The 107,488-nt window shown below is 42.4% G+C and overlaps 3 protein-coding genes and 2 pseudogenes across 3 annotated transcripts in view; 1 reads left to right on the top strand and 4 right to left on the bottom strand.

Annotated features, from left to right (window-relative positions):
* Positions 1–6,814: 6,814 nt before the first annotated feature.
* Positions 6,815–45,981, bottom strand: LOC139553043 (apolipoprotein B-100-like; annotated as a pseudogene).
* Positions 45,982–48,098: 2,117 nt separating this feature from the next.
* LOC139553078 (b(0,+)-type amino acid transporter 1-like) lies at positions 48,099–51,635 on the bottom strand. Its single transcript, XM_071365045.1, has 6 exons — positions 50,937–51,635; positions 49,324–49,457; positions 49,106–49,235; positions 48,876–49,000; positions 48,698–48,785; positions 48,099–48,547 (listed from the first exon to the last, which is right to left on the bottom strand). The coding sequence occupies exons 1-6, from the start codon at positions 51,633–51,635 to the stop codon at positions 48,317–48,319; spliced, it is 1,407 nt and encodes a 468-aa protein (XP_071221146.1). The 3' UTR covers positions 48,099–48,316.
* Positions 51,636–60,639: 9,004 nt separating this feature from the next.
* On the top strand, positions 60,640–66,140 carry LOC139553042 (protein yippee-like 5; annotated as a pseudogene).
* A 4,624-nt stretch (positions 66,141–70,764) lies between these two features.
* Positions 70,765–91,735, bottom strand: lclat1 (lysocardiolipin acyltransferase 1). The gene is made up of 6 exons (XM_071365719.1): positions 91,386–91,735; positions 75,561–75,730; positions 75,094–75,292; positions 74,821–74,967; positions 74,390–74,506; positions 70,765–73,635 (listed from the first exon to the last, which is right to left on the bottom strand). Exons 2-6 carry the CDS (start codon positions 75,726–75,728, stop codon positions 73,115–73,117), a joined length of 1,152 nt encoding a protein of 383 aa, XP_071221820.1. The 5' UTR covers positions 75,729–75,730; positions 91,386–91,735; the 3' UTR covers positions 70,765–73,114.
* An 8,515-nt stretch (positions 91,736–100,250) lies between these two features.
* Positions 100,251–107,488, bottom strand: part of LOC139553418 (protein LBH-like) — a 9,887-nt gene continuing 2,649 nt past the window's right edge. Inside the window, exons 2-3 of the mRNA XM_071365718.1 lie at positions 104,805–104,907; positions 100,251–102,327 (exon numbers count right to left, since the gene is read on the bottom strand). Coding sequence (XP_071221819.1) covers positions 102,124–102,327; positions 104,805–104,907 — 307 coding nt within the window. The 3' untranslated portion in view covers positions 100,251–102,123. The remainder of the gene's footprint in view (positions 102,328–104,804; positions 104,908–107,488) is intronic.

Raw genomic sequence — 107,488 nt, 5'->3', positions numbered from 1 at the left:
GTGTGTGTGTGTGTGTGTGTGTGTGTGTGTGTGTGTGTGTGTGTGTGTGTGTGTGTGTGTGTGTGTGTGTGTGTGTGTGTGCTTTGATTTCAGGAAACACGTTAACATGCAGGACTGAGAGCCTCCCTCGGGAGAGGAGATAAAACTCTCCTCAACTCATTGGATCTGGACTAAACCTAAATCACTTAGCCACATTTCTGAGCTTTCACTATGTAGGGGCTGATATATGCCTGACCAGGTCCATAAAACAGCAGCTGGGCAATGATTGAGAAACATGTAAGAACCATAGCACACTTACAACCACTGAACATCACATCCATTGTCCAGCAAAATTCATGATCACAGTACTTACTGTTACACCTGCACCTTGTCAGATGGGACAGTACATTCAAAAGATGTTCTGTTTGGCTGTTGCATTTACATAACAACTTTCCGCCTCCCACCCCATCAATTGCTCTCTCTCTCTCTCTCTCTCTCTCTCTCTCTCTCTCTCTCTCTCTCTCTCTCTCTCTCTCTCTCTCTCTCTCTCTCTCTCTCTCTCTCTCTCTCTCTCTCTCTCTCCCCCCCCCTCTCTCTCTCTCTCTCTCTCTCTCTCTCTCTCTCTCTCTCTCTCTCTTGACATTTTCCATATTCACGCTGGCGGGCTGCTGTCAGACATTTCCTGCTGAGTGTTACGCTGCACCAGCTGTGATCCCCAATGTGGCAAAGGTGATGCCCCCGTTGGCCATGAGTGGGGAGCCAGGGATGTGCAGCCTACAGAGACACCTGCAAGTCATTTGGGTCCAGCTGTGAAGAGTTCACTCAAAGAGGAGCTAGGCTTGGCACTGTGCATCACAAAATTGGATGTGCTCCCAAACCTGCAGGGAGGGAGAGCGGAGGCTCTCATGCAGCCTGTGGGAGGCAACAGTGGTGGTGAAGTTGCTGCTGTTTCCAATGGAATGTGGTGTGATGTGGTGTGGTGTGATGGGGTGGCTGAAAAGTTCCCAGACCTGAACTCCTTATTATTTAGAAGCCACAAGCTGGGAGCCGTTAATGTTTGAGGGCTGACGGAGAAGACAATATCAGCACATTGTGTGTAGCAATGAAATCACTCCTCCTCCTAGGTGGTGGGATGTCCCTCTCCTGCTGTCAAAGGTGCCTCTCTTCCATTTGCAGATTTGTTCTTTAGTTGTTTTTGGGGGGCATCCTTTTTAGTAAGGGAGGCGGAACGTTACTTTACAGTAATGATACAAACAATAATGTAATTTGAAAAGCTTGCACAAAATTATCAGGAGTATCATGCCATAATATTTCAGTGGCAGAAGATAGTGTTTATTTGCCTTTATATCAAGTTGGTGTTAAGTCAGCTCAGATTGACTTAAGGAAAACCTTTTCATTTCAAGAGCGATGGGTGTCAGCAGGTGCGAGAAGAGAGCCACTGGCTGGCTTTGGTGTCGTTCTTAAGTACCAGTGTGTCTTCCCTAAAGGAATGGAAACTGACCTTATGACTAATATGATCCTGGTGCAAGGTGCTGATGACACCCAAATGCCAAGGTCTCTCAGGAGCACGGCTGCATCTGATCTTAAAGGTCAAATTAGGACTGAGACGAAACATTACAAGAATTTACAGTCATTTATATGATTTTTATCAAATCAAATCAATTAAAAACAAATGTTATTTGTCACATGCGCCGAATACAACAGGTGTTGTACTGTGACATGCTTACTTACAAGCCCTTAACCAACAATGCAGTTCCAGAAATAGAGTTAAGAAAATATTTTGTAAATAAACTAAAGTAAAAAAATCGAATCAAATCAAAAAGTAACACAAGAAAAGAACGTAACAATAACGAGGTTATATACAATGGGTACCGGTATCGAGTCAATGTGCGGGTTAGTTGAGGTAATTTGTAAAGTGACTATGCATATATAATAAACAGTGAGTAGCAGCAGTGTAAAAACAGAGGGTGGGGGGTCAATGTAAATAGTCCGGGTGGACATTTGATTAAATTGTTCAGCAGACTTATGGCTTGTAGCATCAGCGTAAAAGAGGGGTCTGGGTAGCACTTTGATTAGCTGTTCAGGAGTCTTATGGCTTGGGGGTTGAAGCTGTTAAGAAGACTTCTGGATCTAGACTTGGCGCTCCGGTACCGCTTGCCGTGCGATAGCAAAGAGAATAGTCTATGACTTGGGTGACTGGAGTCTTTTGACAATTTTTGGGGCCTTCCTCTGACACTGCCTAGTATATAGGTCCTGGACGTCAGGACGCTTGGCTGTATGCACTACCCTGTGTAGTGCCCTATGGTCAGATGCCGAGCAGTTGCCACACCAGGTGGTGATGCAACCGGTCAGGATGCTCTCGATGGTGCAGCTGTAGAACTTTTTGAGGATCTGGCGACCCATACCAAATCATTTCAGTCTCCTGAGGGGGAATAGGTGTTGTCGTGCCCTCTTCACAACTGTGTTGGTGTGTTTGGACCATGATAGTTCGTTGGTGATGTGGACACCAAGGAACTTGAAACTCTTGACCCGCTCCACTTCAGCCCTGTTGATATTAATGGGGGCCTGTTCAGCCCTCCTTTTCCTATAGTCCACAATCAGCTCCTTTATCTTGCTCACATTGAGGGAGAGGTTGTTATCCTGGCACCACACTGTCAGATCTCTGACCTCCTCCCTATAGGATGTCTCATCATTGTCGGTGATCAGGCCTACCACTGTTGTGTCATCAGCAAACTTAATGATGGTGCTGGAGTCGTGCTTGGCCACACAGTTGTGGGTGGACAGGGAGTACAGGAGGGTACTAAGCACACACCCCTGAGGGGCCCCAGTATTGAGGATCAGTGTGGCAGATGTGTTGTTGCCTACCCTTACCACCCGGGGGAGGCCCGTCAGGAATTCCAGGATCCAGTTGCAGAGGGAGGTGTTTAGTCCCAGGGTCCTTAGCTTTGTGATGAACTTTGTAGGCACTATGGTGTTGACCGCTGAGCTGTAGTCAATGAACAGCATTCTCACATAGGTGTTCCTTTTGTCCAGGTGGGAAAGGGCAGTGTGGAGTTTGATTAAGATTGCGTCATCTGTGGATCTGTTGGGGTGGTATGCAAATTGGAGTGGGTCTAGGGTTTCCTGCATGATGGTGTTGATGTGAGCCATGACCAGCCTTTCAAAGCACTTCATGGCTACCGACGTGAGTGCTACGTGGCGGTAATTATTTTGGCAGGTTACCCTCGCATTCTTGGGCACAGGGACTATGGTGGTCTGTTTGAAAGATGTTGGTATTACAGACTCGGTCAGGGAGAGGTTGAAAATATCAGCGAAGACACTTGCCAGTTGGTTTGCGCATGCTTTGAGTACACATCTGGTAATCCGTCTTGCCCCGCGGCTTTGTGAATGTTGACCTGATTAAAGGTCTTGCTCACATTGGCTACGGAAAGCATGACCACACAGTTGTCTGGGAACAGCTGGTGCTCTCATTCATGCTTCAGTGTTGCTTTCCTCGAAGCCAGAATAAAATGCATTTAGCTCGTCTGTAAGACTTGCGTCACTGGGCAGCTCGCGGCTTGGTTTCCCTTTGTAGCCCGTAATACTTTTCAAGCCCTGCCTCATCCGATGAGCGTCAGAGCCGGTGTAGTAGGATTCAATCTTAGTCCTGTATTGACGCTTTGCCTGTCTGATGGTTCGTCTGAGGACATAGCGTGATTTCTTATAAGCATCCAGATTAGAGTCCCACTCCTTAAAAGCGGCACCTCTAGCCTTTAGCTCGGTGCGGATGTTGCCTGTATTTCATGGCTTTTGGTTGGGAAATGTATGTATGGTCACTGTGGGTACGACGTCGTCAATGCACTTATTGATGAAGCCGGTGACTGAGGTGGAATACTCCACAATGCCATTGGATAAATCCCGGAACATATTCCAGTCTGTGCTAGCAAAACAGTCCTGTAGTGTAGCATCCACGTCATCTAACCACTTCCGTATTGAGTGAGTCACTGGTACTTCCTGCTTTAGTTTTTGCTTGTAAGCAGGAATCAGGAGGATAGAATTATGGTCAGATTTGCGAAATGGAGGGTAAGGGAGAGCTTTGTATGTGTCTCTGTGTGTGCAGTAAAGATGGTCTTGAGTTTTTTCCCCTCTGGTTGTACTTGTGACATGCTGGTAGAAATGAGGTAAAACAGATTTGCCTGCATTAAAGTCCCAGGCCACTAGGAGTGACACTTCTGTTTGAGCATTTTCTTGTTTGCTAATGGCCTTATACAGCTCATTGAGTGTGGTCTTAGTGCCAGCATCGGTTTGTGGTGTTAAATAGACGACTATGAATGATATATATGACAACTGTCTTGGTAGATAGTGTGGTCTACAGCTTATCATGAGGTATTCTACCTCAGGCGAGCAAAATATCTTGAGACTTCTTTAATATTAGTCATCACGCACCAGTAGTTACCCACACCCCCGCCCCTCGTCTTACCAGACGTAGCTGCTCTGTCCTGCCGATGCACAGAGAAGCCAGCCAGCTCTATATTGTCCGTGTCGTCGTTCAGCCACGCCTCGGTGAAATATAAGCTATTACAGTTTTTAATGTCCCATTGGTAGGATAGTTTTAATCGTAGATCATCCCGTTTGTTTTCCGATGATTGCACGTTGGCCAATAATACGGAGGGTAGTGGTGGTTTACCTACTTGTCTGGGGGAGGAGGGGGAGGAGGCACCCCGCCCTCCTCCCCCTTTTCCTCAGTCTTTTCTTCACGCTGATGACAGGGATTTGGGCCTTGTCTTGACAAAGCAGTATATCCTTTGCGTCGTACTCATTAAAGACACACAGCTGACAATGTGCATGAGGAATATTATGGGAATGGGGTGGGGGTGTCACAGCGGATGTTTCATTGCCTTTTACGCACCCCGTAAATCACAGACATTTTGTTTTCTTTTGCAGCCTTGTTACTCCTTCACAGAAATTAGATTACTCAAAGCTGGCAGTAATCCAATTCAGGGATATTTAACAATAGGACATCTTATTAATGACCTCTGAAGTCACTTTAACATCTGGGCAATAGCTTGTGTTATAGTAACATCGTCAGTTAAGTCTGGCCACTTGTAGCATATTGTGGCACCCTCTGGGCAAGCCAGTAGGTGCACAGGTCACCTGCAGACATACAGTATGTATGATGCAATTCCACCTATGTCTGCTCGAGAAATAAGCCTATATGTGATCATGTTGGTATGACGATGTAATACGAAATGGGGTATTGGAAAGGGATGGGGTGTTCTATTTTTGCCTTTCATTTTGGGGTCAGGTGGGGAGAGCAGGGAGTGGGATTGAATAGCAGAAGAAAGTATGTGTTTACAACTGTATAACTCTACATACGTCATATGTCTTACTAGATAAAGATGAAAACAAATGTTTTGCTAGTGTCCAACACCAAAACACACCGTCATTTGTTGACCTCTATGAATATTTAAAATATGATGTCTGTTTGTTCCTGAAAATAAAGCCACACTGAACTTTTCATTTTTGACATTTTCTGAAATTAACATGAAACTCATACAGATACTTGCCCAAGCTGGACATGTGACTTAGTCACTTGAATCTGAAGGAGATTGCTCATAATGAAGTAATACATAGAGCCAAAGTCCTTTCTGGTTCACCTTTCCAGCAATGATCTTGAACCTTTTTTAGTCTAATGTGAGCTATTAATAAAATAGAATGCATTTACATATTTTGAAATTGTTGATGTCCATACAGTTTGATGTTTGAGCAAAACTCAAACATAAAACTTTTTGATAGACTACTGTGGGAAAAGCAGCACGCTCTGGCGACCAACACAGCCCTGAATTCCAAACAGGTGACAGCCACCATGCTTAGCAACATTTGTTATGGGCCCCTCTTCGGGAGAGTATATGAAATAGCTGTGGGGGGCATTAAGTGTCCAACCAGGTAACCAGGGGAAATAAGCAGGGGGAATGTGGCACACAGTATGAAAGAGGGCAAGAGGCTGTATGAGATATTTGGAGTGAGAAAGAAGGGAGGGCAAGAGGGAGAGAAGAGGCAGGGTGAAGGGTGAATAACTGGACCCACCAAACAAAGGTTTTTAGCTTCCTATGCTGTAGACAGCTGAACTTCTAAAACTAGAAATATTCCAATGAGTTGGACTACCCTGCCATCTAAGGGCCATACTATTCCAACCTTGAGCTCCAACAAAAGAAGAATCTTGGAGTCTGTACTTTATGTGTGAACCATCTTCCATTGTTGGGATGTAAGAATCCCACTTGAATGCATTGTTGACCATATCGTGGAATTGAACAATGTACAGTACTACACTTGTGCTGTAAAAATTCCCTTTTTGTCTCAATTAACATGGTCATCAAAAAGAAACAACATGCTACATGAATTGTTAATTGTTCAGGAATTTAAAAATAAAACTGTCTTTAAAATTTAACACAGAGATACATATATAATAACAGCTCAAACATGATGTAAATGTGTTAGTGTAATATTTTTTGGTTTTCCATAGCAAAGTCACAGCTCAAGCATAAAGTATATGTTAGTATAGTGTTTTTTTCCCATATAGCACAGTCAATGCAGTTAGCTGTTCTCATTCAAGTGGTGATAAGCATTGCTCACTCACTGCCTGATCTGCGTTGGCCACTCACTGAAAGGCTTCCAGAAGAAGGGAAGGGGAAAATCAACGTCCATCTTTTTCAAGCTTACTCTAATGTATGGAGCCATGCTTTACGATACCTGCTCAATTAGGTTGATAAATTCTTTGAGTCCCCCATAAAAGTGAGACTGTAAAATAGCGACAAGCTCCTTGAGGTCACTGTTCACACGCTCCATGGTCACTTCATTATAGGTTTCCTGGATCTTCATTTTGGCAGTATTTGTACTCGCCAGCTTCAGATCTTGCCACAACCAAGATTTCGCGGGCCATTTCCTCGATTTCCTCCAATTTGAGGAACTCTCCTGCCATCTGCAGTTCATTCACTTCCTGGATCAGCTCTCCTGCCATCTGGAAACATAGTTGCAGGAGTTCATTCACTTCCTGGATCAGCTCCTCCAGACTCACATCCTCCATGTCGCTCTCTTCGTCGGTTATATAATACTTGGTGGCTTTAATGGCAGACCTCAGATTGGCAACAATATCCTTTCCGTTGAAGACTACATTGCTACCAGAGAGGGGGAACTCAAAACATTTTATGAAACGTTCAATCTCAGTTATGGCCTCCATGAGATTTAAGAACCTTTGGGCAACCCGGTCAATGGTTGCAGACACAGAGCGACTGGCCCTCTCATAGAGCTCCTGTCCAGAAAGTCTCTCCTCTAGTCCGGGTGTATCTGCAGTGTATCGAGACACATTGGGACATCATGATAGGCTCTCTCAATGACGTTGGAGACAGTTCTTCAGCTTCATGGAGGCACGGTTTACATCGAAGCCGAAGTGAGCTGTGTGATACTTGTTTATGAACTTGAGCAGCACATCTGTGATGGCAGGCATCCGCTCTTTGAGCCCTTCAATGGTGGAATGCATGGTATCCATGTTCCAGGCAACCTGGAAACTCAACTTCTCAGAGTTCTTCAGAGTGGCTTTGACACACACTATGTCTGTATCCTTGTCGGGGTTAGACTGGATAGATAAGGAACAAGAGGGGATCAGCATTTGTCTCATACCTTCAGGGTAAACACTAATTACGGCAAAAATAATGCAATGTATTGTGTCCATAAAATATAACATCTAGAAAACTCTAAGCTTTCATTATGACAATTTATAGTAAAGAGGTTTGTAGTATGTGTAGTAAATAAAAGTGCCAGTAATTCAGGTGTTTCTTACCAGTTAGCGGCTGAACGCTTTTCCGTACACCTGTGAAGGTGACCTCCCTGTAAGAAGGAATATGAGGAAACCAACCAAAGCCATGAAAGTGGTGAAGCCATCCTTGCGGGAAGCATCGCAGAAGCTCACACCAACATAGGTTTGGCTGATGATATCCACATTCAAATTATGACAATATACCCTGAAAGATAATGGAACATTTAGTAAAATTTTTATGCAATTTGCATAGGTCAGGTCTGGGAGGTCGGATAGGTAAAGTGCTATAGAGTCTTAAAAGATGGCCTCGGGTAGATGCATTGGAACCTCATATTCTTAGACCTGGTCGAGGAATGCAATGCTCTTTTCTTTGATTTCCTCAAAATCTATGGTAATGGCTGGTAAAGTGTAAGAACTCCGAATGGTGAACTCAGGGACTGAGTTTTGGGCCGGAATGCTTATGTCCTGCAGCCTGTTCAGTTCAGGTTGATTTGGATGGTGGGAATGACGAGGTCAGTGAGAGAGACACCCTCTGCTGTCTTTAGTCCATTCTGAATGCCATCCACAGCCTGACTGATCTTGTTTAATATGTCTTGGTCCTTGGCCACCTTGCAGATTTTCTCAATTAGTTTGTTCTGCTGAACAGAAATGTAGCCGACCTTGTTGGTTTAGGAGTCACTTGCCTTTTGCAGATAGATGAGTATCTCCTCTTTAATGTTCATGCCGTTAACTCTATCTCTCATATCTTGAAGGGCTTTCTGTTTAATCGTCTTTATATCATCGAAGGCTGTAGTATCAATCACATCCGTTATCATCTCTACGACAACTTTTGGCTCTTTGAGTTGTTCCTATTATTTGAAGATTCTCCGGAAAAGTGATTCCATATGCTTCAATTTGATTATTAACATAACTTGTTAGTTCACTGATCTTCTGGTTAGCATTGTCAATAAACATATTTTAGTCAAACTCCTTTATGGTTTTGATGACTCCAGAAATGTATTAATTTATGCTTTGCTTGAAGTCAATTGATTTTAACGTACTTACAGCCCCATCCAGTAGTTGCATAACTTTGTCATACATGACTTCAGTGTATAGATCTCAAGGCATCAACCTGCGATTGCACAGTTTCTTGAACTTTGAATTCCTTAATGAGTACTACAGTCTGATCCATGAACACTTTAATTATCTTGTCAAAATCATACCTGAGAAGCAGATTTCTGATGTGAGAATACACAGCATTGATTTTGTCTACAATTTCATATTCTTCAACCAGTTGACAATTACATCCATTATAGATTCAAGGACCCTGGTCATCTCCTCAGAGGGAATCTGAGCAGTTAGCTGCTCCACATATATAGCAAAGTTGATCGGAAGGATGTAATCCCTGAGATCCTGGAAAAACATTGTGACATCAAAGGTCTCAATAACCTGTTTCAATTCATTCATTTTATCTTGAAGTTTTTCTTTGATTCTAAATCTACCATCAATGTCCCCCAACCAGGCAACACTGCTGTCGCTTAGCTTCTGTAGATCAATCTGTCTGATGACATCAATTGCATCAATAGCTCGGACAATTGTCTCTCTGATATTAAAATGGTAATCAAAGTCCTTCAGTTGATTTCCAGTTTGTGAGAGGAATGGCATTTGAAAGTCTCCACTCTCAATGCTGCCCCTGACTGTAGCCATCAGGTCTCTGATTTTGGTTGCAATATCAATCAGGGATTTCATTCTCCACAGAGGCCTCCAAGTCTTCCAGTGTCACAACATACTCTTGTGTCAAAAGAATCAGTTTCTCTTTCACCTCATTCACTTTATACTCCAAATCAATCTCTGTCATTGACTTGTCACTGACTTGCTGCGGCAGATTGTTCAAATGAACTCTTAGCCCACCAATTAGCTGGTTAATGTCTAAGCTGATGATATATTGTTGCATGGCCTCCAGAGCATTGACAACAGCAGTTTTGAGAAGCTCAAAGCAGCTGGAAGTATTTTAATGAAGGGAGGCTTGACGATATGTGAGTCACTGTTCTTGTCAAACTTCAAGAAACTGGAGACATTGAATTCTTGATTTTCCTTCTCTGAGCTTCTCAGCATTGTTATAAGTCTTGATTATAAGTGTGGTTGTCAAACTTGGATTTAGTCTTCTAGGTCAATGACTGTTCACTGGGTGTTAGAAGACCGTCAAATTTGTTATCCAGGTGAGCAGCAGATTCTCCACTCTCCAGCAGATGTGGTTGAGACCAGGCAGTCATGTGAATAAGCAAGTGCAAGAGGCTCTGCTTTCACAAGCAACTTGCTGTAGAGCTGCCCAGTGTGCTTCCCAAACAGGTCCACCAGACCATCGCTGTTGATTATGGCATTGGCATTGACACTGGAGGTCAGTCCTGCAATTTTAATTTCACAGTTGTGTCTCATCTGTGCATCCATTATCTTCCCAGTTGTGCTACACTTCAGTGGGCCAGCTACTGTAGGTCAGCATAGTTCATTTCATAAGTGTGCCTGAGCTCATGTTCTTCTCCGTAGGCTCCTCTTACAATTCCAGTCAGCTTTAGCTTGGTAGGCTCCATCTTCACGTGGCCTTCATTGTTCATACGGAGGTCAAAGAACTTGAGATAATTTGGAGGTAAAACAATGGAGGTAAAACAAGGCTTCATGCCAACCTTTATATCATGTTTGTATCATCCTCACAGATGAAGTAGTCTGTCTAAGACCAGAAAACAAGGGTCCATAATGTGAGACTCAGACTATGGGTGTTTTCTGTCTTCATGTCCTGCAGAGATCCCTTCATGTTGTTGGAGAAGGTCCCCCTCCTGTTCAATGCCAGTTTAATTGTGCTTCTTGCGTTTGAGTCATAGGCGTTGCCTCTGAAGGTACTGCCTACCTAGTGAAGCCTCAGTACTTGATATTCTGCCCTCCAAACTTAGCTTGACGCTGATTTATTCAGCCATTCCTTTGGTCGTGTAGGTCAGGGTGGTGCCACTACTATCTATGTCACCATTGTAGATGTTTTCAAATGTCAAGGGACTGCACTGTAGGCTGTTGGTGCCACTGGTAACCAGTCCATTTCTGTTCACTGTCACAGTGGCATCCTTGTAGTTGAGCTCTGCCATATGCTTGAGAGCATCGTCCTGCACATTGGATTTGGACACAATGGACAACTTGTCATTGGCATACACTCCCTTGATCATGTTGTGAGCCTGTATAAGTGTCGAGTTCACCCGCAGGTTGGACTCTCTTCTTCTCATCTATTGAGGGGGTGAATGGCATAGTTATGGCTGTAGGAAGAGTCAGCTTTCAATGAGCCCACTCTGATGGTTCCATCCAAGTTATCATCCCCTGTGACCTCTTCAGAAGTGCTCTGACTTTGCAGAGTAGTACAGAAAGGTCTGCATGCCCAGAGGACTTGAAGCTTCAATCTTGTCGTTGGCCCTGGCATTCAGTTTGTCTGTCACACTCAAGGTTTCAAAGACAATGAAGCTGGCATCAATGGAGCTGTGGCTCTGTGACCCTTGATGAGGTAGTTCAGATTATCTTCCACAGTTCCTGAAATGATTGGATGAAACCATTGTCATTGTCATTGTGATATGGTGACTTTATAGAAAATTATCTAAATATCGTTATATTCTATATTCTTAAATATATGAGGACCATGTGTGGTAAATATAAATTTAAATAAATGTGGAAAGATAAGCAAAGTTTACCTTCAAGTCTGTAGGAGAGTGGGCTAACAGGGGACTCAGCCATGACGTTATATTTAAGCAATAAGGCCAATATACCTGTCACGTCTACTCCCACTCCACCGCTCCGGCACTCGAGGTCGGCGGTTTACTAACCACCGGTCCTGGCAACCCATCATTACGCACACCTGGCAACCCTCATTACACAAACCTTCCCTGCCTGTCTCACCAGCCCAGGCAGGGAAGTTATAAACTATAAATCTCCACTATAAAAAGCATCTAGACATTATCATACATTTCTTTTAGACTAAAATAAAATTTTCAACCGTGGAGATTTGTATAAACCTTACTGTCTGTCTCTCTGACATTTCAACATGGTTTCAATATTCAAATTCGATCACCAACTGTCTCATAGTAATGAATGTGAAGGGCCGGGAGTCGGGACGAGAGAGAGAGGCAGGCAGTGTTTCTCAGCCAGTCGAAATCATGAAACAGCTGGCATAATTTTTATGAATATATACAAAGAAAAGTCAATTGAAAAAAGGTGCAACGAAACAAAGTGCAGCTAGTTTGCAGTCTTTGCAGCTTCAGTTTGAAGTTATTGTGAAGCTATGTTGTTGAGTAGCTCCTCCGAACAACAGTGTCCTAACGATAGAGTACATTTTCTATGCCAGGAGAAATCGTGCCTCATTAGCTCATTGTTATGGATGTATCCAAATAAATGTCACTAGAAAACAGCTTAAACAAATGCAGCTACTGATTTTATTCTTTCTGCACTGTTTGACGTGACTAAGTTAGCCGTAGTTGGCTAGCTAGCAAGCTTAGGATAAGAATGTTTCCAGCCAGTATGGCAATGGAATATTTAGAACGTGTCATGCCTGCTCCCGCTCTTCCCCCCTGGCGCTCGAGGGCGCCAGGCTGCCCTGCGTTACGCACTCCTGCCACCATCATTACGCACACCTGCCTTACCTCATCACCCGCATCAGCGATACTGGACTCACCTGGACTCAATCACCTGTTTATTACCTCCCATATATTTGTCAGTTCCCCAACTCTGTTTCCCGCTGCTGTATTGATTGTCATCTGTCTTTGTGTTTCCCAGTTCTGACGCTGTTCCTGTTGCATGTCTGTTCCAATTAAATGTTAACTCCCTGTACCTGCTTCTCTTCTGCAGCGTCGTTCCTTACAGAACGAACGACTCGGTCACGTCCATAGATACAGAACAAAAAGACTGAACGACTGGGTCACGTCTCTGACATCCGAACCAATAGAACGAACGACCAGCCGGCTTGGGTAGCAACCCTAGATTTGTTCCTAGACTATATCTTGTGGAAGGATGAAATAGTATCAATAAATTCATCAAAATAACGTTTTTAATGAAAATATGTCAATCATTATTTGAATATGTTGGTAACCCGTTGTATAAAAGTAATAATAAATATCACAAACCCCCGAGGTGCCTTATTGCTATTATAAACTGGTTACCAATGTAATTAGAGCAGTAAAAATAAAAGGTTTGTCATACCCGTGGTATATTATCTGATATATCGGCTGTCAGCCAATCAGCATTCAGGGCTCGAACCACCCAGTTTATAAACAGTGTTGTTTCCCCCAGAGATGGATCCCTCCCATTTGTTGAAGTTGCTGATCACTTTGGAGTTCACCTCAGCAAAGCTAAGCAAGGGCAGCATGAAGTCAAAAGAGCGAGGTATGGTCAAAGTTAGGATTTGGGTCTCATTTGCAGGAGTCATCCAACCTATTTCAGTAACATCGATCGAAGGAATGTACAGGGTAGTGGGAAAGTTTAGCTTTTCAGAAGATTTTCCTCCTAAAGGCAAGGGAGACGGCCATTTTGTTCTGGTTGAACTGGTATCTCCCTTACGAAAAAAGGTTGCAGTCAGAGTTCAGTATAATTGCAGTACACTGTAGTATAACTGTAGTTAGAATGCAGTATAACTGCAGTATGCTGCAAATACTGCGTCCAAAATAACACAAGTTTGTTACTGCAGTAAGTTTGCAGTGGAACTGCAATTACAGTGCAGTATAACTGCAGTTCAACTGCAGCACACTGCAGTTTTTCTGCAGTTTTAAAACTGCAATCTTTTTTTGTAAGGGCTATCACTGTTGTAAAAACAAATCAACAGAAAAACAAGAAAGTGACAAATTAATTTATTGTCATTGGTGATGAATTTATTCTGTTTGCCCTGACACTTTGCCAATATTAAATTGAGATTTAATTTTATCTCCTGAATTGAATAGATTGAAATGGAAATAACCCCAAACCATTTAATATGTGAATTGTCAAATACTTACGGTTGAAGAAACAGATTCTCAGGCCCGGTGGGCAGAGTGAGTTCAGCGAGGCTCCTCTTGTTTCTTCCAGCAACCTTGTCTAGCAACCTTGTCTAAATGTTACTTGCCTAAAAATAGATACTTTTGAGATTGATAATTATTGTAGAGAAATGTTATCAATGGAAACAAATCTGCCGCAATTGGGAGTAGACAATTGGAAAAATTACTGCCGATGGCATTCACCAAAAAATATTTCAAACACAGCGGCAACATCCCTCACCTCAATGGCTTTGGTCACAATGTGCTGCACTTTCATTTCAGTTTTAGCCACTTTATGTTCTAGTATGTCATCAATGAGATTTTGTAGCTGCCTCTGGTAATCTTCTGTGTTTGGGATGAGTTTTGAATCTCAGAGTTCAGGTCGGACATCATCTCCACCTCAAACTTGTTGTCATCTGTATGGGAAAACCAGATGTAAGACATTAATCATTACTGTTTGCAGTTACATTTTGTTATTGACATTGTCAGGTCACACATCACAGAGAAAAAGCTGTCTGACACTTAGCATATCTCACAATTACTTTTTGCACAGAGGAAGACTGGAAAGAATTACAACACTGTGATTTATTTTACCTGGAACAGCCAACTAGAAACAACTATGAAATATTGTGCCACGCATCTTCTTCCCCTTGACGTTTCTCTCTGTGACTGCCAGCTTTATCCCTGCCTCAATGTCGTAATCAGGGATCTGGACGTCAGTGGTTAGAGTGTCCTTGTAGTACTTCAGTGTTACGGTCGCCTCTGTGGGCTCAGCACCTAATATGGAGAGGACAGATACAGTGCATTCGGAAACTATTCAGACCCCTTGACTTTTTCCACATTTTGTGACGTTACAGCCTTATTTTAAAATTGATTCAATCGTTTCTTCTCCTGATCAATCTACACACAATACCCCATAATGACAAAGCAAAAACAGGTTTTTAGAGATGTTTGCAAATGTATAAAATAAAATAAAAACTGAAAACTCACATTTACATAACTATTCAGACCCTTTACTCAGTACTTTGCTGAGGCACCGTTGGCAGCGATTACAGCCTCGAGTCTCTTGGGTTTGACGCTACAAACACCTGTATTTGTGGAGTTTCTCCCATTTTTCTCTGCAGATCCTCTCAAGCTCTGTCCAGTTGAATGGGGAGCATCGCTGCACAGCTATTTTTAGGTCTCTCCAGAGATGTTAGATCGGTTTCAAGTCCGGGCTCTAGCTTGGCCCCTCAAGGACATACAGAGGCTTGTACCAAAGTGTCACGTCTGCTCCTGCGTCGCCAGAGTACTACCCAGCGGTCCTGGGATTCATCATTACGCACATTTATCAATGTTGCGTAGAAAAGCTTAGAAATTAACTCGTACAAAGAAAATGTTGAATATTCGCAAGAAACAAAAAAGTTGATATTTATCAATTGCTTGTACGCTTGATTTACACACACCTGTAAGTATTTTGCCTTGATAAATCAGGCACATTCTAAAACACTGTGCTAGTGCACGTGAAGTCTCATTTATAGAAAGAACCGCCCTAAATGACCATTTATAGTCACAAACCTTCCCTTTGAAGCTGCAAGAAATGTCACTAATTTCTGTCCGCCAACATGGAGGAATCAATGAAAAAAAACTTTTCGGACACAGAAATATAACTTTTGATCACCGAAGTGGAAGCAAAACAAGCCATACTTTTTGGAGACCTCAGCAATGGCTTGACAAATAAGATACAAAATATTACTTGGGAGCAGGTTAGAGCTGGGGTAAATTCTGCCTCATCTGAGTGCAGAACAGTTCATGAAATGAAAAATAAATGAAAATAAAAATCTTGACAGATGTGGGTGATTTGCCTGACCCCTCATCCCCAGGCCTACAAGAAGGGTGTCCTCTGACCCCTCATCCCCAGGCCTACAAGAAGGGTGTCCTCTGACCCCTCATCCCCAGGCCTACAAGAAGGGTGTCCTCTGACCCCTCATCCCCAGGCCTACAAGAAGGGTGTCCTCTTTGGCGAGCGCTTCAGCTGCACAGCATGTTTTGACTGACGCAGTCCTGAAACAACAAGAAGAGATCAACACATCAGTTATTGGACTCAAACAGCAGCTGGAGGATGTATGCAACAGCCTGAGAGAGATAAATCAATCATTGAAAGAACTTGTTGACTGTGTCAAACATGTGAGACAAATTTTGGTGCAATGCAAATGTGTTTTCCTCATTGATTTGATTACAATATTTGGAAGAACAGATACCTAAAACCGTTGTATGATGTTGACTCTTGTTCTCAGTGCCAGAGCTATGGGTGGTGGGAAACACTACCTGTCAGGCACGGGCTCATTGGGTCTGGGTGGATCATTCAGGGGAATGCCATTTTTGATTGCAATGTTGCACACTGCAAGCCTTGACAATGTAGTAAACCTAAAAAGGAATTTGCACATTGTATTACATTCACGTAATGGCATTTGAAGGAATGTCATTGCAGAGGCAAGCCTTGCTAGGCTGGTATTGCAGCCAGGTAATGCCCTTTCAGCAGGCCTATGGTGTGCTCCACTGTTGCTCTTGTGCGTGCTTGGGCTTGGTTGTACCTTGCCTCTTGTTGGTTTGAGGGGTTTGTGAGGGGAGTCATCAGCCATGTTTTTAATGGGTAGCCCCGGTCTCCTGCAGTTATGAACACAACATTCAGATATTGTTTCCCAATAGAGGTCTAACATGGCAAATAAAACCTTGCAAATAAAACATAAGTCACTTACTAATAAGCCATCCGTCCTCAACAGCTCCTTCCTGGAGGTTAGGGCCTACTGAACTGTTCTGCACAATGAATGAATCGTGTGTCCCACTTGGCCACTACATTCAACAAAGCCAAATGTGAATCACAGAGGACCTGCACATTGACAGAATGGAAACCTTTTCGGTTGAATAAGTTGAATTTGTTCAATGATGGTGCTTTTATTGTGATATGGGTGCAGTCAATTGCTCCAATGACATTGGGAAATCCAGCTACGGTATGGAAATCCCTTTTCACTCTGGCCTGTTGCACAGTAGTGTACGGAAACTGTATGTATTGTGGGGTCAATGAAATAATGCCATGAAGGACTGCAGGCAATATTCGGCTCCTGGTTGGTTGTGAAATGCCAGACCGATCCTCAATCTCCCGTTGGAATGTTCCTGTGGCCAAAAATCCCAGGGTGGAGAGGACTTGGGTATGCACTGGGATGGCATTGTTGCGTTTCGTCTCCCTTTCTAATACTGGAGTGAGTTGGTTGCAGAGATACAATAAACTATGCCTTGGAAAATGAAATCTACTAATAAGCCAAGTGTCGCTCTCAGCAAAAACATCTGCACGCTCATTGAAAATACGCTCCCTGTGTAATGCAGCTTGTGCCAGATCCTCCAGCAATGCAAGATTTGCCATGTTGGACAAGTCACAATGCCTCAGTGTTGCCTTATATTATTTAACAGGTTTAACTAAATTGCCTCCATCCTTACATTCCACTCCCTTTCTAATTTACTTTATTATTTAATTAGGCTTAAATGGTTTCATATTTATGAATTTGATAGCACCCTGAGAAAACTATTAGTAGCTTAAGTGTCTATGAACGAAATACATGAATAAACCATTAATGTATTCTCTTTTTTCTTCATAGTTTATTATTTGATACAGTATGTCAATACTTTCTCCATTTGGTGGATGGTATTTCATTAGCAGTTTCACTTTTCTACCACAAAGTGCTGTGTGTACGCATGGTCAGAGGTGTGCTTAAATTTACGCACATTCTCAAGTATAAGTACAAATTAATAAATCCCACACTTTGCTTAGAAATGATCGCACACATGGTTTACGAACATTTCTGTTTGTAGGCAACATTGATAAATGAGGTCCCTGGCACTCATCATTACACGCACCTGTTAATCATTATGATTCACACCTGAACTCCATTACCTTCATAATTTCCTCCCCTTTATATGTCACTCTCCCATGGTCACTCACCAGTTGGTATTGTTCTTGTGTATCGGCATTCTGCCTTATGTGTCACGCTCTGATCTGTTTCACCTGTTCCTGTGATTGTCTCCACCCCCTCCAGGTGTCGCTTATTTCCCTGGTGTATTTATCCCTGTGTTTCCTGTCTCTGTGCCAGTTCGTCTTGTATGTTAGTCAAGTCAACCAGCGTGTTTTTCCCCATTCTCCTTTTTGCTTTTTGATAGTCTTCCCGGTTTTGACCCCTGCCTGACTCTGGACTACTTTCCCGCCTGCCTGATCATCCTGCCTGCCCTGACCTTGATTCTGCCTGCCCTTCGGTACCTTTTGGACCTTCTGAACTGGTTTTGACCCTTTTGCCTGTCCATGACCATTCTCTTGCCTTACCATATTGGATTAATACATGTTGTAAGATTCCAACCATCTGTCTCCTGTGTCTGCATCTGGATCTCGCCTTGTGTCATGATATTATGTTAGTGTCGTGTTCTTGGTTTTGTTGTTTTAGTAAAATTTTGCACCTGCTTTCGACTCACCGCACCATCATTACAGAATACCAACTCAAAATATGGAAGCAGCAGGACAACCGGACATCTCCCAGGTGATTGATGAACAAGGTTACCTTCTTCGTCAACACAATGATCAGCTGGCTCAACTGGAGATGGCCATGGAAGATGTTCTCGGCAGTCTACAATGTCTCAACAGTGGAGGATATTCTAGAGCCAGTCTACCCAACGAGTTAGCACACAAGCCCATCCAGCAAACTGCTCAGGTCAGCGATACCCTTCTATCCCTCCCGGAGAAATATGATGGGACACCATCCAAATACGGTGGCTTCCTCCTTCAGTGCTCCCTCTATTTCGCACATCAGATGGGAGCCCCCACCACCGAGAAGTCTAAGGTTGCCACGGTTATTTTTCTGCTGACTGGGCGGGCATTGGAATGGGCTACGGCCGTCTGGAAGAGAGGAGAGGAACTTGAGTTTTATGAGGGGTTCATGTATTTTCGATCATCCCGCGGAGGGCAGAGAGGGAGGTGAGCATCTGCTTCAGCTCCAGCAGGGGAATCAGACAGCTGCTGAGTATGCGCTTACCTTCCGGAGAGTAGCAGCTTCCAGTGGATGAAATGAGCCGGCGCTCAGCACGTTATTTAGAAGAGGTCTGCGCGGGGAGATCCAGACGGAACTGGCTTGCCGAGATGACAACCTCACCCTGGACGCACTCATTGATATGGCCATCCGTCTGGATAACCTCCTCCGGGAGCGCGGGCATCTTCGTCGCTTCTCTCCCTCCTTCGGCGAGTGTTCGGGATCAGAGCCTGAACCCATGGAGGTAGGGGTCACACGCCTTCCCGTGGCGGAATGACGCAGACGGATACAGCTGGGGCTCTGTCTGTACTGTGGCCAGAGAGGGCACAAGCGCCAGCTGTGTCCGTTTCTTCAGAATCCAGGATCCACTAGAGCAGAGGGAGGGTCATGTGATGTTACATCCCCTGGACCAGGAGTGAGTATTCCATCTACTGCTCTTCCTGTTAGATTCTTTGTAGTACCATCACTCTGGCTGCCTGTCCCTCATGCCCTGTGTCTACAGCTTTAGTGGATTCTGGCGCCTCGGGGGACTCAGACCCTTGCCTCCTCTCTCAATATTACTACCTACCCGCTCTCCTCTCCTTTTCCGGTTCAAAGTCTCTACCTTCGATCTCTAGGATCCGGAACCATCACACACATCACCCAACCACTCACCCTCACCATAGAGCCCAATCACCAGGAAAACATCCCCTTCATCACCTGTGCACCAGTTCACAAGATCATCCTCGGCCTACCTTGGCTTCAGCGCCATAACCCTACCATCTCATGGTCGAGGATGAGAATCAGCAACTGGTCACCTGAATGCCGGAAGACCTGCTTTCCTGTCCCCTGTTTACACGTCGGTTGCGCTTCAGCCCAACATCCCGGAGGAATATCAGGATCTAAGGGAGGTATTCTCCAAGACAATCCAAGCGGACTGTCATGTGCCTTTTACTGATGAGTGGCTTCCATCTGGCCTCTACCACAAAGGCCTGATTGATGGAGTGCTGCGAAGATGGTTGTCCTTTTGGAAGGTTCTCCCATCTCCACAGAGGAACTCTGGAGTTCTGTCAGAGGGACCATCAGGTTCTTGGTCACCTCCCTGACCGATTGCTCAGTTTGGCCGGGCAGATAGCTCTAGGAAGAGTCTTGGTGGTTCCAAACATTTCTCATTTAAGAATGGAGGCCACTGTGTTCTTGGGGACCTTCAATGCTGCAGACATTATTTGGTACCCTTCCCCAGATCTATGCCTCGACACAAAACACAGGACAGGCGTGTGCCTTTCCAAATAATATCCAATCAATTGGATTTACCACAGGTGGATGCCGATCAAGTTGTAGAAACATCTCAAGGATGATCAATGGAAACATGATGCACCTGAGCTCAATTTCGAGTATCATAGCAAAGAGTCTGAATACTTAAGTAAATAAGGTATTTCTGTTTAAATTTTTAATGAATTTGCTAAAATTCCTAAAAAACCTGTTATCGCTTTGTCGTTATGGAGTATTGTTTGTAGATTGAGGAATTTTTTTTATTTAATCAATTTTAGAATAAGGCTGTAAAGTAACAAAATATGGAAAAGTCAAGTGGTCTGAATACTTCCAGAACGCTCTGCAGACCCCAATAAATTTTATGTGGATATCTATGGCATTTGTCTGTCTTAATTAGATTTTTTTTCTCTCCATTGGACACACATACCATCCACCCTCGGGGTTAGCTTCAGAGAGTCCATTTTCTTGCGTCCCTCCTTGCACCCTCTGAGAGTTTCAGAAGTAATGGCAGCAGTGTATTCTGTGACCTCCCCTGTTGGTTGGAGCTCCACATCAAGCCTAATGGATTGACAGACATGTGTCTCTTAAATATTATCCTTTTAATAAATAGAATGATACAGTTGAAATCAATCATGTTTGGAAATCCAAGCAATGGACGCAGCCTTCACCTGCTCTCCCCTGTAAGGGGGTAGTATGGAGCATCGTCTGAGTTTGCGTTGGCGTAACACAGTGTGGTGCAGATATTCATACCAGTAAACAGGAGCTGGCACTCAGGAGTCTGTCATGCGCTTTCCTATTGAGGGCACCATCTTAGTCTGGGGGGCGGACACTTACATCATCTTCTTTCTGGATTTTGAAGAGTTGTAGGAATTTAATTTAAGAATATTTAATATAACTTTTTACATCATATAGTAATGCTTAATATAACTGATGCAAGTTGAGGCTGGTTTAAGTCAAGTTGGTCTACATTTAAAGATGATGGCATTTAATACAAACTGGACTCTTAATATGTATGTGAGCTAACCATAATGTGCCACTTACTGTATATTTCAAATTAAATTATTAGAATTAAAATAATTTAAGTTGAAGTTAGAGTAATTCCCACCTGACGCTGAATAGCAGCTGAGTGGTTCCCTTGGGTGCAAATATGGAGAGCTTGTGTCACGGCCGTTGAATGAAGAGGACCAAGGTGCAGCGTGGTCAGCGTACATTTTACTTTATTTATATGACGCCAACAAAAACAATAAACAATCTAAAGGCTAGCTTTAGCTGAAGGCTATAGTGCCAACAAACAAAGACAATTTAGGACTACCTAAGTATGGTTCTCAATCAGAGACAATGATAGACAGCTGTCCCTGATTGAGAACCCTACCCTGCCAAAACATAGAAATACAAATAATAGAACGAAAGAACATAGAATACCCACCCCAAATCACACCCTGACCAAACCAAATAGAGACATAAAAAAGATCTCTAAGGTCAGGGCGTGACAGTTTGATAACATTCCTGCTAATGGTGACTTTGGCATTCAGGGAACTCTCATGGTATATGCTGGTGTGCATCTCGATGCCAGCCACCACAAACTCAGGAATGTTGAGGTCCATTTGTGTAATATACTCCACATCAATAGATTGCATGAAAGACAGCTGCTGCTACAGGTAAGAAAGGCATAATTTACATGTAAAAATCACCTAGGATCCTAAATAAATGAAAGAATTTGTTCAAATATAGTCAAAATCCATAAAACATGTTCCATAAGGCCTATACATTTAATTGAATGGAAACAAAAGAGCAGGCAGTTTACCATGCCAGTGGAAAAGTTCAGACCTCCCTTAGCTCCAGGGGCAAAGACACCAGACAAGGAGAATTTCAGGGGTAAGCCAGACACAGAGGGAAGGGAAAAACTCTAATCCAGGAAGATATAGTGGGCCTGAAGCTCATTGTCAGTGCTGGACATCAGAGACTGCATGGCCTGTACAAAAATAAAGAAAAGGCTAATTGAAACAAAGAGACTTTGGGTGTGGGTCAGTTATACTCTAAATGTATAGAAATAAATGTTTAGCTTCATTTGTAATTTACTGTTTTGTTTAGTTTTCTAGTTTTCACATACTGTATATTATTATATGCTTTCCCCCTCAGAATGACCTATTCAGTCAACAATGATTTACCTTCAGAGGCATTATCTTGAAGAACACGTCAGTACATAGCTAGGGTCGGGGCCATGTGCTCCATCTCACTGAACTTGATGTATCCAACTTCATCTCCAAGAATCCTTAGGTAGGCCATGGCCTCAGCGGAGTCTTGAGAGTGCAGTTCCCTGACAAGCTTTTGGAAGTTCTGTCCAATGTCTCTTACGAGGTCCTGCGGGGCCTGTAAGATATGGATGATTAAAAATGTCTTTAAATACTTCAGCTCACACTGAAAAGCCAAACGAAAAGACTATTCCTTGAGCAGCAATATATCAAATTATACAGTTTTCCAGCACCTGTTGGACTGAGTCTGGCATCTTGAGACCAGCCCAGTACAGGCCTTGGAGACAGGGGTGAAACCTTGCTCTCCAAAAAGGGCCTCAAGGCTCAGTTCATATCCATTTCCTTCAATACAGACCTCGAAAATGGAAGTGGAAAAAAAGGGGGAGACAAGATATCAATGTAATCACACCAATATTGATGCAATATTCTTTTAAATAATAAACATTTTAATTAAATGTTTAATTTATTATATAAATATATATTTTAAAGTTTCTATAGTTTTTTAAAACCTCTAACATATTACCGTTATACCCAAAGGCTTTGAAGGTGGTCTCCAGCAGGACTTCCTTTGGCAGGGATGCAGTGGAATCAAAGATCATGTTGCTCTTTATGGAGCCCATGGTGGTGTCCATTTTGCAGTTGCGGGACGTTGTGGCGAAGTGGTTATTAACAGAGTGCTGATGGTCTTGCAATGCCTCCTCGATATACTTACTATCTTATTCTTGAGGAAGATAGAAAGAGAGCACTTTTCAGAACCCACAACTTGCTTGAGTTGCACAAGTGATTATGGGGACTAGGACAATAAAGGGTATTTTTATTTTTTATTTTTTTTATTTCACCTTTATTTAACCAGGTATTATTTTGCAGTGGTGGAAAAAGTACCCAATTGTCATACTTGAGAAAAGTACACATACCTTAATAGAAAGTTACTCAAGTAAAAGTGAAAGTCACCCAGTGAAAAACTACTTGAGCAAAAGTCTAAAAGTATTAGGTTCTAAATATACTTAAGAATCAAAAGTAAATGGAATTGATCAAATATACTTATGTAGTAAAAGTAAAAGTATAAATAATTTCAAATTCCTTATATTAAGCAAAGCAGAAGACACACTTTTCTTGCTTTTAAAATGTGCAGAGGTACACTCCAACACTCAGACATAATTTACAAACAATGCATTTGTGTTTAGTGAGTCTGCCAGATCAGAGGCAGTAGGCATGACCATGTGTTCTCTTGATAAGTGCGTGAATTTGACCAGTTTCCTGTCCTGCTAACATGTAACGAGTACTTTTGGGTGTCAGGGAAAATGTATGGAGTAAAAAGTAAATTATTTGCTTTAGGAATGTAGTGAAGTAAAAGTAAAAGTTGTCAAAAATATACATAGTAAAGTACAAATACCCCAAAAAACTACTTAAGTAGTACTTTAAAGTATTTTTTACTTAAGTACTTTACGCCACTGTGAAAAATAGAAACTCAATAAAGATGATTTCCTTAGCCAGGTGTCAAATACAGTAGGAGATACAGAAAACATCAACACCTTCCACCACTGTGATCACACACATTCAATTCATCATGTAAATGAAGAGGGAGTGACTGAACATCAATCAATTTCAATCAATCAATTTTATTTTATATAGCCCTTCGTACATCAGCTAATATCTCGAAGTGCTGTACAGAAACCCAGCCTAAAACCCCAAACAGCTAGTAATGCAGGTGTAGAAGCACGATGGCTAGGAAAAACTCCCTAGAAAGGCCAAAACCTAGGAAGAAACCTAGAGAGGAACCAGGCTATGAGGGGTGGCCAGTCCTCTTCTGGCTGTGCCGGGTGGAGATTATAACAGAACTATGCCAAGATGTTCAAAAATGTTCATAAGTGACAAGCATGGTCAAATAATAATCATGAATAATTTTCAGTTGGCTTTTCATAGCCGATCATCAAGAGTTGAAAAACAACAGGTCTGGGACAGGTGGCGGTTCCATAACCGCAGGCAGAACAGCTGAAACTGGAATAGCAGCAAGGCCAGGCGGACTGGGGACAGCAAGGAGTCACCACGGGCGGCAGTCCCGACGCATGGTCCTAGGGCCCAGGTCCTCCGAGAGAAAGAAAGAGAGAAGGAGAAAATTAGAGAGAGCCAAGATTTTCAAAATGTTCATAAATGACAAGCATGGTCAAATAATAATGAGGAATAAATCTCAGTTGGCTTTTCATAGCCGATCATTAAGAGTTGAAAACAGCAGGTCTGGGACAGGTAGGGGTTCCATAACCGCAGGCAGAACAGTTGAAACTGGAATAGCAGCAAGGCCAGGCGGACTGGGGACAGCAAGGAGTCACCACGGCCGGTAGTCCCGACGTATGGTCCTAGGGCTCAGGTCCTCCGAGAGAAAGAAAGAGAGAAGGAGAAAATTAGAGAGAGCCAAGATTTTCAAAATGTTCATAAATGACAAGCATGGTCAAATAATAATCAGGAATAAATCTCAGTTGGCTTTTCATAGCCGATCATTAAGAGTTGAAAACAGCAGGTCTGGGACAGGTAGGGGTTCCGTAACCGCAGGCAGAACAGTTGAAACTGGAATAGCAGCAAGGCCAGGCGGACTGGGGACAGCAAGGTGTCATCATGCCCGGTAGTCCTGACGTATGGTCCTAGGGCTCAGGTTCTCAGAGAGAAAGAGAGAACGAGAGAATTAGAGAGAGCATACTTAAATTCACACAGGACACTGGATAAGACAGGAGAAGTACTCCAGGTAACCAACTGACCCTAGCCCCCCGACACATAAACTACTGCAGCATAAATACTGGAGGCTGAGACAGGAGCGGTCAGGAGACACTGTGGCCCCATCCGAAGAAACCCCCGGACAGGGCCAAACAGGAAGGATATAACCCCACCCACTTTGCCAAAGCACAGCCCCCGCACCACTAGAGGGATATCCTCAACCACCAACTTACAATCCTGAGACAAGGCCGAGTATAGCCCACAAAGGTCTCCACCACAGCACAAACCAAGGGGGGGCGCCAACCCAGACAGGAAGATCACGTCAGTAACTCAACCCACTCAAGTGACGCACCCCTCCTAGGGACGGCATGAAAGAGCACCAGCAAGCCAGTGACTCAGCCCGTGTAACAGGGTTAGAGGCAGAGAATCCCAGTGGAGAGAGGGGAACCGGCCTGGCAGAGACAGCAAGGGCGGTTCGTTGCTCCAGAGCCTTTCCGTTCACCTTCACACTCCTGGGCCAGACTACACTCAATCATATGACCTACTGAAGAGATAAGTCTTCAGTAAAGACTTAAAGGTTGAGACCGAGTCTGCGTCTCTCACATGGGTAGGCAGACTGTTCCATAAAAATGGAGATCTATAGGGTTTACAATTGGCTCATTCATCCCCCTCCTCTCCCCTGTAACTATTCCCCAGGTCGTTGCTGCAAATGAGAACGTGTTCTCAGTCAACTTACCTGGTAAAATAATGGTAAAATAAAAAAATAAAAATAAATAAATAAATATAGGAGAAAGCCGCTGTTTGCTTAGAAATTCTAGGGACAATTAGGAGGCCTGCGTCTTGTGACCGTAGCGTACGTATTGGTATGTACGGCAGGACCAACTCGGAAAGATAGGTAGGAGCAAGCCCATGTAACGCTTTATAGGTTAACAGTAAAACCTTGAAATCAGCCCTTGCCTTAACAGGAAGCCAGTGTAGGGAAGCTAGCACTGGAGTAATATGATCAAATTTCTTGGTTCTAGTCAGGATTCTAGCAGCCGTATTTAGCACTAACTGAAGTTTATTTAGTGCTTTATCCGGGTAGCCGGAAAGTAGAGCATTGCAGTAGTCTAACCTAGAAGTAACAAATGCATGGATTCATTTTTCTGCATCATTTTTGGACAGAACATTTCTGATTTTTGCAATGTTACGTAGATGGAAAAAAGCTGTCCTTGAAACAGTCTTGATATGTTCGTCAAAAGAGAGATCAGGGTCAAGAGTAACGCCGAGGTCCTTCACAGTTTTATTTGAGACGACTTTACAACCATCAAGATGAATTGTCAGATTTAACAGAAGATCTCTTTGTTTCTTGGGACCTAGAACAAGCATCTCTGTTTTGTCCGAGTTTAAAAGTAGAACGTTTTCAGCCATCCACTTCCTTATGTCTGAAACACAGGCTTCTAGCGAGGGCAATTTTGGGGCTTCACCATGTTTCATTGAAATGTACAGCTGTGTGTCATCCGCATAGCAGTGAAAGTTAACATTATGTTTTCGAATAACATCCCCAAGAGGTAAAATATATAGTGAAAACAATAGTGGTCCTAAAACGGAACCTTGAGGAACACCGAAATGTACAGTTGATTTGTCAGAGGACAGACCATTCACAGAGACAAACTGATATCTTTCCGACAGGTAAGATCTAAACCAGGCCAGAACTTGTCCGTGTAGACCAATTTGGGTTTCCAGTCTCTCCAAAAGAATGTGGTGATCGATGGTGTCAAAGGCAGCACTAAGGTCTAGTAGCACGAGGACAGATGCAGAGCCTCGGTCTGACGCCATTAAAAGGTCATTTACCACCTTCACAAGTGCAGTCTCAGTGCTATGATGGGGTCTAAAACCAGACTGAAGCATTTCGTATACATTGTTTGTCTTCAGAAAGGTAGTGAGTTGCTATATCGAATGGAAGATTCGATATAGGCCGATAGTTTTTTATATTTTCCGGGTCAAGGTTTGGCTTTTTCAAGAGAGGCTTTATCACTGCCACTTTTAGTGAGTTTGGTACACATCCGGTGGATAGAGAGCTGTTTATTATGTTCAACATAGGAGGGCCAAGCACAGGAAGCAGCTCCTTCAGCAGTTTAGTAGGAATAGGATCCAGTATGCAGCTTGAAGGTTTAGAGGCCATGATTATTTTCATCATTGTGTCAAGAGATGTGGTCCCGTGTGGCTCAGTTGGTAGAGCATGGCGCTTGCAACGCCAGGGTTGTGGGTTCATTCCCCACGGGGGGACCAGGATGAATATGTATGAACTTTCCAATTTGTAAGTCGCTCTGGATAAGAGCGTCTGCTAAATGACTTAAATGTAAGAGATATAGTACTAAAACACTTAAGTGTCTCTCCCGATCCCAGGCCCTCGCAGATCCAGGACAGCTAAGCCCTGGAGGAATACGCAGATTCAAAGAGGAGTCCGTAATTTGCTTTCTAATGGTCATGATCTTTTCCTCAAAGAAGTTCATGAATTTATTACTGCTGAAGTGAAAGCCATCCTCTCTTGGGGAATGCTGCTTTTTAGTTAGTTTCGCAACAGTATCAAAAAGAAATTTTGGATTGTTCTTATTTTCCTCGATTAAGTTGGAAAAGTAGGATGATCGAGCAGCAGTGAGGGCTCTTCGGTACTGCACGGTACTGTCTTTCCAAGCTAGTCGGAAGACTTCCAGTTTGGTGTGGCGCCATTTCCGTTCCAATTTCCTGGAAGCTTGCTTCAACATATCATGTTCAGTCACTTACTGTTGCATTTTGGGATCAACAGAGTGGCAGATGTTGTCAAGGTGGCAGGCCACAAAGCTCCTGACCTGTGGGTCCTGCTCATCCTTCAGCATGGTGATCATCTTGCTAAGCAGCGCATTGTCAGGACTCTTCATAAGCATCAGATAAGCTGCCACACGTTTCTGGATGGGGCTCTCAGCATCTTGGTACCCCTCCAAGAGAGTTTTTCTGACCTGTCATTCACAGCAGACATATTTCTAGCTGTATCTGTATGTTAGGTGTAAAACAACACAATACTTAAAACATGACTTGTAATATTGCTTATAAGCGGTTGTATACCCTTAGTATCAGGAAAGTCATGTCCTCATCCCTTGAGCAGTCTCCCAACATGGTATCCATGAACTCTTTCACCTATTTGACCTCAGGGGTGGGATGTCCTGGGTGAAACCTGCAGATGAGTTTTGGGAATATGTTACCCAGTAGTTCTGAATTTTATTGTGATGTATTGCCCTCTGGTGGTTAACTTTAAAAAAAAATTGAATAAAAAATCTAAACGGTTAAAAAGCTGTTATGGTCAAATTAACATCAACCATGTTCCCAGATAAAAAATAAATTAAAAAAAGGCAATTGATGAGATATCTATGATTACAGTTATTTTGGGATGAAAGACTAATTTCACTTACTTCCTGACAGTGTTTTCCAGAGCGTACATAATGTCTTTGCTCTGTTTGTATTGTGCCAAAATGAGCATATCTCTGACCCAGTGGAAGTCAGGACTGGACTGTACACAAAGATGTCCCCATACACAGCTGTGCTGTTCATCCTCCTGATGACTTGGAGGATGGAGAACCGTTTTACAAGAGGGACTAGTAGCACATTCTTTGTACAAATTATCAATACATGTTTTATCTTTATGGTAAATGTTTGCACTGACTTCTCCATTGCAGCCTGGAAGGCCTCAGCTCCTGCAGCCTGTCTATACACAGCCTCTCCCTGGGGGTTGATGACCAACATCTCACTGAAGGCACAATCCGCCGTGTGAAGAACGAAGCTGCATTCTTGTGGGACTTCGAGTTCCACCTGAATGAGGAGGATGATAACAAGAGAGGAAGGGCCAGGCAAACAGAGTGAGGAAGGGTCAGTAAGATAACAGTTCCCCCAGTTACCAGCAGGTATAAGTCAAGCCACAAAAACAAACGAAGGCCTACCTGCCATTCCTGAGGTTGGATGTCCCAGTCACGTCATTTTCTCTCTCTGTCATGTATTGGTATAATTACAGTATTTCATAAAGGTCTTTAACCTTGCTGACACTGGAGATCACACATAATGGGCAAATCAATTTGAATAATTTTACTGTATGAACAAGTATTATACCACCTCTATCAATATTTCTCATATACTACCTAATAGCCCCTGGCTAAGTTTTAGATGTTTTCTCCAAATTGAGTCAATATTTGTTTAGACAACATCCTGAGTTTCTAGTCAAAGTCCCACAACACCACTTGAACTCCAGACTCAATTACGTACTAAATGGCAATTCTCTTAATGAATAACATCAATTCTACTGAAGCATAAACATTATGGTGCAATGTTCAGATCTAGCCAGGTTATCTCCAGTTCCACTAAAACAGAAAATCCTAAAGCTGAGGTTATTAATTAAGGTCAGTGTACAAGAAACATGCTTGTACCTTGTTTCCTAAGGCCGCTGCCTACATGCTAGGGATTCACTCAGGGCCAAATCATCACTTAAAACAATCAACATAACTTTTCAACAACCAACATAACTTTTCACTGAAATAATTTATTAACTGAATGTAAGATTAACAGGTGAAGTAAACCCTTAGAGACTTCTGTTCATCAGCATTCTCACTGCTTTCTCACAAATTAAAAAGTCCTCATGTTAGTAAACATCTTTACATTGGTGTTGCATTTATTTATTATTTAGTTACATTAAATCTGTGTAAATGTCAGAGACATGAGGATACATTTTTAGACATCTTTTGGTCTTTTAGTAAGTAAAAAATTGTATTGAGACCTAAATTAGGTTGGATATTTACTCAAGGTTAAAGTGGGTCAGCAGTATAGGACACCAACTCAGAAACCTGCTTTACACTAATGAGAGCTTGAGAGAACACCAACTTCTGAAGAAGTTCGGAAAGGGACCTGGTCTATCTAAAATCATGTTTAATGTAATTAATTAAAGTATAGTGTAGTATAGAATATATATATATTTTTTTTTACATATTACAAAAATATTTATTATCCTATATTGACAAAATACAATGCAAATGAAGAATGGTCTTCACCATCAAAATGAGATATTGGTGCTCAGAAGCAAATCCTGGGGTCCCCCATGATGGGAAGCTCTGTCTCTTACGTTTAGTTGAGTTCTCTCTAGAATAAGTGTTTTGCAGATTTGTCAGTATTGATTCTTCCATTTGGCAATTGTTTTGCGTCAAAATATAATTGTCTAATGTTTTGTTTCTCAGGGATCTTGTCTACTGTCCTGTAGCAACTTACAACAACTATCTGTTGCACATTATGTAGGTCAATATACTGTATGAGGAATTATAGCTATTCTTTGCTATAATGTTCCATACAGTTTTTGGAAAAGTTGTACAAAAGTATATTATAGTAATGCACGCTGAATAAGAGTAGGATTTGGTATTCTTTTTAAAAAGATTTTGGAACTTGCAGAGATCTGATACAGGTACTGATAAACTTTCAATTGAACCCTTCCCTTATATTCGAAAAAGCTATACACGGATGACATTCTGGGTCAATTTGACCCAGTACAGTAAGTACTTTAATACATGTGCCAAAGTCCTAGTCAATCTAATCATTACATTTAATGACATTTAGGACATTTTTGCCAAACTTCAGATCACTGTCGTGACACAGGGAAACATACTTATATCCTTATGACAGTCATGGTTAGACCTTTACTGCACATGAGGCCATTTGTCTCTAGCACAAAGGTCAAATGTCAAATTGCAGGTAAAATTGCAGGACAAGTGGATGTCAAATACAGGTCAAGTACAAAGTAGTGTTTTTTGTTGTTGTTGTTGTTTTTATTTACTTCATTCCCCCTACCTAGAGGACTAGATGAAGGGTCATCATGATAAAAAAAAGAAAGAATGTATTTCAGGTCACTTCCATGTAAAAGGTCCCATGAACCCCAACATGTGAAGTTCATAGGAGCATATCAAATTGGGTGTTAAATGAAAGCTAAGAGTCTGCAAATCAAATCAAATCAAATCAACGTTTATTTGTCACACGGAGCTGAATACAACAAGTGTAGACCTTAAAGTGAAATGCTTACTTACAGGCTTTAACCAATAGTGCAAACAAGGTGTTAGGTGAACAATAGGTAAGTAAAGAAATAAAACAACAGTAAAAATGCAGATAGCCCGGTTAGCCAACGTGCGGGAGCACTGGTTGGTCGGCCCAATTGAGCTAGTATGTACACGAATGTATAGTTAAAGTGACTATGCATATATGATGAACAGAGAGTAGCAGCTGCGTAAAAAGAGGGGTTGGGGTGGGGTACAAAATGCAAATAGTCCGGGTAGCCATTTGATTACCTGTTCAGGAGTCTTATGGCTTGGGGGTAAAAACTGTTGAGAAGCCTTTTTGTCCTAGACTTGGCACTCCGGTACCGCTTGCCATGCGGTAGTAGAGAGAACAGTCTATGACTGGGGTGGCTGGGGTCTTTGACAATTTTTAGGGCCTTCCTCTGACACCGCCTGGTGTAGAGGTCCTGGATGGCAGGCAGCTTAGCCCCAGTGATGTACTGGGCCGTACGCACTACCCTCTGTAGTGCCTTGCGGTCAGAGGCAGAGCAATTGTCATACCAGGCAGTGATGCAACCAGTCAGGATGCTCTCGATGTTGCAGCTGTAGAACCTTTTGAGGATCTCAGGACCCATGCCAAATCTTTTTAGTTTCCTGAGGGGGAACGGGTTTGTTGTTCCCTCTTCACGACTGTCTTGGTGTGCTTGGACCATGTTAGTTTGTTTGGTGATGTGGACACCAAGCAACTTGAAGCTCTCAACCTGCTCCACTACAGCCCCGTCAATGAGAATGGGGGCGTGCTCGTTCCTCCTTTTCCTGTAGTCCACAATTATCTCCTTAGTCTTGGTTACTTTGAGGGATAGCTTGTTATTCTGGCACCACCCGGCCAGGTCTCTGACCTCCTCCCTATAGACTGTCTCGTCGTTGTTGGTGATCAGGCCTACCACTGTTGTGTCATCTGCAAACTTACTGCAATTGAATTGGCTATGGGAAATCATAGTATTCACAAACCACAGTTGGGTCACCTGCTACTGTCCTCCCTTCCACTGGCATACTGTTATGTTCAGCTCATACCTGTTTCTCTTTCTGTCGTCTGGTGGTCAAAGTGAGAGTGTGAAAACAGTCTGGACAACCCCTCCCTTATTCTATCTTCTCTCTCTCTCCAGTTAATGTTACCTCTCCCAGGTCTTCCTGACTTCTACTCATGAGCCCCCTCTCTTTCCATTTACTGTAACCAGCATCCATTGAAAGGTAGTTGAAATTTGGTCAGTCCGCTCTGGCCATGATTTCAACGTTCACAGACAATGTTTTATGGGCCAGTCTGGACCGGCCTTGATTTCAACGTCCACAGTAGTTGTATCTTTGGCCTTAATTTGGCCCAAACATAGATGTCCATGACTGGAGACTGGACCAAATCTGAACCAATCACAGAAGTCCATGTTTCACAAGTTTGGACAGCACAGCACATCACAGTAAAGTAAAGGACAGTAGAGTATAGTTCAGTACAGTACAATTTGTAAAATTTGGTTTTGTTTGGGGGTGGAGCTCATTAGAATAATAGGCAGTGTGTATATAGCGGACATGAGTCAGTCATGGTCACGTGATGAGGTAACCATTCCTGCGAACTTCAAAATGAGTGTCTGCCTTCATTCCCATAAATGTCCTTTTGGTCTACATGCTGACCAGACCGGACACATCGCGTGCGCGAGCGTCGCAAAATAAATGTAGAAATCTATGTTATTCAATTATTGCACCCACACTGCTCGCACGCGTCTGTGATGCCAAGGGCTAAAATAGAACTCCTTTCTATTTCTGACGCAGATCGTGCTGAAAGTCCTGCCTCTCCCATCTCCTCATTGGTTTATAGAAGCAGGTACCCACGTGCCATCTCCTCATTGGTTATACCCACGTGGGTGATTGAAAGACGAACTGTTTTGCCGGTCGTCGTGGTAATACTATGAAAGTTTAGATGCCGATCACCATATAAGTTCAAAGATGAAAAAGCCTGGAAGGAGGAGAGATGACTAGAAATGATTCGGTTGGCCGTTTTATGTGTGGATTAATTGTCGGAGTAGAGGACCTTGTGCATTTCAGGTAAAATAACAACTCAATGTTTATATCCCAGGACAAATTAGCTAGCAACAGCAAGCTAGCTAAATAGGACAAATTAGCTAGCAAGTGCAAGCTAACTAGCTAAATTGCCATACATGTTTAATGCTTTTCGACCTGTCCCCAAATTAATGTCATTGGTTCAGAGTTTGTTTTGATATTTTAACCTGCGTGTCGTGATCGCGTTTGGTGTGGGGGGACAAAATAAATTGATGTACGATAGCGCACGATGGCGCACTCGCGTAGCCGGTTTGGATTACGTGTAATGGTCTAAGACGTTGGTTGCTCCCAAGGGAGACCCAGGTTCGTATTCCATGTGTAACAATGGCGCCCAACGTGGGGCGGTCTCTCATGGGGGAGGAGGTTAAAGGGGGGTGAATGTAGCAGACATGACTCGGTCATGGCCACCTCTTGGTCTGATGGTCTAAGATGTTGGTTGCTCCCGGGGGAGACCCGGATTCACATCCCGTGTGCTGCATGTAGAATAATACCCATATATGCAAAGGATTATATTGCATATTTCTACCTTTGTGTACCTATTCAGTATACATCACCATGAAGAGAATGACATTCCCATTCATAATTATGTATTCCTGTGTAGTACAGATCAGGGACCCATGATGTAATTCCGTTACTATAATTATAATTCAATAAACAAAATAGATGTTTTCAAACTCAAGGTGTCATGTCATGGCTGACACCCCATTCTTTCTGCAGACCTATTGCTATCTTTATACGGAGCAGAAATTTTGTTTTTGGAAAATGTGGCCGCATAAAAAACTGAGGGAGATTTTACCGTAATTCTGTTACCAAACTTTGCATCTGCACAGTTCTTCCAGTAAATGTGTTTTAGTGACATTTTCTGTGTAAATTGTTCAAAGCATTCCTAGTGCATAAAGCTGTATGGTTTGCTAAACTTTGAAATAAATTGTTTTTTGTTGGCATACATTTTAAAATGAGAAATCTGAGTCTCAGCGTAATCCTGATACCGTGAAATTGCCCTTCAGTGTTGTTAAACTCACTACTGGGTCAAATTGACCCGCAACATAAGGGAAGGGTTAATATCCGTTTAACATTCCAGAAACCCAATCAGTATGACTTAACGATCTGAACCTGTGCACCCGTACTGCAAGGCGTTACAAAAGGTGTTGCGGACAGCCCAGTACATCACTGGGGCTGAGCTCTCTTCCATCCAGGACCTCTATACCAGGTGGTGTCAGAGGAAGGCCCGGAGCCACCCAAGCCAGAGACTCTTCATTCTGCTACCGCACAGAAAGCGGTACCAGAGCGCCAAGTCTGGGACCAAAAGGTTCCTGAACAGCTTTTGTGAGTGGACGAATGTGTGTGGGAAGTCTACTGAAGAGCCTTTGTTAAGTGATTGTTAGACAATCAGATGAAAACATCATGACAGGTTGTGTTTATGCCACATTAAAATCATAGGTGGCGTGTCCATAAGGCTAGGGGAAGCTAAGCTTTCCCTAAAGTAAATTGAATTAAATTGCCAAAATTATAAATCCTAAATTGCTTAATCCTGTCTATACAGAAATAAATAAAATCATTCAAAATAGGCTTCTACAGCAGAAAGCATGATTGCATAGTCTACAGTTGGAAGGCCTGGAGGGCCCTCAATTTGGGCAGCGCATGCTGCAAATACCAATAATATATATTATACTGAACAAAAATATAAACGCAACATGTAAAGTGTTGGTCCCATGTTTCACGATCTGAAATAAAAGATCCCAGAATTTTTATATATGCACAAATTTGTTTACATCCCTGTTAGTGAACATTTCTCCTTTGCCAAGATAATCCATCAACCTGACAAGTATGGCATATCAAGAAGCTGATTAAACAGCATGATCATTACACAGGTGCACCTTGTGCTGGGGACAATAAAAGGCCACTCTAAAATGTGCAGTTTTGTCACACAACACAATGCCACAGTTGTCTCAAGTTTTGAGGGAGTGTGCAATTGGCATTGCTAGACTGCAGTAATGTCCACCAGAGCTGTTACCAGATAATTTAATGTTGATTTCTCTACCATGAGCCGCCTCCAACGTCATTTTAGAGAATTTGGCAGTACGTCCAACCGGCCCCGCAGACCATGCGTAACCACGCCAGCCCAGGACCTCCACATCCGGCTTCTTCACCTGCGGGATCGTCTGAGACCAGCCACCCAGACAGCTGATGAAACGGAGGAGTATTTCTGTCTGTAATAAAGACCTTTTGTGGGAAAAAACTAATTCTGATTGGCTGGGCCTGGCTCCCCAGTGGGTGTGCATGGCTCCCAAGTGGGTGGGCCTATGCTCTCCCAGGCCCACCCATGGCTGCACCCATGCCCAGTCATGTGAAATCCATAGATTATGGCATTATTTATTTATGTAATTTGACTGATTTCCTTATATGAACTGTAACTCAGTAAAATCATTTAAATTGTTGCATGTTGCGTTTATATTTTTGTTCACTATAGATGATTGTTGAGTTGCAACTGTCAGTGAAAAGCAGAGAGACCAGCCAGGCATATTGCAATATTTAAAAATACAATCGCGAAAAGACTGTTTGCAAAGCAAATGGCTATTTCTGCAAAGAAATTACAATGAAAAGACTCCAATCTGTCTTTTAGTTATCAAAATTCTTCTTATTGGTTACCAATAATCATCTTATTGGTTACCAGCTGACAACATCAGCCATATCCCCGGTGAGTGTGCCTATTCACTGTCTTTATCATTGGGTCAGTACCACGTTAGATGTTAGATGAATGTCATATTGTATTTGTGTCTCCCCTTTTTCATAGTCCAATTTTATGGATCAGACAACATAATTTTATTGATCTGTCTGTCAGTGTCATCAGAGTAGGCTACCCTGTAATTTTTGTAGTATATAAAAAAAATGTGTTCACGCACTTGGGTGTCCCGTACCGGTAAGAAATTAAATCTACTTTCACTCCTGCCTACATGTACATATTACCTCAACTAACTCGTACCCCTGCACATTGACTCCGTACCGGTACTAATTCAGGAGGCCATAATTATATCAGGATTGGCTAAACGGTAGGCTCTATGCTCTATGCTGTCTAAACAAGCTAGTCTTTCCTTGATTTTGGTTTGTTCTGCTCCTAACATCTGCCTCTCAGTTTACAAAAAAATTGTGGATTTGCCTCCTTCCCAGTCAGTAAGAGATGCCCTTACAATTTTTTTTTGCAGTTTTGAAACTGCAGTAAAAGTGCAGTAACTGCAGTCGACTTTGGTATTTTGGAAGCAGTAATTGCAGAATAACTGCAATGTCCTGCAGTTATACTGCACTGTAAATTAAGTTACTGTCACATTCTGACCTTAGTTCTTTTGTTATGTCTTTGTTTTAGTATGGTCAGGGCGTGAGTTGGGTGGGTAGTCTATGTTCTTTTTTCTAGGTTGTGGTTTTGTGTTTGGCCTGGTGTGATTCTCAATCAGAGGCAGGTGTCGTTCGTTGTCTCTGATTGAGAATCATACTTAGGTAGCCTTTTCCCACCTGTGTGGTGTGGGTGATTATTTTCTGTTCTGTGTTTTGCTTCACCGTACAGGACTGTTCATTTGTCGGTTTATTGTTTTTGTTCAGTGTTCAGTATTATTATTAAAACAATATGGACACTTATCACGCTGCGCATTGGTTCTCCTCTTCTTTCACCCACGACGAGCGTGACAGTTACACTGCAAAATAACTGCAGTTAAAAAAACAGTGTTATTGTGGACTCAGTGTTTGCAACATACAGTACTGTAGTTATACTGCACTCTGACTGCAATCTATTTTTGTTAGGGCGACACGCAAGTATTCTTCTCAACTCAACGCCCAGCAGCAGCAGCAGGACGAATACAGCTGCATGCTGAGGCAGTGAAGAAAGTACAGGAAGATGGGTCAAGGGGGAGGGATCCTGAGAGGAGTGGTGTGAGTAGTATATCTGTACCAGTACAGAGGGATAGACCAAAAAGTGATATAGCGTACCAGTCAAACGTTTGGACACACCTACTCATTCAAGGGTTTTTCTTTATTTTTACTATTTTCTACATTGTAGAATAATATTGAAGACATCATAACTATGAAAAAACACATTCCTAAAATCTTTATAATAGCTACATAAGGCATAATAAGATTACGATTATGAACAACATGATATGATACAATTCTAACAGTTGGATTTTAAACCCAAAATATTGCTATAAAGGCTACAGGCGTACCTAGATGTTACATGTCTGACATGTGTTTTGCAGGTTTCAAAGAAATACAGGGAAATTGAAGAGTTTTACTACAGACTCATTGGTCAGTATCGGAAGATTACCTTACCGGATATGCCTTGCAAGGCTCTGTTTGTAGGCGAGGCAGACATCCAGGAGCGTAGAGTGGCCTTTGACAAACTAGTCAAGTGCTACTTGCCCAGAGGTGTTGGAATTCTTAGGTAAGGTACCACAAACACTTCAAGTCTTTTTCATGCAGTTTTGAGAAATGTTGTGTAATTACTTGTTCCTTCCCTCTCTTTCCAAATAAATATGGCACCGTGCACTGTTGGCCGGCAAATAACTAGTTTGATTTGCTTGTATCTGACCGAAACTTGCACTTGTTAAGTCGGAAGTTTACATACACCTTAGCCAAATACATTTAAACTCAGTTTTTTCACAATTCCTGACATTTAATCCTAGTAAAAATTCCCTGTCATAGCTAAATTAGGATCACCACTTTATTTTAAGAATGTGAAATGTCAGAATAATAATAGAGAGAATGATTTATTTCAGCTTTTATTTATTTCATCACATTCCCAGTGGGTCAGAAGTTTACATACACTCAATTAGTATTTGGTAGCATTACCTTTAAATTGTTTAACTTGGGTCAAACGTTTCGGGTAGCCTTCCACTAGCTTCCCACAATAAGTTGGGTGAATTTTGGCCCATTCCTCCTAACAAAGCTGGTGTAACTGAGTCAGGTTTGTAGGCCTCCTTGCTCGCACATGCTTTTTCAGTTCCGCCCACAAATTTTCTATAGGATTGAGGTCAGGGCTTTGTGATGGCCACTCCAATACCTTGACTTTGTTGTCCTTAAGCCACATTGCCACAACTTTGAAAGTATGCTTGGGGTCATTGTCCATTTGGAAGACCCATTTGTGACCAAGCTTTAACTTCCTGACTGATGTCTTGAGATGTTTCTTCAATAGATCCACATAATTTTCCATCCTCATGAAGCCATCTATTTTGTGAAGTGCACCAGTCCCTCCTCCAGCAAAGCACCCTCACAACATGATTCTGCCACCCCCGTGCTTCACGGTTGGAATGGTGTTCTTCGGCTTGCAAGCATCCCTCTTTTTCCTCTTAACATAACGATGGTCATTATGGCCAAAAAGTTTTATTTTTGTTTTATCAGACCAGATGACATTTCTCCAGAAAGTACGATCTTTGTCCCCATGTGCAGTTTCAAACCGTAGTCTGGTATTTTTATGGCGGTTTTGGAGCAGTGGTTTCTTCCTTGCTGAGCGGCCTTTCGGGTTATGTCGATAAAGGACTCGTTTTACTGTGGTTATAGATACTTTTGTACCTGTTTCCTCCAGCATCTCCTTTGCTGTTCTGGGATTGATTTGCACTTTTTGCACCAATGTATGTTCATCTCTAAGAGAGACAGAATGTCTCCTTCCTGAGCGGTATGACGGCTGCGTGGTCCCATGGTGTTTATACTTGCGTACTATTATTTGTACAGATGAACGTGGTACCTTCAGGTGTTTGGAAATTGCTTCCTAGGATGAACCAGACTTGTGGAGGTCTACAATTTTTTTTCTGAAGTCTGCCCTGATTTCTTTTGATTTTCCCATGATGTCAAGCAAAGAGGGCACTGAGTTTAAAGGTAGGCCTTGAAATACATCCACAGGTACACCTCCAAATGACTCAAATTATGTCAAATAGCCTATCAGAAGCTTCTAAAGCCATGACATCATTTTCTTGAATTTTCCAAGCTGTTTAAAGGCACAGTCAACTTAGTGTATGTAAACTTCTGACCCACTGGAATTGTGATACAGTGAAATAATCTGTCTGTAAACAATTGTTGGAAAAATTACTTGTGTCATGCACAAGGTAGACGTCCTAAACGACTTGCCAAAACTATAGTTTGTTAACAAGAAATTTGTGGAGTGGTTGAAAAACTAGTTTTAATGACTCCACCCCAAGTGTATGTAAACTTCCGACTTCAACTGTATGTTAATGCCACCCCTGCCATCTCAATGCAAACTGGTTGAAATAGGTCAGAACATTTTCAACTTTGGGGATTACTACTATTACTACTGCTCTGTACCAAACTACCAAAACACTTGCATTTGACATTACCATGGCTTTGCACCCAGTTGACAAATGTGTCCTGTGAAATGATAATTTGAACAATGAGGTTACTATATACCAAGGTGCTCAGGGGTTCAAATTCAAGATGTATGTCAGTGCATCTGCCTTGCTAGTTATTATTGAAAGGTATGAATTATGAACCAAAATAAAACATGTACAGTATCTCCCTGTAATGTAGAAGTTGCTTTATTTAATCAAGAAATATATAATATCATAAAGAATGTTTGGATCACAGTTAATATTTTTACAGGAGGAAAGTCCACAGTAGCAGATTCGAAAACCAGGAAAGTTGCAGATTGGAAGGATCAGGATAAAGAAGAAGGCTTTAATTTCTTTGAAAGGGATGAGACCCCTGCTGCTGATTCCAGAGTAATGAAACAAATTCCACCAGTGAAGTCTAGTGAAGAAGAGGAAGAAGGTGATGATGATGAGTACCTTGGACCTCTAGGCAATGTAAAGTAAGAGCTTTTTTGAGGTTTTGTTTGTCGTGACTTAACTTTAACATTAATCTGAAGACTGTTATTTATCTAATTATTAACTAACTATGTTTAATTGTTACCCGGTTAATTTAAATCATGTAACAATTAACTCATTAGGATCTCGGGGCACCACGAGAGTGGTTCTTTAAAGAGTTACCATCTCCCGAATTAAACTCTAAAAGGTCTTTACCTATCACATCTATAAATAGTCAACTTATTAATCATAACCTCGTATCATATCACCATTTTGAATAGTCGTAACCTCCTTGCATTGGCAAAAAACCTGAGCCTTACTTATAACTCAGTACTACACAAATTGGTTTAGTTATTTATTTAATAGCTAATTAAATGGGAACACAGGATAAACACACACACACTCTGCACCGGTTATTGACTGGAGACGTAATACGCTGAAAACAGGTCCCTAGTGGAATGACAACAACATGGATGCTTGTTAAAGAAGAGATGGAGAGAGAGGGACAAAGACACTTAACATTGCCACATTCAGAAACTACTCTCACCTACAATAACCATATACCTTGCACACAAACCGCTGCCCGCTTTGAGAAAGAAATCATGCCGGGGATCTCTCAGTGAACGGGGCAGCCTTGGAAAGGTGGTTGGCTTTTTTGCGGCACACTTGTAAGGCTCTGATTGTCCAAAATGGTTCCAACAACTTTTCTACTGTTGCCCTTCTTCATCACCTGGGCGGTGTGTCACAGCATCATCGGACTGAGCTTGTTGTCATTGTAGGCAATCTCAGAGCTGTATGTTACAGGGAAGACATCCTCCTCCCTCATGTGGTACCCTTCCTGCAGGCTCATCCTGACATAACCAGCATGACAATGCCACCAGCCATACTGCTTGTTCTGTGTGTGATTTCCTGCAAGACAGGAATGTCAGTGTTCTGCCATGGCCAGCGAAGAGCCCGGATCTCAGTCCCATTGAACACGTCTGTGACCTGTTGGATCGGAGGGTGAGGGCTAGAGCCATTCCCCCCAGAAATGTCCGGGAACTTGCAGGTGCCTTGGTGGAAGAGTGGGGTAACATCTCACAGCAAGAACTGGCAAATCTGGTACAGTCCAAATCTGGTACAGTTGCCCTTCTTCAGCCACCGTGCTTCTACACCTGCATTGCTTGCTGTTTGGGGTTTTAGGCTGGGTTTCTGTACAGCACTTTGAGATATCAGCTGATGTAAGAAGGGCTATATAAATACATTTGATTTGATTCATATCTGGTGAATTGTCATGTAGTCCTGAACAGAACTACAAAGTTGATTTTCCTTCCATTCGCTCTTGAAGATGCTTCCCATAGCAGCACCCACCTGTAGCACGCGCTCCAGCAGGTATATCTCTCTGGTCACCCCCAAAACCAATTCTTCCTTTGGCCACCTCTCCTTCCAGTTCTCTGCTGCCAATGACTGGAACGAACTACAAAAATCTCTGAAACTGGAAACACTTATCTCCCTCACTAGCTTTAAGCACCAGCTGTCAGAGCAGCTCACAGATTACTGCACCTGTACATAGCCCATCTATAATTTAGCCCAAACAACTACCTCTTTCCCTACTGTATTTATTTATTTATTTTGCTCCTTTGCACCCCATTATTTCTATCTCTAATTTGCACATTCTTCCACTGCAAATCTACCATTCCAGTGTTTTACTTGCTATATTGTATTTACTTAGCCACCATGGCCTTTTTTTTTTTTGCCTTCACCTCCCTTATCTCACCTCACTTGCTCACATTGTATATAGACTTGTTTTTCTACTGTATTATTGACTGTATGTTTGTTTTACTCCATGTGTAACTCTGTGTTGTTGTATGTGTCGAACTGCTTTGCTTTATCTTGGCCAGGTCGCAATTGTAAATGAGAACTTGTTCTCAACTTTCCTACCTGGTTAAATAAAGGTGAAAAAAAATAAAAAATTCTTATGGCTTGGGGGCAGTTTTGACGTCTGGATGAGAAGCGTGCCCAATGTAAACTGCCTGTTACTCAAGCCCAGAAGCTAGGATATACATATAATTGGTAGATTTGGATAGAAAACACTCTAAAGTTTCCAGAACTGTTAAAATAATGTCTGTGAGTATAACAGAACTGACATGGCAAGCGAAAACCTGAGGGAATTTTTTTTTATGTGGGTATTTTCAATTGAATGCCTATAGAGTTTCTAATGGGTTAGGACACAGATTGCAGTTCCTATGGCTTCCACTAGATGTCAACAGTCTTTAGACATTGTTTCAGGCTTGTTTTCTGAAAAAAATGAAGAAGAATGAGACCTTTTTGTCCGTGGACTGAGGAAGAATGCAGAGCTGGTTTGCGCGTGTGACCGATTGTGCGCCCTTTGTTGTTTTTCCTTTCTATTGAATACGCTATTGTCCGGTTGAAATATTATCGATTATTTAGACAATTGACAACCTGAGGATTAATTATGAACATCGTTTGACATGTTTCGACGAACTTTATCAGTACTATTAGAATGTATTTGTCTGCATGTTTTGACAGCCTTTGAGCCAGTGGATTACTGAACAAAACGCGCCAACAAAATTGAGTTTTTGGGATATAAAGAAGGACTTTATCGAACAAAACTAAATTTTATTGTGTAGCTGGGGCTCTTGTGACTGCAACCATATGAAGATCATCAAAGGTAAGTGATTAATTTTATCGCTATTTCTGACTTTTGTAATTCCTTTACTTGGTTGTAAAATAAGTTTGTATGCTTTTGTAAGCGGGGCGCTGTCCTCAGATAATCGCATGGTATGCTTTCGCCGTAAAGCCTTTTTGAAATCTGACAAAGCGGCTGGATTAACAAGAAGTTCATCTTTAAGCCGATGTATAACACTTGTATTTTTAATGAATGTTTATTATGACTATTTCTGCATTTTGAATTTGGCGCTCTGCAATTTCACCGGATGTTGTCGAGGTGGGTCGCTAGTGGAACGCATGCACCAGAAAGGTTAAAGATAGGCTAGCCAGCCGTATTGATGGTTCCCCAATGGAGTGATGAGAGTAGCGTAATATGATGGTTTGAGCAGAGTAACAGGATGGTCCTACTTAAATTCCCTTTCAAAGACATTTTACTTAAGACAGCTAATTAGTCATACAAGTGATTGTCCGGGAGGTGAGTTTATCGTCTCCACCTCGTGTTGAGATTCAAAGTTCAAACCATTTTTAACATGTAGCTGCCACTTCACACTTTTTCTGGTTTAATGTGTTAATTTCTTAACCCATCATTTATGCCTTTTGCTCGAAAGGGGCAGTTCAGGCAAGCTGGCACGCTCCGTGACCTCACTCCGGGGCGGTGATTACTCACTGTGCAAAGTTATGGAAAACAATTATCTCTTATAACTTCTCAAATCACATCTCTCTCTTAACAAAAACACATTCATTATTTTCCATATTACATGCACAACTCATAGTATGAAAACTTCATCTATGTAGTGGATATATTTTCCAAGTTACAGTATTTCCTTTATAATATTTTTAATGACACCACAAAATAACAAACAAAAGGACATTAGTGTTATACAGATCGCCTCTGACCATTCTATGTTAGAAATATTGTTCCAGTATTCGCTTTTGAATGTGTTAGAGTTTCAACGGGAAAAGGGTCTGTTGAGACAAAGCACATTCCTTTGGTGAATTTGGAGAGCACAGGCCTGGATCTTCTCCCTTGATTTACAACAGGACGTGAGTTGTTCTTTCCATCCCCCTCTATGGGTCTGATTGACCTATTTGGATTTTTGTGGACAGTCATGACATGTTCATCTTATATATATTTTTTCAATGGGTTTAGCGTCTCAAATATCTTTATTCTGGATCAAATGTATGAAGAGAAAATATCATTCCAGGCTGTAAGGCAACAAAATTAGAAAATTGGGATACTTTCTACCGGCACTGTATGATATTTAACGCTATCTGTCACCCTTTCCCCCAGATGCATGAGGCAGAAGAAAAAAAACGCCTCTACAGGCTAAAGTTGCTACCCATCCAAGGTTTTCTCTGTTTGATGAGGATATAGACAACGACTTGTTTCAACCTGCAACCAAAGACAGTGAGTATAAATATTTAAATACTATCACGTTTCAGGAGAAGACCTAGATGCAGACAGTGTCAAAGTAACAAAAGTTTACTAGAACAGGAGGCAGGCAAAACGACAGGTCAAGGGGAGGGAGAGGTCAGTAATCCAGATCAGAGTTCATAAGGTACAGAACGGAAGGCAGTCTCTGGGTCAGGGCAGGCAGAGGTCAATAATCCAGGGTGGTGTGACAAGGTACAGAACGGCAGGCAGGCTCAGGGTCAGGGCAGGCAGAACGGTCAAAACTAGAAAACAGGAACTAGAAAAAGACAGGAGCAAGGGGAAACAGGAGACAAAGGGCTGTGAGACATGGGTTTGATCCTAGACACATGAAAATTGGGATGTACACGGAGGGTACGGTGCAACAGAAGATGAACAGCAGAGGGGCTAATGATCTTGGAGATGGGGAAAGGGCCGATAAACCAGGGGACTCCACCTCGGAGGGACAGATCTCGGGTGGACAGCCATACACTCTGCCCGAGACGAATACCGGGGAGCCAGGGTCCAGTGGCGGTCCGCTTGTCGTTGACACCTAGAGGTGGTCTTGAGAAGAGCTCTCTTCCAGGTACTACGACAGCGGCGGGCAAACATCTGAGCCGAGGGTATGCCGACATCTTCCTCTTGCCCCTCTGTTCCCTGGGGGCTGATAACCCAGGGAACAGAGCGGGGGCTGATAACCCAGGGAAAACTCAAAGGAAGGGTGTTGCGGGCATATTCGGCCCACACTAGTTTCTGGCTCCAGGTGGTGGATTTGGCGGAGACCAGGCAGCGAAGAGTCATCTCCAGAACCGGTACAAGAACTGAGGACCCCGGGAACCGGAAGACGTGCTGCACCATGAGCTGGGCTATCTCTTTGGCAGAGGGTTGCTTGGGGAGAGGAATGAAGTGGGCGGCTTTGGAAAACCGGTCCACTACTGTCAGGATGGCGAGGTTGCCATCAGACAGTGGGAGACCTGTGATAAAGTCCAGGGATATGTGAGATCAGGGACGGTGAGGAACAGGCAAAGGTTGAAGGAGACCAGCCGGAGCTTGCCGGGAAGTCTTGTTCTGCGCACAGATCGTGCATGCGGCGATGAACGCAGAGACGTCAGGAACCATGGTAGGCAACCAAAAGTGTTGTGCACAAAGGCCAGGGTCCGACGGGAGCCCGGGTGGCAGGCAAGCTTGGAGGAGTGGGACCACTCCAGGACCAAGGAGCGGACAGTGTCAGGAAGAAACATCCGGTTATCTGGGCCCCCCAAAGTTCGGCTGGGAACGCTAGTCTCGGGTTCCGAGGGTGTAGCCGTGGGGCTATAGCGGCGTGACAGAGCATCCGGCTTGACATTCTTGAATCCCGGTCGGTATGAGAGGGAGAAGTCGAACCGGGTGAAAAGCAGGGCCCACTTAGCTTGTCGGTGTGGAGATATTCCAGTTTCTTGTGGTCTGTCTACACAATGAATGGATGTTCCGCCCCCTCCAGCCAGTTTCTCCACTCCTCCAATGCCATCTTCACAGCGAGAAGCTCACGATTCCCCACATCATAGTTCCTCTCTGTGGTGTTGAGGCGATGGGAGAAGAAGTTGCAGGGATGTAACTTGAGGACCAGGGCACAACGCTGGGATGCTCCAACATCCGAAGCATCGGCCTCCACCACGAACTGGCGGGACGGGTCAGGATGAACCAAGATGGGAGCTGTGGTGAAACTGTGTTTGAGATCCCGGGACCGCCCGGTCAGCAGCTGGGGACCACGTGAACGGAACCTTGGGAGGGGGTGTGTGCAGACAAGGGGGAAGCCAGGGTGCTGTAACCCTGGATAAAGCAGCAATAAAAGTTGACTAATCCCAGGAAACGTTGCAGTTGCACTCTGGATGTAGGCTGGGGCTAATCCACCACCGCTCTCACCTTCCCGGGAACCATCGGTACACCTCCTGAAGCGATGATGTAATGGCGGAGAGGTCGAGGGCAAGTAAGACCTCCCGGGGCAGGCTGCGCTGACTTCAGGCAAATGAGCATGGCAGAACTGGCTCCAGCCCATGATGGCACCAGCAGACCAGTCAAGGGGATTGTGTTGCTGGAGCCAAGAGAATCCCAATTCCACAGGAACCGAAGGAGACTTAACTTCTTTGGGGTAGGGGGCAGTAGTTTCACGTCCGGATGAAAAGCGTGCCCAGAGTAATCTGCCTGCTACTCAGGCTCAGCTCATAGGATATGCATATTATTAGTAGATTTGGATAGAAAACACTCTGAGGTTTCTAAAACTGTTTGAATGATGTCTGTGAGTATAACAAAACTCATATGGCAGGCAAAAACCTGAGAAAAAATCCAACCAGGAAGTGGGAAATCTGAGGTTTGTAGGTTTTCAACTCTTTGCTTATCCAAGATACAGTGGAAATGGGGTCATGTTGCACTTCCTAAGGCTTCCACTAGATGTCAACAGTCTATAGAACCTTGTTTGATGCTTCTACTGTGAAGTGTAAGCATCAAATGAGAGGGGAATGAGTCAGAGGTCTGGCAGAATGCTTTGAGCTCGTGACGCTTGTTCACGTGAGAGCGAGCTCTGTTCCATTTGCTTTTCTGAAGACAAAGGAATTCTCCGGTTGGAACATTATTGAAGATTTATGTTAAAAACATCCTAAAGATTGATTCTATACATCGTTTGACATGTTTCTACGGACTGTAACGGAACTTTTGGGACTCCCGAGTGGCGCAGCAGCCTAAGGCACTGCACCTCAGTGCTTGAGGCATCACTACAGACACTCTGGTTAGAATCCAGGTTGTATCACAACTGGCCGTGATTGGGAGTCCCATAGGGTGGCGCACAATTGGCCCAGCATCGTCTGGGTTTGGCCGGTGTGGGCCGTCATTGTAAATAAGAATTTGTTCTTAACTGACTTTCCTAGTTAAAATAAAAAATAAGCTTGGAAAAGAGACCCTTAAACCCAGACTTGGGACCACACAGACACTCCACTGAATGACAGGCTAGTGATTGCTTTGCAATGCTTGCATTTAGCCAATAATTCCTTCCAAACCACTCATTGTTGATTTTGCGATTTCCAACTTGTGTAAGGTTTATGGCCGATGACCACCGATACGTTTATAGATTGTCAACTTGATTCATGATGATGTCTCCTTGCTTGTTAGCTAAGATTTTGAAAGTCTGATGTTGAGTCCAATCAAAGCTACTGTAGATATAACATGATTTTACATACTTTTATATGTGGCCAATGACCTTGAGCCATCTTGGATTGGCACTTCTAATGTAACTCTATGGCAGCACCCAATGGGGCTTGAATTTCGAGCTCTACCCTTAGATTTGGAGGTGACGTAGTGTCCCCATGAGTGACAGAACACTGAGCCAATCACGGCACAACTAGAGAACATTACCCAATCACGGCGCAGCTATAGAACATTACCAACGCCTACGCTCCGTATTTTCCGCTGGCTGCCCGACCACCACAGAAAGCACTGAGCTAGGCTGAAACACCTGCATTTTGGAGCTGCCTTACTCAAGAACGCAAAAAAGAAACCATGTTCGTATGCGGCCTTATTAACTCAATGTTTTACATTGTTTGCAAACTGATATGTGACGCGTATTCATGCGTGTCACACCTGCCCTGAATGATAGGTCGCCACTGACAATAACCTAATACACAAGGTCAAATATACAGTGGAGTTGCTTACTAAGACAACATTGAATATTCCTGAGTGGCCAATTTACAGTTGACTTAAATCGGCTTTAAAATCTATGGCAAGACTTGAAAATGGCTGTCTAGCAATGATCAACAACCATCTTGACAAAGCTTGAAGAATTTAAAAAATAATAATGTGCAAATATTGTACAATCCAGGTGTGCAAAGCTCTTAGAGACTTACCCAGTAAGACTCACAGCTGTAGTTGTTGCCAAAAGTGATTCTAACTCAGGGGTGTGAACACTTATGTAAATTAGATATTTCTGTATTCCATTTTCAATACATTTGCAAACATTTCTAAAAACATGTTTTCACTTCGTCAATTGGGTATTGTGTGTAGATGGGTGAGAAAAATAATATTTTATCCATTTTGAATTCAGGCTGTAACACAACAAAATGTGGAATAAGTCAAGGGGTATGAATACTTTCTGAAGGCACTGTACATACTATTGAAAAGCCATTCACAATTTGGTTATGGTGGTGCCAATCTGAGACAAACTTATTTTTGTCAATATTTACTCAGCAGACCATATTATCCTCAGACATATATTCTGTAAAATAAATCATAGATTTTTGTCTGCTGGGGCCACCTCTAGGAAGAGCTGCAGGAACACAGTGACTTTCTCCAACAGTCCAGGGCACAGTTTGAAGTGGATGAAGGGCACATAAAACAAAACACCACTAAAGATAAACAAGGTGACATAGAGGTACTCTATCGCGGGGTTGTCAATTATAGGTGCCAGCACAAGGAAAATTGCTGCGATGATGACCAAGATGGGGATTACAATGGGAACCTGGTTGAACAAACAAAAACAATGGTACAAGAGGTGTGGGCAGCAGATGGGACCATTTGGGTAATTAAATTGTTAAAAACCAATGTCTTGTTCAAATAGACTCAGACCTTTATAAATAAAAGTAGAAATTAGATATCCTACGAGACTCACCCTATATGGCCTGGGAAGTTCAGGTTTCTTGATCTTGAGGTAGAGGAGCCCAGACAGAGTGATTGCATAGAAGAACCAGGCAGTGAAACTGGCAATATCAATGGAGAGGGATGTAAGATAAATAAAGCAATAACAAAAAGTTTATGTATTGAGCAATTTTAAAGTCAGCATAAACTACCTGAAGAAGTTGACAATGCTCTGAAAGTCACCAGGGATGAGAACCAAGAGTGAGATAGCCGTGGTGAAGATCAGGGCTGGAGAGGGGGTCAGTCGATTCACATGGGCCATGGACAGAATATCAGGCTGGGGTAGGAAAAAAACACAAATGTTGACATAAAAAAACTACCACTTACATCAGAAAAAAAAAGGTTTTGTTAAAATTGTCTGTCTCTTGAATGTGTTTCTCACCATGTGTCCCTCTCTTGCAGCCACAAAGCACACCCGGCCGCCACTAAAGAATGTTCCATTCAGGGAGCCGAAAGCAGACAAAGCGGCTGCGATAGACATCACCCATCCCCAGCTCCCAAGCACCTTATTCCTGTTGATGACAACAAGGTAATTTGTCAGCTCACCACAAATGTAAAGAAATGAGAGAGAGGTATGTGGATGGAGTCAAGCTCTCTCACCCCCAGGTGACAGCCACTGCATTCGACGACATCAGTTCTCTTGGCGTCATGGCAGCCAGGTAGCTCACATTGACTAGTAGATACAGTATGGTTACCATGGGGATGGCAATTATAACTGCCCTGGGCAGATTTACCTGAGAGGGTGCAAGGTGGAGAAAGATAGTTTAAGTCCTTAGGATCATGTAAGGAAATACATTACTTATTACAGTGCATTCTTACCTCAGGTCTTTTCAACTCTTCTGTCACATAGTTCAAGTTGTACCAGCCAGCGAAGGACCAGAGGCCTTGGTAAAAAGCCATTCCTATGGAGCTCAAACCCAAGTTTGTACCATCAAAACCATTTTGTTGTACAGCAACATTGCCCTGTGCAATTATCACTATCCCTCCAATTACTATAACCATCAATGCAAATAGCTTAGCCACCAAGAAGACCACCTGAATTCTCATGGCTAAACGTACATTCAAGATGTTTGCCATGGCTACAACCATGATGGCTGCAACAGCAGCATTAGCCAGGTCTTTGTCCAGGGGCAAGCCTGATAATTTGGGCATTGTCTGGCCTTGTAGTCATGCTGGGGGCACTCTCATATGCTGAGCTAGGAACCATTATTAAAGAATCAGGAGGGGACTTTATCTACATTCTTCGAATCTATGGACAGTTTCCTGCCTTCTTTGTGGCCTTCACCTTCCTACTAGTGGTGAAACCAGCGAGCATTGCAGCAATATCCCTCAGTTTTGCAGAATATGCTGTGGCACCTTTCTACCAAGACTGTTCTCCTCCTCAGCTAATAGTGAAGTGTGCTGCTGTTGCAGCCATCATGGTTGTAGCCATGGCAAACATCTTGAATGTACGTTTAGCCATGAGAATTCAGGTGGTCTTCTTGGTGAAAGACCTGGCTAATCTTTGATGCTGGGTGTAAAGTCCTTAGTTAATATTAACTTCTCAGGTTGAATAAAGTATGTTGTTGTGTCATCTTTGTTTATAGCTCCAAAATGGTTCCCATAAAGATTACACCCCCCCCCCCCCCCCCCCATAGGAGAGTGAGAAAAGGGGATGCTATGTCATCATACAGTTAGATTATACCTTTAAATGTTTATGGATGGCGTAGAAATTCCTACTCTTTCCTTGACGGTTGGAAAAATCAAGGCCAAGGTTGACCTCTCTCACCATTGTTATATGTGTTGGTGCTAAAGCCACCTGAAATTGCTATCAGAAGCCATGTGAATATAGAAATTACAGCTGAGTGTAGACTTGCCCCCTAGCTGATGATGTTGGTCTGCAGACATACTATATGTTACACTGTCTTTCCATCTGGATCTGTCTATCAAATGCAATCTAGATAAGGGCACACAGTATCGCTGTCTGTGGGATTGTTCAAATATCAAAGCATTTTGTCAGGATGCGATAAAGTATACTTTTTGTCAGGTATTGGTGCAGTTGATTTTCCTGCATATTCTATACTCAGTATTTTTGGTTTGTTTCATGTGGCCTGTAACCTCAGTAGTACAACAAATGAAATGGTCTATTTTTCCTACTCCAGGTAAAACATACAATTGTAGCACTCTAGAAAAATCCAGACAAAACAATATCAAAATGTTTAATTGTTCCTTACCTCAGGCCGTTTTAGTTCTTCTGTGACATAATTCAAAGTGTTCCAGCCATCATAGGACCACAGGCCCTGATAAAGAGAAATCCCAATGGAACTGATTTCCACATTGGTCCCTTTAAAGGAATCCTCAAAGTTTTCAGTGTTCCCCTTGAAAAGCAGCACCACACCTCCAATAATTATCACTCCCAAGGCCACCAGCTTGATCACCATGGAAAATACCTGGATGAACATAGCCAGACGTACATTCATACTGTTCACAATTGCTAACACCAAAATCCCTGCTGCAGCCACACACTTGACCACCAGCTCTGGAGGGGTACAGTCATGGTAGAAAGGAGCCACTGCATATTCAGCAAAGCTCAGTGCTATCCCTGTTGCACTGGCAGGTCTCATCACAATGACGAAGCTAAAGACAAACATGAAGGCAACTACTTGGCCAAATATCCGCAGAATATATATGTACTCTGCCCCAGACTCAGAAATGACAGTGCCCAGTTCAGCATAGCAGAGGGAACCCAACGTGGCCAGCAGACCACAGGCTGCCCAGATCACCAGGCTGGCTCCTGGGCTTCCTATGTTGACCAGCACAGACTGAGGGGACATAAAAATTCCAGATCCCATCATGGTCCCGGCAATGAATGAGATAGCACCAATAAGCCCCACTTCACGCTTCAAGCTGAGTTTCTGTGTTTTAGCTGCCATCCTGAGACTTGGTAGTAGATCTATTCTCAACAGATATGTTTTACCAACAACAAGGTCCAAACTGGGGAGAGGCATAAATGTTTTGTCCGTATCGGACAAGGCACACCTACTATTACATCGGTTAACTATTACTAGACTGGCGCTGAGTTAAATCAGGGCTGTCGGCTTTAATCTACTAGGAAACTTTAATCTACTAAAGAAGAAAGAAACATACCGGGAATATATATACCCATATACTATAATTTCAAACATTCTGGAACAGTAGTAATACCTCAAATAGCTCAGAGGAAGGGTGGTTCACTAAAATGTATGATGTTTCACTTTGTCATCAATCGAGTTGGTCCTAAATCGTCAATAGGAATATCGCTTTTTATGTGTCAGGGACACAGTTAAAGTAGGGCATGTTATGCTTCCCTGTGCCTTGGAGTAAAGCATGCTGCATTATTGAAAATATAGTAGATACCAAAAAGATGCAGGCACAGCATACCTAAACCACTTGTAGTGTTCCTTTGAAATCACCCTGAAATGAAATTACAGTATGTACTTTAAATCAGTACTAACATAACTTAAATGTGCAGTTTCTGTAGGCTAATGTAAGTGTGACAGCTCTATAATGCGCGACAGTTCTGTTATTTTTATTTTACCTCAGAATGTTTCAGCTCTTCTGTCACAATTTAAGTTGTTCCATCCATTGTAGGACCACAGCCCCTTATAGAAAACAATACCTATTGGATTGATGCCTGGTCCCTTTAAAATAATCCTCAAAGCTTTTGATGAGCAATACCACTCCTCCAATAATTGATTACTGACAGTGCCAGCACAGTGCCAACATGAAGAACACTTGCATTCCTAGGTTCCTGCCTTTCTAGGGAATGTTGCCTAGTCACCGTGCTTCTACATCTGCATTGCTTGCCTTTTGGGGTTTTAGGCTGGGTTTCATTATAAGCACTTTGTGACATCTGCTGTATAATGGGCTTTATAAATACAGTTGATTTTATTTGATATTCAACAAAACTCAGTGAGATCCCTGCCCCACTGGCAAGCCTCACAAATATGATTGAGCTGAAAATTAACATGAAGAAAATGTGCCCTTACCAGTCATTTTTTACCATAGACCAACAAGATATCTGTAGAGAAAAGCTTTAACTTCTGTGTCCAAGTATTTTATAACCACATTTCAGTGTCAATGGATTGTTACAGATTAGATAGGGACTGTTTTTTCTTTTTTTCTTTTGCACCAATGTCTGCACCAATGACTACTTTGTGTGTGTGTGTGTGTGTGTGTGTGTGTGTGTGTGTGTGTGTGTGTGTGTGTGTGGGTGGGTGGGTGGGTGGGTGGGTGGGTGGGTGGGTGGGTGGGTGGGTGGGTGGGTGGGTGTGTGGGTGTGTGTGGGTGTGTGTGTGTGTGTGTGTGATTGACCACCTGATTATCTGGTACACCCATTGCACATGATTAACCGTTTTTACAAATTGTTTCAATATTATATACTGTACTACTCAAATGAGTTATGTCACCCAAGATCATCAACTAGATTCAGCCATGGGCCCAAACAGATATATTAAAATAAAAAAAATCAAACCATGCTTACATTGGTAAAAAACGACTTCTCTCTGTTTTGTGTGGGAATACTTTGGAACAGATTTCCAAAATAAAATAACTTGGAGCTGATTTTCTGGTGTTTTTAGTTTTTATGTCCAAATCCGGCTTGTGGGCTGCAAGTTGGGGAACCCTGCCCTAGATGTAATGAAGGGAATATCATTATACTGTGTTCAGGACTGGAAAGCTGTTAGACAGGAGAGGCTATATGGACATGCCTGGTGCCCAAATTGATGATGCTTGTTGCGCAGCAAGAGTCGAGTGGAGACAAATGGATTCGGTTCGGTTCAGTTCAGTTCAGTCAGTCGCCCTGACGAGCCCTTCCCAGATATCTAGTTTGCCTTAGTTTTTTTACGCTGCTCTCAGATGCTCTCAGATGCAGAGTATCCCACGTTTTGTGAGCATGGAGAGGCCAGAGACAATCAGACTAGTAAATTGGGCTAAGGAACAGAAGTTGGGTATTGGAGAAAAGACATCGGTGCATGTTCTGCAAACAATATTGTGCGGATGTCTCCCCTTTTTAAAAAGTTTAGCACTCGTCAACCTCGGATGTGTATTAAGTATGCATGTAAAGTGGACTGAGTGCTGAAAACCTAAACGTATAAAACTGAATTTGACCAGGAGAGATAGCCGTCAAACATAATTGAATGGCAAGAATCATTATTGCTGAATATGTAATATAGTGAAACAACATGTTTTATATATGCTTCAAATTACAGATTTAAGGGCATTGAAGTAGTAAACAATGGCATAAAAAGGCAAAAAGCAATAAAGAGAAAATACATTTACAATGGTTATCTCTATATTAGTATTACCTACATCAGCCCATTAAAACACCTAGGTAGAGCAGAGAGGACTTAGAGCATGTGGCTTTGCAATACACAGGAGTTTCATCTCAACACTGGGATGATTTTAACAATTAGACCCAAACATACCTCATGCCGCTAGGTAGGGGGTTACCAGAAATAAATGGAATAAAAACTCAAAAATAATGAAAGAGCAGGGCCACAGCACTTCAGGAGCACACGGACAACAACAATATCCCTGGAATCAATATTTTCAACTTGCTCGGCTTGCTATTACAGCACCACCAATTTCTATTTATTGGGGCGGATAAAATTCCTATTGAGAAAGGTGGCTGGAAACTGCAGATGAATCGACCAAAGTCTGCCAAAAGCTCCAGCACTGTGTTTGTTACAGTGAAAATCGGGAGATACCCCATTTGTTTGAGCTCCTCCGCAAAAACCTGTTACACAGTCTAGCCTTGCATAGTGTGCCACTGTCGTTGACTCCCTTGTGAAGAAGAAGAATATGAGCACCATGACAATGGGGAAGTAGAGGATGGTGGTGGCTGATGATCTGCCGCTTGGAGAAGAAGTAGTGCATGTCGTAGACCAACAGGTAGACTGTCACGAAGAGACTGGTCAGGAAGGAGTGCCACCACCAGTGAGTCCTATACAAAACATCACACTCTTTGGGTTCAACTCAATACAATGTTTTGACACTGTAGTGAGGTCTAAGTGCTTGGATCGATGAGCAGAGATAAAATTAGTGCTGTTTTATTTTATTTAACCAGGCTAGTCGGTTAAGAACAAATTGTTATTTACAATGATGGCCTACCAAATGGCAAAAGGCCTCCTGCGGGGACGGGGGCTGGGATTTAAAAATATATATATATAGGACAAAACACACATCAGGACAAGAGAGACAGCACAACACTACATAAAGAGAGACCTAAGACAACAACATAGCATGGCAGCAACACAACAAGGCAACAAGGTTGCAACACAACATGGCAGCAGCACAATATTGTAGCAGTAGAAAACATGGTACAAACATTATTGGGCACAGACAACAGCACAAAGGGCAAGAAGGTAGAGACAACAATACATCAGTGAAGCAGCCACAACTGTCAGTAAGAGTGTCCATGATTGAGTCTTTGAATGAAGAGATGGACATAAAACTGTCCAGTTTTAGTGTTTTTTGTAGCTCGTTCCAGTCGCTATGAGAAATGAGACAGAAACATTTGCATAATTTAGAATGTTTACATAAAACTAAAATAGATTTACTGTTGACACGAAGATTTCTCACTTGGTAGCTAAACATAACGACATTGATAATCTGGCAAACTGGAAATGTTGGAAATCCGTTTTACTAATATTACACAATGCATTTACAGTACATGCAGAGAGTGAGAGCATAGTATTGAGAGAACCCCATCCATGTACAGTGCCTTTGGTAAGTATTAAGACCCCTTGACTTTTTCCACATTTTGTTAGGTTATAGCCTTATTCTAAAATTGATTAAACATTTTTTCCCCTTATCAATCGACATACAATACCCCATAATGACAAAGCAAAAGAGGTTTTTAGACATTTTGGCTAATTGATAAAAAATATAAAACAGAATATTACATTTACATAAGTATTCAGACCCTTTACTCAGTACTTTGTTGAAGCACCTTTGGCAGCAATTACAGCCTCAAGTCTTCTTGGGTATGACACTACAAGCTTGGCACACCTGTATTTGTGGAGTTTCTCCCATTCTTCTCTGCAGATCCTCTCAAGCTCTGTCAAGTTGGATGGGGAGCGTTGCTGCAAGGCTATTTTCAGGTCTCTCCAGAGATGCTCGATCGGGTTCAAGTCCATGCTCTGGCTGGGCCACTCAAGGACATTCAGAGACTTGTCTGAAAGCCACTCCTGTGTTGTCTTGGCTGTGTGCTTAGGGTCGTTTTCCTGTTGGAAGGTGAACCTTCGCCCCACTCTAGAGCAGTTTTCATCAAGGATCTCTCTGTACTTTGCTCTGATCATCTTTGCCTCGATCAAGACTAGTCTCCCAGTCCCTTAAAAACACCCCCACAGCATGATTTTGCCACCACCATGCTTCACCGTAGAGAGGTGCCAGGTTTTCTCCAGACGTGATGGTTGGCATTCAGGCCAAAGAGTTGAATCTTGTTTCTCATGATCTGAGAGTCTTTAGGTTCCTTTTGGCAAACTCCAAGCGGGCTGTCATGTGCTTTTTACTGAGGAGTGGCTTCCGTCTGGCCACTCTACCATAAATGCTTGATTGGTGGAGTGCTGCAGAGATGATTGTCCTTCTGGAAGGTTCTTCTATCTCCACAGAGGAACTCCGGAGATAGGAGAAATCTGATGTTAATCTGATATTATACGTTAGCTAGCTAGTTGATGTTGTTCTAGCTAGCTCACCCAAAGCAGGCTTTTCTCCTCCTCGCTGGTCTGCAGACTACATGATCATGATGTTGTGGCTGTACTGTAACATTTAACGGACACTACAACAACAACTAGCTAGCCATATGAGACAGACATTTTCAGGAAAAGCAGCTCTATAGCAAGCCAATAAAATGAATATCATTGCATTGGTTCGACATTGGCATTTAGCTAGCTCATCTCGCCTGGGTACTAATCTTCCCCTTCCCTTCGTCTTGATTCTGCATGGAGCCAGTGGCGATTTTAGCATGTACATCTTGGTGGGGAAAAATCCCCACCAAAATGTTGATGCATGCCAGCAAAGCCACTACGCAAAACAAAGCAACACTAATCAATACATGAATTGCACTATAACAGTGACAAACAGTGCCCACAAACTGTTAGGGCCTACATAAAGCTGTCCCAACAGCAGAGCTTTCTTTTCAGCACCATGGAGTGAATCCTTACCACCACTACACCTGGCTATCAGCGGAGCCTTGTCTGGCAGTGAAACAGTTTATTCAGCCTCATTTACTGCCTTTTAAAAAAACATAGCTGATATGGCTGACTTGCTTAAACAAATGTGGTTTCTATTGACAATTGAGATGTACAAAATATGGCATAAGTGGGCGATGAGCGGATAAGAGGCAATCCGTAATTTAGATAAAGACATTAATGATCTACCTAGGACGGATGTAGTCAATATAACTATTTGTTCAGCACTTTTGAAATGTACAGTGACAGAATTCAGAACATGGGCCGTACTTACAGTATTCTCCCAGTACACCAAGCCAGAACCGTAGTATAAATAAATGGGGCATATAAGCAGACAATGAAAGCTCTTACAATATTCAATGATTACATTTCTCTAAAACAGGCTATCGGCTACATGTGCACCACCAAGTCAGAACAGTAGGCTAAGTTATGAAGGGGAAAGGGACCAAATTATTAGGGTGAGGCACATGGGCTACTAACAGCTTACTACACAACATACACTTAGTATTACTTTCTTATATACAGTATACATATCTCCTTGGCATATTACATCATTTATGCAGCAGCATACAAGATATTTTGGACTCACCTTGTTGTGCTGTGCTCACTTGAACACAAAGTCTGGCATTCTCTGAATTTATGGTGCTTTCAAGACAGCTGGGAACTCTGAAAAAGGTTGAATCATGACATCAGTGATCTTCAGGTCGTAGGTGTAGAAAGAGGTGCGGGTTCCTGACTTGGAATGCAGAGCTGGAAGACCGTTAAAAAAGTATTTTCCCAGTCAGTTAGCCACTGATTCCTTCCAAACCACTCATTGTTGAATTTGCGATTTCCAACTTGTTGTGTAATGTTTATGTCCAATGGCCGATGAGCACTGATATGTTTTATGTATAATTTATCATCATATGACAAGGAATGAAAAGGATTTGAAGTAGATTGTCGACGTGATTCATGATGATGACTACTTGTCTAGCTTGTTTGCTAAGATTTTGGAAAGTATGATGTTGATATCAGTCCAATCAAAGCTACTGTAGATATAATGTGATTTGACATAATTTTATCTGTGGCCAATGAATTTCAAAACAACCACTCCTTTCGAAACCCCCAATTTTCCTGAGAGATGCACTGCACTGAGAGATGACATATCAGTAGGTGACAAAATAGACCCTGAGTGATGACTGGTCTGAGATATGATGTCGCAGCTGGACCCCTCTCGAGTTCTAGACAGTTACAATTAATATTGCAACAATATGACATGTTGTCAGACTAACCACAAGAAAATAGATGATGGCTCTGTTACAACTACCATTCAGCTTGTGTCTACAAGAAAATCTTGCCGAAAACCGGAAGATTTGGTTACAATTTTAATTGTGGCGTTGCTGAAAAGGAGGAAAAGGTGCAATATGCTACGTTCTTACATGTTGCGGGAGAGGAAGCAATCAAGGTATGCAACACGTTTGAATTTGCTAAAGGCGTGAAAGACAAGATTGCCTAGGTGAAACAGAAATTCAAAAGACTATTGTGAACCCAGGAGGAACCATTCTTACATTTGACACATGTTTTTCATGAGGGCTCAGGGGGCCATCAGAAAGTATTGATGCTTACGTTACTGACTTGAGGAACAAAGCAAAAGACTTGTGTGTTCGGTCAACTGCATGAGTAAGACAGAGAATCGTTTGTGGCATAAAAGATGACCAAGTAAGAAGCAGGCTGTTGAGAGAAGCCTATCTCACATTGGCTTAAGCTATTGATGTGTGTAGTGCCAGTGAAATCACGTCCAGTCAGGTAAAAATGTACACAAGATAAAAAAAAGTTAAACCTGCAAAGAGGTTCAACAAGAACAGAGCAAAGGCAGCTCAAGATTAACAAAAGAAGAGTCACTTTGCCAAAATCTGCAAGTCACAGAGCCAACCAAGGAAAATGCAGGCAGTTGAGCAATTAGGACAGTGACAGTATGTTCCTAGGCACAGTTGAAGTTGAGATGACTGGAAAAATTAAATAAATTGAAGCTGTCACTGCAGATATGGACAATGTCAAAGAGAAATGGACTGAGAAACTGAGAATAAACAACAAAGATGTGCTATTCAAGCTTACACTGGTGCTCAGTGCAACGTAATATCTTCAAAGATCTTCAATTCACTTGGACTGAGAAAGAAATTGAAGAAGTCTACCTGCAAACTCCTTACCTATTCTGCCGACCAGATGTCACCATTGGGTCATAAATCATTAACCTGTGTGTAGAAAGGACAGAGACACATGGTTGAGTTCCAGATTATTGAAAGAGATGCTCCAGCAATTCTCGGGCGAGTTACATGTCAAAAACTAGGCATTGTGAAGAGAATACATGATATCATAGTCAAAGACAATGACATACTGAAAGACTTTGAGGATCTGGTGGCCATCTTGGCTAGATTCATGGGAATGCTACAGTATCTTGCCAAATTCATTCCCAACCTGTCTGAGGTTAGTGCACCACTCAGAAAGCTACCTGAGAGTGAAACTGAATGGCATTGGGAACAAAAACAGAAGAACAGTTTTGATAAACTCAAAAGACCGGCAATAAACGTGCCAACACTGAAGTTCTTTGACATTAGTAAACCCCTACTACTGTGAGTAGATGCCAGTTCATGAAGTACTGTATAGGAGCAGTCACACTCCAAGATGGTAGACCTGTTGCATGTGGTTCTTGGTCACTCACAGACTGTCAAAGTAGATATGCTCAGATTGAGAAGGAACTACTTTCCATAGTCTACGGATGTGAGAAGTTCCATCAGTATGTTTATGGCAGAGAGGTACAAGTTGAGAGTGATCACAAGTCCCTCGAGAGCATTCAAGAAGCTGCTGCATCAAGCTCCTTCAAGGCTGCAGAGGATGTTGCTTCAAGCCAGGCAAAGAAATGCACATAGCAGACGCGTTGAGTAGAGCCTACCTCAACATACAGAATGAAGATCTGCTGGGAGAGGAGTTGGAGGTAAACTGCATAATACCTCAGCTGCCAATCTCAGAGGATAGGCTACAAGTGTTCAGGAAAGCAACAGCAGAAGATCCCGAAATGCAACTGCTGAGAGAAACAACTACAGTATGAGCGGATAGACCAATGAAAAGAGTCCGGTTCCCAAATAAATTCATCCATAATGGACGTTCAAGGAGGAAATCAGCTCCACATCAGGACTGATGTTCAAAGCCGCAAAGCTCATTGTACCAAATCAACTGAGACAAGAAATGCTGAAGAGTTCACAAATCATATCTGGGAACAGTCAAGTACAAAGAAAAAGCAAGAGACATTATATGTTGGCCAGGTATGTCAACACAGATTGAGGACATTGTGTCTCAGTGCACTGTCTGTAACGCCAACAAGAACAGCAACCTGAGAGAGCTATTGATTCCACACACTCCACCAGAAAGACCATGAGCAAAGATCGGCACTGATCTGTTTCACTACCTCGGCTCAGATTATCTCTGTGTCGACCATTACTCCAAATATCCACTGATCACCAAACTGAGGGAAACTACGAGCAGAGGTGTCATCACAGCCATGAAGTCTACATTCACCAGGCAGGGCATAGCATATGTTGTTGTTTCCGAAAATGGTCCACAGTATGAAAGCACCGAGTTCAGATGCTTTGCTGAAAGCTTGGAGTTCGAGCACATAAATTCCAATCCAGGACACGCTCAGTCAAATGGACAATCGGAGAGGACTGTGCAAATGGTCAAGAACCTACTCAAGAAGGTGCAAAGTAGCAACTGTGACACCTACATAGCTCTGCTGGAGTACCACAACACACTACTAGAGGGCATAGGGTTATCACCAGCACAACTACTAATGGGACAACGGCTGAAGTCCAAGTTGCCAACCTCTACCACCCTACTGACTCCTGAAGGTAATGTTCAAATCCAAGACAAGCTGAAGAACAGACAGCTTAAACAGAAAAGCTACTACGATAGACAAACGAGACAACTACCAGACATACACGCAGGAGAAAACGTCAGGATCTAGAGAGGAGATGTGTGGCAACCAGCTGCCGTGCTGAACAGACAAGAGCAGCCAATGTAATTTGTTGTTTGTACGCCGGATGGACAAATATACAGGAGAAACAGAAAGCATCGGCTGAAAACAGGCGAACAAGCGTTTTTACAAACGGAGTCAGAGAGAGACATTAGTGCTGACTCTGGGATCACAAACACTCACGTGGATGATGATGATCAGTCAGCATCTAACAAGATCATAAACCAGCCTGACACACCTCAGAGAGCCACAATCGTGTCAGACAACTAGGTAGAGAGATCAAAGTTCCACTAAAAGACACACAGCACAGACTTACACGTATACAGTTTATGTTCATGTATTGTGTATGCTTAAATATTCCTCATTCCTGATTCCTCATTGCTAGCTGGGGAGCCAGGCCCAGCCAATCAAAATTAGTTTTTCCCCACAAAAGAGCTTTATTACAGACAGAAATACTCCTCAGTTTTATCAGCTGTCCAGGTGACTGGTCTCAGACGATCCCACAGGTGAAGAAGCCGGATGTGGAGGTCTTGGGTTGGCAGTTTACACGTGGTCTGCGGTTGTGTGGCCGATTGAAACTACTGCCAAATTCTCTAAAATCACTTTGGTAGAGAAATTAACATTAAATTCTCTAAGAACAATTCTGGGGAACATTCATGCAGTCAGCATGCCAATTGCATTCTTCCTCAAAACTTGAGACATTGGTGTCATTGTGTTGTGTGACAAAACTGCACAATTTAGACTGGCCTTTTATTGTCCCCAGCACAAGGTGCACCTGTGTAATGATCATGCTGTTTAATCAGCTTCTTGATATGCCACACTCGTCAGGTGGATGGATTATCTTGGCAAAGGTGAAATACTCACTAACAGGGATGCAAACAAATTTGTGCACAAAATGTGAGAAAAATAAGCATTTTGTGCATGTGGAACATTTCTGGGATCTTTTATTTCAGCTCATGAAACATGGGACCAAAACTTTACATGTTGCGTTTATATTTTTGTTCAGTACAGTTGCAATCTTGAAAATAAAAATTCACATATCAACTTACCTGTTTGCAAGTGTTGTTGTATTTATTCACACCACATTATGCAATTGCATTGATTCTCAAATATTTTTTTGCAACTACAGTGCCTTGCAAAATTATTCATCCCCCTCACCGTTTTTCCTATTTTGTTGCATTACAACCTGTCATTTAAATAGATTTTTATTCGCATTTCATGTAATATGTAAATAGTAAATAGTCCAAATTGGTGAATTGAAATGAAAAAAATAAAAATGTAAAAGTGGTGCTTTAATATGTATTCACTCCCTTTGCTATGAAGCCCCTAAATAAGATCTGGTGCAACCAATTACCTTCAGAAATCACATAATTAGTTAAATAAAGCCCACCTGTGTGCAATCTAAGTGGCACATGATCTGTCACATGATCTCAGTATATATACACCTGTTCTGAAAAGTCTCAGAGTCGGCAACACCATTAAGCAAGGAGCACCACCAAGCAAGCGACACCATGAAGACCAAGGAGCTCTCCAAACAGGTCAGGGACAAAGTTGTGGAGAAGTACAGATTAGGGTTGGGTTATAAAAAAATATCAGAAACTTTGAACATAGCACCATTAAATCCATTAATAAAAAATGGAAAGAATATGGCACCACAACAAAGCTGCAAAGAGAGGGCCACCTACCAAAATTCACAGACCAGTCAAGGAAGGCATTAATCAGAGAGGCAACAAAGAGACCAAAGATAACCCTGAAGGAGCTGCAAAGCTCCACAGCGGAGATTGGATTATCTGTCCATCCACTTTAAGCCATACACTCCAAATAGCTGAGCTTCATGGGAAGAGTGGCCAGAAAAAAAAGCCATTGCTTAAAGAAAAAAACAAGCAAACACGATTGGTGTTTGCCAAAAGGCATGTGGGAGACTACCCAAACATATAGAATAAGGTACTTTGGTCAGATGAGACTAAAATTTAGCATTTTGGCAATGAAGGAAAACGCTATGTCTGGTGCAAACCCAACACCTCTCATCACCCCGAGAACCCATCCCCACAGTGAAGCATGGTGGTGGCAGCATCATGCTGTGGGGATGTTTTTCCTCAGCAGGGACTGGGAAACTGGTCAGAATTGAAGGAATGATGGATGGCGCTAAATACAGGGAAATTCTCGAGGGAAACCTGTTTCAGTCTTCCAGAGATTTGACACTGGGACCGAGGTTCACCTTCCAGCAGGACAATGACTCTAAGCATACTGCTAAAGCAACACTCGAGTGGTTTAAGGGGAAACATTTAAATGCTTTGGAATAGCCTAGTCAAAGCCCAGACTTAAATCCAATTGAGAATCTGTGGTATGACTTAAAGATTGCTGTACACCAGTGGAACCCATCCAACTTGAAGGAGCTGGAGCAGTTTTGCCTTTAATGGGCAAAAATCCCAGTGGCTAGATGTGCCAAGCTTATAGAGATGTACCCCAAGAGACTTGCCGCTGTAATTGCTGCAAAAGGTGTCTCTACAAAGTATTGATATTGACTTTGGGGGGGGGGGGGGGGTGAATAGTTATGCACGCTCAAGTTCTGTTTCTTTGTCTTATTTCTTGTTTGTTTCTCAAATAAAAAATATTTTGTATCTTCAAAGTGGCAGGCATGTTGTGTAAATCAAATGATACATCCCCCCCAAAAAATCTATTTGAATTCCAGGTTATAAGGCAACAAAATAGGAAAAATGCCAAGGGGGGTGAATACTTTCGCAAGCCACTGGACAAAACTCAGAATTTTGTATTTTATTAGGATCCCCATTAGCTGTTGCAAAAGCAGCAGCTACTCCTCGTGGGGTCCACACAAAACATGAAACATGACATAATACAGAACATCAATAGACAAGAACAGCTCAAGGACATAACTACAGTACATACATTTAAGTATTCAACTTGTTTTTTACATGTGCAAATCATACTTTACTTGCTTGTATAATTAATTAATTATTCTACCTCCATACATTTGTAACAACCTACCTAACCATTCTGAAACTTCTACTCGATCAAACAAGCCCCACTTAGTATATATATATACTATGACATTTTCTGGCACAGTCAACTTATTGTATGTAAACTTCTGACCCACTGGAATTGTGATACAGTGAATTATTGTCACGCCCTGACCATAGTTTGCTGTGTATGTTTCTATGTTTTGTTTGGTCAGGGTGTGATCTGAGTGGGCATTCTATGTTGTTTGTCTAGTTTGTCTATTTCTATGTGTTTGGCCTGATATGGTTCTCAATCAGAGGCAGGTGTTTGTCGTTGTCTCTGATTGGGAGTCATATTTAGGTAGCCTGTTTTGTATTGTGGGTTGTGGGTGATTGTTCCTGTTACTGTGTTCATGTTGTCACTTTACGGGACTGTTTTGTCTTCGTTCGTTTATTCGTTATTTTGTTTGTTTCAAGTATTTCAATTAAAATGGATACTCACCACGCTGCATCTTGGTCCGACATTTCTTACTCCTCGTCAGAGGAGGACGAAGAATTCCGTTACAATTATAAGTGAAACAATCTGTCTGTAAACAATTGTTGGAAAATTTACTTGTCATGCACAAAGTAGATGTCCTAACCGACTTGCCAAAACTATAGTTTGTTAACAAGAAATGTGTGGAGTTGAAAAACGAGTTTTAATGACTCCAACCTAAGTGTATGTAAACTTCCGACTTTAACTGTATATAATAATATATAATAAAATTTGTGGGCAGAACTGAAAAAGCCTGTGCGAGCAAGGAGGCCTACAAACCTGACTCTGTTACACCAGCTCTGTCAGGAGGAATGGGCCAGAAATCACCCAAATTATTGTGGGAAGCTTGTGGAAAGCTACCCGAAACGTTTGAACCAAGTTAAACAATTTTTACCAAATACTAATACTAAGTATTTACCAAATACTGAGTGTATGTAAACTTCTGACCCACTGGGAATGTGATGAAAGAAATAAAAGCTGAAATAAATAATTATTTCTGCTATTATTCTGACATTTCAAATTCTTAAAATAAAGTGGTGATCTTAACTGACCTAAGACAGGGAATTTTTACTAGGATTAAATGTCAGGAATTGTGAAAAACTGAGTTTAAATGTATTTGGCTAACCCTCTTGCTTCGCTTTTTCCTCTCTGCGTTAATGTACCGGATGTTTATACAGAATCGACAGAAACAGCTGAGAGAACAACAACAAAGCGATAATGAACAAAAACAGACTTGAGGGAATAAAATAATTAACATGGAAAAGGACATATTAGCTACAACTAGCTAAAGCCCAAATAATCGAAAAGACTTTGAGCATTAAGACTGGGTTGTGTTTACGGTACAACGTCATGGTTTTCAACTTTCTCAAACGTTAGATGCCATCGACGTCATTTGCTAGATATGGCATTACTGAGTTTGACAAGAAGGCCATGAAAGAGTGTGTGAGTGTGTGTGGTTAGGGCCTGTATGGCAGTTGTCATTGATCTGAGTGTAACGTTAGAGGTGTAATTTAAATTCTCCATCTTATCTTTCAGAGATCAGCAGTAACCCACTCCTTCCCTCTGGTCCTGCAGGTGAGTGTGGGGGCACACGACTCCTTGCCTGCGCCAAATGTGACACCATCCTGACCAACAGCTCGGAACTCACCTCCACCCGCTTCACCAGAGCCACTGGCTGAGTCTTCCTCTTTAACAAGGCACGCCGCCATGACACCAGCCTGCTACTACTGCCAGAGACATGTTTTCATGTTGGTATTTCCACCCCTGGAGTGAAATAGTGCAATGAAAACACCTTTTATGCTCAACACTCAAACTAATAACTTTTATGCCAGGCTCACTATGTTTAGCAAGTGCACTCACATAATTTACACAGAAAGTTACACTACACGTGACCCCTAGAAAACACACTTCTGCAATAGGCAGAAGTAACACACCTAGCAAACACATGTTTATTACCATGTTATGACTGTGTAATAACCTAGCATTATTATTCATTATCTGTTAGATGGTGAACTTGCAGTACAGCCAGGTACAGGATCGCGTGATGCTGACGGGCAGACACATGGTGCGAGACATCAGCTGTAAGAACTGCAACAGCAAGCTGGGCTGGATCTATGAGTTTGCCTCAGAGGACAGCCAGCGCTACAAGGAGGGCACTGGTTAGGGAGAGTGAGGGCTTTGAAGAGCATGTCCCCTCTGACAACTCCTGAGCTGATGCTCGAAATACTCGCTCACGCTCACGCCCTTGCCCTAACCCTGTTCCCCCACACTCCACAGCCTCAAACTCAGCATCCCAGGCCATATCGTCTTGGCTCCACCCTCACCTTTGACCTACAGGTAGCTATGACTTTTTGACCTCTCCTGATTGGTTGGATCTCTTGATGCTGTGTTGGCATCTTCTAAACCCCTCCTCCAAAGACCACCACCTGTCACCTAGAGACATTGATGGGGGCCCGCTTTCACATAGCTATGGACTCCATGCACACTCACAGACAGGATTTTGAACACAACTACAAACACTGCAAGACACACACACTCATATTTACATACGAGACGCTCACATTCATGATTAATAGGGCCGGGACGATACAAGTATCACACGAAAATATGTGCTTTAGCTTGGGAAATAAATCAATGTGACTCTGGATGACAACATAATGTTTGTTTCCACAATTAAGGCTGTTTTCCTAAAGAAGTGAAATTTGCTTCGTGTTTTTTCCCCTTGCCACCATCCTAACGAGTATCGCGATACTGGTATCGTACCGGTCCTAATGATAAGTAGTAGATATGTTCACTCACTCTGGATATGTTGTCAACTTTATAGCTAGAGTCTCTATAACTTCCTCCCAGTGCTGTGTGTACTGTGTTTATCCTCGATCTCTACCATTCTGGATGCTTGTCACCATGCACATCCCCACAAGTCCCTCTGTGTGAGTGAGGAATGCAAGCAGCCTGTTGCCTCTTTGTACATGTGGAGCTGAGCAGGGCAGTAACATGCCCAAAGACTGTTGGCCTGTTGGGCTGGCCTTTACATGAACTGTTGCTCTTCCTCCCAAACTCTGATGATTCCAGCCAATTGGAATGAAGGGAGCGGTGTTTTCAGTCACACTGTATGCTCTGTTTCCAACCCCTGCCCAGGACAATATGCAATAGATTGATTTGACACAATATCAAATCATTATTTCATGTTATAATTTTACTAATGGTTATCATTGTATTTTTATTCTTAGTAATTATTATTCAGATGTTTTTCTTGATATGAGGTTAAAAAAGAAAGAGCAAGATCATCTCTTTTTCCCATTAGTCTGCTTTGGCAATTTTTCCTCTCTAGTGTTGATTTCTGAATAAAGTGTGTATTCTTGCTGAAAGTAAGATTCCAATTGTTGTTTGGTGCAATTTGAGCTTTAGATCACTAGATGGCAACCGAATACAAATTACATACTGTGTGCTGCGATGGTAATCCTATGGACAGTCGGCACGTTCAACAATGGCCAAATTTAAAGGCGAGTTGAGACTGACTGATCTACAAATCCCCAAGCATCATAAATAACTACTCCATTTTATTTGTAGGTAAGTCACAATTTACCCATGATACATCACGTTTTTGATGCTCTCGAACACGGCCAATATCTTTTCAATAGTTTTGTGTAGACTAAAAATAACAGCAACAGCGGAGGGTTAATCACACTGTGTTGGTGCATAGCCTACACAGGAGACACACACTTTGCCACTTTCACCTGTTTTGTCTAAAGAATGTATTTAACTTTTTTTTTTACTCATGTTCAGCACACTTTAAAATACAGGGAATATGCTCTCCATTAGGGGACAGTGGGAATTAACAACAAAAAATGAATAGAAAACAATACCAACTCTCACAACAAACTGATAGTGGATAACTTCAAAGTGGATACAGAGAGGAGTGGAAAGTGTGAGAGAATGGGGACCCCCAGTCAACCCAGATAAGGAGACAAACAGGCATAGCTGTGTGACCAGACAACACAACCACAAGCACTTTTGTGACTCAACACAGGCCACAAAATATCCCCACTAAAGGGGTTTGGTGGTGTGTAAAATTGGCTTATTAAAAAAAGGCAGTGACAAAGCATTCCTAATCCACCCATAAATATTAGAGCTAAGCATGGGGGTTATTTTTAGAGTTGATCCTGTTGGAAGCCATCTTTGTCTGTGGGTGTCATGGATGGTAGAATCAGCAGGGGTCTGGAAACACTCAAGGAAGGAACAGAGTGCTAACCAACACTTACTAGGCAGGCTCTCACACATCTTGATTAACTACAAAGGTTTGGCAGGATAGAATAGGTGGTCCATTTTGTTAGAACTAGGTGGGGTAGTGTACTTGTAAGGTGCTGCATCTCAGCTGATTGAACTAAAGAGGATACGGGTCAGGAGGTTAAAAGAGGGTGGATTAAAAGATCAACATGATTAGGTCTGGTACTCAACAACTCCACCAATAGTCAAGGTAGAAAAAAACAGAAAGATCAACAAACAAGTTTCTGGTCCCCAATATGCATTGTATTGGGGATTCTTTTCCCTAGCTGTGTTGTCCCCCCATGCAGTCACACCCACCCTAAGCCATACTTAGATCTCTTTCAGTAGACTTGGCCATCGAAGTCATCTTAGGTTAATTACACTTCCTATTACTCTGCACGCAATATAATATAAGTTAATACACTGGGAACTGTATATGTTGGGAAGCACCGTTCATGTATACAGTGGCAAGAAAAAGTATGTGAAACCTTTGGAAATACCTGGACTTCTGTATAAATTGGTCATAAAGTTTGATCTGATCTTCATCTAGGTCACAACAGTAGACACAGTCTGCTTAAACTAACAACACACAATTATACGTTTTCATGTCTTCATTGAACACATTATGTAAACATTCACAGTGCAGGGTGGGAAAAGTATGTGAACCCTTGGATTTAATAACTGGTTGACCCTCCTTTGGCAGCAATAATCTCAACCAAACGATTTCTGTAGTTGCGGATCAGACCTGCACAACGGCCAGGAGGAATTTTGGACAATTCCTCTTTACAAAACGGTTTCAGTTCAGCAATATTCTTGGGATGTCTGGTGTGAACTGCTCTCGAGGTCATGCCACAGCATCTCAATCGGGTTGAGGTCAGGACTCTGACTGGGCCACTCCAGAAAATGTATTTTCTTCTGTTGAAGCCTTTCTGTTGTTGATTTACTTTTGTGTTTGGGTCATTGTCCTGTTGCATGACCCAACTTCTGTTGAGCTTCAATTGGCAGACAGATAGCCTAACATTCTCCTGCAAAATGTCTTGATAAACTTGAGAATTCCTTTTTCCGTCAATGAGAGTAAGCTGTCTTGGCCATGAGGCAGCAAAGCAGCCCCAAACCATGATGCTCCCTTCCACCATACATTACAGTTGGGATGAGGTTTTGATGTTGGTGTGCTGTGACTTTTTTTCTCCAGTGTTGTGTTCCTTTCAAAAAACTGTCCACAGAATATTTTGCCAGCAGCGCTGTGGAACATCCGGGTGCACTTTTGCAAACTTCAGACATGCAGCAATGTTTTTTTTGGACAGCAGTGGCTTCTTCCGTGGTGTCCTCCCATGAACACCATTCTTGTTTAGTGTTTTATGTATCGTAGACTCGTCAAACGAGAGGTTAGCATGTTCCAAAGATTTCTGTAAGTCTAGCTGACACTCTAGGATTATTCTTAACCTCATTGAGCATTCTGCGCTGTGCTCTTGCAGTCATCTTTGCAGGACGGCCACTCCTAGGGAAAAGCAACAGTGCTGAACTTTCTCCATTTATAAACCATTTGTCTTACTGTGGACTGATGAACATCAAGGCTTTTAGAGATACTTTTGTAACCCTTTCCAGCTTTATGCAAGTCAAGAATTCTTAATCTTAGGTCTTCTGAGATCTCTTTTGTTTGATGCATGGTTCACATCAGGCAATGCTTCTTGTGAATAGCAAACTCACATTTTGTGAGTGTTTTTTATAGGGCAAGGCAGCTCTAACCAACATCCCCAAACTCATCTCATTGATTTGATTGGACTCCAGGTTAACTGACTCCAATTAGCTTTTGGAGAAGTCATTAGCCTAGGTGTTCACATACTTTCCCCAACCTACACTGTGATTGTTTAAATGATGTATTCAATATAGGACAAACTGACAGAATAATTCAACCCATATCCATAATTGCCCTGTGATTAATAGTCCCTGGGGTGACTATTTTAAAAAGTCCTGTGTAAACCTGGTGTCTATACCTGCATTTTCCCAAAGATGTCAGCATCACTCCCTCTCAACCACCAGTATTAATGAGCTGGGATTTAAAATCAGAGCAGACTCATGCTTGGAGACAAAGCTCATAGACCCAACCGACGTGCACATGCACACACACACACAAACTGGCATCATTCCGTTAGCAGTAGAGAAAATAATAGCGTACTTTCCATTGACATCATTCTGCATCACGTTGCTAGGGAATGGTGGAGTCAACATTAGTTGCCACAGCAACACCGCTTCACCTTCAAATCTCTTGCCCTCTGTCTGTCGGCACTGCAGCAAACTGCGGTGGTGTGTGTATTTATATATACGGTCTTGTGTAACATGAGCGTGTAGGGTCTTGTTGATTCATTCACTGCAATGTTTAGTAAGAACGCTCCAGGAGTCCACAACTATGAGATTCTAAAGGTTGTGCAGGTTGGCAAAATTAGAACAATTTTGTATGCACATTTTAAAAGTTAGGTTGAATATCTGGACCACTCACAGTGGTGAGCTGACAATGTTGGGTCAGCATCCAGGCAGCAAACCAGTGAAGAAATAATTTGACATTACACATTTCTTAGAGTCACGCAGAGCAGGGCATCTGCATGGGTTGAAATTATATTTTTATTGAACAGCGTGATAACTGATAACAGTGGCCAGTAAAGATTTACCTGAGGACAGTGATTGTAAAGGAGTCCAGCATCAGCAGTTGAGCCTTATGGACAAGAACAAAAACAGAAAACACAACAGAGAATTTTGAGCAACCAAGAAAGCTAGAAATAGGGAAACAAAGACAACAGATGAGAAAGATGGGAGAATTGTGGAAATTCTAGCTGGTTCAAAGATTCTAGTAATAGAGATGATTAGTAATTTGGTAAACCATTGACATGCTGATGAGAATTGTTAACACAGCCTAATCACAGTAACCAGCCCCTACATTTGAACAGGGCCTCGTATTTCAAGAAACAAAAACAGACAACCATCTATGACTTGGTACGTAGGACACTTCTCTTACAAAAATGATCATTTGACCTGCAGCATTGAGGTGGTCGGTAGATCAAACAGTGCACAGTGTCATTGATAAAAACGGTTCTGGATTGTGCGAGAAACCGTTCAACTCTATATATGGCAAGGTTAGAAGTGGCATTGAGAGCAGTGGCTAGGTACTAGTGGACAGAGCACTGCCCAATCTGATGCTCTCATTTAAATATGTTTTTTCCCCCTGGCACAACCAGTAGAGCTTTCTCAGTTGTCATTCGCTAAATTGAGTTTAGCAGACCGAGAACATTGATGCCAGTTCCCCAGGGAGAGAGAGGTGGGCATGAGGCTTTTTTGGATTAGGGTGACTTCAAGACCAGTTTTCCACTCCAAGTCTGGTCCTCTGTGGATGCTGTGGTGTGGTGTTGCCCAATGACATTCTTCGACCCTCTTTCGGTTGGTTCCGAAAAAGAGCAGAAAACTAAGCTGATTTTGTATGTGCTCAGTCACAGATCTCAAATCCTAAATCGTCACCCATTCCATCCAGAGTGCACGATAGTCTTGCTGCAGTCCGCAGCACCTTTGTCAGCAACGCGTGGTGAAAATGCCCTGCCCAGTTTTGGCAGATTACTACATTCTGTTTGGTTCCTTCTTATATCACATGGCCAATTCTTGCCTTTGGATTTCCTCCTGCAAAAGCAATTTTTTCCAGCATGCATACAAAAATCATCAGGTTTATCAAGAGTTAAACAATGAAAACAGCTTAACTTATAAAGGCTTAAAGCTGCAATATGTAACTTTTTGGGCAACCTGACCAAATTCACATAGAAATGTGAGTTATAGATCTGTCTTTATCATTGAAAGCAAGTCTAAGAAGCAGTAGATCTGTTCTATATGCACTATTTCTATGCTTCCCATTAAGTTTTGTTTTTGCATCTTTTACTTTCGGTTTTGTACACCAGCTTCAAAACAGCTGAAAATACAATATTTTTGGTTATTGAAAATATATTTCACTGCAGTTCAGATGGTACAATGATATGCTACACTATACATTGCTTTGTCACAAACTGAAATTTGGCAAACTATTAGAATTTTAGCAACCAGGGAATGGCAAAGCAATTTCTGCATATTGCACCTTTAATGTAAATGGCATGACAGTGACCTTAATGTCTTAAGAGTGTTCAGATTCAACGCCAGTAAACAATTCTACACTAAGTGTATAACTGACTCATCGCTTGGACAGATAACATTCATTTCTACCGGTAATCATTTTTTGTTGGCTAATGATTGCTTGCGGAAAACAGTGATTCATTTGGCTAGACTAACGGATAACCTACATTGGCTAAACACAGAACAATAACGGTTAAAATATGGACTAAAATAATCACAGCATACACACATCTAATGTATGAGTGCTATGTATATGGCTCTGTTCCATCACTTAAAATAAATAAATACATAACCAAGGAAACACGCAAAACAATAATAAAATCAATTTAAAACACATGGCTAAGACATTATATTCTGTATATGAAACCCATACACATGTATGGACACTGGTTCTAGCACGATACGAAATATAAACATAAGAACAAAAAGGATGACCAATGATAGTCCTCTTAATTGTAGACAGCAAAGGTGCTAGACAGTCAGACACATGAAGGTTTTACAGCATAATGGCTGTGATGAGCTACTATGACTCCAGCAAGCCAGCAAGAAGAACAACATTCATTCTTTCCTGTGTTTTTTTTCTGCATCCTCAGCCCTGAGGTTAGCTCACCCTAGAAGCCATGCACATTGCCTGCCGGTTCACCCTTTACTCCCTGTGAAGCGAGGGAGATTGCCCATGACCCTCCAGCATATGCACCAAGCCCAACTGTGGACTCAGGCCTAGCATCCCCACTGAACACTGCAGAAACGTTAGCCTCCTGCCATCCCTTCCTCATCACTCCTTCTTCCCGTCCACCATCTTTTCCTTCTCGTCCCCAGTCACAGACTTCCAGTAGCGATGACAGGCCAGCTCCAGTAGTTCTAGCCCTCCTATCAGCTTCTGCTGGCCGAAGTAGACGCCCATCATCACTAAGAAGTACAGACGGAGCGGGGCCCAGAGCCAGAGGCCTGCGAAGGACAAGGCTATGAAAGAGCTCCAGTAGAACAGAGATGCTGCCTTGATCAGAGCCACGCGGAGCTCCGTCTTACAAGGGGGCACGCGGCACATGCCCTCCCTGTCGAATCCCCGGGGCTCAGCGGCGTAGAAGTCCCTCAGGCGTACCTCCTTCTCTGCCCAGCGCTCCTGAGTCCAGGCCTGCAGGGCGGAAGGGGATGTGGGCAGGGCCGAGGCCTCGTAGCGGCGCACATGGAAGTGGATCTCCCGGGGGAACTGCCCCAGGATCAGGTGGCGCTCCGTCTGAGGGATGTTCTTGGGGTAGGCCACTGTGATGTCATGGACGGCATCCAGGTTGTCTCCTGTAAAGGAGGGGAGGTATGCATGACCGACGTGCATCTTTATTTTAACCGTGGGGTTTGTGTAGATGCTGATGCAGAAGATCCATATCCTTGAGTCAAATGTAACTAACTAAGTATATTGCGGACATGCTTGCCTCCCACACTAAATAAGCCTGCAGCCCCACTCCCATACCACACAATGAGCCGGGACCTGAGTGAAATATCAGCCTGGGAGGATGACACGACACCTGCCAGCCCTGAGCTCCCACCGACTCCCTACTGTACTGTATGAGAGTCAGTGGATATAAATAGGCCAGGGGCACAGCGCACTCAGACAAAGACCACCTAGATAACATGTCAATCACCAGAGGTGAGGGAACAGGGCTAAGTCCGATGACATCACTGTGGTTCAGAACACCTGCTTGGTGAGTTAGTGCCCAGCTAAGCGCCGCAGGCGGCGGTATTTAAGACTGATGGAAGGCTGCCAGGATTAGCTCACAGGGCAATATGAGATGCCTTGGGGTGCTGTAATGTGTCACAGTGTTGATGAAGTACTAGTCTGAGATTCCTAAAGAAAAACAGGTAACACTGATGTAGCTTGTTATAATTCCTTCACGCTTGAGTCATTTGACATAGGCTAACTGTTGTCATAACAAGTGATGACAGATGATTACAATACAAACAGCCAGTAAAACACCCTTGGTTTCACTTTACTATATGTTACAGCAACATGGGTAAAAAATGACAGTAAATATAGAAAAAGTTAACCCCTGACCTTTGCGGAGAGTGTCCACGATGAAGGTGAATCCAGTGGTGCGGGGGTGCAGCACATACTCAAACTTAGGCAGGCCGTTCTTTTCCGCAAAGTCATCACTTCTTGCTCTAGTGTAGTCTGCAGGAGAGCGAGAAAAACAGAAAATGAGAAGTAGGCTCAATAATATTGTTAGCATCTAGGATAATTGACTGTCATAAATTACATTTCTTGGATAGGGTTTAGCACACTACTGTAAAAGTGAGAGAACATTGGTCATATACCAAACATCACCAATTATGTAGTGTTGTCGCTTGTCATGATGTGTGTTTTGTCCTATATTTATATTTTTAATCCCAGCCCCCTTCCCCGAAGGAGGCCTTTTGCCAGGCCGTTATTGTAAATAAGAATTTGCCCTGGTTGGCTAAGTGACTGTTGTCACTGAAAGCTGTTACCGGTGAGGTCAGTGCCCTCAGGGAAGAGGAGGAGCTGCAGGGGCTCTCTGATGTCACAGAAGTACTCTAGCATGTTCTCCATGTGGCTGCGGTCCTCCTCCCACCGACGCTTGATGAAGATGAAGCAGGCCACCTGCATGGCCCAGCCTGACGCAAATTAACCAGATTAATGCCATTTAGCACTCTTTTATCCAAAGCAACTTACAGTCGTGTGTATACATTTTTTTCACTGTGTAACCCATGCTGAGTTGTATATGTGTTGCCTACACCCACCGAAGCCTGGCACAACTTTGAGGGCGGCCTTGAGGCAGATTTTCTCCAGTCGCAGGTAGCTGTACCTCAGCAGGCAACACCACAGGAACATCCAGTCGAGACGCGTCCGGTGGTTCATGATGATCACACTGCGCTCCCCTGGGATGAAGCCATCACCCGTGATCACCACCTTCACCCCAAACACCAGCTCCAGCAGGGCCTGCACAGGGGTAGGGAGGGGGCGGGAGGTACGGAGGAACAGGAAGACTCATTTAATTTGGTTCCAAAACACAGACACCAAGAATAGTACAAAACAAAGTCAGTGAGAGATCAAAGAACAAACATCAAGACAAGAGATCAAAGAATGTTAGGTCAAAACCAAAAAGGTGAAACAGTTAACCACAGTTGTCAAACAAAGGTGATAAGAGACACAAGTGGATGCAGACATAAGGAACACAGAGAGACAGATAAGGGGTAAGATGACTCACCACGGGCAGGGTGAGCCAGGTGGCCACAATACGGTCTGTGATCCAGCGGTACCAGGAGGGTGACACCAGCATTAGAGGTAGCACAGGGCCCAGCATGAAGATGCTGCCAAAGAAACTGCCCAGAAACAGGGTCACCACAAAGTACAGCCCACGCACAGACACCGCCATACCTGGGAAGGAGAGAGATGACTTCATATTTATATTTGGACTCTCCTTATGCATCAGTGAAGACAACTTGTTAGTTCACTACAGTATTAAACTGATCATGAAGGAGATACGTAGGATAAACACTTCCAGAGTAGGCTAATCAATTCTGCCAAAATCCTATGTTGATGTGGAACTACAAGTTTGGGCGTACTGAGGAAGGATTGGATTAATCATGAACCAGTCTAACGTAAGACAAAATGGAGTTATGTCCTCATCAATAGCAAACCCTCATGTTCTGTGGATCTTCCTACATTTCCACACAAACAGTGGAAAAACCAAGGAAGACATTCCTATTGTGGAATGTAAATAGGGGTCGGAGCCAGGGGTTTCTTACTGCTAAAATGCTGTGATCAGGGAACTGGATTTTATGCAGCTCGCCGACAACCTCATCTTAGACCTGAATATTTCACATTTTCACTGAATAGCCTAAATATATTTGCATATAAACCAGCCTACTAGAGTTGTGTCTTTTGTTGGATCATGCTTGTGAGAATGATGTTATCTGGAGCCCACTCAATACTGGCATCATATTCCACTTTCTTTTAAAAGCTACTGCTGTTTTACAGTCGGTGGTCTTTATTATAAAATCAGTATAACATAACAGACATACTGTAACATAAACATGCAGAAATTCAAAACCCAGTAATGAGACTGACGGAAAATCTCCAGATGATATCTAGTCTTGCCCCTTTACTTACTTACTTACTTACTTTATTGTCCCCATGGGGAAATTTTGTTGCAGTGTCATGTACACATTTAAAGTGGCGTTAAATACAAAACAAGATTGACAATACAACTTTCAATAACAGTCACGCACCAATAAATAAAATAAAATTTTAAATTTAAAAAAGAAGAAAAGACTAGCCTGCTGGCCTTACGGGGTCAATGGGAACATTTGCCCGAGCTATTTAAGAGGGATATCACACCTGGCACAAATGATTGTCTCGTTCTATTTTTCCTGCTGAGGGGTGCCCTATACCTGCGCCCAGAGGGGAGTAATTCAAAGTCCAGGTACTTTGTCTACTAGTGTTGATAGAAATCAGTTGCTGAGTGGAGTGTATCAGATTTAGGTTTATGGGGCATCTACTTTGTGCATGACAAGTAATTTTTCCAACAATTGTTTACAGATTATTTCACTGTATCACAATTCCAGTGGGTCAGAAATGTACATACACTAAGTTGACTGTGCCTTTAAACAGCTTGGAAAATTCCAGAAAATGATGTCATGGCTTTAGAAGCTTCTGATAGGCTAATTGACATCATTTGAGTCAATTGGAGGTGTACCTGTGGATGTATTTCAAGGCCTACCTTCAAACTCAGTGCCTCTGCTTGACATCAAGGGAAAATCAAAAGAAATCAGCCAAGACCTCAGAAAAAAGATTGTAGACCTCCACAAGTCTGGTTCTTCCTTGGGAGCAATTTCCAAAACGCCTGAAGGTACTACGTTCATCTGTACAAACAATAGTACGCAAGTATAAACACCATGGGACCACGCAGCCGTCATACCGCTCAGGAAGGAGATGCGTTCTGTCTCCTAGAGATGAACGTACTTTGGTGCGAAAAGTGCAAATCAATCTCAGAACAACAGCAAAGAACTTTGTGAAGATGCTGGAGAAAACACGCAGAAATGTATCTATATCCACAGTAAAAGGAGTCCTATAGCGACATAACCTGAAAGGCCGCTCAGCAAGGAAGAAGCCACTGCTCCAAAACCACCATAAAAAAAGCCCACTACACTGCTGCTACTCACTGTTTATTATCTATTCATAGTCACGTTACCCCTAGTTACATGTAAAAATGACCTCAACTAACCTGTACCCCCACACATTGACTCTGTACCAGTACCCGCTGTATATAGCCTCATGATTGTTATTTTATTGTCTAACTTCATTTATTTATTTAGTAAATATTTTATTAACTCTATTTTCTCAAAACTGCATTGTTGGTTAAGGGCTTATAAGTAAGCATTTTACAGTAAGGTGTTGTACACCTGTTGTATTCAGCACGTGACAAATAATTTTATTTGAAACCCAACAGGTGGGACAAACTTTCCCAGAACTACTGTTAGTGTCAGCTACTGGCCTAAAAATTGGGATGCTACGCATGTGCTTTGGATAAAAGTATAAGCCTCTGCTCGACCAAGCAGGTGTTTCACCTCTGGTTCACGCTCCTCCACCTCAATTACCGCTGTTATTGCACAAGTCTCCCAGTCCCAACCCCCCTCTTGTCATTACCACCATGCATAGCAACAGCATGACACAGCAGCTCTCACAGCAGCAGCATGCAAAGTGGATGATAGACTGGTGCACTAACAACTCAGGTGTGTGTCATACAAAGCCAGGATTGGGGTTTAAAAGTTGTTTTTTAACATGAAGCGTGGCAGAGGTGAGGAACACCCTGGCTCAGCACAATTACACCTCCCCTGTTACTGCTCTCTCCCACAACTTACTCCCAACACACACGCTTAAGAGCACACACAGGAAGTGGGGAGGACACACCTTTAGGGTCCTCTGAGGATGAGAGGTGAAAAGTGGAGTATTTCTGTCTGCGCCACTTGGGTCTAAGGCACTGCATCTCAAATGGTAGAGGAGTCACTAGACACACCCTGGTTCGAATCAAGGCTGTAACACAACCAGCCGTGATTGGGAGTCCCATAGGGCGGCGCACAATTGGCCCAGCGTCGTCCGGGTTTGGTCAGTGTACGCCGTCATTGTAAATAAGAATTTGTTTTTAACTGACTTGCCTAGTTAAATAAAGGTTCAATTTAAAGGCACTTTTGTGGTGGGGGGGGGAAACTGATTGGCTGCGTCCCTGCCCAATCATGTGAAATCCATAGATTAGGGCCTAATTACATTTATTTCAATCGACTGATTTGCTTATTCAGCAACAACAAAAAATTACATATCCAGTAGCTCTCCTGGAGATATTATGCTGTAACAGACTAACCAAAAAGTCTTATAAAATAATTCCCTCATTCAGTGATTCAGGTATCAAATGTCTATACTTCGAAGCAAGGTAGCTAAGCGGGAGGGCTTGAGACTGACTTTTTCCAGTGCCAAGTAACACATGAAAGAAGTCAGCTATTTCATTTAGCATGTTCAGGGAATGCACAATGGACATTTATGTCAAAATAGGATCCTGATACCTTGAGAGATTAATTTGCCTGCATGTTTTTTCTACATATTGGCCTAGGCTATTTTACACATAATTTACCACCAGAGGAAGTGGGAACTCAAAACACATTAGCTAGATTGCAAACTCTGAATATGATATTGTTGCTATTTAGCCATGGAATTGATCTAACAGTAAACTGTAATGTCCTGCAAAAGCATCCCTTTTGTAGGCCAATATAGGCTATTTGTGGTATTCACCGCAAATGCCCTCTGCTCTCCTTTGGCGCTTCATCTCAATTACATTCTCTGTTTGTGGTGCTATTTCCTCTATATTGACAGTTAAGAAATAATTGTTATACTCACATAAAGCAGAGACTCAACTCCAACAGTTTTAAAAACTTTCGCTCACTGTCAGTATGCTTGCTTTACTCAGTGTGCAAAAGGGGGGAGCAGGAGTGAAGCGAAAAAGGGACAAGGCATACACTTTCATTGCAGGAAATGATTTGCCTAGTTAAATAAAAGGTTAAATAAACTATTTAAAAAATACAAATTCTGCACATTACTGTTGGCCAAAATGTTTTTTAAACCCCAAAATCAGCAGGAACATTGTGTCACCTAATCACCGATGTCAGCAAAATTGCATTGGTAAGAGGAAGGCAACGTCAGAAATTTTTGGTTTATTGTCCCAGCTCTAGTTCAGTGTTTTTCCTAGACTTTTTTCAGCAGCTGTGGCAAACTTAGCGTGGGGCACGGCTTTAGAGGACGCAGAGAGAAAATGTTGCCGTTTTGAATTGACATTTTCTGCAATTCTACATGTTTTGACATGGGTGAAAATAAAATTTCACAGTTACGCTTCCCAATCCACATTAACGGGGCCGCAGTGGAGAAGGTGAAAAGCTCATCAGTGTGCACGTCACTGACAATCTGAAATGGTCCACCCACACAGACAGTGTGTGTGGTGTAGGTGAAACAGCGCCTCTTCAACCTCAGGAGGATGAAGAAATTTGTTTGGGCCCATAAGACCCTCAAACTTTCACAGATGCACCATTGAGAGCATCTGGTCCTGCTGTATCACCGCCTGGTACATCAACTGCACCGCCTACAACCGTAGGGCTCTCCAGAGGGTGGTACGGTCTGTCCAACACGTCACCGGGGGCTCACTGCCTGCATCTACAGCACCCGGTGTCACAGGAAGGCCAAGAAGGTCATCAAGGACCTCAGCCATGGCCTGTTCAACCTGCTACCATCAAGAAGGCGAGGTAAGTACAGGTGCATCAAAGCTGGTCCCGAGAGACTGTAAAACAGCTTATATGTCAAGGCCATCAGTCTGTTAAAGAGACACCACTAGCCAGCCCCTGCCCAGTACAATGCCATGAACTTTAGGTCACTGTCACTAGACGGCTACCACCCGGTTACTCTTCCATGTACCTTAGAGGCTGCTGCCCTATGTACGTAGTCATGGAACACTGGTCACTTAAAATAAATGTTTACATACTGTTTTACCCACTTGATGGACCCGACAGAGGGCTGCCTCGCTTCTAGTCCTTACAAGCATTTCGCTACACTCGCAAATAACATCTGCTAACCATGTGTATGTGACCAATAAAATTAGATTTGACTTCATATGTACAGTGCATTTGGAAAGTATTCAGACCAATTGACATCATGCTGTGGGTTTGTTTTTCAGCAGCAGGGACTGGGAGACTAGTCAGGATCGAGGGAACGATGAACGGAGCAAAATACAGAAAGTTCCTTGAGAAAAACCTGCTCAGGACCTCAGACTGGGGTGACGGTTCACCTTCCAACAGGACAACAACCCTAAGCACACGGCCAAGACAACACAGGAGTGGCTTTGGGACAAGGCTCTGAAAGTGGCCTAGCCAGAGCCCGGACTTGAACCCGATCGAACATCTCTGGAGAAACCTGAAAATAGCTGTGCATCCAACCTGACAGAGCTTGAAGGGATCTGCAGAGAAGAATCGCTGCCAAAAGGAGCTTTAACAAAGTACTGAGTAAAGGGCTTGAATACTTATGTGAATTTCATATCAGTTACGTTTTTAATAAATGTGCAAACATTTTTCTTTTGCTTTGTCATTATGGGGTATTGTGTTGAGGGGGGGAAATTATCATTTTTAGAAAAGGCTAAAGTAACAAAATGTGGAAAAGTGAAGGAGTCTGATTGCTTTCCAAATGCACTGTATATTTATACTCCGGACTCTAACATTGCTCAACCTAATATTTATTAATTCCATTCTTTTGTTTTTAACATGTGTCTATTGTAGCACTGTTGGAGCTAGAACACACAAGCATTTCGCTACACCCTCAATAACATCTAAATGTGTGTATGCAACCAATAAAATGTGAGTTAAATCAAATTTCCTACAATACTACACATTTTGCCATGGGTGGAGAAAACATTTTACAGTTTTAAAAAGAGAGTGCCTTTAAAAAGCAATGAATCCCTTTGAAAACGGCCTATTGAAAACAGTTATTCTAGTGTCGACATTGACTACAAAGTGTAAATAGGTTCATTTTGTCTGAAATGGAGTTTGGCACATCCGTGCGTCACAACAGGTAAAGGAAGGTTGGGTTTTGATTTGACGATGTCCATTTGCCCACTAACATTGGGTGAACAGCTGCAGTGATTGCACTCTATCCAATAGCATAGACAATGAGACAGACCTGCCCAGCAGCTCAGACTTTGTTTACATAAGACAACACTTTTTTTTTTTTTTTTTACTTGAGAAATACAGCACCAAACACCTTAGTTAGATGTAAAATTGCACAACTAAAACATCCTCAGCAAAAATAAACATTTATTAGATGTCTTGAGTCATCTTGGTTTCATTCTGGGGATTTTGAGGAAGTGAAATAGGCTTCAGTGTCTCATGGGGGACAAATATAATTAATATAATAAACCAAAAGCAGAATCGGTCAGGAAACACACCAAGACTGAAATATGGTTTTTCTAATGAGCAACAAAATAACATAGTGTTCAGCTCTTTAATGCTAGTTTCCTGTAATTCTACACATTGTCATCAGAGTGACTCAAACGTTTTCACAAAAATTAAAAATGGGGACCCCATGCCATGACATTTTTGGAATATTAGATTCTACTTGACTGTCTAGTTTTTATTTTTGTGATTGTTAGTTCAAAGACTATGTTATTAAAAAATATATTGCTCCATAAAATGTTATACATACTTTATCTGATTTTAGTCATTAAAAAAAATACATAGGGGAAACACTAGTTAGACAATACTATCAAATTGTATAGGCTACCTACCCTGGTTTTAAGGCCTTTTAAAATCTGATAAAAAGGTCAGTCTTAAAATAAAGGACCTGAAGACAACCTGTAATAAAATCATAAGATGAGGTTTGATGAAATGTTTATTCAAATCACCATAGCAATGTCCACAGAGCATTGCCTAAAATATGATCTTGCCTAACTGCAATGCAGAATATTTGCTGTTAGTCTGACCCTGCATACTCTGGCAATGGTATTGCATTCCAGTCTGAGTCTAGACCAGATATCACCATAGAGCAAATGGAAATGAGAGCTCAACCATGTCTTGCCCATTCTTGGTTCTCTGCTCTCTAAACCATAGCCTAAGTAATTACATTTAATTTCTTCCATTTTAGTAATTTGGCATACTTCTATTCAGAGCGACTTATAGTAGTGAGTGCATACATTTTTCGTACTGGTCCCGTGGGAATCGAACTGTGGCATTGCAAGTGCCATGCTCTACCAACTGAGCCACAGGGGCCCCTAACTGAACTAGTGAGTTAGTCTAGCTGAACAGTTGCAGTGGAAAAACAGAGGACTTCTACCCCTGGGTTCCATCACCACTATGCTCACAGCTAATTGCTGCAGTCTGATGAGCTGTGCAGTTTGCAGGGAGTGAAGGGTTAGTCAGTGGGGGGAGAAAAAAAAACCACTTTAATGACTTGTTTCCATTGGATCTCCGATAAAGGTCAGGGAGAGTGAAAGGCTTAGTTGTGCTAATGATCAATACACAGCAGGAATCAACATACAGGGCTGCCCGCTGGCCCGGGGAGGTTTTGGAAACCCTCCAGGGCCTGGTTTCCCGATAGCAATGGAATTTAGGCTTACGAGTGTTTTAAAGATGCATCTTTCCTACAACCGTCAAAGATGTAACATGAATCCCAGAACACCACCTAAAGAGAACGTTCTCTCATTGCGTCGTTGAGGCATGTGTCGATACTGATTGAATCAAAAAGGCAGGACTGCCCTTGGGTCAGCTTTCTCCATTCAAAAATCTTACATTAACAGAATTATTCCACAATACTGACAACGAATTAGCTCCTAGAGATATATGATCAAATATGGTTACAAATACCGAGGTGGCTTATTCTAATGCTTACTAGGGTTGCAAAGGGTCAATTTTTTGGGGGAATTTTGCTAAATTCATTAAAAAAAATTGCTTATAACAGTGAACCTTTTTTTGTGGTATAAGAATAATGCAATTCTAGGTCTTGTGGCATATTTTGGTTAAACTGTCCCCAAGTCAATGGAATTGCAACCCTCTGCATGCACAGTGCATTCTTCCATCACATGTACAGCTGATTCTCAAGATCTCGCACACTAATGAGATGCTATTGAGCCCACACTACTACACTGTCTGAGCCAAGGACTTCATTCTTTCTGTAAGTTTTGATTACAATACTGGGTGGGGTGAATATATTTTATATGACATACATGATTTTTTGTTAACTAGTAAATAGTAGCCTACTGCAAAGTGTGTTAAATCATTTCCAACTTGTTAACAATTTCTGCTAGTTAGTTTTTGCTACCATGTGGGTTTTAGCTTGCTTGAGCCTGCTAACTGAGGAGTGTTAATTCACCTGTTTCCATACACGTTTCATTTTAAAACATCTAACTACCTAACTGTTTACCTTTACATGGAATTGTATTAGGTTTTTCCCCCTACATTTCCCCCCAATCTTTACAGGAAAATGCCACGGGTAATATCTGATGTGTGGAGAGATTTCATTGCAGCTAATGTAGAACGAAAAGCGGTGTACATTTGCAAATACTGTGCCAAATCATATGTGAAGAATGCAACAAAGATGCAGAATCTGGCCAAGTGCATAAAGTTCCCTCAGCGCTCACAACCTGTGACAAAAGTCCCTCTTCTTCTATTCGAGGTGAAAATTATGAATCAGACACCTTATCGATAGCAACAGTTCATGGTCCTCCTGGAATTAGACGTTTTTTTGACTCAATGGAGGAACGTAGTCAGAGAAATGCTGATTAATGTCTTGCTTGAGCTGTGTACGCAAATGGTTCACCTCTGATGCTCACAGGCAATGTTTATTGGAAGAGATTTCTGAATGTTCTTTGCCCTGCATACATCCCTCCAACCAGACATGCTTTATCTACTAATTTGCTGGATGCAGAGTTCAACAGAATTCAAGTGAAGGTCAAGCAAATCATAGAGAAAGCAGACTGTATTGCAGTCATCTCTGATGGGTGGTCGAATGTTTGTGGGCAAGGAATAATTAACTACATCATCTCCACCCTCAACCACTATTCTACAAGAGCACAGACAAGGGACAACAGACACACCGGTCTGTACATTGCAGATGAGCTGAAGGCAGCCATCAATGACCTTGGGCCACAGAAGGTATTTGCACTGTTGACAGACAATGCTGTGAACATGCAGGCTGCTTGGTCTAAAGTGGAGGAGTCCTACCCTCACATCACACCCATTGGCTGTGCTGCTCATGCATTGAATCTGCTCCTCAACGACATCATGGCACTGAAAACAATGGATACACTACAAGAGCCAATGAAATGGTTAGGTATGTGAAGGGTCCTCAAGTTATTGCAGCAATCTACCTCACCAAGCAAAGTGAGCAGAATAAGATCACCACATTGAAGCTGCCCAGCAACACCCGATGAGGTGGTGTTGTCATCATGTTTGACATTCTCCTGGAGGGGAAGGAGTCTCTCCAAGAAATGGCCATATCACAGTCGGTCGATATGGACAGCCCCATCAAGAGGATCCTCCTGGATGATCTATTTTGGGAGAGAGTGGTAAGCAGCCTGAAACCTATAGCAGTAGCCATTGCACGGATTGAGGGAGACAATGCCATCCTGTCTGACCCAAGAAATCCATACTGCCCTGCCCACTTCACTGTTGCTCCAAGCAGAGGAAACTGCAGTTCTGAAATACATCAAAAAGCATGAAGACTTCTGCCTGAAGCGTACATGTCTGACCCCAAGTATCCTGGCAAGAGCATATGTCTGGTGCAGAGCTCAACAAGGCCTATGGTGTCATCACTACCATGTCTCGCCACCTTGGCCTGGATGAGGGCAAGGTTCTTGGCATTCTAGCGAAGTACACTTCCAAGCAAGGGCTTTGGGATGGAGATGAGATATGTTAACATGACTGCCATATTGCATCAGCCACCTGTTGGAAGGGACTTTGTGGATCTGAGGCTCTTTCCCCGGTTGCCTCCATCATCCTCCAAATCCCACCAGCATCAGCCACCTCAGAGCACAACTGGCCCGTGTTTGGGAACACACACACACACCAGGCTGACCAATACAAGGGTTGAAAAATTGGTGGCCATCCGGGCAAATGTGTGGCTTTTTGAGCATGACAACGAGCCATCCTCAACAAGGTTGGAAAGTGACAGTGAAGATGAGGCCTCAGACTGATGTTCAAGAGGTGGACATTGAGGTCCAGGGAGAAGACATGGAAGCCTGAGAGGAAGACAACCAAAGCTTTTGTTTCTAGACTATCATTTTACAGACATATGTTGAAAACGTTTTTTGGAGATGCGATGGCTCATTGGGGATCATTCAATATTCCCTTTCTTTTATTCAGTGAAATCATCACGTGAAGAGTCAACTCATTTAATTAATGTTCAATTCATAACTAAATCGTTTTTTAAAATTTCTATTGGAAGGATTTAATTATGTCTACTTATGATAAGGTAAAAGGTTTATGTTTGTCGCCATATGATATGGTAAATATATCCAATGCAAAAAACATCTATATTTAAATGGTATTAATATTAATTCCCATATATTCCCGTTAATTCCCACAGAAAGTTTCCACCTCTGAATATTTCCCAAATTGTGCAACCCTAATGCTTATCCTATAAAAATGCACTAAAGATTTGGTGCATCACTACGCACATGATAGTTCATAACGCTCATGATAGTTCAAAAATTAGACGGTAGCTAAACAAAAAACTCAATTGAATGAACATGAGCAAATTTGAGAACAAGGCTACTTAAATTCTATCACCATATTGATTGCAGCACTTGTACGAGCAATACACTGGATCACTGCTACTCTAACTTCCGCGATGCAAACACGGCCCTCCCCCGGCCTCCCTTCGTCAAATGCTCCTACCGTCCTATAGGCAGAAACTCAAACAGGATGTACCCGTGACTAGAACTATTCAACATTGTTCCTGTACCCAAGAGGGCAAAAAGAACTGAACTAAATGACTATCGCCCCTGTAGCACTCACTTCTGTCATCATGAAGTGCTTTGAGAGAATAGTCAAGGATCATATCACCTCCACCTAGTCCCACTCCAATTTGCATACCGCCCCAACAGGTCCACAGACGATGCAATCGCCATCACACTGCCCTATCCCATCTGGAAAAAAGTAATAACTATGTAAGAATGCTGTTCATTGACTACAGCTCAGCATTCAACACCATAGTTCCCTCAAAGCTCATCATTAAGCTTGAGGCCCTGGGTCTGAACTCTGCCCCTGTGCAATTGGGTCCTGGACTTTGACAGGCCATCCCCAGGTGGTGAAGGTAGGAAACAACATCACCACGTCTCTGATCCTCAACACAGGGGCCCCACCAGGGTGCGTGCTCAGCCACCCCCTCCTGTACTCCCTGTTCACCCATGACTGCGTGGCCATGCACGCCTCCAATTCAATCAAGTTTGAAGACGACACAACAGTAGTGGGCTTGATTACCAACAACGGCGAGACAGTCTAGAGGGAGGTGGTGAGGGCACTCGGAGTGTGGTGTCAGGAAAACAACCTCTCGCTCAACGTCAACAAAACAAAGGAGATGATTGTGGACTTCAGGAAACAGCAGCGGGAGCACCCACCTATCCACATCGACGGGACAGCAGAGACACAGTTTGATGAAGGCGCAACAGCGCCTCTTCAACCTCAGGAGGCTGAGGAAATTTGTCGTCACCTAAAACCCTCAAACTTTTACAGATGCACAATTGAGAGCATTCTGTAGGGCTGTATCACCGCCTGGTACGGCAACTGCACCGCCCACAACTGCAAGGCTCTCCAGAGGGTGGTGCGGTCGGCACATTGCATCACCGGGGGCAAACTACCTGCCCTCCAGGACACCCACATCACCTGATGTCACAGGAAGGCCAAAAAGATCAACGACAACCACCCAAGCCACTGCCTGTTCAACCCTAACATTCAGAAGGTGAGGTCAGTACAGGTGCATCAAAGCTGGAACCGAGACTGAAAAACAGCTTCTATCTCAAGGCCATCAGAATGTTAAACAGCCATCACTAACACAGAGAAGCTGCTGCCTACATACAGACTCTAAATCATTGGCCACTTCAATAAATGGATCTCTAGTCACTTTACTAACGTTTTACGTATCTTGCATTACTCATCTCATATGTATATATTGTTTTATATACCATCTTGCCTATGCTGCTCTGTCATTGATCATCCATATATTTATATGTACATATTCTTATTCCATCCCTTACGTAGATGTGTGTATTAGGTAGTTGTGGAATTGTTAGATATTACTGCACTGTCGGAACTAGAAGCACAAGCATTTCTCTACAGTCGCATTAACATCTGCTAACCATATATACACACACACTAACCATATATACGACCAATAAAATGATAATTTCTATATCATTGAAATACAGTGCATTCGTTAACTATTCAGACCCTTGGACTTCTCACGTTGTTACATTACAGCCTTATTCTAAAATTGATTAAATTGCACCCCCCCCCAATCAATCTACACAGAAAACCCCATGACAAAGCAAAATAATTTACAACCAAGAAAAACAAAATAAGAATTCAGACCCTTTCCTCATTACTCTGTTGAAGCACCTTTGGCAGTGATTACAGCCTCGAGTCTTCTTTGGTATGACGCTACAAGCTTGACACACCTGTATTTGGGGAGTTTCTCCCATTCTTCTCTGCAGATCCTCTCAAGCTCTGTCAGGTTGGATGGGGAGCGTTGCTGTACAGCTATTTTCAGGTCTCTCCAGAGGATATTTGATCGGGTTCAAGTCCGGGCTCTGGCTGGGCCACTCAAGGACAATCAGAGACTTGTCCCGAAGCCACTCCTGCGTTGTCTTGGCTGTGTGCTTAGGGTCGCTGTCCTGTTGGAAGATGAACCGTTGCCCCAGTCTGAGGTCCTGAGCAGGTTATCGTCAAGGATCTTTCTGTACTTTGCTCCGTTCATCTTTCCCTCGATCCTGACTAGTCTCCCCGTTCCTGCTGGTGAAATACATCCCCACAGCATGCCACCATCCCCACTGCTGCCACAACCATGCTTCACCGTAGGGATGGTGGCAGGTTTCCTCCAGACGTGACGCTTGGCATTCAGGCTAGAGGTTGACCGATTATGATTTTTCAATGCCGATACCGATTATTGGAGGACCAAAAAAAATAAAATGATACCGATTAAATCAGCCGATTTTTATACATATTTGTAATAATGACAATTACAACAATACTGAATGAACACATTTTAACTTAATATAATACATAAATGAAATAAATTTAGTCTCAAATAAATAATGAAACATGTACAATTGTTTAAATAACGCAAAAACAGTGTTGAAGAAAGTAAAAGTGCAATACGTGCCATGTAAAAAAGCTAACGTTTAAGTTCCTTGCTCAGAACATATGAAAGCTGGTGGTTCCTTTTAATATGAGTCTTCAATATTCCCAGTTAAGTTCTCTAGGGTAGGGGGCAGCATTCGGAATTTTGGATGAAATGCATGCCCAAATTAAACTGCCTGCATCTCGGGCCCAGAATATATGATATGCATACAACTGGTAGATTTGGATAGAAACCACTCTAAAGTTTCCAAAACTGTTAAAATAGTGTCTGTGAGTATAACAGAACTGATTTGGCAGGCGAAAACCTGAGGAAATCCAACCCAGAAGTGACTCTTATTTTGAAAAATCACTGTTCCATTGCCTGCCTTTCGTCCATTTAAAGGGATATCAACCAGATTCCTTTTCATGTGGCTTCCTCAGGGTGTGAACAGTCTTTAGACATAGTCTCAAGCTTTTATTCTGAAAAAATGAGCGAGATTTATCAAATCGCGTCAGTGGATGGCCGATGTCCTTCCATTAGTTCATGCGCGCAACACTGGTAGCTAGACATTTTCTTTCTCTCCAGTATTGAATAGTTTAGTCTAGTTGAAATATTATCGATTGTTTATGTTAAAAACAACCTGAGGATTGATTATTAAAAACATTTGACATGTTTCCACGAACTTTACGGATACTATTTGGAATTTTCGTCAAGCCTTGATGACCTGCCCAAGGCTGTGGAATACTGAACATAACGCACCAAACAAATTGAGTTTTTTTATATAAAAATAATCTTTATCAAACAAAAGGAACATTTATTGTGTAACTGCGAGTCTCGTGAGTGCAAACATCTGAAGATCATCAAAGGTAAGCGATTAATTTGATTGCTTTTCTGACCAAACTACATTGCTGCTAGGTGATCTTATGTTTTTTCCAGTGATCGATAAACTCACACAAACGCTTGGATTGCTTTCGCTGTAAAGCATATTTTCAAAATCTGACACGACAGGTGGATTAACAACAAGCTAAGCTGTGTTTTGCTATATTGCACTTGTGATTTCTTGAATATACATTTTTTTAGCATTTATTTATTTGGCGTTCTGCAATTCAGCAGTTGATGATGAAAATGATCCTGCTAAAGGGATCCGTGCGTCAAGAAGTTTAATGACTAAAATGAACACCCTTTTTTAGATTGCACAGGTTTTATTTATTTTCCCCCTCCAAACAATCAACATAAATATGACACATTGTAATTAAATTATTATCCGCTTTGTGAGATCTTGGCAAAGGCCAGTATTATATATATATATTTATTTATTTATTTTATTCCAGGCAGTAGCTTTCAGTTGGCACTGGCCCGTTTTGCCACTGAGAAATGTACCTGAATTTCAAGCCCTGCACTGCCTGTAGATCTAGTCAGTGTTCATACAGTAGACTAAGGTCAGCCTACTTTCAAAATGAACTGAGAAGATCTCAACAACATTAACTAGGCCTAACTGTGGCCCAATTATTAACCAGTAGTTACAAGTGTGGCATTATCCATGTATCACAGTACAATGTCCATTGCACTTGAATTGCATCACATGGGCTATTCCACCTCAGTAGGGCATCGAAGTCAGGGCAATAGACAGGACACACTGATTGGACTTGAATAGCACAATGGTGCCAGAGTAGTGATGATTTTATATCTGGGAGGTAAACCATTCAGCTAGGGCTCTTATCAGGGTCAGGGAAGTTGGCCAGGATACCGTGCCCACAGAGGCCCACATAAAACACTGCCTTCCCTCCTCCTGAAAGAAACACCTTGTGAAGAACGTGTGTGTGTACTTTGAATGTGCATGGATAACAACCTGAAAGTTCTTCAAAAATACCATTAAGAGTGAATAGGCCTAGAAATGCTTGATAATGGACATCACCACTGAGGATTTGCATTGGTGACAGAGGGCATGTGAGTTTATTCATGGGGTCTGCTTAATCACTGTGAAAAAATCATACTGACAGAGAGAAAGCAGTTTAATTCGGTTGATGATTTAGTCTAAACAAAAAAACGAAACAAAAAAAGGATAGCTAGTAGACTTAATTTGATCATCATGAGCCAAGTCATTTTCGCAATCTAACAGCACACCTTTATTTAAACTCAAAGACAGGGATTATTGGATACAATACTGGATAAATCCTTTCTAGCTACTGGTTGCAATGAAGCCTATTTCTCCACCTTCACATGGAATACTTAGTTCTACACCCCTGCACAAATTACAATGTGTGTTCCTGTGAAAGTGTCAGCTGTAAACATAGCTAATTGTTAGGTAACGTTAGTTCTGCATCCCTGCATAAATTACAATGTGTCCTGTGAGATAGTATCAGATGTAAACATAGCCAATTGTTAGCTAGTTTGTTTGTCCAAAAAACAAAACAATACTTTACCTGAAATGTAATCTAAGTAAAGTATACGCGTCTGCTTTTCTTTTAGCTGCTTAGCTAACACGCTAAATTAGTTAGCTAGCTCAGCCAGTCCATTACAGCTAGCCTGTTAGCTAGCTAGCCTAACTAACTAATGTTGGCAAGAGTTGGCTTGACAACACTGATTTGCAAACTGTTTCGTACAACAAAGTTTCACTCAATATCAGAGTATTGTGAGAAATGTAACCATAAAACACAAAAAAATTGCCACCCACCTGAATGTTCTTCACACCAAATTCGCTACAATGAGCACCAGTCGGGTGCGGCCAGAAGAAATGTCAACAACTTGGTTGCGACATACTAGCCAGCTAGATAGCTAGCGTTAGCAAGCATAAAACCAGTTGCTGAAGCGAAAACTATTTTTCTGACGCCTGGTTGTAGTAAACACATGCTAAGTAGAAGCAAAACTATTATTATTGGTTATAAAACTTGCATTTATGAAAGTTAACAGCGCGAGATGGATGCAAGCTTTGCAGCTATCGCAGCACCAGCTAGCTACCTTTTTACCTCATACTACGACCTCTCAACTTCCAACTCTCACCCGTCACTGCACGCACGCGCCAACAGGGGACGCTGTTTATGTGGGTTGGGTGAGGAAAAGTGGACTGCATGTCTGTGTCGAAGGGGACTCGAACAGCTTTCTTAAACTTCCTCTCCTAATCAAACACCAAGCCTTTTAGAGCATTGCAAATGTTCAAGCAAGCATGTGTCATGAGTAGCACTTAGTCAAACTCAAGACTTTCCATGACCTGCTCCCTGTGGCATGCACTTTATCTGAGTGTCTGAGTAGACTGTAGGGGTTGACCAGTAAACTTCTCAAGGGTCAGCGCATTACTTCAGAGGGAGCATGAAATATGTGCTGTGAAACAACCTCACTGCATTCTGTTTCAATGCCAGCTCTACGGGACTCCCAATCAAGGCCGGTTGTGATACAGCCTGGAATCGAACCAGGGTCTGTTGTAACACCTTTAGGACTGAGATGAAATGCCTTAGACTGCTGCACCACTCAGGAGCCCCTAATGGTGCCTGCAAGCTCAAGCTGAAGAAGAAAACCCGTGATCACCTGATCCATCATTAGTGCCACATAAGTATTTAAGCTAATGCACCATTTTAAGAGGTGACACAATAAGTCCCTCCTGAAATAGCCTACGTGGCTTTTAATTAAACATGTCAATGTGACACTCAGCGGTAGGCTACCCTTCCATGTCTCAGAAGAAATAGATTCTTAATGCAAAACCTGGATGTTAAATAGGGTGAAAATATCTGTAATAACATTCAATATAATCATAACAGAACATAATCATTTCACTTTGTCTGTGATGTACCCCAGCTGTGAGAGAAACAGATCATGTATTTTTTCAGGCATTGGACAGTGTTTTGGGTTTCATTTCAAATGAGTCTAGCTATAGATAGCGCTCTAGCGATGATTTATTGGAGAGGAAAAAAATATCTTATGTTTAAAAAAAAAAAGTACATTCTTGTCCCTTCTGACCCCTTGTGCTTTTTGGGATAAGAGAGAGGAGAGGAGAAAGGGGAGCATGGGGTTCAGAAAAGGAACAGGGATGATTTAACTCAAGTCTTATTCTCTTTCACCCTACACTGTATATACTGTATTCTATACTATTCTATGGTATCTTAGTCACATAATGTTTACATATCTTGCATTACTCATCTCATATTTATATCCTGTTTTCTATACTATTCTACAGTATCTCATCCACTTAATAATGTTTACATATCTTGCATTACTCATCTCATATGTATATACTGTATTCTATATTATTCTACTGTATCTTAGTCCGTTCCGCTCTGACATCGCTCGTGCATACGTATATAGTCTTAATTCAATCCTACTTAGATTTGTGTGTATTGGGTATATGTTGTGTAATTTGTTAGATATTGCTTGTTAGATATTACTGCACTGTCGGAGCTAGAAGCACAAGCATTTCGCTACACCCGCAATAACATCTACTAATCACGTGTATGTGACCAATACAATTTGATTTGATTTGACACTTCCTCTGTACCATCATCCTTTCTTCTCTCTTACTGGGTCTTGCATAATTGCCTCATTTCAATTTCCCCTGTCTTTCTGTTGTTACTCTCTACATGTCACTCGTTCTCATTATTCAGAACTATTGCCTTCTTTCTATCCAGATACATCTGCGTAAAAACACTGATGATAACATTGATTTGACACCTCTAAATGTCCATAGTGAAATCAGTCACCATTGTTCTGTTCTGAACTGATACCTCACCTGTCTCTATCTCTTGCTCTACCTCTTCTCCCTCTCTCTTTTTTAGAATGGTGATTTGAGCCAGTTTTTTCCACTCTGGTCTTCAGGCATTACAGATCAGGGGGGGCATAAGCTGTCTATTTATATCAATGACAGGTTATGGAAGAGCATAACCTGTCATTGATATGAATAGACAGATTAGCTGCAGATTAGCACATTACCACACAAAAGTACATCCGTAATTGATCAAAGCTCATAAAGCTCTGGGACAAGATGGCAGTGTACCCTAACATCACCATATTAAATAGCAGATGAATCCCTCTGATATGGAATGCTTTGAATCATCTGTCCTATTATGCATGCAGTATTGCACATTTGTGTTGGCTATACAGGCTATGTATTACTGTCTGTTGGGACTGCTTCAGTTGATGGTACCTTTTCCAAGTATTGATTGTGTTTGACTTTGATTAATTTACAAATCATTGAGGCTTTGTTTTGAACACCAGTCTATGAGTCAGTCTCTTTGCCACACTGGGTGCATTGATAATGAATTTGGTACTTTCACTTGTGTGGGGTAAAGACACATGCCCACACAACCCAAGAACCTCCCTGACCTCAAAGATACATACCCTTTACTGCCTGACTATACATCATATCTCTGGAATGGTTTCCAGAAAAAAATCATACCATCATGTGTAACAATGTGCAAGCATAGACTGATTAAATTGACATAATACGATCAGAGACAAAGCTCCTTTGTTGTGCCCTTAACTAATTTCTGCCTTCAAATCTTCACTTTCCCTATCTTCATCTTACCTTTGTTGGCCTACTTTTTAAGTTACAAAATAATTCATGTGATTGTTGATGAACCCAATGTACTTCCTAGCTATGCTCAATCCCTTGGCCCAATGTACCTCTTGCTATGCTCTCTCTTGGCCCAGCCTTGCTCTGATCTCCCCCACCCCTCCTTTATGTCTACCCATTTGTCCCTTCATCTCTTCTGTCTCTTCTCTCGTTATGCCCCTATGTGCGTATCTCTCCCCTGGTTGGTTGTGCCAGCTATGTGTACTCTTGGTGTCCAGTCTCCAGACAGGGTATAAATAACTAGCAGATTTTTTGCTTCATGCCCTGAGAGCTCTACTTGCTTCTCACACTTGAGGAACCATGGGAAAATAATCTTTCCCTTACGCACATGGCACACACACAAAAGCAGTCTTAAACGCACAAACTCTCACACAAACATACTTGCAAATTTGCGCACACACAACACGCACGCACGCACGCACGCACGCACGCACGCACGCACGCACGCACGCACGCACGCACGCACACACACACACACACACACACACACACACACACACACACACACACACACACACACACACACACACACACACACACACACACACACACACACAGCACACTCAGCAAGCATACCATGGTTGGGCACAAAACAGATAACAAGGTTATAAGAATTGGTGTAATGTCATGTAACATTACATAACATGTAACGTGAGGCAGTGAATGTAACTGCAGTCAATTATGGGAAACTTACTAGAACAACAGAGCAGTATGGTGAAGGGGGTTAAAGATGTCAGAAAGAGAAAGGACAAGAGAGAAAGAGAGAGAGAGCCAGCATGAGCTCATAATGTCGCATAAGTCACTGTGTCAACCAAGATACAGTACCATGCTTGAGCGAGATAGAGAGGGTGTGTGAGTGGTCGGGTCCGGATGTGAGTGTGTGAATGTGGGGAATAGTGCTGGGAGTAGAAGGGAGAGCGAGAGAATGAGACAGCGAAGCGAGAGAGTGTGTGTGTGTTGATGAGGTTGACTTCAAGAGTCATTGAGAAGTTAGGGGGTGGAGGGATAGACTGTGCTGACACACTGGAATCAGTGGCGGATTGTTTCCATAGGAAAGAATTCCAAGAATGGGCTAGAAGAGCTATCAGTGACTGTGCTTCAAGCCTTCTGACCAAAGTTTAATACACAGCCAAGCTCCCACTCACACACTCACTAATACACATTCTCACACACCCAGTGCTACAAGCCAACAACAGTATAGGATATGCAATCTGTCCCCAGTGTCAATTTGGTGCTCTGATGTTATCGCTGGACAAATGAAGGCTGTTGCCCTATCAACCCCCATGCACTTACATGGTTGTTCACACAACGAAATTGGGAAAGCAATGACATTTATAGACCAGCAGGAGGGAAAGAAAAACAAATTGATTAAAATCAGATGTCAATTCACTAAGGGGTTGAGTTATGTAACTACTTTAGATTTACTCCAACTTGATTGAGAGATGGAGTGTTGGAACTTGAGCTGAGTGGATTGAATGTTACTGTTACGATACTGATGCAAGATAACTGATCAAAAACCTCACTAACCCAGTTACAGTTAAAGTCGGAAGTTTACATACACTTAAGTTGGAATCATTAAAACTCGTTTTTCAACCATTCCACAAATTTCTTGTTAACAAACCATAGTTTTGGCAAGTCAGTTAGGACATCTACTTTGTGCATGACACAAGTAATTTTTCCAACAATTGTTTACAGACAGATTATTTCACTTATAATTCACTGTATCACAATTCCAGTTGGTCAGAAGTTTACACACACTAAGTTAACTGTGCCTTTAAACAGCTTGGACAATTCCAGAAAATGATGTCATGGCTTTAGAAGCTTCTGATAGGCTAATTGACATCATTTGAGTCAATTGGAGGTGTACCTGTGCGTTCATCTCCTAGAGATGAATGTACTTTGGTGCGAGAAGTGCAAATCAATCCCAGAACAACAGCAAAGGACCGTGTGAAGATGCTGGAGAAAACACGTACAAATGTATCTATATCCACAGTAAAACGAGTCCTATATCGACATAGCCTGAAAGGCCGCTCAGCAAGGAAGAAGCCACTGCTCCAAAACTGCCATAAAAAACGGTTTGCAACTGCACATGGGGACAAGATCGTACTTTTTAAAGAAATGTCCTCTGGTCTGATGAAACAAAAATAGAACTGTTTGGCCATAATTACCATTGTTATGTTGGAGGAAAAAGGGGGAGGCTTGCAACCCGAAGAACACAATCCCAACCGTGAAGCATGGGGGTGGCAGCATCATGTTGTGGGGTTGTTTGCTGCAGGAGGCACTGGTGCATTTCACAAAATAGATGGCATCATGAGGATGACATCAGTCAGGAAGTTAAAGCTTGGTCGCAAATGGGTCTTCCAAATGGACAATGACTCCAAGCATACTTTCAAAGTTGTGGCAAAATGGCTAAAGCACAACAAAGTCAAGGTATTGGAGTGGCCATCACAAAGAACTTACCTCAACCCCATAGAAAGTATGTAGGCAGAACTGAAAAAGCGTGTGCGAGCAGAGAGGCCTACAAACCTGACTCAGTTACACCAGCTCTGTCAGGAGGAATGGGCCAAAATTCACCCAACTTATTGTGGGAAGCTTGTGGAAGGCTACCTGAAACGTTTGACCCAAGTTAAACAATTTAAAGGTAATGCTACCAAATACTAATTGAGTATATGTAAACTTCTGACCCACTGGGAATGTGATGAAATAAATAAAAGCTGAAAAAATCATTCTCTCTACTATTATTCTGACATTTCACATTCTTAGAGTAAAGTGGTGATCCTAACTGGCCTAAGACAGGGCATTTTTTACTAGGATTAAATGTCAGGAATTGTGAAAAACTGAGTTTAAATGTATTTGGCTAAGTTGTATGTAAACTTCCAACTTCAACTGTATAAACAGTCAAATCCTGCTACACTCTTTTGTATGTGTAGTGTACAGTATCCTATATATTTTGAGCATTCTTATCAACAAAGTGGTCCTGACAATGGGCCAGTTCGTATTGCATGGCCCGGTGCCCCAGGTGGGTGGAGAGTTCACCAATGGAATGATCTAAAATGTGCAAACCCCGCCTTCCCCCGGCGCACTGTGCCATATACAAAACAAATTCCCCCAATATAGCAGTGGTGGCGGGACAAAGCAAGTCATAATTACTGATTGGCTGGGCCCGACCTTCTCCCTGTGGTCCCACGTCCCTTGCTGTTATGAGCTGACCATGTATTAATAACTTTTTAAGCACCACTTTTTCCAGGAAGAAGGAAGCAAGGGAGAATGTCAGCCATAGAGATACATAGAGGACTCATCTTTGTATTTGTGCCATTATAGCGCCTGCGACAGCATGGGCAGCACCATTGAGGCAATCTCCAATTTGAAGTAATACATTTTCATATTCACAATTGGCTAATCCCTCCTGATGACCTGGTTGGACATGACTCCAACAGGGTCACCAGCCAATGAAGTTCGAAGTCCCACCCAGTTGACTACATTAAAATGGTGGAAGCCCTCAATGGCGCTGCCCGTGCTAATACAGCCTTGGCCACTAGTGGCCACTATCCTTCTCTATGTCAGCTCATTGTTCACTTTCCAGAAAGTTTGTATGAGGACATTGAGAGTGCCCCCTGGCCAATCTAAGAGGCCCTTGTCCCCCTCAGGTCATGCCCTCTTCACCTTTGATGAACTTTTCCAGGTACAAGTCAAACAAACTTGACCAGACCATGTTTATCAGTACAAAGCAGTGAGTCATCTGTAAAGTGTGTTTTCACAGACTTGACTTGTTCCTGTAAAACCCTCAAACTCAACTCTGGACCTCAAAGCCAATTTCACTGCACCTTTTTCATTATTCCCCTCTACTCAGGGACTGATTTAGGCCCGTCTGTGACACCAGGTGTGAGCAATTAATTGCCAGGTAGAACAGAAAACCAGCAGGCTTCGGACCTCGTAGGGTAAGAGTTGAGTACCCCTGCTGTAAAGTATCGGCATGTGTGTTTTCCCTCATTGTACTATAATGTCACTGTTCATAGCACTCTTCACAAATCTTCACTTCTGAATCAGCAATGCGTTTCAGTAGGTTGCAAAAATAATTTCAGTGTCTGAGAAGAGGGGAGGTTAGAAAACAGGAAGTGTGGTCTATGCTGTTATATATATATATACACAGTTGAAGTCGGAAGTTTACATACACTTAGGTTGGAGTCATTAAAACAAATTTTTCAACCACACCACAAAGTTCTTGTTAACAAACCATAGTTTTGGCAAGTCGGTTAGGACATCTACTTTGTGCATGACACAAGTAATTTTTCCAACAATTGTTTACAGACAGATTATTTCGCTTATAATTCACTGTATCACAATTCCAGTGGATCAGAAGTTTACATACACTAAGTTGACTGTGCCTTTAAACAGCTTGGACAATTCCAGAAAATGATATCATGGCTTTAGAAGCTTCTGATAGGCTAATTTACATAATTTGAGTCAATTGGAGGTGTATCTGTGGATGTATTTCAAGGCCTACCTTCAAACTCAGTGTCTCTTTGCTTGACATCATGGGAAAATCAAAAGAAATCAGCCAAGACCTCAAAAAAAAATTGTAGACCTACACTAGTCTGGTTCATCCTTGGGAGCAATTTCCAAATGCCTGAAGGTACCACGTGCATCTGTACAAAGAATAGTACACAAGTATAAACACCATGGAACCACGCAGCCGTCATACCACTCAGGAAGGAGACACGTTCTGTCTCTTAGAGGTGAACGTACTTTAGAACAGAACAACAGCAAAGGACCGTGTGAAGATGCTGGAGGAAACAGGTTTTAAAGTATCTATATCCACAGTAAAACGAGTCCTATATCGACATAACCTGAAAGGTCGCTCAGCAAGGAAGAAGCCACTGCTCCAAAACCGCCATAAAAAAGCCAGACTACGGTTTGCAACTGCACATGGGGACAAAGATCGTACTTTTGGAGAAATGTCCTTTGATCTGAAAAATAGAACTGTTTGTCCATAATGACCATCGTTATGTTTGGAGGAAAAAGGGGGAGGTTTGCAAGCCAAAGAACACCATCCCAACCGTGAAGCACGGGGGTGGCATCATCATGTTGTGGGGGCTTTGCTGCAGGAGGGACTGGTGCACTTCACAATATAGATGGCATCATGAGGATGGAAAGTTATGTGGATATATTGAAGCAACATCTCAAGACATCAGTCAGGAAGTTAAAGCTTGGTCGCAAATGGGTCTTCCAAATGGACAATGACCCCAAGCATACTTCTGAAGTTGATGCAAAATGGCTAAAGCACAACAAAGTCAAGGTATTGGAGTGGCCATCACAAAGCCCTGACTTCATCCCATAGAAAATCTGTGGGCAGAACTGAAAAAGCGTGTGCGAGCAAGGAGGCCTACAAACCTGACTCAGTTACACCAGCTCTGTCAGGAGAAATGGGCCAAAATTCACCCAACTTATTGTGGGAAGCTTGTGGAAGGCTACCCTAAACATTTGACCCAAGTTAAACAATTTGAAGGCAATGCTACCAAATACTAATTGAGTGTATGTAAACTTCTGACCCACTGGGAATGTGATGAAAGAAATCACTATTTTTCTGACATTCACATTCTTAAAATAAAGTGGTGATCCTGACCTAAGACAGGGAATTTTCACTAGGATTAAATGTCAGGAATTGTGAAAAACTGACTTTAAATGTATTTGGCTAAGGTGTATGTAAACGTCTGACTTCAACTGTATATATATATTCATTCGTCAAGAAGCTAGAGACGCAATGATGTACAGGAAGTAAAACAAAAGGCACCAGATTCTGTAAACAATGCAGGTGAGGGGAATAAATAAAAGAAAAATTTAACAAAAAAAAAAAAAGTGCATTTGTTGAAAACAATGATGAACTACAGGGTTTCCCCAGAAAGTGTATTTTGCTCAATAGCACTGGATCTGCTTCTGCAACCTCTGACATAGCACAAGGAATCAGTCAGACAGTTGGAAGCAAATTCAAATGTTTATTTACAACCTCTGTTCGTCAGAGTAAAGTGATCTAAATACAACAACAAAAATTAGCAAGATGGCAGCTATCCTCCCTGAGCTTTACAAAAACAAAGCACAGTACTTGTGGGTGACAGCAGAGAGAAAAGGAGATGTTCTGTACAGAGCCCTAATGCCATTTACAGAGGGAGAGACATACACAAAGCTTCATATACAGGTGAAGAACAATACATAAAGGTATCTTATTTTTTTCAGCAAACATCATGCCTTTAACATCTTTCCAAGAATGCTGAACAGCTGGTGATGTAGAATAGAGAAATAGATGGCAAAACATCATTAGTTTAACAAATTGCATACAAACCAGGTGGCAATTTATAACTAACTGGTTTTAACAAAACACGGACAGATACCAGTAACTGTTTTAAAGATTATAAAAGGAAGCTACTGTGGAGGACTTGTTAGTAAGAGAACAGAGTACATGAACCAGTGGAGGCTGCTGAGGGGAGGACGGCTCATAATAATGTCTGGAATGGAGTCAATGGAATGGTATCAAACAAACGTGATTTCCATGTAGTTTATACCATTCCATTTTTTTATTATTTCACCTTTACTTAACCAGGTAGGCCAGTTGAGAACAAGTTTCATTGACTCCATTCCAGCCATTATGAGCCATCCTCCCCTCAGCAGCCTCCACTGCCATGAACCAATGCCTGTTTTATGAACTGGAAAATTGGGAGTTGTACAGAAATGTACAAGAGGTAGCTGGCCAAGTCCCTGGCCCTGCATCGTGATATACCTTACTGGTTGAGGGTGACATAATGGCTGATCAGTGAAGATGAGATCAGTGAACTCGGAGCTCTGGTGAGAATCACTTAGAACTCATTTCAGTCTCATGAATGTTGTGACAATAACAAAATAAACCAATCAACAATAACCTCAGGTATTGGCTCCGAGGGCAAAAATGTCCTTCACTGAGTCTGTCTATTTTAGTGACATTGTTGGTTTTAATCACTACATCTAAAAAAATATATTGATTCAAATTGACTAATTGCCCCCCCCCCCCTCCAATACTTATCAAATGTCATCAGGGGGGACAAGACAAGGGAAAAAAACAAAGCAGATGAGCGTTTCAGTGCACAACCAGAGTTCATATTATACTGTACATATAATGAACTTTTATAGAAGTAGGGAAGAGTTCCCTCTCTTTCCATCTCAGTGTAAAAGTTACTCCTTTGCCCAATGGAGACTAACGGTCTCTTTGTGTTGTTCACAGTAACCCCTACTTCCTGTCAGTCATCACAATCCACCGAAACGAACAAAACAAACCCCACCAACATACGCACAAGACTTTTAAAGACAGACTATGAGATCCACAGACGGCAATGGCAATCGTAGTCATGTACATTTCAATCCATATATCGAAGGAAGGTATGAAAAACAGAAATCCACTTGCGTACCAAAGCAGTAGTCTCTGGGTATAAGGAGTCTCTGGAGTCATGTGGCCAGCAGATTTGGCAAATGGCGTGGGAATTGTAGTCTCCTGCAGTACTAGATCTGTCCATGGAACACTGAGCTGCCACCGTTTTACTGGACCTCCATTTTAGGGTGAGACACAGGGATGCTTGGTGTGTGTGTGTATTTTCATACATATGGTGTGTGTGTATTTTCATACATATGGTGTGTGTGTGTGGTTAAGCAACAGAGGTGAAATCCAAAAAGTAGATAAGGTAAAGCATGCATATTGCTTCTCTTGAGAGTGATGCTTTGGTGTCAAGGGAAGGAAAGTGAGCATCACTGACATGTGTGCCCCTAGTCACTCAGTGAGTGGTTAAGTGCGAGTGGGATGTATGTGGGAGTAGGGTCTGTCGTTTGGCCTCTAGTCCTGGTTGTTCTGCATTGGCTGTCCAGTTTGGCTTTTGCCATGGTTCTCCTTATCCTCTTCTTCACTGACAATTAATTCCTCAGGAGGCCAACGCAGCTCGCCGCTCTCCACTTCCCCCTCCGTGGGCTCCACTACGATGGAGGGCAGGCGGTCTTTCAGCTTACAGCAGCGCTCGAAGTCTGAGGGGTCTGGAAAGATCTGAGGAAAGCACAAAAACACACTTAAAGTCCTGGGTGTCCTTGGGTCTGGTCACAATGTAGCACGATGTGGCATCGTGCTACATTTTACAGCTTTGGAAGGCATGGTGCCAAAGCTGCTTTTAAGTGCTTACAACTTGTTATCCAACCCCGTGTGACTGACAAATGGGGAGATTATACAAGAGCAAGTCATAGCATTGAAAACCTACAGCAAGTCTGTTATCGTCAAGAAACAAAAAACCAAGCACACTTTAAGGACGTAGACCTTACTAATAACTTAACCAAAAGAAATCAAGGTGATAGATATTGTCAAGTTAATTTGTCATATATGCACAGGATACACAGTACAATTAAATGCTTACTTACTCTGTGACAGGATGACTAAATAACAACCAATACCCTGATGATACTGAAAGCTAAGCAATGGGTTGACAAAATCATTAAAAAAGCAGTGAAACCTAGACCCAAATGCATTGTGGGTGTGCAATGCCAGACTTGCTGATTTTTTGGAATATAAAATGAAGGGCATGAGAGATGACATGCATTCCCTGCCTTCCTTTTGCTCTCAAGACAAGAGAAATGTCAACAACAAAAAAAGAAGAAAAAAGCCTTTCCTGGTCCAAGAACAGCATTTTTTATGTTTGGATAAAGTGGAAGAATATTTTTAGATCTGCATATTTCAGTGGGAGACATTGGAAGGGGAAAGCGATGTCGCTGTCTGGGCAAAAAGCACAGTGGAAAGAAAGCATTAGATGAGGCTGAGAAGGATAGACGGAGAGAGTGTGAGGGGGAGGAAGAGAGAGAGGGGGAGAGAGTGGCTGGGAGAGAAAGAGGGTCCAGCTGTGTCCAAGTCTCCCTGAATACAATGAGAGGGGGATGATGAGAGAAAGGGAGGAACAAAATGTTCTGAAAACAGCTGTGTTTCAGTATGTTTAGATGGGCTCCTAGTAATGGCTGGAACGGAATACATGGAACGGTATCAAACACGTGGTTTACATGTGGTTGATACCGTCACATTCACTCCAATCTAGCCTTTATCATAAGCCGTCCTCCCCTCAGCCTCCTATGGTGTGTGGGTATGTGAGAGTGTGAGCATGTGTGTTAGTCAGTGCATGTGTGTTTGAGTGAGTACGTGTATGTTAGTGCAGGTCTGAGAGATGGTGAGTATATGTGTGTGTGTTAGTGCATGTGTGCGTATCTCCTTGCCTGAGTTGCTAATGTCTATGCGTCATCACCGAGGGGATTTGGGCAGAGATTAACCTTGCTATAAGACCACCAGCAAACACGTCACAGCTTGTTTTACTTCCAGCGACAGGAAACGGCAACGCGTCGCCAGCGAGGCACAATGGCAGCTATTTTGGGTTGTAGCGGTGGGGGGGTAGATCAGGAATCACTCCAGCGCTGACTCGAACACCAATTGAAGCTGCCACAGAGAAACTCTCACCTCCGTAACATAATCAACCTCCAGTTCCTCTGCTCTGTAAAACTGCATTCCTTACATCACTCTTTCAGCGATAAATGCCATGTTGCCTTGCAGAAACACAGCTGGCATGCAGGTGATGGACTCACAAATTGGACCAAAGCCAACAAATTTGGAGGAGGAAGCAGTTAACTGTTAAATCACCCAGCTGTCTGTCCATCCTCATGGGCAGAGAAGAGACCTTCACCACCTCCTTCCTTATACTCACAGGACAGACACACAGCTGGTGTGTAAATGGTGAGTGGCAGGCAGCCCACCTTCCTACAGGGTCAGTCTGCATCCTCTGGGTCAACTCTGACACATACAGTCACAGACCATCATAAAGGAGTGGGTTGGCCTTAATATGACCCTGATTGTTTGTTTCCAGAGATGAGCCATTGACCCGCCAGTAATAAACAGAAGCAGCGGAAACAAATCAAACTTGTCAAGGCCACCTGATGGCTTGCTATTCAGAAAGTTGCCTCTCTGTGGGTTGTGACATTGCGATTCTACAAACTCCTATTCATTTCCTTTGCATGTTTTTAAAGTCTTTGCAATCATCTCTAACTCCGTGCAAAGCTGCACTCCTCCCCACCACAAGGCAAATACACATTTTCCACCACACCATTACCCTTTCCTTAAACAGCTCCCCTAAATTCCTAAAAAAGGTTTTGTTTGCATAACTTGCAACAATAACGCTGATGATTAGACCTCCTGATTGGAAAACAAACCACTCCTTACCCATAGTCCCCTGGGTGAGCTGCTTACAGTAAGAGCTATAATGGAACAAACAGCCTTGGCTGTCCCTAATCCATCCTTTTGTTCAGAGGGTTACTAATAGTTGTGGGGACATTTGAACAGTGACATACACCAATTAAAAACTACTACACCCTCTGCTGCCCCCGCCCCCGCCCCCCTCCGCTGCCCCCGCCCCTCCCCTTATGGACCATGATCTAGCAGCAAACCAATTCCCCTCTGGGACAACAAAGTGGAAACTTGAACTTGTGTGTGCGTGTTACCTGGAAGGAGAGCCGGTCCTTGCTGGGGCTAAGCCTCATGTCCTCCATGGGGGTGCTACTGATCATCACCTCAGTCATGTCTCCGCTCGGCACAAACACTGGGCTGGAGAGAGACATAGGGGAAAGAACTGGGTTATTCCACCATTCAGGATCTACTGTTAGTCCCAAACTTTCACACTGAGGAGCATTACACAGAGCAGGTACATGTGTCCCAATAATGGTGCTGTACAAGAGGCTGCACAATGAAGAACTGATAGGTTGGTGTAATATAATTTACGTGTAGCTATTACTTTGGGAAGTAATATGCAAATTCATCCAGTCCATTTAGTGAGATGACCGAGTATGACTTTTATGTAGTTGATGTGCATGAGATATGGCCCTTTGGTATTGTGTTTGCAATGAAAAAGCTACGCATAAGCCTTGTTCAGTCTTTTGTTTGGTCTGTATACATGCAGTTGTTTATATTTAGTCTGACCACTGACAGACTATGCAGCATAAATGTAGTGCACAGCAAAGCTACACCACCACCAAGATGTGGTTTGCATTGAGTAGCCATGTCTTCATACAAGATGAGGTATGATTTAACTAGCAGTGAGGGGACAGTCATAGCAAGAATGCATTGTGGGCGTGCAGTGCAATTTGACTGGAACCCATAACACGGGACAGACCCAATACCCTCGGTTACATCAAAAGGTTCACAGAACTTTCCATTTTAGTTGAAGCAACAAGATGTTGTTTATCCACTTCAGTACACTGTACATGCTGAAGCACTAAGAAATGACTTAACAGTGGGATTGAACTGAGGCACTTTGTGGGAGGAAAAGTTATTCTTGGGATGTTTGAGAACCAAGATGAACCAGAGCGTTCTTCTCACGCTTTCTATTTAAAGCCTGGTGGCACAGTGGTCAGCGTCCACAGGACTATTGGTCAGGGTGGTCAACCCACTATAGGACAACTACAACTGGGACAGGAAACAGAACAAGTCAGTCATTTGTTTCCACAAAAAAGTAGAACATTGGGTGCCATTAACCTACTTTTAACCCTGAATATATATAAAACATGTTTATTTTAGAGACGATGGAAAGTGAAGTGGTTAGCCATTTCGACATACTCTAGACATGACCAGTAAAACATTTTAGGTAAACCTATGAAGTGCACTTAAAAAAAGGAGCCTAAATTCTTTATCATCTCAAATTAAAATATATATTTTCCCAATACTTGTCAAGTTTCCCCAGAGGTATTTTGACAGTAATCCTGTGTACAATGTCAGAGAAGACCCTGAGCTGTGAACCCCAGACTTCCAGACTCCCTTTATGGAGGAATTAAAAGTGGCAACTCTCGATTTGTGAACATTCTGTGATCGGAGCATGAAACGTTTTCACCATAAGAGGTTGTGGGCAAAAATAGAGCTGTTTCCTATGACTCATAGTTTGCCACTCTCTCATGTTACTTCACTGCTTTGTTGAGTTCTTCTTTCCAAGACGTCCACGTTTATCATCATTCAAGAAACTATTAATCCCTGCACAGTAACATTAAGACAGTCTGCAATGGGAATCAAGACTTTCCATCAAAAGAACACGTCAGTGACGGCAGTTTAGAAAGCACCAAAATAAAAAGTTCTCATACTCTGACTGGCAAAAAACAAGTGGAGCTCAACAACCAGCATTTCATTGTACAGGGATTAAGTTCCAGATAAAAATCTTTAAAACTTCTGTCAATCCAATAACTGTAAATAAAGGCCCTAGGTCATCCACATTTTCCAACATCACTTTCATGTAGAAAGTCTAAGCCTTTTGGTACCATAATATAGGACCGAGGCAGATGTATACATTCTTTAGGATAAGGAACAAATCCCATATACAATAAAGTGTTCATCTATTCTGAATCTGTCAGAAAGAGTCTCAATGGCTTCAAACTGAAAAGGAGAAATGCGCACGAAAAATCTATTTACAGAGCAACATGTGCATTGCCACACCCCGAAGCAATGGCTACTGCTCTTAATCAATCAATATTTCCATTCCCCAGTTTGCATACCATGTGTCACATACAAATTGGGAGAAGCTAAAATAATTTTGTGCAGGTGGGAGCCACAGGGGAAACGCACAAGCCAAGACCAAAGGGCAGAATAGGTTTCTGGAATCATCTGGTACTTTTACAAGTCAATCAAGTCGGTGACGACATCAGCCGGAAATCTACAAATAAAAACTAGTCCAAAGGATATGCAAGGTTGAGTGTAAGAAAAAAATTGTCAGCAAAGACATACTCTTGAACCCATTTCATTCTTGAGAGGGGAGAGAGTGACATAGTGTAAGCCAGAGACGCATGGACACAGAGCGGTGACAGTACAGACCTGTGCAGAAGAGAGGGGAGAAAGATAAACACTGCTTTTGCCAGTCATATTTCTGCTCTGGGATCGTACAAACATCCTGCTCAGCTAAGAATAACAGAACGTCAGCCTAATAAAACCTAAAGGGGCACAATGACAAGGAAGTGGAGGAGCACACGTAACAATTCGACTCGGGGAGAGAACATACCACTCAAATACATTATATCTAAATGTGTCTGCTCGAGGTTACGCAATGTGTCCTTTTTTTGTGGAAATGTCTGCCTCAAGCAACCATGCTAAGTATAATCAAGAGGCTTCAAATTGATGAGGATAATGGATTACCACAGGCTCGCGTCAG

Source organism: Salvelinus alpinus, chromosome 25, assembly GCF_045679555.1.
Source record: "Salvelinus alpinus chromosome 25, SLU_Salpinus.1, whole genome shotgun sequence".
NCBI lineage: Eukaryota > Metazoa > Chordata > Actinopteri > Salmoniformes > Salmonidae > Salvelinus > Salvelinus alpinus.
This window is presented reverse-complemented; position numbering and strand designations above follow the sequence as displayed.

What these genes read in the sequence shown, in the direction of transcription:
- LOC139553078 (XM_071365045.1), bottom strand. Translation starts at nt 51,635, where the DNA reads ATGGCAGCTAAAACACAGAAACTCAGCTTGAAGCGTGAAGTGGGGCTT. An exon ending in GCAGTGGCTGTCACCTGGGG is followed by an intron (nt 49,236 to 49,323) that starts GTGAGAGAGCTT and finishes TGTCATCAACAG; the next exon opens with GAATAAGGTGCTTGGGAGCT. An exon ending in AACTTCCCAGGCCATATAGG is followed by an intron (nt 48,548 to 48,697) that starts GTGAGTCTCGTA and finishes TTGTTCAACCAG; the next exon opens with GTTCCCATTGTAATCCCCAT.
- lclat1 (XM_071365719.1), bottom strand. Translation starts at nt 75,728, where the DNA reads ATGGCGGTGTCTGTGCGTGGGCTGTACTTTGTGGTGACCCTGTTTCTG. An exon ending in CCTGGCTCACCCTGCCCGTG is followed by an intron (nt 75,293 to 75,560) that starts GTGAGTCATCTT and finishes ACCCCTGTGCAG; the next exon opens with GCCCTGCTGGAGCTGGTGTT. An exon ending in CGTGGACACTCTCCGCAAAG is followed by an intron (nt 73,636 to 74,389) that starts GTCAGGGGTTAA and finishes CCTCCTTTACAG; the next exon opens with GAGACAACCTGGATGCCGTC.